The sequence below is a fragment of the Eucalyptus grandis genome, chromosome 7 (genome assembly GCF_016545825.1).
Source record: "Eucalyptus grandis isolate ANBG69807.140 chromosome 7, ASM1654582v1, whole genome shotgun sequence".
NCBI lineage: Eukaryota > Viridiplantae > Streptophyta > Magnoliopsida > Myrtales > Myrtaceae > Eucalyptus > Eucalyptus grandis.
Window position 1 is genome coordinate 50,327,544 of NC_052618.1, and position 140,595 is coordinate 50,468,138.

The following is a 140,595-nucleotide window of genomic DNA, read 5'->3' on the forward strand; positions in this document are numbered from 1 at the left end:
ACTACAAGCTACCACTTAGACCTTTGGCATTGTTCACTGTCCCCTTCTCGATCACCAATCAAATTTGGCCATGGTAGCCATGAGCATCAAGGTCAGTTCGAAAGAATATAAGGTTTTTGTTGTTACAATAAAAACAATTGGTATTGCATGGAACTTTTGAGTGGTTTTTTTTTTTTTTTATAATAAAAATGTATTAGAAATCCTAAAAGTTCATAAAATGCAATCGAGCTTCACAAAACTTTTAAAAATATAAAAAATATTAAAAATATTGAAAAAATTACTATTGAATTCTAAAATTCATCATGAAAATGCAATTGAGTCTTATAATTTTTCAAAAGTATAATCAAGTACTAAAATTTTAAAAAATACAATCAAATTTTAAATTTTTTTTATGAACGTATAATCGAAATTTAAAACTTTCAAAAAAAGCATTTAAGGAAATAACCTGATTAAACCAATTTAATAAGTTTTGGAACTTATTTGCATCATTTGAAAGTTTTAATACAAGTTTAAGATTTCTATTTTTTTAAAAAATTATATGGAGTATCACTGTATTAGTGCGCTTTTGCCCGTGAATGTCATCGCCGGTTGGCGTGCACAAAAAAAAAAAAAAAAAGAAACTTGCGGTCAGAACATCACATCGCGAGCCAGAACTTTAAGTACGATCCAGAGTTAAAAAAGCCGAACCGAAATCTCCTCCCCCGTCCCTTTTTCGTCCCTTCTTCTCGCGATATACGAGATGCGTTTCAGAAAAGCGACAGGACGCGAAGGCAAAGGGCGCGAGCGAAAGCGCACGAGATGAATTGAAGGCAGCGACTGGACGTGTGTGGCGAATATCCACCCGATTTGAATGTATGGTTTCGGATCCGCAACCACTCCCGACCCCCTCCCCACTTATCACCACCGTTCCCCGATAAGCGTATCACATTATCGATAACCGAAATGGCGTATCTGATAAGTGCAGTGGCTTATCACTGAAAATCTGGATCAGTAGAAAAGGAAAGACCACCACCCCCCCCCTTCCGCCTCTGTACAAACACGCATCGAAGATAGCGAAACCGAGCTCTCTCTCTCTTTCTTTCTCTCTCAAAACCCTAGAGATTCCTCGGAGTTCGAGCGGTGCTCGATCAGCGGGAGGCTCTGAATCCGCTCCTCGACTGTCGAATTCCTCCGGTGAAGCTTCGGTCTCGGCAGCCGGGCTCGCCGGGGACCCTGCCGATTCGGATTTCGTCGTTTTTCCGTTCTTTGGTCCGTGGTGGGAAGCATGTCGTCGCTGAGCAGGGAATTGGTGTTCCTCATACTTCAATTCCTCGAGGAAGAGAAGTTCAAGGAGTCCGTGCATAAGTACGCTCTGTATTTGTCGGTGTTTTCTTTTATTTTTATTTTTTTCCGGTCCGGGGGCTCTTCGTGTTTCGTTTTTGTGAGATGGGTTGGGCTGCTGCGAGTGCGTGGATTATTTGTGTGTGTGTATATTTGGAAATAGGGAGATGGGAGGCAGGAAAGCGGCAATCTTGTGGGCGGACCGAGTGGGGATGAAGGGTCGACGTTTCTCTGTTTTCTGTAGCTTGCTGAATTGTTTTGTCCGACTTCTTTCTATGTATTTTTTTTTCCGGGAATATGGTGAGAGGCTATAAAGGTGATGCTGCGTTCAGGACGGTTTTCATGCATGACCGGATACGGAGATTTCGTGTATTGAAATGGGCGAAGTAATGAGATTGTACGCATTTAGAAGGCGTATAAACGCGAGGCGATGCATTCTTGAAACGCATCAATTAGAGCTTACGAGTGCAGCTTAGACAAAGGAGAAGGAAAAAAGAAAGAAAAAAACAGAGGATGGCCGGGGGAGTTGTTTTTCTTTTTTCTCTGAATACGAAACTGAGGTGCTGAAGTTTGATTTCGGTTCTTGCTGGCTTCTTTAATTGGGAAGAAGAGAGGTGGAGTTATTTATTTCGAGTTTTCTGGGTTGTGATTTTTTCCTGAAGTGTTTAGCTTCCATAGAAATTTTCAGAATTTTCAGCGGAAGCAGGGATGATATTTGCATCCGGTGCTTCATGCCTCTTCCGGTTTTCTTGGATTGTGACATGAAAGCTAATTCAATTATGGTGCGCGAGGGGATGGAGTTAGAATTGCTCTGTCATGTGCTAATTTCTCTTTCCTTTCATTTTACCCAAATCTTGATTTCTTCGCAGGAGGTTTCTAAAGAATTTTGCAAATGGGTTCGGGAAATTTCCTATGCATGACGTGATATAGAAATTTTACTATATTGAAAATGAGCAATAATTATGATTTCACGCATTGCAAAAAAGAAAAGAAGAAAAAAGAAAAAAATTAGTATTATTGGGTCTACCGTCAGGGTAAAGTTATTCTTACAGATTCATCTTTAGATTAGTGTTATGTGTGTTTGGATTTAGCTTAGTTTTTAAGAGTTCCTTGGGGCTTAGGGTACTTGTTAACGTTTTCACATTCAAAAAGACACGAAGATGAAGAAGGTTGTCTTTGAAAGTCTAATACTTTGGCTACAGTGAGAGTATTTGCTTCTATGTACTTCAAATAATTGTCCAAGTGAAAGCTGAAGTGAAAATTTGGATAGCTTTTAACTGCTGTGGCTGTTGAGGTAAGAGATTATTGTCGGCTATTCTATTTGGAAGACTTTGTCAACTAATTTTTGCTAGAGAGTGGGTTTGTGTAAGCTTAGAATAATCGAGAACGACACTTATTCCTGCATTTTCTCCCGTAGCAATTACCAAATTGGTTCGAGAGCCTTGGAAAGTAATTTATTAAGGTATTACCTGGTAGGTTGGAGAAAGAATCAGGGTTTTACTTTAACATGAAGTACTTTGAGGAGAGAGTTCAGGCTGGAGAATGGGAAGAAGTGGAGAAGTACTTGACTGGATTTACCAAAGTTGATGATAATCGTTACTCCATGAAGATTTTTTTTGAGATCAGGAAGCAGAAGTACCTTGAAGCACTTGATGGGTAAATTAAGTCTACTGTCTTAGCATCATTTTTTCGTCATCTGCAGAAATTCACGATTTCTGTCTTTTTCCTTATGACGAATGCGATGCTTCAGGCAAGACAAAGCAAAAGCAGTTGAAATATTGGTGAATGATTTGAAAGTATTCTCCACATTTAACGAGGACCTGTACAAGGAGATAACCCAGCTCCTAACTCTCACCAATTTTAGGTACCTTCCGCATATGACTTTGTTATTTTCCGTGAATGTTCATTATCAAAATGTTACCTTTTCTAAGTCTCATATGAATGAGAAGGGATCAGGTATGAAAACTCAATTTAAGGAGTTGAAATGTGATGATGCTAATGTTCACTGAGCCGTTGATCCAATTTAACTTCATAAAAGTAGTTTCTTTAAGCTTATGAGCCTCCAAGTGGGTCACAATTGCTTGTTATTTGAGTAGATATAAGTATGAGGCAGTTTCTAAGCTATTCAAGGTTGAGTCAATTTCTCAATAACTTTATTGTTGAATGGCAGGGAAAATGAGCAGCTCTCCAAGTATGGAGACACAAAAACTGCTAGGAACATAATGTTGATAGAGTTGAAGAAACTTATCGAGGCAAATCCTTTGTTTCGTGATAAGTTGATTTTTCCTTCTCTAAAGTCTTCAAGATTGCGGACTTTAATTAATCAAAGGTAAGGTTCAATTGGTGTCTGACAATAAATGAATCCACGACTGCCTTTTTTCTTCAGCTGTTCTGCCATTGGTCATCATCTTCAGATAGACCTTTAATACACTGTTGCTAACTAGCTCCATTTAAGTGAATTCTTATGTATTCTCTGTGTCAAGATTAGGTTGCCATATCTTTTGTTGCAAATGTTAGCTTCTCACTTGTCAAAGCTGTATGACATCTATTGACATTTTCTCATACAATTTTCTGTTTGCTTCTTGGTGCTTCTGTGTCTGCTCCATGCAGTTTGAACTGGCAACACCAACTATGCAAAAACCCAAGGCCAAACCCTGATATAAAAACATTATTTACGGATCACACATGCACACCTCCCAATGGTCCGCTGACACCTGCACCTGTAAATCTGCCTGTTAATGCAATCCCAAAATCTGCTGCTTATCCACCACTCGCGGCACATGGGGTAGGATATGGTTATCTTGTATAATCTCTCATGTTTATTGGCTTGAATGAAATCACATCAGAGTTCATTAAAAATTTTATTCAAATTTTTGTGTAGCCCTTTCCACCCACTGCAGCAGCAGCTGCAGGTGCAAATGCTTTAGCAGGTTGGATGGCCAATGCCTCTGCTTCTACATCAGTTCAAGCAGCTGTGGTTACTGCATCTTCAATACCCATCTCGCCTAACCAAGGTCTTGCCCTTGAACAAGAGTTGCTCTATATGGACCATTCCGAAATATTTTTCTGAGTTTGTTTTGCCTGGTTGTTGCAATCTGATCGGAAACCTCTCTACTGGGCAGTTCCAATCTTGAAAAGACCAATAACACCTCCAACAGGTCCTGGGATGGTTGAGTATCAGAATCCAGATCACGAGCAACTAATGAAGAGGCTTAGACCTGCTCAGTCTGTTGAGGAGGTAATTAAGGATATTCTTTCCTGGATGAAATTTAGGAACATCGAGCAGCCTTTCTAGGTTTTTCCCCTTATAGAAACTTCTGCTCTCTGATATTGAATGAAAGTTCATTTTCTTATGTTTGGATGGTTCTTTCTGCTCAATGTTCAGGTTACATACCCAATACCTCGGCAACAAGCTTCTTGGTCTTTGGAGGATTTGCCTAGAACGGTTGCTTTGACCATGCATCAAGGATCTACTGTCACTAGCATGGATTTTCATCCCTCCCATCCTACAGTGCTTCTTGGTATGATTAGAAACACCTTCCCTTACAAAGAACATTGACATACACTATGCATCTCTGTGATTCTCTGACTTGGTTCTGCCCTACAGTTGGGTGTACTAATGGTGAAATTACACTGTGGGAACTTGGATCACGGGATAAATTGGTTTCAAAGCCATTCAAAGTTTGGGATATGGCCTCCTGTGCACAGGTACTTCGGGTTTCGCTTGAAGTGTTGCTGATGAATTCCTGGGATACATGCTCTTTTCACCATTGCTTTGACAATCTTTTTTAGCGTCTATTACTACTGGTTGACTGTACATATTGACTATCTGCCTATGGATTTCCAAAAGTACTCAAGTAAATATCTGTAAGTATGGGCTTTAAAACCTTATGATGAGATGTCTTGCAGGCTGCTGCAGCGATTGCGAAGGATAGTGTTGTATCTGTCACCCGTGTTACATGGAGTCCAGATGGAACTTTCATTGGTACTGCACTGGCAGATGTAAGATATTTGAATCAGCTTGTGTATCTGCCTCATATTCTTTCTTACCTCAGGTGCTGCGTTCACCAAGCATTTGGTACACCTATACGGCTGTCATGGATCCAATGATTTACGTCCGCAAACAGAGGTAGTTTGATACTTGGTGCTTTTCGGGGAAACTAGTGTGAATGCAGCTTGATGTGAATATATTCTTTGTCACAGATTGATGCCCATACTAATGTTGTCAATGACCTGGCCTTTGCTTATCCTAACAAAACTCTATGCCTTGTGACCTGTGGAGATGACAAGTTGATAAAGGTGGTGATGGAAATTTCTTGAACTTTGTTTGATCAAGTTGCACTTTTAATTTCACTCACTCCAAATTATGAACAGGTGTGGGACTTGCATGGAAGGAAATTATTTAACTTTGAAGGCCATGAAGCGCCTGTGTATTCTATCTGTCCTCATCACAAGGAAAATATTCAGGTAAGCTGGAGAAAAGGCAGAAAAGTTATGGGGGGAGGCAAAACATATAAAGCACTAGAGTTTAGGTTAAGGATAGTCTGATTTTGGTCATATAGTTATGTTAAAGTCTTTATGCTGCCTAGAATTGGAGACTGTTTCACACTACATCTTTTCCATGATAATGTTGCAAGCTTGATGAAAGAACTCTGTGATGAACATACTTCTTTCCTTGATGTCATATCCTGCTGAATGGAGATATTGTCGTGCAGATGGCAAATTATACACTACAGTTTGGCTGACTAAATTATGTCCTACTCTGGAAAATTGTGAAAGATGGTTGGTGTTGAATAGTGCATGATAGTCGCTGCTATAAACTGTGTGCATGATTTTTATGTTGGACTCTTCATATCCAGAAAAAGAATTGCTTATGTCATTGATTTTCCCAATTTTTGGATTTTCAGTTCATATTTTCAACTGCAATGGATGGAAAAATAAAGGCCTGGCTCTATGACAATATGGGTTCTAGAGTTGATTATGATGCTCCTGGACATTGGTGTACGACGATGCTTTACAGTGCTGATGGGAAGTAGGTAAGAAAGTAAATCACTATACAATTGAACTTCTGATATATATATATTCTTTTCTTTTTCTTTTTGGTTCTTTGGTAATTTAAAACTAATGTGGTAGCTGTCTTGTCAATATTTTTGGATTTTTTTCATTTGTTTCCTTTGTAGTTTCTTATTTTTCCAATTAGTATTTTACCTAATATTTCCACTGTTTTAGATTGTTCTCGTGTGGAACAAGTAAAGAGGGAGAATCATTTCTTGTGGAGTGGAATGAAAGTGAGGGAGCAATAAAGCGGACATACTCTGGGTTCAGGAAAAAGTCTGCTGGTGTTGTGCAATTCGATACCACACAAAATCATTTTTTGGCTGCTGGCGAAGACGGCCAAATAAAATTTTGGGACATGGATAATAATAATGTCGTAGCCAGCACTGATGCAGAAGGTGGACTTCCGGTGGGTAACTTCAATGTCAAATCTTTTATTGAAAACCGTATATGTGCTTTTGGTCTTACGTGTTTTGTTTTACTTCATCAGAATCTTCCCCGCTTGAGATTCAATAAAGAAGGCAATTTACTTGCTGTTACTACGGCTGACAATGGATTCAAGATACTTGCAAATACAGTTGGTCTCAGATACTTAAAAGTGAATGAAACTCCTGCATTTGATGCTTTGAGAACTCCAATCGAGTCTGCATCAATTAAGGTTATGTTGTACATGCATTCTAGGTTTGTTGGTTATTCCTATGGAGCATATATTCAGGGGACTTATGCTAGCCTTTCTATCATTTTGGACCATGCAGGTTTCTAGCTCTCCTGCTGTTGCAAATGCTAGTCCAGTCAATTGCAAGATTGAAAGAAGCTCTCCAGTCAGACCTTCTCAGCTACTGGTATATAACCTGATCTGTTTATTCTACAAGTCATGATAAATTGTTTTTAGCTTACCTATATCTTCCTAGGCTAGAGTATCAATTATCTTTTTGTCCTTTTTTTGTCCCCCTGCGTCACTAGAATGGGGTTGATTCCATGGGACGGAACCCGGAGAAACCAAGAGCAGTTGAGGATGCAGTTGATAAAACCAGACCCTGGCAGTTGGCCGAAATTACGGATCCTGGTCACTGTCGGTTGGTTACCATGCCCGACAGCAGTGATACTTCCAGCAAGGTGCAATGAGTTTTAGTTTTTGATTATTTCTTCTTTGATGATATTTATGCATATCACATTCTTGCTGATTATATATTCAGGTTGTTAGACTTCTCTACACGAACTCAGGGGTTGGCATTTTGGCCCTTGCAGCAAATGGTGTTCAGAAGCTGTGGAAGTGGGCTCGAAATGATCAAAATCCGAGTGGAAAGGTAATGAGCTTTTGTGGTGCATGTATTTTTCGCGTTTTAGCTCCAACATAAGGAGCATTCATGAGTTGGCAGAAGTGATTGCTGAACTTGGCAAGTGTTTTTTAAGGCCACTGCCAGTGTTGTTCCTCAGCATTGGCAACCAAGCAGTGGCCTTCTTATGGCTAATGATGTATCAGGTGTCAACCTGGATGAAGCTGTACCGTGCATAGCACTCTCAAAGAATGATTCATATGTTATGTCTGCTTGTGGTGGCAGGGTCTCATTGTTTAACATGATGACTTTCAAGGTATGTTGCCAATGAAGTCATTCAAATTTTCCATTGTAATCCTGTATTGCTGGCCACTAATTGCTTTTGCTTTTTTCAGGTAATGACAACATTCATGCCACCACCTCCTGTTTCAACCTTCCTTGCATTCCATCCTCAGGATAATAACATCATTGCAATTGGAATGGAGGATTCAACTATCCATATCTACAATGTCAGAGTTGATGAGGTAAATTAGAATTACCTTTTTTGAGGGTTTATAGTGTAGTGCCCTTCAACTGCAACTGATATAAGATTTTCTCTTGCAGGTGAAATCGAAATTGAAGGGCCACCAGAAGCGCGTAACTGGTTTAGCCTTCTCCACCAATCTCAACATTTTGGTCTCTTCGGGTGCTGATGCTCAAGTAAGTAAAAATGCATCATTTCTGTTTTCTTTTCTCACCTGCTATTCTTAAGATTATAGTCCAGTGATAAATGATAATGGCTGCTTAAATCTGAAAGAGCTGTGTAATTAGGATTACTGAAGTAGATTTATTGGGGAATAAGATGACAAAGGCATAACTGATATATTAGGTCATTGGTGAAAATACAGGACTTCACATCAGTTCGGAAGATTCTTTTATGTGAGAAGGAGGCAGAGAAAAAAATTGGAAAATGATGGAAGTCCCAGTAGAGAGTGATCAGGTTGCCAAAGTTGCTTGGCAGAATAGAAAGCTTTATCATATCTGATTATTTCTTTCTCAGAAAAGCAGCTCCAATTTGTTGTGATAAAGTTTTCTGATGGTTGGTTATCAACTTATTATGAAGTTTTTGCCCCCAACAGTTGCATGGTGTAGTTACTTGTATTTGTGTGTAGATCTGAACTGGTTCTCCTTTTATTCAAAGGCCTTTGTTGAGGCTTCCAAACTTTCCCCTTATTTGGGTTTACCCCAGATTTTCTTCAATGTTTTTTCACTTTCAGTTTTTCTTTGAGGAAACCCTACTTGAGAATTATCTGTCAAAGGCAACATGCAACTTCCTTTGTTCCTTTTGCATATCTCTAGCATGTGTATAATTGTCATTTCCTTTCCCAGCTTTTTGTATGGAGCATTGATTCCTGGGAGAAAAGGAAGTCTGTCCCAATCCAAATACCAGCTGGAAAAGCACCTAATGGTGACACTCGAGTACAGTTCCATGCAGATCAAATCCGTTTACTTGTAGTTCATGAGACGCAGTTGGCAATATACGATGGATCCAAAATGGAACGCATGAGACAGGTAGGTAAATCTCTTAGTGTTGGTAATTGACTTTCTGAGGCTCACTCTGTTGATATAGACAACGTTTGCTGTTTCGCTGTTTCAGTGGGTCCCTCAAGATGCCCTTTCCGCCTCGATATCTTGTGCGACATTTTCCTGCAACAGCTTGTTGGTGTATGCGACGTTCTGTGACGGTAACATTGGGGTGTTTGATGCTGATAACCTCAGATTAAGATGCCGCATAGCTCCATCCACTTACTTGTCCCATGGGGCTTTGAATGGGTACATCCACGCTACCCTTATCTATCTGATTGTGTTCCGAGTACTGAAAAATAATCATCTGCGATTGTACTTCACCGCTCGTGTGCCTGGCCTCAACACTAAGTCACTGTGATCTGTATTATTGCAGAAGTCAACCGGTGTATCCCTTCGTGGTTGCGACACATCCAGTGGAGCCCAACCAGTTAGCCGTTGGTTTGACGGATGGGTCTGTCAAAGTGATGGAGCCTGCAGAATCGGATGGAAAATGGGGAGCTACTCCACCCTTAGACAATGGAATGCTGAGTGGTAGAACGCCGTCGTCGTCTACGACAAGCAACCACACTGCAGAACCAGTACAGAGATAGATGACCTTGTAATGTACACTTTCCAATCTTTTTTTTTTTTTATAATTTTTTTCTTCTGAGTTATTACTATTTATCATATGTAGATTGTAAGGTTGTCGGTTAATGTGTCCCTTATCAAAAGGTAAGCAGGGCATTTATGCTTTATAAAAGCTAGGACATTCTGGTAAACACTGGTTAATCAACGTACACATGTTTCTGTTCAGTTTTAGCATCATGGTTTATAAAATCTATATTCTTTTCTTTCCATTAGGACATGTTCCCTCAGGTCTGTTCCCTGTAAGATTATTTTAAAGCGAATCCAGAAAATGCAGACGTCGAAAACAGAACGCAGAGTACAACATTACGAATACTCTTTTTATTTATTTGCAAGAATGACATTATAAATACTCGTTTGAAGAGACATATGGCGGTAATTACTCGGGTTGGAGTAGATGTTAAGCGCAGTATTCTTAGAAGGCTACTTCATGGTAATTAGGAGAGTTTCTATATCCATGCTTGTTCTGGTGATGGGGCACAGAGCTAAGTGGCAACTATCAATTCAGTTTCTTAAGTATGTCTGTTCGTTGATGTAAAGGTAAGCATAAAAAAGGGTCAAGTCGAGCATGCTCGGGAAAGAATAATTCCGTTTTCAAAACGGTGATTACAGATAGAATGAGACGATCATTGCATTGGAAATTATGAAGTTTGACTCATTTAGTTGCTTAACAAGTGCTTTTGAGCCGCTAATTAGCGAACAGTAAAATTCCTGAAGAGGAGGATGAAGAGCCCCCCGCTTTCCGAATATCAGGGAGAGAATCTGACAAGGCTCTCTTCCAACATTGAAGAACATGAGGATTCACCATTGGTTTTGAAGATCCTGCCAAGTTACTGCGTTCCAAATTGAAGGTCATTCCAATCTAGTTATTGAGACCCTGTAAGTCTGATTTTTTTTTTTTATTTTGGACCAAGTTGTCAGATTCCCAATAGTTGTCGGCTTCATTCGACTTGATTCATGAAGACCAGATGAATTTCGAAATCACGCTCTTCAATTTGCAACCAAAGCCCTTGGATCCCCCTCTTCAAGAAGAAAAGCAATCAAGATCAGTAATCACGAACCCCGTGTTGTTTCACATCAATGAAGCCAGTGACGAATTCTCTCTCTTATTCTAGACTTTAAAATCGCATGTATACTGAAGCAAAATCTCGGTGGTTAAATTTTCTAGTGGTGCAAGAATCGTGCGATTCCAACGAGGAAAACAGGTCGATTCAAATTGTCAAGCGGGTGTCGTCGTATTAGCTCTATGTCTCACATCGGTGTCACGACACCTCACGTCGGGAGTTGCTTTGTATCCCATGCTAGGACGCAAATATGATTTAAGGATTTCGATAGGGAGATGCTAACCCTTTACCGGATAGAGCTCTCCCTTGTGGTGTCTCAATCATTCCCTCAATCATTCTCAATCGATGATGTATACCTTAGTTTGATGCATCCACTGTTGAGATTGATTGTTAGACACCAACTGTAATACCCTGCGGAAAAAGGTTCTTCACTTGCGATGGCAATAGTGATTGACTAAAAATCCACAGGATCTACATTGAGATATCGAACGCTTACTTATAACCCTATGCTGCCATCCCACATAGCAAGCAGCATGAACGGCAAGTCTATTCTAGTACTAGCATTTTTTATCTTAAGTTTGCATGTAAGATCTATGAAATTTCTTTCTTGAAATACACACATAAAAACATTAGGGAAAGCACAGCGGGAAACTGAAATAGCGCCAACTGGATATGATTAGCACCTTATCAGAAGGGACATCTTTATCATCACCTATAGTAATCCTACTGTATAGATATGTAAAAACATTATTGCGTGAGTAGGTAAATTGACTGATGCTAAAGGGTCAAGACTGAAGAGCTCACTTCTTGCATTAATCTATAGAATTAAAGCCCTAATAGGTCTCACCCCACTGGGACCCAAAAAAGAAGTTCTCTCAAAAATATATTTGCAAATTATTCAAGTCTTTCCTCAAAGACTTCATTGTCTTCTGATCCTCTTTGCCAAGCCCGAAATCTTTTCTCCTTAAACCAGTCCAAAGGGATCCGATCATTGTGGCAATCCAACAAGCAAAATAGGTAACCATTGTACATGTAAACATCCATGTCCAGCTTGAATTCCTTCTTACAAACACTTTCGATAAACTCTCCAAATAACCCCAATTTGTCAACCTCATCAATCTTCTCACCGCCAATAGCTCTTGCTTAAGCAACTAGATAAAAATATCCCCTCGATTACCGGTGGTCATGGCTGTGTGGAGCATCGCTCCTCGTTCTTAGACATAGAATTGGCTGTCAAAACATGGGATAGTAATTCCGCCATGGTGGGGCAGCTTGTTTCAAGTGGTTGCCAAAGTTTCGAGAGGGTTGGCTAGGGCCTTGAGATGGCCTTGTGGCATTTGATCGCTCGGCTGGTTTTGAGTCTTTTGATGCCGTGTTCGTGGCTCGAATGGTGGGCTGCGGTTCGCGACCATAGGAACATAGTTGTTATCAATGCACGGGGTTCGGGATTGAACGATGATCCAATGTCGCCGACAGTTGTTGAGCGTTCAAGGTGAAGGCTATAGCATCTCGACGAGCCCATCTTTAATGCTGGTAAAAGATGAACAGAGGAAGAAAGATTCCGAGGATGTTTTGGTTCGTATGAAAATAGGGATGTGTTCTAAGGACGAAGAGCAATAAGGACTGAGAATTTCGACGTCTGCTGCTTTCTTGATGGACCAAAGAGGAAACTTTGTTACAAAGGCTCGATCGCCAATTTAAGCTGCACGCGGCGTGCGAGAGTTTCCTAGAAAAATATGTAACTACCTCCATGAGAAACTCTGTTAGTCGGTTTATCTATAAGGAGAATTTGAGACAGAATAAATTTTAGCTAACTTCGAATTAGATCCTTCCAAAGCAATCTCAAGAACAATTAACCGAAATAACATGCCATGGTATACAGCTTTTTTATTTCCATAACCATCGCCTATTTTGATAATAGTATTTTTCTTGATTTAAAATTATGGCATTTAATTTAGGAAAGTGAAGTAGATGATAATGATCACCTTTTTTAAATATGGACGCACGGAAGGAGATACGGTATTTATGGTCTATATAATTAGTTTCTTTTGGTTTAGGAGAAAAGGAAAGAGATTTTGGGACTCCTAGGCCGTTTGAATTCATGTTTGTTTCAATTTATTTAAATGTTCCTCAAAGTGAGAGCAATGTTTAATTTATGTTAAAGGGTAAATGTTATTGCTTTTTAAAAATTGTTATCGAAATAAGAAAAATAAGATATGTCTGACTGGTACATTCTGAACATTCATAACATAAAATCATTTGCAAACAAACAATTAAACTTATAAAAAAGGGGAGGAAAATCACTAAGTATCAAGAGTCAAGATAGACGATCGATATTAATAGTTTTTCCAGTACACAAACAGGTCGTTGCAATCAAGAAGATGGAAACTTGTTGGTATTGGTATTAGTGGATGAATTTTCCTAAACCATCTACTAATTTGCCTAATAGATGTTGAGTTAAATTATGGTTGGAAGATCTAAAAGTGATTTATGTTTACGAGTCCTAAATATATCTATATGAATTTACATAAAAAAAATGAGGATGCTGCTTTCACATATAATGAAATTAATCTTAATAGGTTATCAATTTGATTGTGCATTATAGGAATCATTGGATTAATAGTTAATTTTAACATGATTTTGCAATAAAATTTTGGATGGAAGGTGGAGAAAGTAGTTGAATTTTTTATGAAAAATAAATGTGGGGACTAATTTTGTCACTAAAGCAAAGGACATGGGCTAAAGTCGATTGATCTTAAACATACGGAGACAGAAAAAAGTAATTTATTCAAGAGGTTTGCAAAAGTAGGCACCGCATGTCAATATAGCCAGTGTTGACCTTGCACTTTCTAGTGAATTTTGAACGGAAATTTGATTGACTTAAATTGTTGTTGTTGAGTTAGTATAACGACTAACTATTGTAACCAAACAAATAGTAAGAATCAAAAGCGAAAGATTTCTTTCAATACTACAGGGACAAGAAATGTAGTTTTCCTAAAGATTTACCAAATATAGTGCTAAAATCATCATTCATTTTTTTTTTAATTCTATAACAACTGGTATTATTTATTTTTCAGAATTTAAATAGTTAAATTTTCATAATTGCTAAATAAATGAGCATAATATTATAATTTACTTAAATAAATTTAATGAATCAATCCATATTCATAATTATTATTTTAACTAATATTGTAATATTCAATAACCATTCTTTCAAATATAAAACTAGTTGAATAATATCAATATAATACTCAATCATGATAATAAACATATTCTATTATTCAATTTTATCATTCTGTGATTAACATTAAATAATGAATCTTTTGGTCATTTATGAAATTCACAAAATTAACATAATTTTTATTAGTTTCTAATAATAAACAATCTGATAATATAAATATAATATTTAAACAAGATAAATGAAATTTACAATTCAAATTTAGAAATTAGTTTGAAATTAATTATAATCTTTATTAATTAATAATCGAATTGCTTAGTTTATGTTGGTGTATATTAAGAATGGAACTATGATTCCTTCTCACTGGAATGCCATTCCACTTCAGTAATACCCAGCCAAATAAAAGTTCAAAGGAATGTTGAAATGCCCATTCTTTTGAACCAAACAGCAAACAGATTATTTAGTCTATTTTGTAAAAAGAAACTCTAAGAACAGCCAGAGGAAAAAAGCAATCACAAATATATAAGTTGGAAGTACACACACATATACAAAAGGAAAGCACGAACGGAAAACTGAAGTAGTGCCCCTGGATATGATTAGCAACTTCATTAGAAGGGACATCTTTATTATCACCCACGGTAATCCATCTGTATAGATATGTAAAACCATTGACACACGAATCGGTAAATTGACTCGATGGTAAAGACTAAAGAGTTCACTTCTCACATTAATCTCTAAAAATAAAGCCCTAAATAAATCCATTCTACAGATGCTCCTGCAACCGATTCAAATCTTTCCTCAAAGACATCATCGTCTTCTGATCGTCCTTGCCAAGCCCGAAGTCTTTTCTCTTGAACCCATCCAGAGCGATCTGATCATCGCGGCAATCCGACGAGCAAAACGGGCGATCCTTATACATGTAAACATCCTTGTCCGGCTCAAATTTCTTGTTGCACAATGTACACTTCTCGATAAACTCTCCAAATAACTCCAATTCGTCATCCTCATCAATCTTCTTTGCTGTTGACAACTCTCGCTCGGGTGACCCAAAAAAGAATATCCCCTCAATCACCGGTGGCCGCGATCGTGTTGAGCGTTGCTCCTTGTCCTTAGACTTAGAATTGACAGCCGAAACACAGGATAGCGATTCCACCACGGCGGGCGTGGCTCGCTGCAAGCGGTTGCCAGAATTTTGAGAGAGTTGGCGAGGGTCTTGAGAGGGTCTTACGACGTTTGATCGCTCAGCTGGTTTTGAGTCTTTCAACCCCGTGTTCGTGGTCTGAGAGGGCTTCATGATGGCAGGTTGCGGTCGGAACTTCTCCCTCGCGACCGTCGTCGGTATATAGTCTTCATCAATGCACGGCCCGGGTTTGAAGGACGATCCAATGTCGCCAACACTGGTCGAACGTTCGAGGTGGAGGCGATAGCGTCTCGATGAGCGCATCTTCAAATGGCGGAATAGGCTACGAGGCTCTAGTTCGAAGGACGGACGGATGAACGGATTCTGAAAGTGTTTTGGTTCTTAGAAGAAGAGGGTTGTGTTTTAAGGCACGAGAGCAATACGGGCGAATGTGAGAATAACATATGAAGAATTTATGTGGAGGACGTGCTAAAGGAGTTATTATATAGAACTGCTAGGTCAAGATATAGGACTAGTAGGAGTAGGATTGAGATCTTCGAGGTATGCTTTCTTGATGGACCAAAGAGGAAACTTTTTTAGAAAGCCTTGATCGCCAATTAAAGCTACACGTGGCAAGGAAGAGTTTCCAAGAAAAATATATGACTACCTGAAATTCTCTGATAGATTAGCTGTTAGGATAATTTGAGACAAAATCAATTTTGGCTAATTTTTAATTAGATCCTCCCAAAGCAAACTCAAGAGCAATTAATCCAATCAACATGCCATGAAATTAAACTTGTGAGCTAATTATCCAAAAAGTCCTAAACTAATTATACGGTGATTAATTCAATCCTAAATATTTTAATTGTGCCAATTAATCATAAACCTTTCAAAAACCTACCAATTTAATCATAAATTTTTTAATTGTGCCAATTTAGTTATAAATATTCTAATGATTTATTAATTAAGTTTTGAACATTTTAACAATTTACTAATGTCAATTTAATCATTCCGGTCAATTTTAACCGAAAATCGCTAACGTAACGTCTAGTAAGCATTAGTCATCTTACTTGGCACGACCGATGCTATTGTGGATAATTTTTATAATTTTCTCATTTTTTTTTCTTGTTTTCTACTCTCTTTTTTCCCTTTGGCATGTTTGGCGACTGCCCACAAGCGAGGGCCACCCTCACCGGATCCAGTGAGAGCTCAATCCTTCCACCGTTGCTCGGCCAAAGGGAAAGAAAAGAAAAAAGATATTTTTTTTAAAATAGATACAAAAATTATCCACTTCAACGCCAGTCACATTACATAAGATAGTCGGCGTTCATAATATTTGGTTAAAATTGGCCAGAATGATTAAATTGTCAATTTTTTTTTTTTAAATTTAAGACTAGATTGACAAATCATCAAAATATTTAGGACTAAATTGATACAATTGAAAAGTTTAGTATTAAATTAATTGTTGTACAAGAAGTTAATGATCTTCTTTTTAAAGATGGATGCATGAATGGAGATACGGAATATATCGTCTATATAATCAATTTCTGATAGGTTTATGATAAAAGGTGAGGAATTTTGGGAATTTATTAAATGTTTCTCCGACTGAGAATAATGCCAGCACGTTGAATCATGAACGTTAACAACTTTCGTGAGCATTATTTCCGAAGAGAAGAATCAGACATGTCCGAATGGTCAGGTCGCATATTCGGAAATTCGTGACCCCTCTTCCCCCGTCGTACGTACTGGTCAATTTCCGTTTTGATGACTAAGAAAAAGAAATGAAGGAATCGCCACGGCTGGCCGCTTTCAAGCGATGTGCATGATACAAAAGACCATGTCAAGGCAGTCATACTTTAGTGTCACCGTCGAGATCCTCTTATGTAAAGTCATTCAGATTTAATTTATTTCATTAAAAATGAATTTTTTCTTCTTTTTCTTTTTTTATATTTTGCCAATTGAGTTTATCTATCAATTTTAATTGGAAATCACTAACGTGAACTTTGGCAAGTATCACCACGGACGACTAGACCTAGGAGATTAAAAAAATTGTAATTTTTAATTTTTTTTATTTTTCTACCTAGTTCAGCAAGAGCTAATCGACCCTCACGGGCCATTGTGCGAGGGCTTTGTGAGCAAAGGTTGACCGGCGACTCTCACTAGGCTTAAAAGGGAAAAAAAGATTAGAAGGAAAAAAAAATAAAAAATAATTAAAAATTATAAAAATTGTAGTCGTTAGTGATTTTCGGCTAAAATTAATCGAATTGACTCAATTGATAAAATGTAAAGAGGAGAACACAATTGGTAAAATTGAAAATTTATAACTAAATTGATAAAAGCATAAATATTTTAGACTTTTTGAATATTTTTTTCATAAGTCTCCGTAATTTATTTCATTTTCTATGTGAGATGAGATTTCTTTTTCAATTAGGCCTTTCTTGTAAGCATCAATAGAAACAGAAGATAAATTAGTCACGTATGTGAATCTTGTAAGTTGTACCCATTTCCGAGCAAAACTTGATTGCAGACCAAATCATTGAGTAAATTAATCATTCAAGCGCATTCAAGCGCAGTTGGGGCCCTTGGGGAGAATAAGTTTTGGACTATGTTTATTTTGAGTTTTCTTAAAAACAATTGATTATGACACTTATAAAAATGAATAAACATAACATATTTTAGTTATACTTGAAAATGTTTAGACATAAATTGTTATCGATAATGAGAATATTTTTTAATAATTAATTATTTCAAATGATAAAATATTTTCTAAATCTTTCATTTTTTATAAAGTAAACAGTCTTAAATAGTTCAAATTCTTGGCAACCCCAAGAATTTGATGGGATAATTGTCCAAAAAGTCTTGGTCGATTTGCTGATGTAATTCCTCTAGCTATTGAAGTGGCGATTGTGCCACACTAGCATTCATGATAGCGATTTCCAATCATAATTGGCCAAAAAGACTACACCTGTAAATTGTCAAAAGATTTATAACTAAATTAACAAAATTAAAAATTTAGAACTAAATCAACTAGTTTACAATAAGCTTAGGGCTGTTTGGACAATTTTTTCCTCCGAATTTATTGACCATTTTGCAATTTCAATTCCAACCACAGCTCCAAACGTGGTGACCCAAGTTGGACCTTTAGTTGGTCAACAATTGATGGGATCCAAAGCTGCAATCCAAAGGCAACCGGAGGAAGTCGGGGTTTGGTGGTTACACGTAACATTCGACTCAGAAAATTCAAAAGCAACCTTGATTAGGTGGGTCACATTAAGCTGATTTGATCATCAAACTTTGACAATCTTGATTGCAAGCAATATAATGGTACCACCCCATTCGGTGGCTGCGTTGGTATGCACTCATACCCTCTTTACGGTAGGGCGAGAGTTTGAACCCCCAAGTTCACATACTGCACATTCATTAGTGGTCTTAAGTGCGGTGTGCGGTGTTGTTCCTGGGTATAAAAAAGAAAGCCATGGTCGAAAAATCACGCATTATGATCTCTAGCTCAGCTTCATAGTGCAATTCAAATCCCATCGCCGTGGCCTGTATGACTCCATTCCCAGAGAGGTAAATTTTAACCCAGATCATCACATCTAGCATCAGGTTCATAGTTACAACTCACAAGGAGAAATCAATGCATTATGAAGCTTGAACTCCGAGCAATAAAGATTAAGTGGTAAATCTAAGAGTGAAATAGAGATGCATTGGTCTATAAGCCCGAGCTGGATGCATCATTCCTTCATTTCGACAAGGGGCAGCTTTACGACTGAATTGCCAATGAACTGACTAGAACCTCCAGCTTTTCAAGTAGTATGGAGGATATAAGAAGTTGAAGGCAGCACACAAAGGATCAAATGAGCAAAGAAAGAGATTATTTTCTCCGCGTTTTACTTAATAGATGGCCTGAAACAGAACCTCGCGGCCGAGCCTGCTCCGGCCTACAACATAAGTCAAAGAGGCTACTAATTCCTAAGTTACTTATTCCACACTTCTTGTGTGTGTGGCAGTAGTATTAGTACACAGGCATATTCACTACAAACAACAAACATACCCTAGATGACTGGGCTTCCGTGATATCTCAACTTCTGCCATCACTGCAACCATGACCTATAGATGCTCATAAACCATCATCAAGGACGGTGGACAACAGGACACCACGAACAAAATCACATCTTTTCAACCTCTCTTTTTGCTCCTTGACAGATAAAGGAGACGACTGAACTTTCCTGCCACACAAACGAAAAAGAATGAACCCAGAGGATAAACGTTAAAAATAAGCACACAACTACTATCTGCAAAACATCGATTTCTTCAAGATGCGGATTTTGTCCTTTTTTGTGAATCGAGTAGCTCAGGAAATAAAAGGCTGCAGCATTGTTGGTTCAATCACTTAACGTGGCTGAAGCATATATGCTTTTTATGCCAAAAAATATATATTCAACATTATTTACTCTTTACATCAACCAGACTTCTCTCCATCAGTTCCACTGAGAATTTCTACATCCAAAAACCAACTTTGCACATTTAACTCGATTCTGAGTGCAGACAAGAAAAAAGAAGAAAAGTATTTGCAGAATGGGTTGGGGGCAGTTATTTGTAAGCTGGATACACAAACATCCATCCATGTGTAACAACATTAAACTATGGATAGAAGATCAAGAATATTCAAAGACCCAAAAAGAGCTCTGGCCAGGGAGCATCTTGGATTTTAATGAGGCAACTGAATGAGTAATAATTCTTAAAGCCATAACACTGCACTGCCAATCTCAATCTTTTTTTTTTTTATAATTAGTCATTAACTGGAAAAACTATTTAAAATTATAAAGTAAAAATTTTCCAAACTAACTGTACTTTTTCAATCATTGTAAAAGAATCATTCCAAGAACTCACACAAGCCTCCCTTCTTTTCTTGCCATTCAAATAAAAAATACAAACATTTGATTGCATAACTGCAAAATCTTCCAAAAACGCGAAAAAATAGAGGCATGGTGAAGGTGAAAAACAAAGCACGAAGTACCTTTCTGACACAGGCTCATCTGAACACTTCTTGGACAAGCTAGTTTCGTTCATATCGCGAGACTTAGTGCTGCCAAAATCATCATTCATAGGCAAAATGAAAGATGAAAGCAGTGGATCTGGTGCGGCGTTGGAGGGGGGAACCACACAAGAAGAGCCACCAAAGAGGGACTGTAGAGTTCCTTCTCGAAGCTCTCTCCTCAATAAAAAGAGTGTAGAATGATTCCCACCTTTACGTGATTTCCGCTTGCGTTGCACGTAATCACCGTTAAGGATATCAAAAATCAAAGGAAACTTTACATGCTCATAATAATTACAGTAAGAATCCCACATATGCCGTAACAATAACATAAACCAGAATGAATGCAGAATTTTCTAGCATCGCACCGAACTGCCATTCTAAGAGTCAATTAAAAGCTTAAATTACCATCACCAAGTAAATTGCAAGCCTAAACTTCGGGAGACTTTAATTGTGTAAAAATGTAAGTAGACATACTGCAGAGAACTCAACTTGCAATCAAGGGGAAAATCGAAGAGCGGATATGAGGTTAGGCCGCAGAAGTATGTACAAAACATATACGATTGAAAGGATATCTTAAATATATTTCCATGCTGCGAGGTAATGTGCAAAACCATATCAACCCCCACTCTCATTGTACAAACCGGACATACCTGCATAAAATACCAGATCAAGACATCAGAAGGTAGCGAAATGAGCATTGTTCACTTAAGAAAAGCCCTAAACAACATCCCATCCCACCCAATAGTAAAGAAAAAAGTAATGCAATTAAGACAGATGAGAAGCAAAGTGAAGGAATGGACACCAATCCTATGCCTATAGACAAACCATGGGAGAACAAGCAACACTACAGTTACAATATGTGAAGAGGCAGCTGTGACCATCCTACCCCATGGCTCATGAAAATCATCAGCGTCTTTCAAGTGTGAAATGGCCATGTATTCAGGTCTTCATTTTCTAGCAAACTTCTTCTAGACCAGCTTCCTACAAACATAACTATGCTATAGCCCAACAGGATACACATTTATCTCTCCGAGCATCTCATAAGGCCACAAGCAGACATAAGAGATGGGTAAGCATTGCAAATAGGCAACAAAATGAGGTAAAGAATCTCACATCGTCTGTCTATAATGTTTGTCCAGGCCTTATATAGATGTAGATTTTTTTTTTTTTACCTATTGGTTTAAGCTATCGGATTGGATTTTTTAATATGATATCAGAGCTAAGTTCCGCATCCTTCACACATAGGGATGTGTAGCCCCCTGTTTCATAATTCACACAGTTTCTTCACTATAGTTCAATTCCGTTTGCAAGTGAGAGAGGATGCTTAAGCTTTTTCCAGCATCACTTTAATAGTGGGTTTGACCAAGTCTCATATCCATATTAGTCTCACCCTCTGCTTAATGGCTGACGTTTTTGGGTAACATTCCAACAAATTGGAAGAGTCGGAGCCAGCCGTCTGAACCGAATCAAAGAATTACAATCTGACAGTCATTTCTAGACCTAAGAAGAGTCAGCAAATCATGATAGCCATGCAGCATGAAGATGAAATTCAATTTCTATTATGAGAAACAACAAGGAGTTTATTAAAGGATAACATTGAAAAGTAAAAGATCCAGATCTTCACCATAGAAAGTGTAATTAAGCCATGGAGAGTGCAATTGAATTTCAGGTATCATACTTCATATCATGTGTAAAATCCATAGAGAGTGCAATTATGAAAGAAAGGTACTTGATGAATTAATATTGAAAATACTACACCAATTGTTCTCTAATAAAAAAGAAGCAAAAGAATGAGAGAGGGGACCTAAGTTCATAAAAGAACGCAAGAAGAAAATTAAGAACCTAGGCAGATGAACATGTTTTCTTCCCCTCTAAAGTCTTCCTTCTGATTTCACAAAAAACAACCATGGTTCTTTTCTAGGCAATTGATACAATTTTGGCAACTCAACTTGCATAGAAGGGACTGTGATGTTGTATCAAATTGCTTTCATTCATCAGGAATTGAACCTCCTAACTTTCTATCATCTTCAAGTAAACAGGAGCAGCACAACATAACATCAAGTCAAAATCAAAATAACCACAATCATAACAGCCCATAGAACTGAAAATAACACCAATCAAGTTTAATAAGAATTTGAACCCAAAACCTAATGGAGAACCTTCAGAAAAGAATGTAATATCCATCCCCTTCAAGTTTACAACTCATCAAAAAGTGAAACAAGTAAAAGTACCCCATTCTTTGCCTCCATTGGGTGCTCATCATCCATGTGGCAGCACAAGCCAACAATGTCGAAGTACTCAGAACAAAACGGACATGAAAATTCTTCTCTTATATCGTCCTCATCAATTTCTTCAAATCCCATAAACATATCTGCATTCACACATACCATTATCAGGATCATACAACAGCAAAACTGTCAGCCTCGTAAAGCATTCCGACTGTCACAATCTAACCGCCCAATAAGTTCCCAAAAGAAGGCTAAATTAACAGTTAGATTATAATCCAAAACAGAGGGTATAAAACTCAAATCTTATCGAGTACACCCAGGAGAAGGAGAAACTCACGTTTCAGTAAGCTAAATTCATTCATTTTCAGCTGTCAAAAGGGGAAGATAATTTTAAAATTGCAAACACAAAAGCAAAAAAATAAAATAAAAGTAATGCTATGCTAATTAATAATTTAAGATAGAGGTATCTCAGCAATCGCCCACTACCAACATCAACAACGTGCTACCATTAAGGCTCATCTCCCACATAACTGGACTCAATTTTGTATTAACTCCTCCAAAAGCACCAGATGCTCCATATCTTTTCTTATAAGCTATACTCTCATTTTACGTCTTTTTAGGTACTTCTTTTGCCCCTTTTAACCAGAGTCTCCATCCTTTTGATCCACTTGAAGCTTCAAGAGCCTGCACCCAACGTGAAGGAACCATCCTAAACAAGTTTCTCTCATCTTATCCTCACGTGCACCACACATACTATCGTCCAGATATACTCATTTCCAATCCAGTCTTTTGTCATGTGCCCACATAGGAGAAGGGCAATCAAACTACATCAGACACCACTTATTACACTAAAAGTAAACACGCACATCCCCCTGTGTTACCGCATCAATACTAGCAGAAAACTTCAACAGGGCCGCAAATATAATTCCGCATACATGCGTTTCCCTCATAACTGGAAATAATTCTTAATTTCAGATATAAAATGAACCAAGAGCACCAAAAATTTCCAGACCAAGTATACCCACAAGCTGAACGAAATTGAAGACTATTCCCATCATTTTCTACACCGATTGACAAACCAACAAGATCATTTCTTTTCCCAACGGATGCCGAAAATGTCCAACGCCCGGGCCAAAATTCCTGCACCGATCGTCGTTCTTCGCCAAAAACAACAAAAATTCGACATTTTCCACACCATCGGGAACGATAATTCGCTACCTACCGACCCAAATCGACGAAAAAAACAACAGGGCGAGGACGGGAAGACCGGACTGACCAGATCTCGACTGGAGGGCCGATTGGTACCGCTTGGAAGCCGAGGAGAGACGCGCGCTCCATGAATCACCATCCATACCTCCACAAACTCCACACAAAAAATCCTCCGAAAAAAGAAGAAAAAATCGCCCAAAAAGAAAAAATGATGATGAAATTTGCTCCGGCGAGAGCTCGAAATGGTCAACTGCAGCGGCGATCGACCGGCGGGAGGCGGCGAATCGGCGGCGGCGCGGTTCGATTTCCGCGGATGCGAAGCGAAGAAGAAGAAGCTGTGAGCGGCCTTTGAAAAGATCGAGAGATTTTGGGGTCGGATTTTGGCCTTTCAGAACAGAGAAGAGAGAAGAGAGAGAAGGGAGGTGTGTGTGTCGGGTTGGTTTTTCTTTTTCTTTTTTTAATTTTTTTAAAATTTGTTTTTGTGCGGGTGGAATTCACCGAGAAAGAAAATGTCATTTTGTGGAGCAGTTGCGCTTTTTATTATTATTATTATTATTATTATTATTATTATTAGTCTCTTTAATTCCTGGAATTTTCTATTCTTTTTATTTTTATTTTTTGGGGTTAGGCCTTTTATCCGGAAATCTTCTTGATGTCTGAATTTCTTGTTTTGCCGACACGGGAATTTCAATGTTGGTGGTGTCAAATCGTGGGCATTTTTCCAAGTTTTCACGTGACCGACCACCAATACAAAATATTATCAAGATATCTGCGTATATATTTAAGAAAGTACGAAATTTACAATAATCGATAACTTGGTATTGATTGGATGGAAACCTGTGGAGTCATTTTCCATGGGAGAAGTCTCTGTTTTTTTTTTTTTCAAAACCGTCTATTGCAGCGCAGTAAATATTGGGCCGTCTGCCTTGAATCCTTAAGGTAGAAGTTGTTTCCAACCAACGGCCCGTGCCAACCCACTAAGGTGATGGGTTATCATGCTAGATCAGCTGCTCGTCATTTTCCTGTACTCAGCCTAGTATGCTAAGAGAAAGGCGTCGCGGGAATCTGAGCCGAGAGAGATCGACACAGGGTGGTCTGGTCTCCCGCGGTTAACATTGCCCACATTTTACATTCGTGGGCTGTTTTCGACAAAACGGAGTAGTTTAATGAATCTTTGTTATATCTACGCATTCTATTTTCTCATTGAGTATAGTATTTTTTTTAAGCTCCATACTACTCTACCCTCTTAATGCTTTACGTCTTAGCGATCTTGAGGGTCTAACAAGACCTTAGATATAGCCTTTTAACATCATACTAGGAACAAGATGTCTCTAATTTTCTTATGTCATATTTCGTAAGCAGTATGTTATAGGATGTGATAAGTTGAATAGATTCTCTTATGTATTTTCCACGAGTATTTGATTAGAACCTTTCATTTGTACTTGTCAAGTCAAAATACAAAATTCTGTGGTACTAAGATTCAAATGATTTTAATTATAAGGGTACAAATTTTTTTTTTTTTGGTAGGTTATGGCACATATTGCTTATGGTTACAAGTTGAGTCATTCATGTAGAGATGACTATCTAGATTATTTTAAGATGTAGTAAAAAATGAATTGCATTAAATCGATAAATCTTTCTTTAACCCCAAAAAAAAAGTGTAAGCTCGATTCTTTAACTTTGGAAAAATGATACAAACAGTCCATGGATTAATGAACAAATAAAAAATTCATAGATTAAATTTTATATATAAAATTTTAGGGACCGTTTGTATTGTAATCCTTTTAATATTCCACTCGTACCTCCCCCACCCCACCCAACCCAACCAAACGTGGCCAAGCCGTGTAAGAGGACTTCGCCGGCACGTGACTTTCTCGGTCCTCTCGCACGTGACCTCCCCAGTTTTCCCCCAAAAAAAGAAAAACGAAAAATCCGTCTCTCTCTCTCTCTCTCTCCCCCGATCGATCGATTTCCGATTCTCCAATTTCGCCATGAGAGGATCTCCGCGAGCTCCCTCGCTCCCGGATCTCTGACTCCTCCGCCGCGCGCCGCCGCCTCCTCCACCGCCGCCGCCGCCGCCGCCGCCTCCGCCGCCGCCGCCGCCGCAGCCGCCCGCGTTCGAGCTCCGATTCGGATCGGGTTTGGGCTTTTCCGCGGTTCTTTCTTTTTTGTCTGTTCCGAGATGGCGATGCGGAATCGGACTCAGATATTCCGCAAGCACAGGGACGCGCTGAAGAGCGTCCGCGCCCCGGCGGCGGGCTCGTCGCCGGAGTTGTCGAGCTCCGGCGCCGGCCCGGTGATCGAGATGGTGAGCACGTCGCTCCTGAATCAGCACCGGTCGTACGCTCCCCTCAGCACGGAAGATCCCGGCAGCTCTAGGTATCGAGATTTTCCGTGCGATTTCCACTTTTGTGCGTGATTTGGTTGTTTATCGGTGGAAGAGTGAGGATTGTTTGCTTCAGGACTTTCGATTTTGCTCTTTATCGACTTGTTTGGATGGATCGAGCGCGTGTTTGTTTCGGTTGAAGTCGTTGATCTGGTGGAGAAGTGGAGAATGTGTCCTATCTTTGGAGCTATAGGTACATCGATGGTTTCTTGAGTACCAAGTATCGGAAGATACGCCTGATAGGTGGATACTTGGGGGAGCAAAGCAAATTTTCCTGATTTATTGGAACTCGAGGACTTGAATTTAGTGCAGCGGGTGGTTCATGGGTAGCTTAAGAGTGGATAGATTTTTGAGTTTATAAAGAACCATATGAAGATGGTGAAGACATTTGGTTGAGGTGAATTGAGGGTGGACATGGATTTTGGTTGTGAGGTCCTCTGTAGTCTCGCATTGAGTGTGTGATTTTAACTTTAGTAGGACCACTTCGCCATGAATAAGACTCAGAATTTGACCACTTCCCAATGAGGACTCAATTTGACCTCCCTGCTTTATAGTTGAGTCCTTCGTGAGTCATTTCTTGTTGCATTCTCTTAATTTAGTGGCTTGGCCTTTGGTCTAACACCTGAAGCTCTCAAGCAAGGGGAGATCAAAATAAGCAAGATCAACAGCCGTTTGATCATGGGTACTAAGATGGTCAAGCTTATAAAATTTCTTACTTGATAACTTGAGAAGAAACGTTTAGTGTTCTCCATAGAGATATGCAAAATTGTTTGCTCAGTCAGCATTGAGTGCATGGATAGTCTTGTTGTCCGGATCTCTTCATTCTATCTTGATGTCTTGTGTACTGAATAAATTAGGATTTTTATAAGTTTTGTCATTTGGAAGTGGAATGCCTGATGTCTGTTTTTGGATCCTGAATGAAGAGTGAACAGATCTTTAGGAATTTGAACGCCTGTCATCTTGTATGACATGCATCCTATGAAAATTTAGTCCAGTAGTCAAATATTGTTTCCTGCTGCAGTAGGGGTGCACTCACTGTGGGTCTGCCTCCAGCTTGGGTTGATACTTCTGAAGAAATAGCAACAAATGTGCAGCGCGCACAGGTGAAAATGAATGAGTTAGCCAAGGCTCATGCCAAAGCTCTTATGCCTTCATTCGGTGATGGTAGAGATGATCAGAGATTGATTGAGTCTCTTACCCAAGAAATTACTGATCTGATTAAAAGATCTGAGAAGAAGTTATTGAGATTATCTGCAAATGAACGTTCTGAGGATTCAAATGTTAGAAAAAATGTGCAGGTATGATGCAATGGAATGCCCTTCTACAGATCACTAGACTATGCACTTGTTTGGTTTTGTTTTTGCAACATCTTTAATTTCATTTATATCTCGATTCCTGTGAGCATCAGTTGATATATACTTCGGTGCGAGCCATTGGTGATAATTTTTTTTTTTTTGGATTTTCTATAAACATCAATAGTTTTTTTTATATCTATTGAGCTCTCAATTAATAGGGAGAAGATGTCTTCTACATCTAACCTTAGACTCGGCACTAAGTGGATCATAGCTGCTGAGATTATTGAGTCAAATCTCTCAGGATCTCATAATAACTGGATCAATCTGTTCAAAGAAAATTATTCAGTATCTCAAGTCTATATTTATCAGGACAAAATACTTGTACCCCCTTGAAAATTGAGTTGTTCACAGCAAATTGTAATTGGATTAGTTTAGATCCTTGCCTCTGCCTGAACTATATGCTGTTAATCAGTATGGTCATCGCTGAGTGAGTGATTCCTTGCCCTTACTCTGTTTCACTAGCAGCTATTTCAGCAGGCATTCATCCGAAACTTCAACCATTATGGGAATTTTCCAAAAAGCCATCTCTCTCTCTCTCTCACACACACACACACACACACACAAAAACAAAAATCCCCTGGCTTCAAATGATTCGAGTGATACTACTTGTTTGGTGCCGGCCTTGCTTCATTTGATGGGTGTTGAGTCTTGCTTCATTTGATAGGTGTTGAGTCTTGCATGCCTTCCGAGCTATTAGCTACATATTGAGTGTAAAAGATACTGGTTGTAACACTCATTTTTGCATGTTATCATTGCAGCGGTCACTTGCCACTGACCTACAGAGTCTATCGATGGAGCTTCGCAAGAAACAGTCAACTTATCTAAAGCGTCTCAGACAGCAAAAAGAGGTTGGACTGGCATTTTCTATAATTAGTGAATGGAAGAACTTTCTTTGTGGCTTTGATTTCTTGATAAGATATTTGTGATTTAGAAGTTTTGAGTATGGTATCATCAATTTATTTATTTCCTTAAGAGTTTTCTCACTTTTAATGCAGGGTCAAGATGGCGTTGACTTGGAGATGAACTTAAACAATGGTGGATCTAGAATAGATGATGATGAGTTTGATGACTTGGTAGGATGTTCTTATCCTCTTGACTATCTCCCTTTTTCTGTTTCCAGCTCAATGCTTAGTGTAGATGTACAGGAGAAATATGTGCCAAGGAAGTCGTAAGTATGTGTAAAATGATGATCTAAATCTAAAGTTTGCATGGCTTGGTTGCAGTTGTGAAAGTTCCTAATGGAGTACCTGTGTGTAGTTGCACTTGTGAAAGTTCCTAATGGAGTATCCATGTGTTTTGGCGTCTGCCTCATGAGATGGTGTTAAACAATCCCTGTGTGTTTTCACAAGCTCATTCCTGTTTTGGTTTAACGCATGTATGTAGGGATTTAATGAGCATCAAATGGCAAGGTTGAAAAAGAGCGAAGCATTTACAGCAGAAAGAGAAAGAGAGATCCAACAGGTAAGTTAAAATATTGTGTCTTTTATGTTTTCAAATTCCGATTTAACTTCTCTGTTTTAGTCTGTGGTGTCAAACTGCTTACTCAGGTGTAAACTGTAGGTAGTGGAATCAGTTCATGAGCTCGCACAGATAATGAAAGACCTTTCAGTTCTTGTGATAGATCAGGTACGTTAGGCTTCATGAATATATGCTATCTGTGGACCGTCTTCAGTATAAATTTATGATCAAATCAAAATCTGTCCAAGCAGGGCACCATTGTCGACAGAATAGATTACAACATTCAGAATGTCGCAACTACTGTAGACGAGGGACTGAAACAGCTGCAAAAGGTTCTCATCCTTCTATCAATCCATTCTCTTCTCTCTCCCCTCCCCCTTTTCTCTCTCATCACATTATGCGTGACACATTGCAGGCCGAGAGAACGCAACAGAAAGGTGGAATGGTCATGTGTGCAACAGTGCTTGTGATTATGTGCTTCGTTATGTTGGTCCTTTTAATTCTCAAGTACACACTTTTTTGAACTGCAAAGGCATTTTCTACAAATCTCATCTTTCATCTGTACACACACATCCCTATGCGTGCCCGCGGACTCCTACCATACTTGCCTGGCAGAGGAAGCAAAGTGGGAGAATCAAATAGTCCATGACACAAAGCTTTTGAGTTCTAACCTCCTCAATTCTTGTATGTAATTTCTCCTTAATCTCTACTTTGATGGGAGTGGTGGGAAGGGCACTGGGATATCGAGTTACATTGTTGGCCATCGCATATGGTCATGTATACGAGTTTCATCTCTCTCGGTTTTCCTTTTCTTTTCTTTTTTCAGTGGTTGGGCGTCATTAAATTTTTTGGACTCCCTTTTGAGTTTTGGTTTCAGCGGCATGTTCAGGCTCCATTATCGTCCTTGAGGGAGACCAGAGATGTATTGATTCTTTGATGCAAATAAGATACGCATATATCCCTTTTTTTGGCCAAATGCAACATGCTTTTTTTTACTCTCTCTCTCTCTCTCTCTCTCTCTCACACATATGTATCAAGGCATTTCGACAATTTAAGTTGCGGTACACGAGATTCAAGAGAAAGTGAGGGTGTAAATAGGTGTGACGTCGTTGTCTTCGTTAGATACATGCCTAATCCTTCTATTTACAAACTGTTAAGACGTCAATGGTAAGCTGAGGTCATTACACGCCTCCCAAAATTCATGTCACCTATCGCCCCTCTCCCTCATCTACTCCTAAAAACCCACCTGAAGAGAAGGGCATAACCAGAGAACATCCTTAAGGATGGCTATCCCCACCATCTTCAAGGAGACCACCCCACCAAAAACAAAAGAAAAAAAAAATACTTAAAAGCCCCTGAGAAAGGTTAACATGAAAAGAACAAACAAAAAGCTTCCTATCTCCAGTCTCCACCTATTTTCTTGATTTCCCATTCGTCTATAAGCGTCTGCTTTTCAGGCCGAGACTGACCCACAAGAGAGGGCCATCAGAGAAACGGCGGCTAGCTCTTCCTCGCCCAACTTCCTCTTCCTCTGGCACCTCTGCTTCTTCACAAACGACGTCTGCAGCAGCAAATCTTTTCCCAGTATCACCAGTCTCATCTTCAACGAGTGGCTCAAGTCCTTCCCGGCACCACCATTCGCAGGCTCGGCATTGCTAGTTCCGGCGGTGTCAACATGGGAATGCTGGTGGTGGTGTCTCTCTCTCTTCCTCTCTGTCGCTCTGCTCAATATCCTCCTCTTCCTGTATCTTATCCCGCATGCATTGCACAGCGACTGAACATTTGCGCGAGAAAGAGATCAGAAAGCAGGAAAACGGCACTTTAGGAACACAACGGGCAAGACCAAGCCATGCACAAGAAATTCTCTCTAACCGATGAATCGTGAGCCCACGAGAATGTTCCAGGAGAAAAAAGATGCTGAAATGCATGCAGAAAAGCAACCCACAATTTTTCTCTCGGAATCCACAGAACCCAAAATCTTTAAAAGGGTTGACAGAGGAAAAAAAGAAGGGTAGGAAAAGATTTTAGGCGCAAGAGCATATCACTGGAAAAAAAAAAATTGAAGACTCGAACAAGAAGAAGAGAAAACCAGAAGGAAAAGAAATGCCAGGAAAAACCAAGGTAGGGGAGAGACTGACTTTGGGACCAGAAGGGCCGCCTCTCCACAGAGGAGTCTTGGTGGTCTTGCAATCAGCACAGAACTTGTTGTTGGTCTCGCTCGTTTCTTCGGCCACCGATTCCTGTTAAAACCCCGAGGAAAGAGACAAGCAACAAAATCATTAGTAAAAGAAAAAAGAAGAAACGGAAGAGAATCAGCTCGCGACAGTCGATGAACTACGTGACCATGATGAAACCTTTTGTCCAGGAGTCAAGTTTTCCATGGAGGGACCTTCCTTTCTTGACGAAAATTTCAAGAACCGAAAGCTACGAAAGAGGTGAAGGAAGGGAGGCTTTCAGAGAAGAGAAGAGACAGAGAGACAGAGAGAGAGAGAGCAGAAGAGAAAGAATGAATGTGGGTGATTGATGACGGGACGGGACGGGAAGGGCAGGGAGAGCAGAGAGCACAAAGCACGAAGCGCAAAAATGGTGACGACTCCACGAGTGGGGATTGCAACAGAATTAAATTCCCACTGTAGAGAGAGAGAGAGAGAGAGAGAGAGAGGGACGGGGGCGGTCTCAGTGGGAAAAACCCTAAATCTCCACCTGGTTTGCGAAATGACGCAAGTGGCCCTGGCCGGCTGAGGGAAGAGAGAGGGAGGGAGGGAGGGAGATCCATGAGGCAATGACACGACGACAACCGCCAAATTCTGGGGAAGAGGGGGGGCAGTCCACGTGGCGACAGGCCATGGAAAATTGCACAGAAGCTGCAGGGGGAGGAAGGGATTTCTGAAGAAGTGTCGTTCCTCCATCACCATCATCATCCAATTCGAAGGAGAACCAGGCTAAAGTGGGGTTTTTCGCCGCCTTCTGTGCATGCTGCCTCGGATTTTGTGTATATATTTTTCGTGTTGAAATCGATCCCCGATGGAGCGTTCGGCAGAGCAGTATGTGCCTTCGTTCTATTCGAGATTTGTTAAATACATGCCCATGCCCCATTTTACTCGCGTAGCAAGTGATGGTTGAGTAGGAAAAGTGAGAATAAATTCTATCGAGAGAGAATGTTGAAAACGTATTTGACCTTTTAATTAAACACCCTTCACATATTTTTGCCAAATTCATTGCTCACATTATTTCGAGCAAAATCCTATGTTGAAAACACTATTTTTTCACTCTTACAAACTCATTTTAGCCTTTTACTTATCGTTTGTGAGGCTTAAATTTTAGTTGGATTTTCGAGCGATTGAGATGGTATGAGAATTTAGAATTTGGGAATGGGCGTTTTAATGGCTTTTTACAAACGATGTATGGGATAATCCACGTGTGAAGATCCAAAATGGTCTCCAAAAATATAACTTGGATGCATGTTTATTACTTCTTAAACATAGAAACATATAAGCGGCCATCAGCTAGAAGATGAGGCCGTCTCTATTATCTTCCCCAATCTGTTAAATTGCAATTTTGTGCGGACGTCCGAACCAAAAGAAACATGAATGAAATGCACTAGCGTTTTGGTTTTACGGATCTCAAGCCTTGAAGAGACCCTTGGGGTACGAAGAGCGAAGTCAATTGCATTCCAAAAGGTAGAAAAAGCAAGCTTGTGGAGCAGAAGAACCTTACCAAAAGGTCACACTTTCCTGTCCAGCCCCAACATTACTAAAGGGCTGGAATTGAAAGATAGTGAAGAAGACTATAGAGATATGGAATTCTTGTGTATTTCGTATGTATTCTGATGTACAATTCTTCTGTAATTATAGTACAGTAGATGAAATAATAAAAGGCAAACAAATATTTATGAAATTGAATCCAATCTCAATCTAAAGATCCTAACCAAATTATGAACAATTAAGATCAATTGAGATTCCGAGCATATCTCCCAATATCAGATTAGAGCATATCTTCCAACACTCCCCCTCAAGCTGGTGGCTGATAGATATCTAAGACGCCTAGCTTGCTCAATAGATATGCATGATATCTTTGACATAAGGGCTTACTGAAGATATCAGCTGGTTGCTTCGCCGTTCCAATTCCTCTAATCTCAATTATCCATTCTTGAATTTTTTTTCTCGAGTGAAATGACAGTCCACTTCTATATGCTTTGTTCTTTCATGTATTATGGGATTTGCTCAAGTTTGAGTGCTGCATCGTTGTCACAGAACAACCTGGTCGAACTCTTCAATTTTATTCCAAGATCCCCAAGTAGTCCTTGTATCCATTCTATCTCACAGGTAATTTTTGCCATAGCCCGATATTTTGCTTCAGCTAAAGACAATGATACGGTTGCCTACTTCTTGGTTTTCCATGAAAGAAGAGAATCTCCAAGTTTAATGCAAAAACTTGTAATAGATCGTCGACTCATGGGACAAGTTGCATAATTTGCATCACAATATGCCGACATTTCCATATTGCATTCCTTGGATAAAAGAATCCCTAATCCGGGGCACTTCTTCATGTATTTCACGACTTTTAAGGCAACATTCAAGTGAAATAACTTGGGACTGTGCATGAATTGGTTGAGAGTTTGCACTGCATATGATATATCAGGTCTAGTCAGAGTTAAATATATGAGCTTCCCAACAAGCTTCTAATAACCTGAAGGATCATTGAGAACGGGATCATGATTCTCAGATGTCCTAGCATCATAATCCTCGGTAGTCAAATTTATTTTCTGCTCAATTGGAAGAACCGATGGTTTGCATCCTGACCGACCTGCCTCTGATATAATTTCTAGCACAAACTTCCGTTGACTAAGAGAAATCCCAGGATCAGATCGAGCAATCTCAATTCCAAGAAAGTATTTGGGTGCTCCCAAGTCTTTAATGTGAAAAGTAAGATGCAGATACTTCTTGAATCTCTCTATTGCAGTTTTATTATTTCCCATGATGAGAATATCGTCAACATATATCATCAGATAAATAGATGATGTACCTTGAGTCCATGTGAAAAAAGCGTAATCATATCTGGACTGTTTGAAACCTGCAAAAGTAAGGGCATTGGCAAATTTGGCATACCATTGCCTGGAGGCTTGCTTGAAACCATAAAGAGATTTACGGAGACGACATACTTTGTTCTCCCCCTGTCTCCGTAATCCTTGAGGAATATCCATGTAGATTTCCTCATCTAAGTTTCCATGCAAAAAAGCGTTATGTACGTCCATATGGTGTAAAGGCCAATCATTAATAGTTGCATAAGATAAGAAGGATCTTACGGTTACATCTTTGGCAACGGGGGAAAAAGTTTCATGGTAGTTGAAACCTTCTCGTTGAGTAAATCCTTTGGCCACCAACCAAGCTTTGTAACGCTCAATAGACCCATTAGCATGGTATTTAATCTTGTATACCCATTTGCATCCAATGGGTTTCTTATTTGGTGGTAGATGGACCAAATCCTAGGTCTTATTTGCAATTAGTGCCTACAATTCAGCTCCCATAGCTTCCTGCCATCTTGGATCTTTGGTTGCTTCTTCATAAGTGGATGGCTCGATGTCCTCTGATATTCGACTCACACATCATCTATGTTTCGGGGAAAGTCTATGGAACGAAACATAAGATGATATTGGGTAGTTAATACCTGGTGAGTTGAGCGATGCACAAACATAGTCTGCTGGCCAAGCTGGCGGTCGTGTAGAACGACCAGATCGTCGAGGAGGATTCACTTGAGCTGGAGTTGAAGATATTTCCGTATTGCCAATTTCATCAGAAGATTCTTCCGCCATTGAGGAATTTTCTGGAGCGTCATTTCCAACAATTGCTGGTTTGGAAGTCTCAGGAGTGATTGGGGTTATCATGAGTGGTTCTAGAGTTCCTGTCACAAAATATTCAGTATTTGAAAAATCCTCCATAGATAGTGGCTTACTAGAAATGTTTGACGTCTCCGTTGAAGAATCCTTTTCTTGGAAGGGAAAAATATCTTCGTGAAAGATAACATCTCTGTTGATGAAGAATTCCAGTGTTGATTGATCTAGGACTTGATACCCCTTTTGTAAATTCGGATAGCCCATGAAGATGTACCGTCGAGCATGAGGCCCCATTTTGTCTCGGGGGCCCAAAACAATAGTGAAGCACTGCCATCTGAATATCCTTAAATGGCCAAATTCTGGTTTCTTCTTGAAAAGTAACTCAAACGGAGTTTTTCCATTGAGTATCCGAGTTGGTATACGGTTGATGAGTATGCTACAGTAATAATGCATTCGCCCCAATAATTTTTTCTAGAATATACGCCTGAAATTTTAATACACGTGCAACTTCCAATAGGTGACGATGCTTGCGCTCCACTACTCCATTCTGTTGTGGTGTATAGACGCGAGAACTTTCATGGAGAATCCCATGAGATGACAGAAGAGAACTGCAGTCATTGTTGAAGAACTCCTTCCCATTGTCTGTCATAACCCGTTTGATAGATCTTCCAAATTGGTTCTTGGATAGAGCAGTAAATGTTTTCAAATGTGAGAAAACTTGTCCTTTTGACTGCATCAGAAACACCCAGGTGGCACGAGAATAATCGTCCACAATTGTCAAGAAATAATGCCATCCATCATGATGTTGGGTATGATAAGGACCCCAAACATCCATGTGAATTAAAGAAAAAATGTGCGTTGCATGATTTTTACTAAAGGCAAAAAGAATGCGTGATTGCTTTGCAAGTGGACATATTTAACACTTAGAATAAGGAAATGAAGCACTATGACCCAATCGTGAATGTAAAAGATAGTCTTTATCATTGGTAGTTGTGTTACACAATGATATTTTATTTGAAGGAAATAAGGGTAGATCAAAATTACTTGGAGAATTTTTCCATAGAAATAATCCTTTGAAAAGATTACCTAAGCCCATCACTCTGCCAGTCGAAAGGGACTGAAAGAAGTAGGTGTTAGAATCAAACAATACACGACATGAATTTTCTTTGCAAACTTTGAACACAGAAATAAGATTGAATCGAAATTCTAGAAGGTAAAGGACATTTTTGAGTATGATCTCTCGACTGAGTTTGACTGATCCAGTGATTTTGACATGAGTAACGTTCCACCATTTGATAATTGGACAGTTATAGGGAATTCTAGGTTCTCATGTATATCCGAAAATAATGCTCTTTCATAGACAATGTGGTCACTTGCCCCAGAATCAATTATCCAGGATTTCCTGGAAATATTATTAATTAGGTAGCAAGAAATACTTGAAAAATTTCCTCCCTTGCTTGAGATGTCCAATTTCTGTATTGCCTGCATCATTTGTTGGTATTGATCATTTGTAATGGGCCGGTCAACATTAGAACCACCAACTTGGTAGGCCGCAGAAATCTTTTTTCCTTTTTCTCCAGGTTCATCGTGTAATTTCCAGCAATTTTCCACTGTATGATGTGGCCTTCTGCAAAAATCACAAAATAATTTACCCATTTTTTTATTAAAATTCTTTGTAGATGCCGAAAAAATTCCTCCATCGTCAGATGCAGAGGAAAAAACACCACTGTCGAATGTCTTGCCAGTCGCTCCATCTCCACCGTTGGATTCGATCGAATAGATGGGTCCCTTTGGACCATCCGATCTGCGGGCTGAATTTGAGCCGTCCAGTGCTCCCCTTTTAAGGAGATAGGGATCTTCAAATCCGGGCGATCGAAACCCTAGCTCTCCTCCTCCTTCGTGCCCCCTTTTCGAGCGCTAGGTTTAGGGTTTTCGATCCCCAATTTCTTCACTCGCCGCGATTGGCTAGGGCAAAAACTTCTCCTCCCTTCGCTGATTCTAAAGAAGCCTCTGGCTTTCTTCTTGGACGGCCAATTAGTAGATCCGGCCAAGAGGGGACACTAGTTCCATGGCCAAAATCTGCGAGCGAAATGATAGGTAAGAATCATTCAAGATTAAAAGGAATCGGGTCTCCTCTGGACCCACGAGTTTCTCCTATGCTGCTTCAAGATCGTTCCACAGGGACGACAGTTTGTTGCAATAGGCCGTGATGATCATGTTCCCATGTTTTAACTCATTGAGCTCTTGCAAAAGGGAAAAAATTCGTGTCCGATCTAATTTGCCATACATTTGTTTGATGTTTTCCCACATGGTTTTCGAGTCCTCTATTGGTGGAAGACCAACCACGACCTCTGGGGAGATGTAATTGCCGATCCACGTCCTCACTAGTTGATTGCATTTCCTCCATAATCGGGCTAGTCGCTCATCGGCAGGAATCAGAACCACCCCGTTGAGGAATCCATCATTGTCCTTTGTCACAAGGGCGCGCCGGAAGTCTCGGGACCACTTGGCGTAGTTCTCTGGGCCGGTTAGCTGAAGGTTGATTAGTTTCAACTCGGGGCCGTCGGATGTTGAGACGTGCAGGGGATCACCAGGCTCCGGTCACCTAGTGACAGCAGCGACGGGGAATGGCATGAATTCGGTCGCAAGGTTCGGGTAAGAATTTGTCCCTTGGTCCGATTCGTTTGTTTGAATTGATACCCCGCATTTGAAAGCCCCGGGTAGGGATTCGTTCCCATACCCGGTTCTCCAAATCCGCTTACTTGCTCTAATCCTAGGGTTGAGCTTGCCCCGTTTACGGCTGGTGAGCTTGCCTCGATTTGGACGTAGGCTCCCTGGTGTCCTACATAAACGGGCGATGATGTATTCGGGTTTGTCCTGACATATAATGGGTAAGGTACCCATTGGAATGGTTGGCCCGCAAAGGGTTGCCCCATAACAAACTGAGCCTGTGTAGGTCTCCATTGAACAGGGTGTGCCTGGATTGTTGTTGTGTTGTTGCAGGTAAATTTTGAATCTGCACCGGTGGTGAGGCTTCTGCGGTGGTTTGGTCGTCAACCATTGGGGTAAGAAACCAGTAGCTCTTGTCTTCTTCTTCGAGAGTGATTCCTATACCAAGATGGCAAATCTGTTATGTGATTCAGATCTCCTTTGGTGGCAATCAGAAGCGGAAGCGAAGGATGGTCAGAAGCCGAGGCTCTGATACCATGAAAGAAAGTGAAGAAGAGATCTAGAATTCTTGTGTATTTCGTATGTATTTAGATGTACAATTCTTCTATAATTATAGTACGAGATGAAAGAATAAAAGGCAAACAAATATTTATGAAATTGAATCCAATCTCAATCTAAAGATCTTAACCAAATTATGTACAATTAAGATCAATTGAGATTTCGAGCATATCTCCCAGTATCGGATTAGAGCATATCTTCCAACAGGAATAGATAAGGGAATCAGGACCACCGCCCGCGGTGGCCGCGATGGTTAAGGCTTGGTACCCCGTCCGCAGGGGAAGGGTTCGAGACTCGCGTCCGCGTTGCTTCAATGCAAAACGCGCGATTCACCCGTGCCGTGCCTAGGGCAGGTGTGGTGGTGACCTGGGCCCACCCTGGGGTTTACTCTCCGCCGCGGTCGACGCACGGAGGTTCTCTAGTCACCAAAAATAAAAAATAGATAAGGGAATCGGGCTTTAGCTTGGGCCGGACTGAGAGACTGAGTGAAATTTTCGAATCCTTGGCCATTGAGCTCGAGAGTCGAGAGACTACTTAAAATCGTAAGCCTGAAGCCCAAGCACTTGAGAACGAAGAAGCATGGGACGCAGTCAATCACCATAGGATCGAGGAAATTCATACGATCGAGACCAAAGTTGAGGTATTGAATTTGACGTTTATTTTAGGCAGTCATGCAGGGTTCCGTGACGAGGCATTAATTCGTGGTTCACCTTGTTGCATCGCAATCACATATTCGAAAAAAGATGCGAAGAGACCAAGTTGAGTAGCAAAGATTAGAAGATGTCGATTTCGTATTTTACATTGTTTGACAGGAATCATGCAAGAAGATGATCATATAAAGAGGGTACAAAAAATGAAATCTTCGAAGGCTTGAGAACCATTCGTTTGATAAAAACACTATGCATCAACATAATGACATTGAGAACCCGCAGAAGAAATTGCAAGGCAACCTCAAGCTGCTAATTAAAGACCCGACTGAATCAATCTTATAAAAGAAAAAGAATCGAGGAACTCATTGCTCCGACAGAACGCAACGGGTATCGACATGCAGCACAGGACCAGATAGGTGGAGGACCCTAAGCATGTGTGACATTGAAACCTTTCCTGCGATGGCCACATAAACAGGCACTCCAGTGGCGCTTTATGTATGATAGAGCTCGTCAGGGATGACTTGCTGCCCCCCAATAACCTCATGAGTTACTATATCCGAAATGAACCATTCAATAAGGAGCGCAATATCCAACTTCTCTCACCTGCTTCCAGAGACTCGGAACCTGAGGCTAGTTCAAGCACCTACTTGATCTTGCCCCTAAGACTCGACTCAACCATGACCCAGACTCGACGCGTAACCGACCAGGACCCAACTTTAATCCTGCCATAAAGCCCAAGAATCTGAGGTCAAGGGAAAGGCAGCTACGGCACCAACAAAATTCCGATGGATATCGAAAGAGAGGTGGATGAAGGAATCACCTTTATGCCGAAAGAGGACCTACCTCTAACCAAACTTAAATCCACCGGATGGCATGGGAGGCAGATTATTCCCTCCAAATTGCATATCTGGTTGAGGGGCATCACCTGGTGGCATCGCATCGTCATCTTCTTCCAACCAGTATGCTTCGAGAATCTTTACTGCCTTCTCATAAATCTCATTGTTGTCATGAGACTGTAAGCTCTCGATTTTCTCCAAGCCCTCCACATCTTCAACCATCTGAGCATAGACATTTACATCACCAGTGTTGCCAAGATTTTTCTCAGCTTCTCCTACCTTCAAGATATTCTCCAAACCCTCTAGACAAACTGTCACAATCCTTGGATCAGGGCAGATGAGAAGATCACATAAAGGCTTGACACATCCTTGATTTACTAGGAACCTAACAGCACAGAAGATGAAGCCGCAAGTTGAGAAACATTATTGGTGTACCCTGTATCAACATTATAAAAGATTACGTACTTGATTTGTTCATGAGAACCGCCAGATGTGGCATTTGAGATTGCCCATGCAGCCTCCTTCTTTATATCGAATTCAGCATTTTGAAGTAGTTGTACCATTGGACCAATAATATCAGCCTCAACGACAGCCTATAATATCCATACACATGTTACTCAACAGCATATCAAAGATCAAATATCCTATAATGTATATCAAGATTTAAAGAACAAATTAGAGAGTGTGGGTTACTACAGCTAAAAAATTGAACAAAGCGAGATGACCCATATAGGAAAGTATCTGTGTGGATCTGACCTGTATCTGTTCCTTATTACCAGCTGTAATATTCGAGATTGTCCAGCAAGCTTCTTTCTTGATGCTCTTCTTATAATTACCAGTCAACAGGTTCAGAAGGCAGGGGAGTGCTTGATGCTCAATGACACACTAAGCGAACCAGAAATTAAAGGAGATTTAAGCAGTTGCTGATATTTGTGAGTAACCAAACTAGACATTACTTATGATTCCATTACCTGGGTTTGCAGATCATCTCCAGTGACGATATTTCCAACCGTGCGGAGGGCAGGAATCAACACAGATGGAGATGGGTGACTTGTACAATGAAAATCAAAAGTTCAGTATTTCAAACATCAAAAAATAATGAAGAATGACCGTGGATCAGAATAGTTCCATGCAATATACTGCATGAGAAAGTTAAGACGGCTTACAGCAGTAGTTCCACAAGACGAGGACATACACCGGCTTCAATCACGGCTTGAATTTTATCATTTGTGCCATCAGAAAGGTATGATAGAGCCCAACAAGCATCCGTCAAAACCTCTTCATCAGTTGAATGGATAAGATGTGCAAGGGCTGGAAGTGCAGGCTTAACCTATCGGAATATAGAGAGAAGATCACCAACAGCTTCAGAAGACAACACAATATGGAGGACTTTTTCTGTTAAAAGCTGAACCAAACTACAAAGTGAAAATTTGTTTCCCTAAAAGCAACTTCACGTGAGGATTAAGGTATAGCATCATATCCGAAGAAAAGCTTCCTCAGGTTCACAATTACTGTAGATACATTTTGAAGTTCAATAGGGTAACTAGACTCTAAGATCCTTCTGCAACTACATAAAAGATAACCATTTCAGAAAATAACTTTTCCTCATGACCTCTTATGCAATTATCAGAGAGTTAACATACAAAATCTACAAAAATATGTAAAAAGTACCATTGTCCATGAAAGAACAATCTCTAATGGCCCAACAATAAACAATTAGCAATAATCCCTAGACTTTAAAGGGATGTACTGAAACCAACCTGCTCAAAAAGTGGCTGGGGCTTCCCTCTACAGAAGTTCGAAAGCGTCCAGGTGGCATTCCTCAGCATAGAAAGCTTTGCATGCTCATTCAATTGTGCCAGCAATGGATGCAAGGCACCATTTAAAAGTACCAGGTCGCGGCATTTGGGAGAATCACCGGCAACATTTCCTAGAGCCCAAACAGCCTAGGCATGGAAATGAAAAGGAAGGGATTATCAATGGCAATCACATGCAACTTCATCATACTCTCTCTCCCATAGCCAATTAGCAATATCATAAGATGCAAAGTGACTGACAAAGATACGGTATGGGTAAAGAGAAAACGAGAACGCCATATCTAAAATCTTCTGCCATGTACGCACCTGCTCACGCACATCATCACTAGGAGAACGAAGAAGTTTCACGAATATAGGAACAGCTCCATGATCAATTACCACCTTAGTATTCTCAGATGTACCAGAAGCAATGTTGGTCAGTGCCCAAGCTGCTTCGAACTAAGGGTATTCCCAATCACACCAAAAGTAGCTTTATGGTCACAACTTGTACAAACGCAGTGTCAGTATATAGAAATAAAGAATATTACACATAGTACCTGAAGTTGAGGGAAGTCCTCCTTCATGAGAAACTCGACAAAGCGAGGAACAACACCTGATTGAATCACCTCCTCAATAGGCGGGCTGCGTTCTGGCCATTGACATATTGTTCTTAACGTATTGTAAGAAATATAAAAATGAGATTACCTACAGTTTCAAAAGCTTTGGACGCAGGTTTTGCAGCAAAGTAAAAGGCTCAGATGAAAGAAGAGAAAATGTCACCTATTGAAAGTAGCTTTCTAAACTGCGTGGTTGCGTCAACTTGCAAAGATTTATCATTGCTCAATACAGCAGCCACCATGCTAGGTAGATTTTCCAACTGAAGAGAAACAGAAAAGAACCAAGCATGATTAAACTGGTCTCAAGTAAAGTAAAAAACAATCATATGTGATAAAAAGAAATATCGTCAAATCATCTCATGTTATCGTGCTTGGAAAAAATTAGCACACCGTCTTCAATATGCGTCATCAACAAATCAATACGGAAAACACAAGACCAGATGCCAATGAAATGAACAAACACACAACGACACAATGAAAGAGCTGTTGGATATCCCGTTAACAAGGCCCTCTCCAACCTGCACATTTGTATTGCACTCTGGTCGTAGATTGCATCAAGTTGAGAGAACACTTCTCGAACCCGTAAGGCATAGAGCTTCGGCTATCAGTTGTATAAGTACTTTTTCCACCCATCTTATTACAAATATATGGATTGCAGGGCTGAAAACTCAGAAGCGACATAATTTACTTACCCATTAACTCGGCATGGAACCTAAGCTCACGGAGAAGCTAAGTACCAAACAAAGCTAAATTCATATAGGTGATCTGTGATCTACAAAGATTTACCGACCAATTCAAACCCTAGACTAAAAGAAACCGCCGAATTCAGCTCCATAGGAGCTCCAAGAGGGATAGATAAGCTCTACTTCCAAGTGTAGCTCAGACACTGACATGTTCCGAGACAGAGCACCTCAATTTTAGCCAGAACCGTCACTAATCACAGATCGATCGACATCGCCACCTACTCAGCTAATACTCCAACAATCATCAGGGGGCCAAAAATGCCACCGCATCGGAGTCGGCAAAAAGCACGTAAAGCGAACCAAACGAGCACGCCATCAATCGAACACGCGACGCGAGTGCGCACCTTCTTCTCGACGGCGGAGGAGTGGAGCGAGGGCGAGGCCTGCGGCGCCTGGAGCCCCTCGCGTCGCTTCTTCAGCAGGCTCTCCTCCCGGCGGCTCTTCCGGATCTCCACCATGTTGTCCTCCCGCCGCCGCCGCCCCTCGTCGGCGTCGACCGCCACCTTGTAGCGGTTCCGGCGGACCTCCGTCCTCGCGTTGGGCCGCAGCGACATGGCTCGAAGGGGAAAAACCCCCGGCGGGCGGGAGGGAGGGACGGACGGAGGGACGGGCGGAGGATCGTCGGCGGCGAGGCGCCCCGAGGGATCGGAAACCCTATCGGCGACCGGAAAATCGAGCGGGACGGCGACGGAATCTTCTACCGATTGCAAGGCCAAAAGCGAAGCGACAGCAACGTAGAGGAAAGAAGGAAGGAAGGAAGGAGGGAAGAGGGTTTGAGCGAGAGTGATTATTGATTTCGCAAGAAAAGAATAGAGAGAGAAAGAGAGGAGGTGTCGTGCCGTGTCGCTCCAAACTGTTGAAGGAAAATGGGCACGAATGTTGGGTATATTGCGAAATTGCCCCCCTCCGGGGTTTGAATTTTGAGGTGAGGGAAAGGTTGTTATTGTCAATTTCTTTTTCAGCGATTTTTAATTGGCTGACGGGGTTTTTAATTCGGGGTCATGAGTAGACTTATCAAAAGATGAGGGTCGGGTCGGGTCGGGTTTGAATAAGTTGGAAAGAAATCATTTTATGCGGTACGACTTTAGTGATCCGTACACAGCTTGATTTCTTAATTGGCGCCCAACTTAATTTAGATTTCAATTATTAGCTAATTTTCTTAATCGTTAAGGTTCAGTTTTTTTAAGTGAGAATATGTGTACTATTAAAGTTGGATGGTTGAGATGTGTTGTATCTTTGTGTTCATTGTTTAACTTTATCCTTTTTCTCTTTGGTCTTCTTCCCCAAGACACCGAGGCTGAGGAAATTAGAGAAAGAATGTAAGTGCCGATGCCAAAAAGCTTTAGAACTGATCTCCTTAATGCCCCCGACCATTGTTGTCAAGAGCTCTCACTATTCTGCCTTCCCACTCGACTTATCTGGTGCCTCTCAATCCATCTCTCTATGCTAAGGTCGCAACTCATCGCTACACGAAAATCATGACCGGCAAATCTATGCCAAGGTCCCTCACCTCATGCGACCTCGAATCTATGGTCACCTTAGGCCAATGGCTTGCATAGCTCCGGTGGTGTTTTTGTCACCTTCTTTTTGTTCGATTTCAGAGTCACAGAGAAAGGACACAATCGTGGAGGTTGTGACCTCTGTCGTTTCCCTTTGGCGGTGATCGTCGATTGGCTGATGTGGCCTAGGTCTGTGGTCACGCAATGCTGACCACCCCATGGCTGCGATGCTTGGACTGTGAATTACTATTTGTGTAGCAACCTAAGCGAATATGCGTGGCTCGATCCTACTCATCCAATTTGGAGTGCCAATAGGCAAACTGCCCACAAATGGGCCAAAATGGTCTTTTTCTATAAACCCATTAAGGCCCATTTTGATTAAACTTTAATTTTCTAGACCCATTTGTCATCTAACGTTTAAATGTTTAAACGATCCATATACAATCCCATCTTGACACCTCTAGCCCATGGTGAGCGCAGCTAATCTCTCTCTTCGAGATATGAAATTTCGATGACGAAATATTGGGGGTAATTCTCCTATGTTCGTGTTAGTTGTCTGAAAATTCATAGATGATAGAAATGATGGATCAATAATGTAATTAGCACGTATAAATTACAGGTTACTCAAATATGTCTATTTCAAATTTAATCCTTTTAATGAGGTAATTGTTTTGACGAGGGCATTATTTTCAAATTAAGTATTGCATATTTAGATAAATTTTTAGATATTATCTGCAAAGCAAAACCTAGATGCCTCAAAGAAACGTTTTATGAGCGCATTTAGACATAAAACTGTTGGGGTAAGTAGAATGTAAACATATAATTTTTATCGAATTTATTGCTTAACTTAGAGGTTCAAAGCATGTCGTCATTCAACAATTACATCCTATTTGTTTAAGCAATAGTTACCCGTTGATTAACGCAATGGGGAACAAGTACTTTTTTGTCACGATATGGTAAAGAATTATTAAAATTGGGGAGGACAAAAATGGAATTCCCTCATATTTAAGGATATATCTTATCGCGATTTTGTCATAATGAGTAAATTTTACGATTTTGTCCTAATGGGTAAATTTTATGTATGACAACTTATTTGGTATGATCAAATGATATGGTATATAAGTTATGTCCAGAACGCTTCAAGGTATTATGAGTAGAGTCATTAAACGGATGGGTTGGGTTGAATTCGTCTTGGGTTGAAAATGATCCAATCTAAATCAACACATTTATACATAAAATCCTACCCACATTACTAAAACACGTAAATGTTTAAAAACAAAACCTTTATGTTATTCCTATAATGTTTGAGTGATATATATGTTTTAGTAGTTTTATAAGTTTTAAATAAGATTTTGACTTGTTTGTGATGCAAATTTTTCAAGTTTCACAATATAATATCTGACAAGTCAATAAATAATGGCACGTAAAATCGTATATTAATTTTTATGATTTTCTAAAGCTTAATAGATCATAAATCTTGCTTATCGCACGCCAAAGAGCTTTACGATGTTTTCATCATTTTCGAAGGATGCCTAGGCGACATGAACGAAAGCTCCAACGTGATTTTACGTTGAGGTTGTTCTCACTTTTTTTAACAACCTTTGGTCTTGTAGCTTCTAAATGGAAACGAGAGATGTCGACAACTTCATTCTTCTGGTACCAAACTACCAAGGAAGCATTTTCATAGTATAAACTCACGTACTTTGGACCTAAGCATGTCCTTAAATGACAATTAGAGGAGGCCCCATTTACAGGGGTTTAACTGGGATTATGGGATAAAGTCCCTATTGAGCTTCCCGCCGATCCCTTAAAATTGACCTTCAAAGATACTAAACCTCGCCAAAGACTTTATTTGCCTTGACAATAGAGGAGGTGGATATAGTAAGCTCTGAAATTGACCTTCACCCGAAAATAGCGCCAAGTTTGTTGTGGCGAGTGAAGTAGCTATGACTCAACGTGGCATTGTGTAATCAATGTAGAATTTGGACGAGGAAAATTACCAAAAAAGTTATAAAATTATTATATTTGTATCAATTTAATTATAAACTTTTCAATTATACTCATTTAATTTTAATTTTTCTTTTTACATTTTGCAAATTACTTATTATCAATTTTAATTGTAAATCATTAACATGGACAACTACTATCAAACGTGGTAAGACTGAGATGATGTAAACAATTTTATAAAAAAAATCATTTTCCTTTCCTTTTTTTTTCTAAACCCCAATAAGCTCCGACCTACCCTTGCCAGTCATTGGGCGAGGTCCACAAGGCCCTCGGTAGCTGCGACCCTTGCCTAGTGACTAGCAAGGGTTGTTGGCTTCGCATGTGATTGGTGAGGGTTAGCTAGTAACCCTCCCCAAACCTCTTAGAAAGAAAAAGAAAAAGGAAAAATATAAAAAAATATTTATTAAAAAATTATTCACATTAAGATTGACCGTTTCATGTGACACCGACGACGGCGTCCATGTTAGTAATTTTTGTAAAAATCAGCTAGATGAACTTAATTGACGAAATATGAAAAAGTTAAAAAAATAATAAGTATAAATGTAATCAATTCAGGAAATTTTTGGTAATTTTCTCCAATTCGGTTGGTAATACCCACTGTAGTTCTCATGCTACTCCCTCGTACCCTTATTCATAATAATTTGAAAAGAAGAAGGAAAGAGATAAATGGAGGAGCTCGTTCGGACTTCCGAAAGCTCGAGGCTTGGGCTAGATCTAGAAATTCATGTGCCCAACTCCCACCTCAACTCATTCGAATCAAAACTAAATTCCAAATTTCTCAGAGGCCCAAGCACCATAAGATGAAAACTTCATGACCGGGGCCGGACCAAATCGTGATGGACCAACTTCATATTCTTAGAACGATGGTAGGCCCTCTCAAGCACCTCGGATCGAGAAGCCATCGGCCGCTCTCCTTCGAAGCACGACGTTGCCGTCCATCGACGCACCGGGCGACCGGTTTTGGCCAGAGCGGAACTTCACAGTTCGAAATTCAGCAAGTGGGATTCTCTCGCTCGGACCGCTCTTATAGTCTTATGCAAGCATTTTCAGCTTTGCTTGCAATCTCACAAAGTCTACTCTCTCTCTCTCTCTCTCTCTCTCCGACATGTGAAAATTGACCGTAAAATGAGTGCCGCGTTGGGAAGAATTTTGACACAGGTGCAAGTTCGGAATTCCAACATGTGATTCCAACATGCATCCAACATGCACATGATTAATTTAAAAATTTTCTATAAGTGAAGGGTCAAAATGGAAATATATAAAGAAAATAAAAATAATAAAAATCATAAATAGGGAAAGAAGAAAAAACTAATACTCTCTTCTCTTTTAACTCTCACATGACGTGATACATAATTCACTCACAAGTTTGTTTTTTCTCTTTTCTTCCGACATACTCTAATATTCACAAGTTTGTTTTTTCTCTTTTTTTTCCGATATACTCTAATATGCAAGTCCAGAATATGAATTGCTATTTATTTTTTCCTCTATTGGAATGGAGTTGAATTTATTAACAAATGGTGGATTAATGTTTTTTATTTATTCATTTTAGGTTTTTATTATTATTTATTTATTTGTGAAATTAATCATAAATGATAATTTATCATGTATATATAAAAATATACATTTAATATACAATGCATACCAACGTATCGGAATTTTCTATTTTTTTACAAACGATATGTCGGCAAATCATGTTATATCGCTTGTCTCGTATCGATATCGATGCTACTTAGACTAAAAGGTCTAGAGTTCAATCGACAAAAGGAATAGAGTTGGTCATAGGTCATCAGGTGATTAATCTATCGGTACAATAATAATCCTACATGGCTAGGCATATTTTTAGTCTATGTTGGGTACATATGATAAGTATTATGTTTCTGAGCGGATCTATTTTTCTATCTCTAGAAATATTTAGAACAATAATTCGTTTGGTGATGGAATTTCATTTTTTTTTTAAACAAGTCTAATAGTATTGAAATAGGTTTGGAATAAAAACAAAAAGTACAAATGTTCTACTAAAAATAAAAAAAATCAAAACTCTTTTCATCATTTGTCCTTGTTACTAACTAGCCGTCCAAATTTTATGGTATTATTAATCGTGTATTATTGCTTGGCCTTTCTACATTATCGAATTGTTCACAAGTCACGCGGTAGCTTCCCCGTCGCTGTCGAGTGCTCGTGGAGAGACTGATTGAAAATTCGAAAGGGTCGCTGCTCGCTGGAAAAGAAATGTTAAAAAATAAGGCTTGTAAAACGTACGACTCCGCAACGACGGAAAAAAACAAAAAAGGGACATCAACTTTACCCAAAAAGTCAGGCAGATTGCGATTATAATACAGAAAAAGAAAAAGAGGGAGAGGGAAAAGAAAAGAAGAGAAAAAGTAGGGAAGTGGGGGAGAAAAAGGGAACTAGAAGCCTCTCTCAAGTGAAGTGACCATCTCGTGGAGGTGGACCACTCTTTATCGTCCGATTTTTTCTTACCTCACCAAGGCAAGAAAAGCCAGCCATGTTCGCCAAAATTGGGGTGGGGGAGGGAGGGAGAGGATAATTATAAAAAAAAAAAAAAATTGTCTGGCAAAAATAGATTTGATCAAATGGTATTTTAGAGAAACGTATTTTGGAGAAATTAATTTCATTTTTTTTGCCATGTTCAACTATATTTTGTGATTTTTTTCATAAAATCCAACAGACTACTTAAATGTGTTTCACTCAAAGGACTCTAATTAGTATTTTTTTTTTTTTGGTTAGTCATACTCTAACACTTATTCTCTACTTTTGTCCTACCTCATCAGAAACAGTCGAAATCTATTCCTAAAATGAAATCTTCCTCACCCCACGCCCCGAGAAAGTTTGATTTGAACCTCCACTTCCTCCTTCCAAGGATGGAAAACACACTGCAAGCAAACCCCTAACCTGTTCGAATCGCAGTATTTTAATGGGATAAAATATTAGAAGCATAAAAATTTCCTACAATGCTCACTTTAACATCTCTTTGAAAAAAACGATCACTTAAGTATTAATTTTAATTTGACTCACTTGAAATCTAATGTGGCAATTTTTTTAATTAATTTACTTGATCCACATGACTTGCCGACGTGCCCAATTGATAGTGATATAATGTCTTTTACATGTTTGCTCTAAAGATAAAAACTAACTCGACGGCCATGACTTGAGCTTGTTTGCCATTTTTTTTCCCAAATTAACAATTTGGGCCTGAATCAAGGGCGAGGAAGCAAATCAAGCACTGAATCATGTTCTTCACGGTGTAACCTAGGACTAGAGGATAATTATTGGTATCCTCGATTGTGAGCCCCAATTTGTGAAGAAAGTCAATTCGTTTCTTCTTGAGCTCGCTTGCCAGTTTTTCCCCAGTTGACAATTTGGAAATACATCAAGGCAATAGAAGCAAATCAAGCACTGAAATCACGTTCTTCACGGTGCAACCTAGGACTAAAGGATTATCACTGATGTCCTCAATCGTGAGCCCCAATTTGTAAAGAAAATCAATTTGCACCTTCACGACCTTGATCGTGATTGGCGGCTCTAGTCGGTCAAGCTCGTCAGGTACAATCCAAATCCCTTGAAGGAACTTATAAATCCTAGCACGATTCTCCATCCTCTCTCTCTTCAATTCCGCCGAGCTAGGATAGATATACAGGTACAACGAGGAGTCCCCATCCGTTCAAGAGTCGTAGTATCTTCGCAAACAGATGTTTGACTGCCACGAGAGCTTTGAACGAAAGAGAGTGAAAAAAGAACAAGAGATTTTCCCTAGTGCAACGCCGTTTTGATATTAATGGTCACATCATTCACGTGGACTTCTTTTATTTTTATGAAAAAGCCACGGAGATTTAACATTTAATTCAAAAAGTTGCATAATATTTTTTCGCAAGAATTTATCGTTGAAAGTAATGATCCCTATTTTTCCTTCCCTATTTTTCCTCAATTTACCACTAACGTTAGCGTTGAAGTAAATATCATACTAAACTTCTGATACTTTTACTATGCTAATTTTAATCTTTCCACTATATGTTCCACAAAATATCTCGACACGCCAATTACGTTCCAAAAAGGGAAAATAGAAAATAATTAAAAAAGAGGAGGCAGCAGCCCATTGCGCAGGGCCCACTCAAGCGATCTTTTCTGTGTCGATACGTATCGCCCATTGCGCGGCCAGAAAAAAAGCATAATAGTAGAAATATCTAAAGCCGTAGACCAACACAAAAGATTGCGACCATCATCATCACCATCGAGTGTCAAATCAAAATGGCCAAACGATTCTTACGGCCACCAGCCGACCACGGGCCCCTTTGGTCAACTCGTCGATCCATCGAGAGAGCGACGCGTGGTGCCACCCAGTGCCCGCACCTTTCCGTCGACCAAGCATCGCAACAAAATATCTTCCCCCTCTCATCCACCACCCTTCAAAAAAGAGAGGGAGAGAGAGAGAGCGAATCACCACATGAAAAAAAGACAAGATTTCACCAAGACAAAAGCCCGAACATAAATTTCATTACCATTTCCTTAACAATCAAACCGAAATATCCCGACTGTCCGGTCCCCACAAGAGCCCGCCCTAAACCACCCGAACAACCCCACCACCACCACCGCCACTACCAAAAATCAGGTCTTTTTAATCAGGGATTAAGGCGTTAAATCAATGTTTCAATGCTAACAGTTAGAGGCGGGTGTTTTGGAGAGGATTTAGAGCTACATTGATCAGTTGGTGCATTGCGTGCCCTGGGGGAGGAGGGGGGAGCTAACCTAATGGCGAGAGGAACCGCTGCGCCTCGCCGAGCCTGCCTTCGAAGCGCTCACGCGTGGCTTCTTCGAGGCCACCGTCGGATCGGGCATGTAGTCGAACCCGGCGCTGCCGTCCCCACTGCCACCCACCATATCCTGGAACATCCTCTGCAGGTCCTCAAAGCTATTGCCTCCCTGCAACCAGAAAAATATCCAACCCGACGCGTAACTCGTGACAGCGATTCGTATGACTTTTTTGGACCGTCAGCTTTGAGATCATTGGGAATGCCAAGAGAAACGTGCGGTGCATTGAATCATTACGTAGCACAAATCACGCCCGAATTGACAATTACCGCACTCGGATAGGAAAGAGAGGGCACAAGCGGAGCGGGAGCGGAGCGATCGGACCTACCTCGTCCTTGATGTTGTTCATCATGGAGATCATCTCTTGCATAAAGTCGCAGAAGTCCTGGTTCATGTCGGAAAGGAATTCAGGCCCCAGGACGGGATCATGATGACATCCCAAGAAAAAGAAAAACCCATCATTATTCACCGGAAAATCAAAGAAAAAGAAAAGAATTTTTCACTTGATAAACAATGGATCTCTTCCATTGTCCTTCCCGAGCACTATCTACCTAGAAAGCATTGAACTTTAGTACCCATGTGTAACACGACGTCATCCTGCACAACTAGCAACGTATCTAACAAAGGCAATGTTTTTCATGTCGTTGGAGGCAAAACTCCCCATAAAGAAAGAGAACACAGCAAAAAAAAAAGGCCCTAAAATGACTGGAAAAAATTGGTGAGCTAAGACCGACCTCGTCCTCCTCCTCGAGCGGATCGTAGAGCCCTGCATCGTACATCGACCTCTTGCTCTGGTCCGACAGCACTGGCAACACCCGCAAACAGCACCCACAAAAAAAAAAGAATTCTTTTCACCGTATGTATATGTAATGTAATCGCGTATCTTGTAGTGCAGAGTTGACTATGCAAGCAGAAATGGGGCGGGGGGATTTACCAGAGTAAGCCTCCTGAATCTGCTGGAACCGCCGCTTCGCCTCGCCGGCGACCTGCGGGTTCCCCGCCCATTTGTCCGGGTGCCATTTCTTCACAAAACAGGATAAAAGCAGAAATTAAGCGCGGATTCGACTGAACCGAGTAGTTCGAGCAATTCATGCATCTCAATCAAAAACGGAATTTCATCAAACAGCTAAGATCGCCTCGGCAACATCTGACAGTCTCAGCTAAGCTAAACTCGAACTAACAATTCTCCAAACGAAGAAACTCATCTAATCAGCCACGTCTCTCTAGACAAAAATTCGAGCAGAAATGCGACCGAACAGGGCAGTCCCTGCACTAAACGAAAAACGCCATCCAAACGAGCAATATCCGACAGAATCTCAGCTTAACCAGCGCCGCATCCGATTCCAGAACAAGCAACTCCGCGAAATCCTCCAATTGGTCGACAGCTCGACCGCCAGAGGACCCCAAAAAAGATTTTTTTTTGAAAAAACAGAGACAGGGGTCCGAAGATCAAGACGAGACGGAACCGGAGGGAGAAGTTACCATGGCGAGCTTGCGGTAAGCCGACTTAATGTCGGAGGAGGAGGCGTCCCTGCGAATCCCGAGGACGGCGTAGTAGCAAGATCCGGCGCCGGATGCTCCCCCCCTGTCCATCGCTCCCCCAGCAACGCCCCCACCCTCGGCAGCGACCCAAGAAAACGCTTCGGGAACAAAGCACGAACGCCGAGTCGAATCGTCTCGCTCGCCCGCTCGCTCGCCGCCCTTTTCTTCTTCTTCTTCTTCTTCCTCTCCGCCCTCGTCTCGGATGGCGTCACGACATCGCCCGCCTCGGCCGCCGACGGAGAGAGAAGGGGAGGGGACTGGCCAGCTTTATGCCCGCATCGAAGCGCTGAAAGGGTAGAGAGAGAAAGAGGGGATGGTGGGAGGAGAGAGAAAATATCTTGCTGCGGCGTCTCTCCGAGGTGGAGATGGAGATAGAGATTGGAGGGGCAAGGGGGGAGAGAGAGAGAGGAGAAAGTTCGAGAAAATTCGGAGTTTCCGGGGTTAGAAACATAGGGACGTGTCTGAGATGGCGGAAGATATTTTCGGGCAAAGCTTGTGGAAATCGGCCCTCGTGTTGGGGGCAATTTACGGGGGTTGCCATTGGCGCACGTGTCGGGCCGGGGGCCCCCACGGCCGCCCAGCCGGGCGCCTGGCACGCACGTTGCGGCTTTCGGTCCGGGTTGCGTGTCGATTTTAGTTATTGCAGTTTTGACTTAAAAAACAAAGAAAGGATGACGGACCATATAATATAATTCCTGAAGCTTTAATTTTAGCCCAATATCCTTTATTTAATATGATTTATAAAATTTTAGTATATAATCAAATTAATCTTTAGAACGTATGAAGATATTTATTATTGTTCTTAAACTTGAATTAATGAAATAATAATATTGAACATTTCATATAGGCCAAAAACTAAATTAAATATGTATCAATTTTTTATAAATTGCATTGAACAAATTAAAAATTTAAAAATGACATTACAAATTTGATCAAAGTTTAAGATTGGAATGGCGTGGGATTATTGATTTTAGGATAGGAAATACATGAATCAAACTGAGCCTTAGTGGTGGGGCAAGTCTTTCAAGTAATTTAATTTTTAAGGTGTGTTACATTGAGAAAGTCAAATTTTCCCTCCATATTATTCAATAGATATACGAGTAATATTTTTTCTTTTGTAAATATATCACACCACCTATAATGAATGGTAAAATCAATTCATGTGAAATTATAAAATACTTACTCTATCGTTCTTTTATTGTTAATTTCATTATTTTTCATATTATACTAAATATCTATATCATAAAAAGGTCAATTATTTAAATGCTTTTTCTCTTAATTTTTTAAAATTAATTTCTCATTTCTTATAGGTCAATTTTACTACTCATTGCTAATAGATTTTTCTTTAAGTGTTCGTTTTTCTTCAAAAATTATTAATTTTTCATTTGGAAAAAAATGCTCCCTTCATTGAAATTTAATGCATTTAATGTATAAAAGTCACTTTAAGTATAATATATTAGATTGGATACATCTAGTAACTTCATTGAAATTTAAATATTTGAGTCGTTCTGAATAAATAAACATTGTGTTGTCCTCAAGTAATTTGATCGTATATACATTATATATCATACAAACAAACATTTTCGATCATCAATGTGTATTCCTTATAAAAAAAATCTGATTTTTAACATGTCCAAGTTAGTTGGATGGATAAATTGTAATTGCTACCAAATACGAAGCAATCTTACCGAACAAATTGTAGGAGACTATCCTACTGGCGCAAATCAACGTGGATGAACTGCTTCTACTACAAGCAGTCCCTTCAATATGCCCCAAAAGGTCACTCAAACCCCAAGTTCTAGTTATAAATAGGGCTGTTTAATGGACGGGTTGGAATGAAAATAATCTGATCTAAATTAATTCATTTATATGCGTTACAAATTAGTGACGATACTTGATCCGACTCATACCCAAAATTTGCCAAATCTCACAGATTGTCCAAGTCGATTAGAAAAGGTCATCAATAACGAAGAACAAGCCCACAGGCCACACTTTCCACTGAACAGGACTTTAACACTACACCGGCAGCAAATAACAGGTGAAGCAGCATGGAAGATCAAGCCACAACCAAGAAAGAGCATGCAATAAAAGAAAAAAGTGTCGTCTCGATTCAGAAGCAGACCTGCACAAAACACATTGATCGGGCCCTCGTGAACTCCACTTGGCTATTCTTTCTCGGATGGACAGCTGCTTATCAAGCAGTTCAAGCCAAGAAAGAAAAGCAAATTTAGGTGCACTTGGGTGAAACCAGATGAGCCTGTGCCATTTAACTTTCTTCTTCCTCTTTCGAGTTGAAGTCCTATCATCAGCTTGAGTAAATGAGCCAGACGTGGAACCAGTAAACAAGAGCCTGTCAGGTGAATTTACCCGGACAAATATGGTTGCAAACTGCAGTTTGAATCTCGACCCGAATGTTCAGACCTTTTCAGTGGCCATAGCCATTCATTGCCCTCGATAACCGCAACAAATTTAGCATGTGATTTCGAGGTGAAATCGTTTACCACTCTTCCAGGATGCATATCCTCCAGAATGTCATTGAGACACTTGATATGAGGCTTTAAAACAGACCTCGCTTTAATTAACTTGTTCCAGGCGTAGCTACTCTCGCCAGTTGGATTCACTTCCCAAATAGATTGGCCTTTTAAGCAAGAAACAGTCGAGCAAGGCCACTCAAATGGGTCCAGCCTGCAGCAATATCTCCATAAACGTTTGCAATATACAAGCAAGATTCCAAGGCTTAAGCATTTTCAGATTTTTCCCTTCCAAAGGAAGAAATACTCTCGCTTCTAATTGTTTTTGACAATATTGTTTGGCAACAAAAAATTCACCCCAAAATTTGCCAAGCTGTAGATTACTTCATTAACGAGTTGTGGTCTTTCCAGCTCAAGAGAGATGCCTGACTGTCCAAGAACTCATTCGAAGAGTATACAAAGGCTTACACTCTCCATTATCTTAACCTTGCTAAAATCAGAGGAAGGCCAAGGTATCCAACTGGCAATTGGCCTTTTTGAAAGCCAGCTAGATACATCTGAGACTTTTGGGGATTAAGACTAAGACTTGACATGTGCTCAAGTCTCTGAAACAATGCCAGAATTTCATTTAAAGAATTCATATCCCCTTTGAAAAAGATCATCAAAATCGTTGGCAAAATTCAAGTGAGTAAGTTTCACCTTAGAGCACTGAGAATGGTATTTTGATCTGCCTTTTGACTTGCTGCATTATCGAACTGTTCTTGGAAAAACTCCATCACCAGAACAAAAAGATACCATGAAGGATCACCCTGCCTCAGTCCTTTCTCACCTATGAAGAAGCCCTCAAGACCGCCTTCCAATGTCAGAAAATACGGTGAAACCTCTGTAGCCCAACCCAAACAACAGTTTTCGCTCAGACCTCCCAACTTTGAAGTTCAGGCTGCCATTTTCTCAGCACAAGAGGATAGTGTGCAATCTTCCGGAAGAGGGGAAGTTCATAAGGAACATTCCATTCTCAATCTCCTCTTGTCCCCACAACATATTCACCGCCAAGGACATAAATCCAATGCTCAATTTCTTGCCAAGAACTTGCCCCATGAGAAGAATTTCACTTTTCAGCGCTGTTATCTACGGCAGATCTAGGAACTAAAACATGCTTAACACCATCAACGATTTTAGGTATAGTCTCACGTCATGTGTAGCGTCCTAGATTGCTGATACGCCTTTTCCTTTACATGTTCGTATTCAGATCTTTCTGATCGAGATTACTATTTTGGTTCTCTGCCTATTTCTTCCGTTAGAACTCACTCTCACAATCAAATAATTGCTTTTCATTGATCAAACAGGAACCTTTGTGCGTCTTGCACGATCTTCAATGACAAAGATGAATTGTTTCCATTTCGACTGTTCGCAGATGAAAGCTAAACTGCTCAATTTCGAAAGAGAAAATTCATTTCTTTTCTTACCCAAAAACATTCTCTGGAAAGTAAAGTCTTGAAGCGGTCTTGGATCTGATTCTACAGGAACTTGGTGGAATGTTACGTGGAAAACAAGAACCTACAATGGCGATAGAAGAACATTTACTAAATACTGTCAAAATTTTGGGCTTTGTGACTCCAATAGTTACAACATAATATTGCAAGTCAATAATAGCAAAGCCTATGGAAGAAACTTTAGATCTCGCAAAAGTAAAATACTCACAATATTTTATAAAGCAAAGAAATGTGTGCTTAGTATATCAGAACATTAAACTGATAAATCAAGGGATGATGGGTTGGTTAGGACAAACAGAATGCCGAACAATTCTTGAAGAAGGAAACAAAAGGCTTACAATTCTTGAAGAAAAAACCCCTGTATTGAGATACTTCCTAAGACTGGTTAAGACTGGCAGCCCCATGTTGATGGTGCACAACTTAATTCAAAAAATGAAATGGTACTCAAGATAACACAATAGAGATAACTGCAGTGATGAGGCATTATTCTAAGTTGATGCATCTAGGGCAGCTTAACCTTAGATGCTCTGGAGAAATTTGGTGCCTCCCCGAACAAGACATTCTCATCCACCCAAGACAATCACTGCGATCAAGTATCATGAATTTCCTCCTTTCTGTTTGTTGATACTTCATACGTGATGATTGGCTTGGGTGGATGAGAGCTTTGTGCTCCTAGAGCACCCAAAATTCTCTTGGGGGATGGGCTCTCCATGTATACAGCTTAATAATGTGCCCAATTGAACATTGCTGTTCTCTTTGCAGCCACGACACGCCGAACTGATCCCCACTTCACCACGGCACGGATCTTGCACCACGCTGCTCTGGGCTTCGAGATTCTAGAATTCCAAACTCTGAAACCTGTGCCAGATGGACAGATCCCAAAATCTGCCCTGCTGCTCGATCCGATGATGAAAGTGTGCTCCAGTGGCCCCATCAAATTGCCAGGGATTGGAGATGGCACTATGAAAAGCTCCTCAGGAGACGAATGGTTTGGCGCAAACGGTCCTTGTGAGTAACCAGGACGATAACTGCTTTCACCAGCACTAAAATAGGACGAAAAGTCCTGCCTTCCTAAGCTTTTGGCTGCTGTCTGATTGATAATAGCCGCGATAATATGATTCTGTGGCTCCAGGCAATCTAATTGTGGGTTCTCTGTGACATTGTAGCAGGGCGATTGTGAAGTCAATGAGTAAGTAAACTCAAGAGTCATCTCTGGTCTATCTAAATGCAGATGCGTTCGTTTTCAGCTACCATAGATGCAAAATGATGGACGTTGACAAAGAAATAGGAACGGTGAGCTATGAAAGATTAAGAAGGCCAAGAAGAAAAAAGATTGTAGTGATATAACATCACAATACCTTGGTTTGGCACTGTGTGATCTAGATGATGAAGAAGCGGGCTCAGTACAATTGATGACTCCATAGGCAAGTTGGTCAGGGCACTCAGAGGAGTGATGCTGGGTAAGGCATCAAGCAGCACCCATCGATTCTTGTTACAGTAAGCTTGCCTTCTTAAGTTCTGCACCAAAATCTGTCGACCAAACGGCAGATTCAATCAAATTCGAAATCAAATGGAATACTTACGAATTTTAAGCGAAGTGGTTGTGGTATGAATGGACAAGAACGATATATACAGGCCCTTCTGTAGCTCCAGATAGTTTGACACTCTGCTGCTTGATATGAAAGTTTCAGGTTATGATTTATGTACCTTCTGAGAGTGGGTCAATTGGTCTAGTGACTGGTAAGTTTGGCCGTCAAGTGTTGCTTGAGCCACTTTCATCACTGAGTTAAACAGTATACCGGCCTGGTTTGAAGCTTGATAGTAAGCGTATGTCTTGTTATTGTCGACCACACAGGTCCTGGCATGTTTGACAATCATCTCCCATATTCCGTTAGCAACCCGATCACCAAGTATCTGAAATAACATTGCACGGGTACAGAAAAGGGAATTAGTGGAATTGATGGTCAACAATGCTTAGAATAACGTGTACAGAAAAGGGGAAATTAGCACGGGTAGAAGAGAAATGGTCGCTACATTTCTTAGAGAGGATTCGTCAGCTTCGTACAGCTGGAGGAAATCTTGAACAGTGTTGATTCCCCTTGAAGTCATGCGCTTATGTAGAGCACCGTCTTTGGCTACTTTCTCTAAACGCCACACTTCATCGCTCAGTGATGGAGGGTGGTGCTTCCTGTTCACTACACATAACAGAGAAAACTTGTCAATCTTTAAGTCTTTTTTAGTTCCACCAAAAGAATCAGGAATTAGCAGCTAAAAATCAAATGTCATCATAAAATGATAGGCAACGAAACTAATGATTGCAAACTTACAAACTCCTCGATGATCTTTAACAACGAAAGCTTCACTTCTCGCTTCCCTTATTCTTATTTCTGCAGAAACCTTTTGAACAGCTCGAGCTCCTAATCTGAATTTCCGACATCTCATCCAGCTCGAGTTGTCGGTGATGATTAAATTACGGAGACAACCAATTCCTCCTTGCAACATCACAGTAAGCTCCCCGGTTACCAATGGCCTTTTCCCTTCCCTTTTGTGGGTGATTTTTCCATTGAATTCCTTCTCGGTCCAATCCTCTTCCTCATCTGACCCGAAATCTCCATCGAGGATGACGATTTCGATCTTTATTGAAGATAGGGGGCCACTTGTAACCCTCTCATTGGTCCTACCATCAAATAGTTCGATCCTGAGAGGAGTACTGTCCTCGGCTTCTATCTGACAGTTAGTGAAGATGGTTGCTGGTAATTTGGTAACAAATTGCAGTCGAAGACTGCTTTCTTCAGAAGTCCCAACAGGATTAGATTGTGCTCTACGATATAGATTAGAAATACATAAATTCTCTAGTACATAAAGGATGTTAAATTGTTGATATGATATTGGAAAACGACTTATCTTGAACTTGAAACTAGATTACTGTGTCTAGTACAGAAAAACTAATACAAAACAAGATCAATATGGCTTCCTCTGATTCACAGTCAATCTTGGAGGTTGATGCAGGAATACATGGAATACTGACCTTAACGACGGATCATGAAAGCACGGGATTGCACGTTCCACTTCCTCCCTAACCTGCTTGATGGAGAGTGCAACTCAGATTCAAAGTGAAATTTTCTAATAATACCAATAGTTTCGTCCTGTTTAGCGTCATGATCACAAACAGGTGGATTCGTTAGACTATCTGCAGAGCAGATCTTATTTTCCTGGGATACCATATTTTCAAATTCAAGGAACTACTTGATAGCATACCTATCACAATAAATGAGGAAGAATCCATTTGACCGTTGACAAAAAGATTCATTCCTTCATGGCAAAAAAGAGGCAAAGGGGCAAAAAAATGCTTCTTTATATTTATTTGGAATTTAGTTATGAGAAGGGGATTCGCAGATCTTTATTCCAATGGAAATGAACCCAACTAACAATTTATTCTAAAAACAGATATCTGAAACATTCTTAATCTAGAATAGAAGAGCAGATCAGGACTTCATGAAGAAAAAAGAGATGGACAAAAGCCTCTACATCTTTGGGTTGAAAAGTATTTGTCTGAGCCAGATACTTTGCCGATTATGACAAGTGACACAGATTAAATTGCCCACTTTGCTGACCAAAACATCCCAATCACCCCAAGAAAACAGCCTTCTCAATAGTAAATCCAGAGTACATCCATGAACTGTTGACCAAACATCACTATGCCAGATATAATGAATCATCATATCATATATAAAAAACCGAACAGTCACATACTAAGCATAACAGTAATTTGAAATCATTGATTAATTTGTGAAGAAACAGACTGAGTTCTTCTCAAGCAACACAGCTAGTGAACGATACGCATAGCATACCACTTTCCGAAAGAGGGGCTCGAAATATGATGCAAATTGATCCGGTGACAGCTCTCCGATCACATTTCTCAAATAGCTGCAAAGTAATCAAGATTAGTATAATTCACAGTCACAGACACTAAAACTGGAATACAATGGTCCCTAGTAAAGTGACTCTACTTAATGTTAGGCCTTCTTGCTGATCCTCCAGAACCACCCTCCTTATCCTCCTCCTGTAGTTGCCTCTTCGACATCACCAGAGAATAAAAGGAAACTTAAGATTCATGTCAAAAATTTGTAAAACTTGCAGTGTGCATAGATACAGCAGTCACTACTCCCAACCACCAGAAATATATAGGACTCAAGATTGGCCCACCACAGAAACGGTAGGTACAGAGAAACTTCTAGTTTGAAGCCGTTAACAACGACATGACATTCAGTAAAATCTAAAAAAAGAACCCAACACAGGTCAAATTTTCAACCGCACTTCTGCGTGTGCCGATACCAACAGATCGCATTTTGGACGCTTCCCAGCGCCAGGAACTTGGCCTTTGGACTCCTCGACGGAATTAAGGACGGACGCCCAAGAACTGCACGAAAATTAGCCCGTAAAAACCAAGATTGACCGACGAACGACAGCTACATCAATGGCACAATCTAGGAAATTCCCAGATAAAAAAGAGTCATTTTTAAATGTCCTTTCGATGTGGGGTTCAAGAGAGAGAGTGAAAATTTACAGGCACGCGGTGGCATCGACGCGTACCGGGGAACGATGGGATCGAGAAACCTTTCGGAAGTTACAGGCAAAGTTCCCGAGCAACCGCGTCCCGCGGAGTGGCGTTGTACTGAGGAGGAACGGGCGTTCAAGGTCCGAACTTTGACTGTTCCCCGTCTTCGTCAGTCGAACTTTCTGTTCACGAAGTCATCGGGTCAAACGTTAGACTATCTGGTTGTCTAGGGTGATAAGTAGTGTGGGGGCACTACGTACATTTTCCTTGCTTGTCGGAGCAGGGTTTCCACGGGGCAGGGTTTGTCGCTGTCCGTGGCCGATAACATGGTCATGCATGAATCGGGATTTGACCATCCATGTTCTGATTATGGCCTACATTGAAAAATAGTGATAGCATAATTATTAGTTACCCGGAAGGAAAGAAGAAGAGATGAAATGTTCATGTGCGCTAAAGCCGGGTGTTTTAAGGACTAGTATTGAGATAGAGATAGGATAAAAAACGTCATAGATTTTAATGTGGAATATCTAATTTTATCAAGCGTTTAGTACTTTTAGATATGATTGAAAAGTTCAAAAAATCAATTAAATCGAACAATTGATATCGTAGTTAAAATGCATTGGATCCCATTTAAAGTATCTTCTGAATTCCGGTGTGGCTTAATACATGGGGTCCTATTTGTTTGGTGAAATCATAGTTGAAAGGCATGGGGGCAACCAAGAAAATAGGGAAGAGAACACGAGGAAGGACCGTGACTATTCTTGCTCTCCACGCGATTTCAAATTGAATATGAAAAAATGTCTTCGTCAATGGTCAGCTATAGAAGAAACCCATTTCCACATTGACAATATTGGGATGAAACACGGAAAATTACCAAAAGAAAGTCATAAATCTATTACGAATGTCAATTTAGTGTTAAAATTTTCAATTTTATTAATTTATTTTTAAAATTTTTTAATTATTTGCTAATTTAATCATTCCATCTAATTTTGGTTGGAAATCATTGACGTGAGTATTGATTGTTTTATATGGTACAATCAGCCGCTAACATGAATAATTTTACGTTTTTTTTTTTTTTTGATTTCTTTACTTTTAATTTCTTATTTTTGAAATTAAGTTTTTTTTTTTTAAATTACAAAAATTATCTACATCAGCATTGACTATGCCACCTAGGACAGTTGACTTCCACATCAATAATTGTTGGCCAATTATTTAGAAGGATTAAATTGGTAAGTCGTTGAAAAGTCTATGATTAAATTGTTTAAATTGAAAAATTTAGGTCTGAAGTGACATTCATAAAATTGATTCTCAACTTTGTTTTTTGGTAATTATCCCTAATATGTACAATGGTGAAGATATGTATGTAATGAATGAAGATTTTCTAATTTTGGTGGGTACGCATACTAGCGGTTGGCCCTTGTGATGTCTGTGATGTGCAGTCGGATACACGCGCGCACACGTTTCCGAACAGAATGTACTTTCGCTGGTTGGTCATGGGACAAGCCGAGTAACATCACAAGTTCTGCGCTATTTCTCTGTTCGAATGATTAGCCAACATGATTTTCAGGGAAAATTCGAGGGTGGGGGACAACATTCTGGGAAAATCTTCCACGGCTTGTCATCAACACGTTACCCCAGTCTGCACAGAAAACTTGAGCGCCTTTGAATTTCATGTTCTTTTCGGACCGCGGGTTCATTTTGACCGGAAGAGAAGGACCTGATCTGCTTCGATTTGGAGATGAGAGAATGTGGAATCTCAACTGAATTGCGACACAGTTTCTGTGATACTGCCTCTGAAGTAGGTTAGCCTAGAATTCATCTTGACCTTTGTTTTCTTGAAGAAATGGTGCCATTAGTTCATATGAAAGTGTGTGTTCATAGATAGAACCCAACTGGCTCATCAGTCAATTTGAACGTACAAGAAAAACATAGAAATCTAACTGACCTGGGACTACATTCACTTTCACAAACCCCTTAATTTCCACATGGACGTCGCCTTCTGTATATGAAGGAACTGTTCAAACATAGAAATCTATGCATGTCCTCTATGTCTTTGCACTATAAAATGTCCAAGAATGGACTGGAGTGAAGGGAGGAAACAACTCGAGTGAAAGGAGAGGGAAGGAATAACCCGAATAAACACTATCATTAACAAGACTGAAAGGTTTTTCCACGAATTTGTTGCTGTTGTTTCACATAACATAATATGAATGGTAAGCTCATCCGTGTATTTGTCTTTTCTTGACATGACTAAGATGTTAATATTGCAACATTGCGAAATGTCATATTTTATGTGGTAAGTTACATTGAAAAGTCTAGTTTCTTTAGCGTTGCAAGAGACTTTTTGCTTGTGACATCCTGAAGTTTTAGAATTCGTTTTCGATTAAATAAATCGGGCCTTCCGTCGACACGCCGATAGTGCTATTATCTGAGCCGATCACTCACGAGATAATTGGACAATCTAGGAAAGCAATTAAGGAATCTAAATGGAATGGACTTGAGAATTTGACCAGGAATTGACTGCTCGACTATGTTGATCTGCAATGGTTATTATGGCACTGTCGAAATCGATTAGAGACCGGATATATATATATTTGGTCAGTCCTACTCTATTCCTACTCTACACTTACTCTCAGACTTTTGCCCTGCCTCGTGCAGGGCGTGAGAGTCAAAACCCACTCCTGAAACTTACGCATCCCCACCCCATCCCCCCTGAGAAGGTGGAGATTTGAACCCCTCACCTCCCTCTTCCGTGTTGAAAGGGTGGCCACTAGGGTGAATCCCAGTGGTTGACCGGAGATAGGTTGACTTGACTGAGATGTGTAATTAGAGTGTGGGTGATTTCATCTAATTGCAAAATACTCGTCGATTGGCATTAGAATGATTTTTCTATCGTTTTGGTACCTGGTGCCCATAATTGATACCTCGAGATTTTCATGATAATCGAGAGTCGCCAATACAAGATAAATCGATTACGGGTTAATTGTACAAAAAATTCCTAAAAGTTACATAGTAGACTAGATCACGCTAAAAACGCGCCGGATTGAAATTAACTGCGAATTTGAACCCGATTTCAAAAATTGAAAGTTCTGTAGTGTCACGAGCTATTTTAGGAACGTTGGCTCATCCTCTGAAGATTTTTCAGAGATTCCGAGATTTTTATGAAAATCGATACGGACGTTGCAGAAAATTAACGGAAATTGGATAAACGCTAAATCGATGGAAATTTGACTTTCTGCCGCCTTTGAGTGTCGAGGACTGCAGAAATTATATAGGATTTTTCTTTATCAAAATTGACCTCAATTTGGGAATTGAGTGAAGAAATTGAACCCAAAATGTGAAATTCGGATCTATAAGGAGATAGCAATTTTTGGCTTTAAATTTGGTTTAATGGTGGAATTTACTTGTCAAAAAGTAAGTGGGGACATTAGGATATTAATGTGGGCTTTAGGCGGACCATCAATTAATGGAATAGATATCTCTCCTTGACTTTCTTTCCCCTTAGCTTCTCACACACGCTGGCCATCTACCCTGTTCCTCCTTCGATCGAACCCTCCTCTCCGTTGGTTTCAACTTTGCTTTCATTTTTCTCTCTTTCTTTTGATCAACCAACCCACGTCTCTGCCCCTCTTCCACTCACACTCTCTCTCGGCCACAGAAGCCACAAACTGAAGCCTTTCCCCACTGGATTCTCGAGTTGCCGTTGGCTGCCAAGTTTGGTCAACCAGTGGAGTCTCTCCACTGGTTTATTGACCCAGCAAAATCCACCGAAGCAGCTCGCCCTCTTCTCCACTTCGACTTATCCCCTCTGCCGCGTGTCTCCTGGTTGTCCGTCCAACGACCGTAAGCAGCTTCATCTTTGCCGCTTCGTTCTTCTTCAACATCGCTGCTTGAAGACTCCAACGAAGTAGCTGTCCACGAAGACTGAAACACCCCCAATCGACAGCTGCAACCCACACATCCCCAGCATCTCCTTCGTTCACTGCTCCTTCGTCCAGCATCGATCAACCGAAGCGGCACCTCCAGCGAATTTGGCCCAGCACGTTCATACGTCTTCAGCCCACATGATTTCAGCTCAGTTCGGTTCAACAAGGCCCGTTAACTCCAGTCCATTTGAGGCCCGTGTCAGCAGCCCAAGAGGTCAGCGAAGCCCTCAGTTTAGCCCATGCAGAATTCTAGCCAAACTTAGCCCAATTTACAATTGTATCAGCAGGCCCAGCCCAACTTGGGTTTAGCCCAAAATCAAGAATAAACCTTAGCTTGGGCTGAGATTTATTGGGCCCATTTTAGGCCCGGCCCGAGAGTTTGTTGACGCTGCCGAAAATTAAGATTTCGACCGCCATCGTGCCGCCGTTGCAGTGAACCGGTTTCCGCAATTAACCGGTAAGTTTTTACTCTAAACTCTACTTAGTAAGCTAATGACGTTTAATGGGTATTTAGATTTATTTTATTAGGAATTAGGTGGTTAGTTAGATTAAGTTAGAAATGTAATTATTTAATTGAGCATCTTAGGTGGTTAGCATGGTTTAGCTAAGGCCTAAATAAATTATACTATTTATCTAAAAGAGTTCAAGAATTTTTTCGAGTCCTTATTGGTTATTAATTTAATGATTCTGGCCTAGGTTAGTATTTTTAGAATTTAAATTGATTTATTTAATGAATTTCAGTAATTATTTAATTATTAATTATTTTTCCAAAAATTAGGTCGGGATAGCAAGAATCGGAATTTCGTGCCGATTGCAATGGTGTGGTTAATTTCTACAATCAAGTGTTAAATTGTGAAAATTGAGTGCCGATTGGAAATTTGGTCAATTATTCTAAAATTTATGAATTTCGATGTTTATCAAGAAAATCCCGGATGTTGGGTTTTAAACACCGAAAATGGTTTTATATACTATATGAACCAATGGGATTTTGAAAAGAATGTTATGAATTTTCCAATTTTAATCTAACTGTATACCCACACACGACTATTTTTACTGAGTGTTTTTAATACGGAGAAAATAGGCCGAGATCACTATTTTAATTGAGGCATTTGAACGCAATGCATGGTGATTGAGTGGTCGTGTGCTGACTAAGAGAAACTGTCCCCGAACCGTATTGGATGGACGTTACCTTATACGGGATACCCACTTAGTGGGATTTGGGTCGCAGTAGATTATGGATCTATACTTCTTTGAGAAAGTCGTCTCTGAGAGAGACGTAACCATGCTCAATGGGGCGAGAGGATGCCTGGCTACGCTAGTAGACCGTCGAACTTCTAGTAGGCCGTACCCTCGAGTGGGTGAAATTATCAATTGGAACGCATGTTGAGTGAGATAGATGCGCCGGATTATTGGACAAAATTATGTGACATGGTATAGAACGTGTCATAACGATTTGGCTCTATAATCTAGACCCCTGTGATTTATTGAGTTGAGTGATGCGATCCAATTGTTGTGTGTATCAATTCTATACCTAATGTATATGAATTATGCTAACTTGCAGGGAGGAACTGAAGCGAGGTAAATCTTCTATGTTGTATGCGTGATTGTGTGATTAGGACGCTCCTTAGCGTATTTCTCTCATAATTGGGGTTTAGAGCTTAGACTCGCTGAGATTATATCTCACCCCGTTGTGGAACAACATTTTCAGGGTCGTCGAGTGGAGGACCTGGAGCTGAGAGAAGGTCATCGGAAGCATAGGTCAGTTAGGATTGCTTCTCTTTGGAAGGCCAGTCTTTTGTAGTCTTTTGGCCATAGACTTTTGTACATGCCTCAGGCCCTGTTTGGCCAAGATTACAAGGGCTTTCATCCCGAAAGCCCATTGGGAAAAATTTCAGCCGTTTGGTTCAAAGATTTGGAGGTATACTTGGGGAATGCTAGCATTTGGAATGCTGTGGAATGTTGGTGGGGGGTTTAATGAATTTTTTTTCTTCCAATATTGCCCTCACTGATAATTTAGTTTTCCTGTTTTACCCTAAAAAACAATTGTTCATTGTCTTCCTTGTCTTCCTTGTTTGTTCAGATCGAAGCTCAGCTGGCGGAGCTCAACCGGTTGGAGCTGGTCACCCACGCACTGTTGTCACCACACACCGCCATTGCCACGCACCACTGTCGTGTGGGTCGTGGCCTTAGGTGGCGTCGCCCGGTCGCGCGACCCACGTGACGGGTTGAGCGGTGCTTAGTCGGTCGATCCGGCCGCCACGCACGCCGTCGTGTGGGTCGCGGCCTCAGGCGGTGTTGCGCGACCCATGTGACGGGCTAAGCAATGCTCAGCCGGCCAAATCCGGTTGCCACGCACCGTTGTCGCGTGGGTCGCGGCCTCAGGCGGCGTCTCGTGACCCACGTGACGGACTAAGCGGTGCTTAGCCGGCTAGATCTAGTTGCCACGCATCGTCAGTGCGTGGGTCGCGTGGCCCCAGGCGATTTCGCTTTGAGGCTGCGTAACCCATGCGACAGCGGTGCGAGGGTCGCGCTGCCCTAGGTGGCGTTGCCCTAAGGGCGTGCGACCCACAGGACGGCGGTGCATGGGTCGCGCAACCCAGGCGACGCCGCCTGAGGCCGCGACCCACGCGACGGCGGTGCGTGGGTTGTGTGACCTTTCGCCTCCTCACCACCACTGCTACCAGCCGCCTCCCCCACCACAGCCACCAGCCACCTCCCCCACCATCTCCAATTGCCTCCCACTCGTTCCCCTTCTCTGCGTCAACATCTCCTCCTCCCTTTTCCTTTTCTTTTTTTTTCTTTTTCTTTTCACCTCAAAGTTACTTTGCAAAATGTTGCACCAAAATAAGAGTTCTCAAACACTTCAGCATTCATCAAATGCCCATTCTTCTAAAGATACTTGGGGAAATGCAAAACCATTTCCCCAAAGTTGAACCAAACTGGCCTCGGTGTATATATAAAAGCATGTTTGTTGTGAATCTATTGTCCTGATTTTCTATCACGAGATAATTATTATCATGGGATTTATAATCTGCTTTCACATGTGCAATAAAATAAAAAAGGGTCGGCGACTAGTCTTGGAAAGTCGCAAAATTTTATCGACTAAAGAGGGATGGGCATGCGCTCGGGGTTTGGGGCGTGACATTACTTGTCTATATAAGACTTGCAACCAAATAAAATTTTAAGAAATGTTAAAGTAGGTGTATGATTGTTTTTTCTTCTTGAAGATTAGAACATGACCCCACCATAAAAATGGAACAAGACTTATTGGAGATCTCAAATCTCTTTCCTTCATGATTATGTATCCTCCAATATTTATGCGATATATGCTGTAGTTGCGGACAACTGCGTAAGTCAATAATTCTAATTATATCTCTTATACAATATTAAAATCTAAATCTTTTCTATTCTATAACTACCTTCCTAAAGAAAAATCAACTATCGAGATATCTTTATTTTTTGGCATGCACAATTTCGCTAGAATAGTTCTACCAATAATTCCTTTCCATATTAATTATTTTATACTTCATAACAAAATACTTGGCAAAAGAACGCTTCAAGTGCCAAAAATTGGCATAAAGGGACACTTAAGTGCCAAAAGTTATGAAAGGTATACTCAAATGCCACATTCGAAGAAAAACGGATCACTTAAGTGCCACTCGGCCAAAGTCCAGTCAAAGGCTGACGTGGCATTTTTCCGACGAATTTTTGGCGAAGTGAACCCAAAACGACGCTTAGTATGTTTTTTTGCACGACGTGGCCAAATAATGCAAAAAACGACGTCGCTTTGGGTTGACGTGGTAAAAAAATAATATAAAAATTAAATAAATTAAATTTAAAATTAAATTTAGTTAAAATAATAAAAAATAATAATTTTAAAATTAAATTTAGTTTAAATATTAAAAATTAATTTTAAAATTAAAAAATTTAAAAAATTAATAAAAAGAAGGGTGGGGGCGGTGGTTGAGGGCGGCCTCGGCCACCACTCGCCTCCCGCCTTCCGGCGACGGAGGGGGAGGGTCGGCGAGGGTTGGCGGCCCTCGCTCGATCGAGCCAAGGGTTGCCGCTCGTTAGGGGTCGCTCGACTAGTGGCAGCCCTTGGCCCGCCTAACAAGTGGGGCCGCCGACCCTCGTCGGGTCGGCCAGGGGTCATCGGCTGACCCTCCCTCCTTTGTCGCCGGCCCTTCCTGAAGAACGGCGAGGAGGCGGTGGTGGTGGCCGAGGGCCGCCTCGCCCATCGCCCTTTTTTTTTTTTTATTAATTTTTTTAATTTTTTTTAATTTTAAAATTATTATTTTTAATATTTTAACTAAATTTAATTTTTAATTTATTAATTTTAAATATTTTAACTAAATCTAATTTTAAATTAAATTTATTTAATTTTTATATTATTTTTGTGTCACATCAACCCAAAATGGCGCCGTTTTTGCATTATTTGGCCACGTCAGTGTGCGAAACGGCGTCGTTTTGAGCTCGATTCGTTGGAAAAATGCAACGTCAGCATTTTGGCCGGATTAGCACTCAAGTGACCAATTTTGCTTTGATTTTGGTACTTAAGTGTACCTTTCGTAATTTTTGACACTTGAGTGTCCCTTCGTGCCAACTTTTGGCACTCAGGGTTCGCATCCCCAAAATACTTCACTAAAGCCATTACCACCTTTTCGCACACATGCAACACCTGTCCATGTTTTACTAGTATATACATAATATGACTTATAAGACCACCTGGCATTCGAATGTTATTTTAGCCCTCGTCGATGAGCATAAAATCAATTCTAGCTAGCGTGATTTATTGAGTGCAACGAGCTACCAAGTAAGCCTCAGTACAAGTAGATAGTATGTGTTGCGAGTATATGAGAAGGAGACAAGTCATGATAACAAGATCATCAGAAAAAGAGAAGCAAAACCATCGTCAGAGGGAGTTGCGTTAAATGACAACTCCCCCAGACGATGATGACGGAGAGACTAGCAACTCACGAGATAGAGTTGCTCTTAGGGATAACCAGAGCAGATCTAGGACCGCAACAAGCAGAGGACGATGATGCTACCTCTTGAAAAGCAACAGTTGTGGCTTCTCTTGAGGATGAAGATCGGTGGGACCAACCGTCAGGAGAAGCAAATACAACGGGTACACTAATCAGTAAGATTAATGAAGTATCAATTGTTGCTTTGTCTGGTTCAATAATACCGCTTATCCTAGTGAAATATACGGACCTACTGGGCTAGAAGCTTCTCAAGCTCAGGCATTTACTTTTCTAATTAGAGATAATGTTGAACCAAAAGATCCCGATTCAAGATAAATTCATGAGGAAGTGGGATCTCAATATTTTTTTTTTTAATATTTGAAATTGAAATAGCAATTTCCTTCCTAGCCCCTTCTCATCAATGGACTCCTGACGTATACGAAAGAGTGCGGTTAGGTCCGGGTGGGGAAGTTATAGACACCTTTCCATATTTTGTATTTGGAGTACTTTACTTAATTGCGAAAAACAAAGACTTGGAACAACGGAGAAGGGTGGTGGTCTAAGAGTGCGTTTGTTTCATGGAAAATAAGTGAATTGGAAAACACTTTTTCGAAAAATGATTATTTATATTGATTAAAAAATTAGTCAATAGAAATTTTTTTATTATCGTTAATAATCTATGCCTAATTATTTTCGTGGGTGATATTAAAATTTTCCATTCATTGATTTTTATAAATGATAGAAGCGATTATTTTTTGAAAAAAGCTTTCTAAATAATTCATTTTCTGTGAAACGAACGGACTCTGCTAGAGTAAAAAAGTTGATGGCAGATATAGTGGCTATGACATTATGTAGATGTTCTAGGCACTTCAAAAGAGTGGGAGAGAGAAAATACTAAAAAACATCTTTACTCAATAACTTTATTTTTTGGTCGGTTACTCAGTAACTTGATAAAAGAGTACATCGATTGTTCTATTTATACATTATGAAATCACTTGCAAAATTTTAATGTCTTATTTATGACCACCCATACAATAACTTGATAAAAGAGCACATTGAACACTTCAACAGAAATTGCCAGGGATCTGAGATGGCACTTTGTAGAGGTCCTCAGGAGATGAATGAAATTCCAGGGCAAACGGTCCTTGAGAGTAACCAGGATGATGACTGCTTTTGCCAGCACTACAACGGGACGAAACATCCTGCCTCGCCGAGCTCTTTGCCACGGTCGGATCCAAGATTTTTGCAATGATATGACTCTCTAGCCCCAGACAATCTAATTTTCTCTTCTCTGTGACATTGTAGCAGTGCGATGTTGAAGCCCTGGAGTAATTACATTCGGGAGTCACTTCAGGTCTATCCAAATAACGATGCGGTTCGGTTTCAGCTACCATAGAGATGCAAAATGATGGATGTGCCATTAGAGAAATAGAAACACTTTCCTATGAAAGTTTAAGAAGGCCAAAAAGAAAAAAGATAGAAGTGAAATAACATCACAATACCTTGGTTTAGCACTGTGTAATCTGGATGATGAAGAAGCGGGTTCAGGCCAATTAACGGCTTTATAGGTAAGTTGGTGAGGGCTCTCGAAGGAGCGATGCTGGGTAGGGAATCAAGCGGCACCCATTGATTCTTGCTATGGTAAGCTTGCCTTCTTAAGTTCTGCACCAGAATCTGTCGATGGATCAGCAGGTTTGATTGAATCCAAAATCAAACAACTAATTACGAATTTTCAGAAAAGTGTTTGTGTTATACATTCTGCCAGGTAAACGAACTAGTCCAATGAATACAGGCCCTTCTATAGTTCCAGATAGATTGACACTCAGGTATTCGACAGTAAAGTTTCAGGTTCTGATTTATGTACCTTCTGAGAGTGGGTCAGTTTGTCTACAGACTGGTAAGTTTGGCCGTCAAGTGTTGCTTGAGTAACTTTCATTACCGAATTGAACAGTATGCTGGCCTTGTTCAAATCTTGGTAGTAAGCGTACATCTTGTTATCTGAGATGGCGTGTCTGACAATCTTCTCCCATGTCCGATTGGTGATCCTAGTGCCAAGTATCTGAGATGACATCTTGGTAGTTAATAATGCTTAGAATGACATGTAAAGAACAAGATTAGCATGGCTCAAAGAAAAATGGAGGTTACGTTTCTCAGAGAGGATGCATCGACTTCGTGCAACTGGAGGAAATCTTGAACAGTGTTGATTCTTCTTGAACTCATGCACTTATGTAGAGGGCCGTGTTTAGCTATTTTCTGCAAACGCCATACTTCATCACTCAGAGATGGAGGGTGGTGCTTCTTGTTCACTGCGCTTAGAAAAAACTTGTCAATCTTTAAGTCTTTTTAAGGTCCACAGATAGAATCAGGAATTAATGGTCAAAAATCAAAATGCTATTGTCTAATGAATGGCATCGAAACCAGGGCATTGCAAACTTACACTCTGCTCGATGATCTTTAACAACAAAAGTTTCACTTCTTGCTTCCCTTATTTTTATTTCTGCAGAAACCTTTTTAACAACTCGAGCTCCTAACCTAAATTTCCGACTTCTCATCCAGCTCGAGCTGTCGGTTATGATTAAATTACGGAGGGAACCAATTCCTCCTTGCAAGGTCACATTCAGCACCCCAGTTATCAATGGCCTTTTCCCTTCCCTTTCATGAACGATATTGCAATTGAATTCCTTCTCAGTCCAATCCTCTCCCTTGCCCGACCCGAAATCGCCATCAAGGATGACAATTTCGAGCTTTATGGAAGATAGAGGGCCACTTGCCCTCTCATTGGTCCTGCAATCTACTACTTCGATCCTCAGAGGAGTACCATCCTCAGCTTCTATCTGACTGTCAGTGAAGATGGTTGTCGGCAATTTGGTAACGAACTGCAGTCGCAAACTGCTTTCTTCAGAAGTTCCAACAGGATTAGACGGTGCTCTGTGATATAGACTAGAAATACATAAGTTCTCCTGTGCATTGGGACTGTTGAAGTGTCGATATGATGTCGGAAAAGAACTTATCTTGTACTTGAAACCAGAGTAGTGTGTCTAGTATGAAAATGCTAATACGAAACAAGATCAATAGGGCCTCGTTTGATTGGGAGCCAACCTTGGAGGTTGATGCAGAACTACAAGGAACACTGACCTTAACGGTGGATCATGAAAGCTGGAGATCACACGTTCCACTTCCTCACTAACCTGTTTGATGCAGAATGTAAATCAGATTCAAAGCGACATTAATACGATAGTTTCGACCTGTTTAGCATCACGCTCAAAAAAGGCGATTTCATTGGACTACGTGCAGGACAAATCTTACGTTCCTAGCGTGCGATGCTTACAAATACAAAGGACTTCTGCATAGCATACCAATCTAAATAAATAACTAGAAATAGGAAGTATTCATTTGATCGTTCGATAAAAAGATTCATAAAAAAAGAGGTGAGGATCAATAAATATTTCCTTTTTATTTGGATTTTAGTGATGAGAACAGGATTCACAGATCTTTACACCAAAATGAACCCAACAAACAAATCACTTCAGAAACAAATAATATAAAAAAATGGAGCATAGCAGGACGTCATGAAGTATCTTTCATAAGAAACAAGACACGGACAGGATCCTCTACATCTTTGTGATGAAAAAGTTCCTTCGCCTGAACCATATAATTTGGTGATTACAATGGAAGTGACCTAGATTAAAATGTTCACTTTGCCGACCAAACATCTAAATCACCACATAGAAAACAATCTTCTCTTTAAAAATCCGAACTACATCCACGACATGCCAACTGAAAATCACTAAGCCAGGTGATATGAATTGTAAAATCCTATTAGAAAAACCGATGAGTCACACACTAAGCATAACAGTTGTATGAAATTATTAATCAAATTGTGAAGAACCGGACTTGAGTCCTTCTCAAGCAACACAGCTAGAGACTGAGAGGCATAGCATACCACTTTCCGAAAGAGAGGCTCGATAAAAGATGCAAATTCACCCGGCAACAGTCCACCGTTCATATTTCTCCAATGACTGCAAAGTAATCAAGAATCTGAATCAGGTCTGTTATCATAATGCCCACTCAGAGACACTACTATTGGAATACAATGGTCCTATTAAAGTAATTCTACTTAATGTTAATCCTTCTGTTTGATCCTCGAGCCGAAGATCCGGAACCACCCTCCTGAAGTTGCCTTTTCGCCATCTCCTGAGAATAAACACCACTTCAAATTTAAGTCTAGAGTTTCCAAACTTGCAGTATTTATAAATACAGCAACCGGCACTACTAAACCAGCAAAAAACACATGGGGAGTGAAGATTGGCTCACCACAGAAATGGATGGTTCAAAAGAGCTTCAACTTTGAAACCACTAACAATCAACATGGCATTGACACGAGTAATGGATAGTTCTATTTATCTTCGAAAAAGATTCACAACCAAACAAAAATAGTTCAGGTTTTCTAACTTAATTTTCGCACGCTTGGTAACAGCATTTTGACAATTCCAAACGCCATCGACTCGCTTTTGGACCCAAGAAAAGATTGGGCGGAAATTACCCAGTAAAGACCAAGATTGACTAACTGGGTCAATACCGTGTCAAGTGATTGACAAGTACATTAATCGCATAATCTAGAAGACAAGCGAATTTTCCATTCTTAGCGTTTTCTCCCTGTGGGATTTGAGAGAGAGCGAACAGTGACACACGGGGGAACCGATGTGAACCTGTGGAGACGACAGATGATATTATAATATTCGGGTTTCTAGATTTCGTCAAATGAAGTGGCTAATAAAATTCGACCCAAAAAAAGTGGCTAACAATAAAAAAAGATCACTTTATTTAAAGCAAAGAGACATGGTCGGGAGAAAAAGGGGAAGAAGAAAAGGGAGCGTGATTGCAAACATAGAGGAAAAGAAGAAGAGGAGAAAAGAAAAGAAACAAAAGGGAAAGGAATATAAGCCATAAAAACCTCGAATTTACTTTGTTTCGCAACCCTGATAAGGATTCAAATTCTTCGTTCATCTAGTTGGAGTAATTACAAATTCGAAGTTATGTGAAATTTGAAATGCAATATCCAATTTTAGAGTTGTTGAGTTTTGAAATTTCAGGATTCTTATTTATTAGGGCGTTGTGGAGCCATATGATTTGACATAAATTAATTTGAAGTAAAGGTTTAGCAGTAGTGAAATTTTTAAAATTTTGTGGATAGCTTTAAATATTTGCTTTGAACGAACAATTTATTGACTTGTGGGAATCATTTTAGTTAGATCAGCCTCTTATCCCTAGAGTAACTTTTATCTGTTGAGCGACGGCCCTTCCACTCGGCACCGTCGGATCACAATTCCATCGAATTGAGTATGATTGTATGTGTGATAGCATCAACTATACCAGGAATATCAATGAACCCGATTATTGCAATTGCTCAGGATACCGGCCGATTTGCAATTTAGGTGGCGTTTTAGTCATTGTGATGTTGTTTCTTGCTTATTTAATGGGATTGTGGTTCGTCAGTTCAAGTGAGTTTTGTTATTTGGTCTTAGGCATTCTAGGTAAGTGGTACTTATCTCTTCTTCGAGTTTGTAAACTAATATTTAAAAAGTGATATGGATATGAGTTATGAAATGACATTTTTGTTGTATAAATGTCTGTATTTGCGAATGGTTTGAGAGTGGTTTTAAGAAAGGCTTTGTGAAAGGATATATACTACTTTGCAAATTTTGTGGGGTAAAAATAGTAGGAGTGTCATAATTTTTGTATGGTACTCACTTGAGCATCAAAACTTTTTTTTTTCCTAACTTGAATGCTACAAATTTGAAAAAAAATGATCACATAGTGCTTGTCATGCCCCGAACCTCAAGCATGCGCATATCCCTTGGTGGTTGATCGAAATGCGATGTTCTTAGGACGGGTCGCCAACTCATTCATTTTATACACAAGTGGAAGCGAAATAAACAATCCCTGGACAATAAACAAACATGTGATATAAAAGCAGGACAACCAAATTTAAACACACACACTTTATAAACATGTCAAGTTTATATACACAAGTGCCTAAACCAAAAAAGAAGTTCATGAGCTATCTAAACTCCAGGCTCTACAGTCATGGGCTCCGGGTCCACCACGACACCATCAAGAGTGTCGAGATCCAAAGTATGCCCTACTTCCCACTCCTCAGTCCCAAAAGGAGGTCCGTCAAAACCCTGTAAGGAACTCTCTCGACCCCATTGAGGAAAGTTAATGAACCACACTGTGAATCGATGAGGTACCAATGGAGGTCAGCCCTCCTCGACCCATACCATGGACTCAACCAACTCACGAGTCAAACTAGTCTTAGGAATAGGGAAATAGGTGAACTGAAAGTCCATCACCTACAGGATCCCATATCCCATATCGTACCCGTACCTCCATCTAGGGACCTGAAAATTATAAACCATGATGAGGTGAGACGATGTCTCAATGAGTCTACACCCTAAACCTTGATTATGACGATAATACACCTAGAGGCAACCTAAACACTCATCATACAAGGGATTTACCTTGTCTCAACACCTTCCTGCATGTCAGTACGGTTCATATATAATATGCATATAGTAAATGCAATCAGCAATTGGGACCACTTCAACTCATATCTCAATCAATTATAGGGGTCGCGATTATAAGACCAAATCATTATGACATGTCCCATTCCGCACTACACAATTTTGTCTCATAATCAGGCGGGTTAATTCACTCATTCAAGCGTCCCAATTAATTAATGACCCAACGGCCACGGCCAACTCAACAGTTGTCGGTCATTCAGCATAACCGGGTGTCGTCTCGCTTCGTTGAGCACGGCAACGTCTACCTCTAGACGGCATTCCCAAAGGAGCATCGGCCTAGCCTTCACTGCGACAGCCATCCGTTGACAAGGGGCATTCCCAAAGGAGCATTGTCTGGCGTAAATACTCATGACGGGTTCTCATAACATCATACGCACATCCAATCTTGGCCAAGAATATCGTGCTTTGCACTAAAATGCCTCCATTTTAAATAATATACTTGGCCTATTTTCTTCATATTAAAAACAGTAGGTAAAATAAGTGTGCGTGGTCACACGATCAGATTGAACCATAAAACGTGATATCATCTCTTTTAAAAATCCAACGATTTTATATAGTACTTAAAAACCTTTTTGGCATTAAAACCCGACACCCGGTATTTTTCTAATTAAATACCAGAATTTCATATCTTTGAAATAATAATTCAAAAATCATCAATTAGAATCCAATTGCACAATTTAACACTCAATTTAACAAAGCAACACTACTACGACGATTAGCACGAAATTCTGACAACAGCTATTCCGGTATAATTTACACTAAATAATAAATAATTAAATAAATTGTATTTAATTAAATAAAATTGCAAAATAATTAAATTAACCCACTAATTAATCTACTTACACTAATCTAACCAGATAATTGGACTTAATTAACTTCATATAACCTACTAAGCTAACTAAATGCACTAACTAACTATCTAACCACCTAATTGCTTAATTAAATAATCATAACCAATCTAATTAAACTAACTAACTCTCACTAATCCTAATCAACCTTACTAACCCATTAATTAGCCACTAATCCACCCTTAAGAGTAATTAGCATCATAATTAGAGATTAGGAGGTAAACTCATCGGATTAGCGAATAAACCGGTTCATGGCGACGGTGACCTAACGTTGGGTTGGCGAGGCTCTTCCTCACCGAATCGCGGCCGGGCGGCGCCGGCGAGGCTCGCCCGCCGCCTGGGCCGCGAGGCCGCCCTCGCGGCCACTATCGCACCGGGTGGTGAGGGCGAGGTGGCCGCGAGGTTTGGCGAGGTTGACCTCATCGGCCGTTGCCTCCGGCCGGTTGCCGAGGTTCGGCGATCGGCGGAGGAGGGAAGGGAAAAAGAAAAGACAAAGACAAAGAAAAAGAAAAAGAAAAAGAAAAAGAAAAAATTCAAAAATATTAAAAGATTATTAAAATTTGTTAACGTCAAGATCGATCAGGCCACATCAACCAACCGGCGTCCAATCAGCAAAATTCAGCCAAAATTGGTTGGAAATGATTGAATCGGCACTAAGTAAAAATGTTTAGGATTAAATTGACACAAAAAAAGGTTTAGGACTAAATTAACACAAATACAGAAGGTCTAGGAATTTTTTAGCACTTTTCCCCAATAAAAAAAGACCACTTTATTTAAAGCAAAGAGACATGGTTGGGAGACAAAAGAGGAAGAAGAAAAAGGAAGTCGTCCAACCCCTCTTTCGATGCCCTACATGCGCAGGCATCGGTGAAGGCTAATGGTTTGCTAAGTCTATTAGACTTAACCCAAACTCTCCCAAGCTCACCAATTCACGACTTATGATCCGAATTTTTAACATGTAAGTTAATTTTAAATAGCAGTCGCCACTAATCAATTTGAGGTGGGTTGATTAAAAACCCAAGTGAAATATTGAGAGAAATATTTCACTCCTGCATAACCAGAGAAACTAGGATTGTAGACTTGATTATACTAGTTAATCACTAATGCCTTTCTAGTACCTAATATTGTTTAAACCTTAAGATCTTTTGGATTTTCAATGATTTTTCCACGCATTTTGTGGAGAAAAACATATTTTTAGTCTTTTTCTATTTTTTTACATAAAAACAATTTTGGATTTTTTGATCTTTTTTTTTTTTGAAAATATAAATCATTTTTGGCTTTTTCTGATTTTTGGGAAAACATAGAATATTTTTGGTTTTTTTTACAAATAAATTATTAGTATTATTTTTTATTAAAATATTTTTTAAATTATAATAATATAATATTATAAAAAAACGATATGGGTTGGATCCCAGGTTAGGACCAACCCGGTTCACTAAAGCTAGCGGCTTGAATGGGCCTGGAGCGTGGGCCCGGCCCGGAATCCTTTTTTATTTTTATTTTTAGTAATCTAAGCCCACAAAGAAAAACAAATAGACCCAACTATTCCTAGGCTCCGCAAGCTTAGCCTATGCGCAATCGAACCCGACCGACCCGAACTAATGAAAACCCAGCTTGAATAGCGATCCAAGCCCGATCCGTTTTGACCAAACCCTACTCGATTGGAGATTTTTGCTTGACCTGGTTCTAACCTGACTCGCACCTCTCTTCCTCCTTGTTTCTTCGCGGTGCCGATGAGGGGTGGCCGGGACGTCACCAGGTGGTGGCTCGATGTTGATGACGGTGGCAACGCGGTGGGTGGCGACAGCAAGCTGTTCAATGGGGATGGCGTCGGGGATGCAGCGCGGCAGCAGCGTGAGCTGCTCGGCCGCCGGCCTGGACCGAGATGTGAGAGGCGGCAGCTAAGGTCTCGAGGGGTGACGCCGGTGGAGGCGGGTAACGATAGTGACGACAATGGACATACGGTGGTGGGATAGAATGAACCTAGCATGGTTCGGGATTAAGAAGAACGGCCTTGGCTGGAGCTCGCACGAGCTTGACAGCCATGAGCTCCGGCATAGCACGTTTGAAGTAGGGCAGAAACAAAGCCCTCTTATCGGGGCTTGGCGCAGAGGGAAAGGGAGCACTGGGGGGGGCATCGACGTGACTTAGACGCAGTGGCTGGCAAAGTGGCTCGCCTCATCCTTGCCTTATCGCATCTCTCTCTTTAGATCTTAACCTCCTCCGCACAAGAATCTCACTCACTCCTAGATCTCTCGCGCTCAGCCTCTCTCCTCCAGCTTCTCTCTCAGATCTCGGGCTGCTCGCTCTTGGGCCTCCCCTGAAGTCTCTTGGGGGAAGTTCAGATCCGAAGAGAGAGCTTGTTGCCTTTGATCTCTCTCCACATGTGTCTTGGTGTCCTCGGCCTCCCCCTCATTTTATAGGCGAGAGGTCGGTCGACGGAGGAGCCTCGACCGTCGGTCTTTAGTGCGTCGATTGGCCTCTCCTTGTTGGCCGGACTGGTGTTAGCTCCCATCTTTTTCATGGAGGTCTACTTGGCATTGATGGCGTGTCCCCACCGTTTGCACCGCTCCACGTGTGTCGCCGTCTTCTCCTCCATTCGGCATCACACGCGTTGTCTCCTCTGTGCGAGTTGCAGAGACAAAGGAGGAAGAAGACAAGGAGGAGGGAGTTGGGTTTGGGAAAGAAAAGGTTGGGCCATGGCCCTTGCAGGGGAGTTGGGTGCGAAGGCCCAGCCCTAGCGGCCCCCATTTTTTTTATATATATATTTAATTATAAAATAAAGGAACTAAAATTGGAAATGGATGCAAAAATAAAAATAAAATCTAATTGATGCAAAAATCATTTTTGTTAGGGCCGAATTGGTTCCTAATTTTCTTATGCAATTTAATTTAAAATACCTAACCAAAATTTAGGTATTAACAGTAGCCCCTCTTTGAAGGTGAGCTCGCAGATGTTGCATTCAAAGACGAATTGATACCTAAATTTTGTCAACGCATATGCAGTAGATTATATCTTATTTGAGACCATGTGTCCTATACAAAAAAAGCAATATAACATTATACATCTAAGACAAATAAGAAGATACCCGTAGTTACTTACCAGGAATGAGTGAGATGAGGTGCGAACCACAAGTTTGGCAAGTATCTTGCTATCATCTTACCTGATAACGTGAGGAAGTTGCTCTTCTAAGATCCGAATCTTTCTTCGGTTGCCTTGATGGAAAATTATTTTTTCAGGACTTGAACCATTTTTTGGTTGCTTGTTAGAGCAATAAGTTGTTTATCTAGGACTCGAACCTTTCTTCGGTCGCTTTGACGAGAAATTACTTTTTCAGACCCGAACCATTCTTCGGTCACCTTTTAGAGTAATAAGTTGTTTGTCTAGGACCCGAACCTTTCTTCGGTCGCCTGTTAGAGCAATAAGTTGTTTACCTGACCTTTCTCGGGGATGTGCCGACATTTCTCGAGTCATATGTTTGTTGGGTGCTTGACCTTTCTCAAAGACACCAATTTGTTGGTTGCCCAACCTTTCTTGGGGATGTGCCGACCTTTCTCGGGACATTTGCTTATTGGGTGTCTAATCTTTATCAAGGACACCAGTTGATTATCCGACCTTTCTCGAGGATGCATCGACCTCTCTCGGGACATTTGTTTGTTGGGTTCCCGATCTTTGTCAAGGACACCGATTGATTACTCGACCTTTCTCGGGATATCTACTTGTTGGGTGCCTGATCTTTATCAAGGACATTGGTTGATTACCCAACCTTTCTCGGGGGATGTGTCGACCTTTCTTAGGACATCTGTTTGTTGGGTGCTTGAACTTTGTCAAGGACACCGTTTGATTACCCGATTTTTCTCGGGGGATGCACTGACCTCTCTTGGGACATCTATTTGTTAGATGCCTAATCTTTATCAAGGACACCGGTTGATTACTCGACCTTTCTCGGGGGATGTGCCGACCTCTCTCGGGACATAGATCTTGGAGGATACCAGGACATTTGCAGGCATTGAAAGAGTACCTAGTCATTCGTAGGCATCGAAGAAGTACTTGGATGATCACAAGTATGAACTCTGGAGAATGCTTGGACATTTGCAGGCATTGAAAGAGTACTTAGATGTTCGTAAGTACTAACCTTGATGAATACCTAGATATTTGCAGGTATCGAACGAGTACTTGGATGTTCACAAGTACGAAGTTGGAGGATACCTGGACATTTGCAGGCATCAGAGGAGTACTTGGATGATCACAAGTACAAATCTTGAGGATACCTAGACATTCGTAGGCATCGAAGGAGTACTTGGATGATCACAAGTACGAACCCTGGAAGATGCCTGGACATTCACAGGCATCGAAGGAGTACTTGGATGATCACAAGCCTTGAATACTCAGCAAGGTCTCTCACCTTTTGGTAAAGAGAATTTGGGCAATATCTAGGATGAACCTGTGATATCCGTGAAGGTCTTTCACCTCTATGGAGAAGAAAGTTGTGATATTGAGGAGACATCATCGCGAAAGTCTCCCATCTCCTTAAACATTTGTGAAGGTTTCTCACCTTTTGGTAAATGGAATATTGAGAACGTACCTCTGATATTCGTGAAGGTTTCTCACCTCTCGTTAATTAGTGAAGGTCTCTCACCTCTTGGTAATTGGTGAAGGTGTCCCACCTCTGGTAACATAAATTTGAATGTAGCACAAGGCTTACCTGAATGGTTGCGGGCACTCAAAATGGTTGGAACACTTGGGTAGCCGTAGGTATACAAAGTAGTGGAATACTTGGATAATCACAAATATTTAATGATATGATTTGGGACCACTCAGGTAGGTCCAAGTGTCATGAAGATAAGAGAGCATACCTGGGTAAACGTAGGCACACAAAGTAGTGGAATACTTAAACAACCACTAGTATTCAATGATACAATTTGAGGACAACTTGGGCAGGTTGAGTGTCATGGAAAGGGAGTACCTAGACAGTGATAGGTACTTAAAGACAATGTGATACTTGAGCATTCACCAGTATCCATACTCTAAGGGTAACTCGACTGTCGATAAGAGAGAGTACCTAAATAATGTCAGGTACTCCCAGACAATGGGATATTTGGACAATCGCAAGTATCTATACTCTGAGGGCAACTCATATAGGTCAAGTGTCAATAAGTTAGAGTACCCAAACAGTGGCAGGTATTCGGAGATAATGGGATACTAGAATAATCGCAAGCATCTAAACCCTGTTGCTCGATCTAATGATGAAAGTATGCTCTAGTGGCCCCATCAAATCGCTAGTGATTGGAGATGACACTTTGAAAAGCTCCTCAGGAGACGAATGGTTTGGCGCAAACGGTCCTTGTGAGTAACCGGGATGATGACTGCTTTCACCAGCACTAAAATAGGACGAAAAGTCCTACCTTCCTAAGCTTTTGGCTGTTGTTTGATTGATAATAGTCGTGACAATATGATTCTGTGGCTTCGGACAATCTAATTGTGGTTCTCTGTGACATTGTAGCAGTGCGATTGTGAAGTCAATGAATAAGTAAACTCAAGAGTCATCTCTGGTCTGTCTAAATGCATATGCGTTCATTTTCAGCTACCATAGATGCAAAATGATGAATGTTGACAATGAAATAGGAACGGTGAGCTATGAAAGATTAAGAAGGCCAAGAAGAAAAAGATTGTAGTGATATAACATCACAATACCTTGGTTTGGCACTATGTGATCTAGATGATGAAGAAGCGGGCTCAGTCCAATTAATGACTCCGTATGCAAGTTGGTCAGGGCACTCAGAGGAGTGATGCTGGGGAAGGCATCAAGCATCACCCATTTATTCTTATTATAGTAAGCTTGCCTTCTTAAGTTTTGCACCTGTTGAATGGAATACTTACAAATTTTAAGCGAAGTGGTTGTGGTATGTATGGACTCGAACGATATATACAGGCCCTTCTATAGCTCCAGATGGTTTGACATTCTGCTGCTTGATATGAAAGTTTGGTTATGATTTATGTACCTTCTGAGAGCGGGTCAATTTGTCTAGTGACTGGTAAGTTTGGCCGTCAAGTGTTGCTTGAGCCACTTACATTACTGAGTTGAACAGTATACTAGCCTGGTTTGAAGTTTGATAGTAAGCGTAGGTCTTGTTATCGTCGACTACACAGGTCCTTGCATGTTTGACAATGATTTCCCATATTCCGTTAGCAACCCAATCACCAAGTATCTGAAATAACATTGCGTCACACAAGAAGTAGTGGATTTGATGGTCAACAATGCTTAGAATAACGTTTACATAAAAGGGGAAATTAGCACAGCTAGAAGAGAAATGGTCGCTACATTTCTTAGAGAGGATGCATCAGCTTCGTACAGCTGGACGAAATCTTGAACAGTGTTGATTCCTCTTGAAATCATGTGCTTATGTAGAGCACCGTCTTTGGCTACTTTCTCTAAACGCCACACTTCGTCGCTCAGTGATGAAGGGTGGTGCTTCTTGTTCACTACACATAACAGAGAAAACTTGTCAATCTTTAAGTCTTTTTTAGTTCCACCAAAAGGATCAGGAATTAGCAGTTAAAAATCAAATGTCATCATGAAATGATAGGCAATGAAACTAAGAATTGCAAACTTACAAACTCCTCGATGATCTTTAACAACGAAAGCTTCACTTCTCGCTTCCCTTATTCTTATTTCTGCAGAAACCTTTTGAACAGCTCAAGCTCCTAATCTGAATTTCCGACATCTCATCCAGCTCTGAGTTGTCGGTGATGATTAAATTACGGAGACAACCAATTCCTCCTTGCAACATCACAGTAAGCTCCCCGGTTACCAACGGCCTCTTCCCTTCCCTTTCGTGGGTGATTTTGCCATTGAATTCCTTCTTGGTCCAATCCTCTTCCTCATTTGACCCGAAATCTCCATGGAGGATGACGATTTCCAATATTGAAGATAGGGGGCCACTTGTAACCCTCTCATTGGTCCTACCATCAAATAGTTCGATCCTGAGAGGAGTACTGTCCTCGGCTTCTATCTGACAGTTAGTGAAGATGGTTGCATTTGGTAACAAATTGCAGTCGAAGACTGCTTTCTTCAGAAGTCCCAACAGGATTAGATGGTGCTCTACGATATAGATTTGAAATACATAAATTCTCTAGTACATAAAGGATGTTAAATTGTTGATATGATATTGGAAAACGACTTATCTTGAAACTAGATTACTGTGTCTAGTACAGAAAAACTAATACAAAACAAGATCAATATGGCTTCCTCTGATTCACAGTCAATCTTGGAGGTTGATGCAGGAATACATGGAATACTGACCTTAACGACGGATCATGAAAGCACGGGATTGCACGTTCCACTTCCTCCCTAACCTGCTTGATGGAGAGTGCAACTCAGATTCAAAGTGAAATTTTCTAATAATACCAATAGTTTCGTCCTGTTTAGCGTCATGATCACAAACAGGTGGATTCGTTAGACTATCTGCAGAGCAGATCTTATTTTCCTGGGATACCATATTTTCAAATTCAAGGAACTACTTGATAGCATACCTATCACAATAAATGAGGAAGAATCCATTTGACCGTTGACAAAAAAGATTCATTCCCTTCATGGCAAAAAAGAGGCAAAGGGGCAAAAAAAATGCTTCTTTATATTTATTTGGAATTTAGTTATGAGAAGGGGATTCGCAGATCTTTATTCCAATGGAAATGAACCCAACTAACAATTTATTCTAAAAACAGATATCTGAAACATTCTTAATCTAGAATAGAAGAGCAGATCAGGACTTCATGAAGAAAAAAGAGATGGACAAAAGCCTCTACATCTTTGGGTTGAAAAGTATTTGCCTGAGCCAGATACTGTTAAATTGTTGATATGATATTGGAAAACAACTTATCTTGAACTTGAAACTAGATTACTGTGTCTAGTACGGAAAAACTAATACAAAACAAGATCAATATGGCTTCATCTGATTCACAGTCAACCTTGGAGGCTGATGCAGGAATACATGGAATACTGCCCTTAACGACGGATCATGAAAGCACGAGATTGCACGTTCCACTTCCTCCCTAACCTGCTTGATGGAGAGTGCAACTTAGATTCAAAGTGAAATTTTCTAATAATACCAATAGTTTCGTCCTGTTTAGCGTCACGATCACAAATAGGTGGATTCGTTAGACTATCTGCAGAGCAGATCTTAGTTTCCTGGGGATTCGCAGATCTTTAGTCCAATGGAAATGAACCCAACTAACAATTTATTCTAAAACCAAATATCTGAAACATTCTTAATCTAGAACAGAAGAGCAGATCCGGACTTCGTGAAGAAAAAAGAGATGGACAAAAAGCCTCCACATCTTTGGGTTGAAAGGTATTTGCCTGAGCCATATATTTTGCTGATTATGACAAGTGACAGAGATTAAATTGGCCACTTTGCTGACCAAAACATCCCAATCACCCCAAGAAAACAGCCTTCTCAATAGTAAATCCAAAGTACATCCATGAACCGTTGACCAAACATCACTATGCCAGATATAATGAATCGTCCTATCCCATATAAAAAACCGAACAGTCACGTGCGTTTGGTTCAACATTCTCAATGGGCTTTCAGCCTCCTAATCCCCTTAGGGAAATGCTGGACCGTTTGGCAACCATTTTGAAGTAGATTTAAAATGAAAATCAACATTGAGAAGGCTAATAGCCCAATGCTAGTCGAGACTAGATTTGAGCTTTCAGCATTTGCTGAAACTTATTATTATTTTTTTTCCAAAACTATCATTATTTATTCTTCAAATTTTTGATTTTGCTCTCATTATTTTTTTTTAAATGTCAAATAATGCTAAAAAGATCAAATTTATATAAATGCTAAAAAATTAAATATATATTTTAAATATTTGTATATTTGATTTTTTTTAGCATTATTGTCAAAATTTATATTCAAAAATTGCATAAATTATTCTTTTCAATTTCAAACAAATAAAAATTAAAAAATTATGATGAAGGGTCTGGTCTTTTTAATATATATATATATATATATATATATGTATGTATTTGATTTTTAGCATTATTTTCAAATTTATATTTTAAAAGTTACATACATTATTATTTTTTAATTTTAAACAAATAAAAAAAAAATTTCGACGAAGGATTTTGTCTTTAAAAAAATTATATATTTATTTAATTTTTTAGTATTATTATCAAAATTTATATTTAAAAAGTTGCATACATTTTTTTTTTAATTTTAAACAAATGATATTAAGAAAAACTAATATTAATCAATCAAAGGGCTTTTTAAATGTGTTTTCTACCAAACGGCGTTTATCTCAAAGTTACTTCTCAAAGCATAGTTTACCAAACAGTATTTGCATTTACCTAAAGTCTTTTAGGCTAAACTGCTTTACATTTTTCCAATGAGCTTTCAAAATGCTGAACCAAACGCACCAGTAAGCATAATAGTAATTTGAAATCATCAATTAATTTGTGAAGAAACAGACTTGAGTTCTTCTCAAGCAACACAACTAGTGAACGATACGCATAGCATACCACTTTCCGAAAGAGGGGCTCGAGAAATGATGCAAATTGATCCGGTGACAGCCCTCCGATCACATTTCTCAAATAGCTGCAAAGTAATCAAGATTAGTATAATTCACAGTCACAGACACTAAAACTGGAATACAATGGTCCCTAGTAAAGTAACTCTACTTAATGTTAGGTCTTCTTGCTGATCCTCCAGAACCACCCTCCTTATCCTCCTCCTGTAGTTGCCTCTTCGACATCACCAGAGAATAAAAAGAAACTTAAAATTCATGTCAAAAATATGTAAAACTTGCAGTGTGAATAGATACAGCAGTCACTACTCCCAACCAGCAGAAATATATAGGACTCAAGATTGGCCCACCACAGAAACGGAACGTACAGAGAAACTTCTAGTTTGAAAACGTCAAGAACGACATGATATTCAGTAAAATCTAAAAAAGTAGATTCTTTTTGGGTTCCAAAAAGCAAAAAGAACCAAATACAGGTCAAATTTTCAACCGCACTTCTGCGTGTGCCGATACCAACAGATCGCATTTTGGACGCTTCCCAGCGCCAAGAACTTGGCCTTTGGACTCCTCGACTGAATTAAGGACGGACACCCAAGAACTGCACGAAAATTAGCCCGTAAAAACCAAGATTGACCGACGAACGACAGCTACATCAATGGCACAATCTAGGAAATTCCCAGATAAAAAAGAGTCCTTTTTAAATCTCCTTTCGATGTGGGGTTCAAGAGAGAGAGTGAGAATTTACAGACACACGGTGGCATCGACGCGGACCGGGCGCACCGGGGAACGATGGGATCGAGAAATCTTTCGGAAGTTACAGGCAAAGTTCCCGAGCAACCGCGTCCCGCGGAGTGGCGTTGTACCGAGGAGGAACGGACGCTCAAGGTCCGAACTTTGACTTTTCTCCGTTTTCGTCAGTCGAACTTTCTGTTCACGAAGTCATCGGGTCCAACGTTAGACTATCAGGTTGTCTAGGGTGATAGTGAATGTGGGGGCACTACGTACATTTTCCCTGCTTGTCGGAGCAGGGTTTCCACGGAGCAGGGTTTGTCGCTGTCCGTGGCTGATAACATGGTCATGCATGAATCGGGATTTGACCATACATGTTCTGATTATGGCCTACAATGAAAAATAGTGATAGCATAATTATTAGTTACCCGGAAGGAAAGAAGAAGAGATGAAACGTTCATGTGCGCTAAAGCCGGGTGGTGTTTTAAGGATTAGTATTCAGATAGATAGAGACAGGATAAAAAACGTCCTAACATGGAATATCTAATTTTATCAAGTGTTTAGTACTTTTAGATATGATTGAAAAGTTAGAAAAATCAATTAAATCGAACAATTGAAATCGTAGTTAAAATGCATTGAATCCCAAAGTATCTTCCGAATTCCGATGTGGCTTAGTACATGGGGTCCTATTTGTTTGGTGAAATCACAGTTGAAAGGCATGGGGGCAACAAAGAAAATAGGGAAAGAGAACACGAGGAAGGACCGTGACTATTCTTGCTCTTACGCGATTTCAACTTGAATATGAAAAATGTCTTTGTCAATGGTCAGCTATAGAAGAAACCCATTTCCACATTGACAATATTGGGATGAAACACGGAAAATTACCAAAAGAAAGTCATAAGTCTATTACGGATGTCAATTCAGTTTTAAACTTTTTAATTTTATTAATTTATTTTAATTTTTTTAACTATTTGCTAATTTAGTTATTCCATCCAATTTTGGTTGGAAATCATTGATGTGAGTATTGATCATCTTACATGGTACAATCAGCGCTGGCATGAATAATTTTTACGTTTTTTGATTTCTTTACTTTTCTTTTCTTACTTTTTAAATTAAGATTTTTTTTGAATTACAAAAATTATCTACATTAGCACCGACCATGCCACCTAGGACAGTTGACTTTCACATCAATAATTGTCCGCCAATTATTTAGAGGGATTAATTCGGTAAATTGTTAAAAAGTCTAGGATTAATTGTTTAAATCGAAAAATTTAGGTCTGAATTAACATCCATAAAATTGATTCTTGACTTTATTTTTTGGTAAGTATCCCTAATATGTACAATGGCGAAGATATGTATGTGATGAATGAAGATTTTCTAATTTTGGTGGGTACACATACCAGCGTTTGGCCCTTGTGATGTCTATGATGTGCAGTCGGATACACGCGTGCGCACGTTTCCGAACAGAATATACTTTCGCTGGTTGGTCATGGGACAAGCCGAGTAACATCACAAGTTCTGCGCTATTTCTCTGTTCGAATGATTAGCCAACATGATTTTCAGGGAAAATCCGAGGGTGGGGGAGAACATTCTGGGAAAATCTTCTACGGCTTGTCATCAACACTTTACCCCAGTCTGCACAGAAAACTTCAGCGACTTTGAATTTCATGTTCTTTTCGGACCGCGCGTTAATTTTGACCGGAAGAGAGGGACCTGATCTGCTGCTTCGATTTGGAGATGAGAGAATGTGGAATCTCAACTGAATTGCGACACAGTTTCTGTGATACTGCCTCTGAAGTAGGTTGGCCTAGAATTCATCTTGACCTTTGTTTTCTTGAAGAAATGGTGCCATTAGTTCGTATGAAAGTGTGGGTTCATAGATAGAACCCTACTGGCTCATCAGTCAATTTGAACGTACAAGAAAAACATAGAAATCTAACTGACTTGGGACTACATTCACTTTCACAAACCCCTTAATTTCCACATGGACGTTGCCTTCTGTATATGAAGGGACTGTTCAAACATAGAAATCTATACATGTCCTCTGTGTCTTTGCACTATAAAATGTCTAAGAATGGACTGGTGTGAAGGGAGGAAACAACTCGAGTGAAAGGAGAGGGAAAAAATAACCCGAATAAACACTATCATTAACAAGACTGAAAGGTTTTTCCACGAATTTTTTGTTGTTGTTTCACATAACATAATATAAATGGGAAGCTCATCCATTTATTTGTCTTCTCGTGACATGACTAAGATGTTAATATTGCAACATTGCGAAATGTCATATTTTATGTGGTAAATTACATTGAAAAGTCCAGTTTCTTTAGCGTTGCAAGAGACCTTTTGCTTGTCTAGATAATACTCGCAACCGGATAAAAAAGTTCAACAAATGTTAAAGTAGGCGTGTGATTGATTTTCTTTCTTGAAGATTAGAAGATGACCCCACCGTAAGAATGGAACATGACCTATTGGAGATCTCAAATCTCTTTCCTTCATGCTTAAATATCCTCCAATACTTATGCAATATATGCTGTACTTGCGGACAACTGCATAAGTCAATAATTCTAATTATATCTCTTATACAATATTAAAATCTAAATTTTTCTATTCTATAACTACCTTCCTAAAGAAAAATCAAGTGTCGAGATATCTTTATCCTTTGGCATGCACAATTTCGCTATAATAGTTCTACCAATAATTCCTTTCCATATTAATTATTTTTATACTTCATAACAAAATACTTCTCTAAAGCCATTACCACCTTTTCGCACACATGCAACGCCTGTCCATGTTTAGTAGTATATACGTAGTATGACTTATAAGACCACATGGCATTCGAATGTTATTTTGGACCTCGTCGGTGAGCATAAAATCAAGTGTAGCTAGCGAAATTTATTGAGTGCAACGAGTTACCAAGTAAGCCTCAGTACAAATAGATAGTCCGTGTTACGAGGGGAAAAGTGTTAAAAAGTCATAAACTTTTTGTATTTGTGCCAATTTAGTTATAAACCTTTTTACTTAGTGCCGATTTTGTTCTTTCCGGCCAATTTTGGCCAGATTTTTGATTTGACGCCGTGGTGACATGGAGAACTTTTAATAATATTTTAATATTTTTGATTTTTAATATTTTTACTTTTATTTTTATTTTTTATTTTTTCCTTCCCCCCTCCAACTGGTCGTTGAGAGGCGACAACCGGCGAGGTCGACCTCATTGGACCTCGGCGACCGGCCGGAGGCAACGGTCGACGAGGTCAACCTCGCCGGACCTCGCCGGTGGCCGCGAGGGTGGCCTCATGCTAGGCGGCGAGGCTCGCCAGCTTGGTGCTAGGTCACCCTCGTTGCCTTGGCGGTGATTCGGCGAGGTTGAGCCTTGCCGGCCATGGGTGAGGCTCGACCCTTGCCAAATTCGCCCTCGCGGGCACCGGGCGGCGAGCCTCGCGCGCCGGGCACGAGGCCACCCTTGTGGCCACTAGTGAGGTGATCGGCGAGGTCCGGTGACCGACTGGAGGAGGGGAAGGAAAAAAGAAAAGAGAAAAAGAAAAAGAAAAAGAAAAAGAAAAAGAAAAAGAAAATTCAAAAATATTAAAATATTATTGAAAGTTGTCAACGTTAGCACCAATCATGCCACATCGCTAGCCGACGTCCAATCAGCAAAATCTGGCTAAAATTGGTCGGAAATGATTGAATCGGTACTAAGTAAAAATGTTTAGGACTAAATTGGCACAAAAAAATGTTTAGGATTAAATTAGCACAAATACAATATGTTTATGACTTTTTTTTAACACTTTTTCTGTGTTGTGACTTGTGAGTATATGAGAAGGAGACAAGTCATGATAACAAGCTCGTCAGAAAAAAGAGAAGCACAACCATAGGGATAACCAGAGCAGATCTAAGACCGCAACAAGCAGAGGACGATGATGCTACCTCTTGAAAAGCAAGAGTTGTGGCTGCTCTTGAGGATGAAGATCGGTGGGCGAAAAACAAAGACTTGGAACAACGAAGGAAGGTGGTGGGTCTAAGGGTTGCATTCGTTTCGCGGAAAATAAGTGATTTGAAAACATTTTTTTCAAAAATGATTTTTATATTGTTTAAAAAATTAGTCAATGGAATTTTTTTCGATAATAATTTATTCATAATTATTTTCGTTGGCGATATTAAAATTTTCCATTCATTAATTTTTATAAACGATATAAGCGATTATTTTTAGAAAAAGTTTTCTAAATCACTTATTTTTGTGAAACAAATGTACTCTGCTAGAGTAGAAAAGTTGATGGCAGAGATAGAGTTTTTTTTTTTTTTTTATAAAGATTGATGGCAAGAAGAAAGATAAAGCTAGGGTTTTGATTTGGGTGGCGCTCTCATGGTGGCTATGATATATGTAGATGTTCTAAGAACTTCAAAAGAGTGGGAGAGAGAAAATACTAAAAAACATCTTTACTCAATAACTTTATTTGTTGGTCGGTTACTCAGGAACTTGATAAAAGAGTACATTGATTGTTCTATCTGTAGACTATGAAATCACTTGCATAATCCTAACGTCTTATTTATGACCACCTACACAATAACTTGATAAAAGAGTACATTGAACACTTCAACAGAAATTGCCAGGGATCAGAGATGGCACTTGGTAGAGGTCCTCAGGAGATGAATGAAATTCCAGGGCAAACGGTCCTTGAGAGTAACCAGGATGATGACTGCTTTTGCCAGCACTACAACCGGACGAAACATCCTGCCTCGCCGAGCTCTTTGCCGCGGTCGGATCCAAGATTTTTGCAATGATATGACTCTCTAGCCCCAGACAATCTAATTTTCTCTTCCCTGTGACATTGTAGCAGTGCGGTGTTGAAGCCTGGGAGTAATTACATTCGGGAGTCACTTCGGGTCTATCTGAATAACAACGTGGTTCGGTTTCAGCTACCATAGAGATGCAAAATGATGGATGTGCCACTAGAGAAATAGAAACACTTTCCTACGAAAGTTTAAGAAGGCCAAAAAGAAAAAAGATAGAAGTGAAATAACATCACAATACCTTGGTTTAGCACTGTGTAATCTGGATGATGAAGAGGCGGGTTCGGGCCAATTAACGGCTCTATAGGCAAGTTGGCCAGGGCTCTCGAAGGAGTGATGCTGGGGAGGGAATCAAGCGGCACCCATTGATTCTTGCTATGGTAAGCTTGCCTTCTTAAGTTCTGCACCAGAATCTGTCGACGGAGCAGCAGGTTTGATTGAATCCAAAATCAAACAACTAATTACGAATTTTCAGGAAAGTGTTTGTGTTATATATTCTGCCAGGTAAACGAACTAGTCCAATGAATACAAGCCCTTCTGTAGTTCCAGATAGATTGACACTCAGGTATTCGACAGTAAAGTTTCAGGTTCTGATTTATGTACCTTCTGAGAGTGGGTCAGTTTGTCTACCGACTGGTAAGTTTGGCCATCAAGTGTTGCTTGAGTAACTTTCATTACCGAATTGAACAGTATGCTGGACTTGTTCAAATCTTGGTAGTAAGCGTACATCTTGTTATCATCAACCACACAGGTGCTGGCGTGTCTGACAATAGTCTCCCATGTCCGATTGGTGATCCTAGTGCCAAGTATCTGAGATGACATCTTGGTAGTTAATAATGCTTAGAATGACATGTAAAGAACAAGATTAGCATGGCTCAAAGAAAAATGGAGGTTACGTTTCTCAGAGAGGATGCATCAACTTCGTGCAACTGGAGGAAATCTTGAACAGTGTTGATACTTCTTGAACTCATGCACTTATGTAGAGGGCCGTGTTTGGCTATTTTCTGCAAACGCCATACTTCATCACTCAGAGATGGAGGGTGGTGCTTCTTGTTCACTGCGCTTAACAGAGAAAACTTGTCAATCTTTAAGTCTTTTTAAGGTACACAGATAGAATCAGGAATTAATGGTCAAAAAACAAAATGCTATTGTCAAATGAAAGGCATCGAAACCAGGGCATTGCAAACTTACACTCTGCTCGACGATCTTTAACAACAAAAGGTTCACTTCTTGCTTCCCTTATTCTCATTTCTGTAGAAACCTTTTGAGCAGCTTGAGCTCCTAACCTGAATTTCCGACTTTTCATCCAGCTTGAGTTGTCGGTGATGATTAAATTACGCAGGGAACCAATTCCTCCTTGCAAGGTCACATTCAGCACCCCGGTAATCAATGGCCTTTTCCCTTCCCTTTCATGAACGATATTGCTATTGAATTCCTGCTCAGTCCAATCCTCTCCCTCGTCCGATCCGAAATCGCCGTCAAGGATGACAATTTGGAGCTTTATGGAAGATAGAGGGCCACTTGTAACCCTCTCATTGGTCCTGCCATCTACTACTTCGATCCTCAGAGGAGTACCATCCTCAGCTTCTATCTGACTGTCAGCGAAGATGGTTGTCGGCAATTTGGTAACGAACTGCAGTCGCAAACTGCTTTCTTCAGAAGTTCCAACAGGATTAGACGGTGCTCTGCGATATAGACTAGAAATACATAAGTTCTCCTGTGCATTGGGACTGTTGAAGTGTCGATATGATGTCGGAAAAGAACTTATCTTGTACTTGAAACCAGAGTAGTGTGTCTAGTATGAAAATGCTAATACGAAACAAGATCAATATGGCCTCGTTTGATTGGGAGCCAACCTTGGAGGTTGATGCAGAACTACAAGGAACACTGACCTTAACGGTGGATCATGAAAGCTGGAGATCACACGTTCCACTTCCTCACTAACCTGTTTGATGCAGAATGTAAATCAGATTCAAAGCGACATTAATACGATAGTTTCGACCTGTTTTAGCATCACGCTAAAAAAGGCGATTTCATTGGACTACGTGCAGGACAAATCTTACGTTCCTAGTGTGCGATGCTTACAAATACAAGGAACTTCTGCATAGCATACCAATCTAAATAAATAACTAGAAATAGGAAGTATTCATTCGATCGTTCGATAAAAAGATTCATAAAAAAAGAGGTGAGAATCAATAAATATTTCCTTTTTATTTGGATTTTAGTAATGAGAACTGGATTCACAGATCTTTACACCAAAATGAACCCAATAAACAAATCACTTCAGAAACAAATAATATAAAAAAATGGAGCATAGCAGGACGTCATGAAGTATCTTTCATAAGAAACAAGACACGGACAGGACTCTCTACATCTTTGTGATGAAAAAGTTCCTTCGCCTGGACCATATAATTTGGTGATTACAATGGAAGTGACCTAGATTAAAATGTTCACTTTGCCGACCAAATATCTAAATCACCACATAGAAAACAATCTTCTCATTAAAAATCCGAACTACATCCACGACATGCCAACTGAAAATCACTAAGCCAGGTGATATGAATTGTAAAATCCTATTAGAAAAACCGATGAGTCACATACTAAGCATAACAGTTGTATGAAATTATTAATCAAATTGTGAAGAACCGGACTTGAGTCCTTCTCAAGCAACACAGCTAGAGACTGAGAGGCATAGCATACCACTTTCCGAAAGAGAGGCTCGATAAAAGATGCAAATTCACCCGGCAACAGTCCACCGTTCATATTTCTCCAATGACTGCAAAGTAATCAAGAATCTGAATCAGGTCTGTTATCGTAATACATACAGACACTTCTATTGGAATACAATGGTCCTATTAAAGTAATTCTACTTAATGTTAATCCTTCTGTTTGATCCTCGAGCCGAAGATCCGGAACCACCCTCCTGAAGTTGCCTTTTCGCCATCTCCTGAGAATAAACACCACTTAAAATTTAAGTCCAGAGTTTCCAAACTTGCAGTATTTATAAATACAGCAACCGGCACTACTAAACCAGCAGAAAACACATGGGGAGTCAAGATTGGCTCACCACAGAAATGGATGGTTCAAAATAGCTTCAACTTTGAAACCACTAACAATAAACATGGCATTGATACGAGTAATAAATAGTTCTATTTATCTTCGAAAAAGATTCACAACCAAACAAAAATAGTTCAGGTTTTCTAACTTCATTTTCGCACGTTTGGTAATAGCATTTTGACAATTCCAAGCGCCATCGACTCGCTTTTGGACCCAAGAAAAGATTGGGCGGAAAGTACCCAATAAAGACCAAGATTGACTAATTGGGTCAAGCGAATTTTTTTTTTTTTTTGGTCACGAACTGTGTTAAGTGATTGACAAGTACATTAATCGCATAATCTAGAAGACAAGCGAATTTTCCATTCTTAGCGTTTTCTCCCTGTGGGATTTGAGAGAGAGCGAACACTGACACACGGGGGAACCGATGTGACCCTGTGGAGACGACAGATTCGGGTTTGTAGATTTCGTCAAATGAAGTGGCTAATAAAATTCGACCCAAAAAAAGTGGCTAACAATAAAAGAAGACCACTTTATTTAAAGCAAAGAGACATGGTCGGGAGACAAAAGAGGAAGAAGACAAAGGGACTCGTCCGACCTCCCTTTTGGTGCCCTATATGCACGGGGCCAGCGAAGGCTAATGGCTTGCTAAGTCTATTAGACTTAATCCAGACTTTCCCAAGCTCATTAATTCACGACTTATGGTTCGAATTTTTAATATGTAAGTTAATTTTAAATAGGAGTCGCCACTAATCAATTAGGGGTGGGTTAATTAAAAACCCAAGTGAAATATTGGGATAAATATATATATATAAATATATATATTGGTAAAGGTAATAATATAAAGAGGAAAGGTCAAAAGTACAAAAAATCACGGTACCAAAAACTTACACTCAAGATGAATAAACATAATGAGTGGAAGTATGCCATGATGTAAAACACAAGGCAGCGCCTAAAAGAAGGCAAACAACAAACTATAAAGGCACGGCATGAACAACCGGCAAAGAAACAAACACTTCAGCGAAGGAGGGGAGACATCGGCTCCAGAGCTACTAGAGCACTAGAGCACTAGCATTTCCTTGAAGGGTCAATTAAAACTAGGGTCGATTACGGGTCTCCTGATAAGATAATGGGATCGAAGCCCCAACTCCTTTGCAACCTTTAACGTTTCTGAAGGTGCTAGCTCTATCCCTAACCACCTTAAGAAGATGGTTCTTCATAGTCGGGACAGTAAGGGGTTGTTCTTTGAATAGGATGTTACTCCTATTTTTCCAAATAATATGACAAGGAGCCCCAAGGGAAAAGCGAACAATGCATTTAGAGAAGTCTTTACCCATCAAAAAAGAGGTGGCCCACTGGAGATTCTCTCCCCAAGACCTGTTTTGCCAAGGCAGATTGCATCTCGCCGCCCAAAAGAAAGCAATACTGGCCGTGACAGAGCAATAAAAAAGCAAATGATTTATGGAATCAGGCAACCCATTGCAGAACGCGTAGGATCCCCTCTCTATTTTACCATGAGCCAATAATAGAGATTGTGTGGGCAACGCATTGGGATAAATATTTCATTCCTGCACAACCAGAGAAACTAGGATTGGGGATTTGGTTACATTAGTTAATCACTAATGTCCTTCGGGTACCTAATCTTGTTTAAACCTTAAGACTTTTTGAATTTTTAAGGATTTTTCCACGCATTTTGTGGATAAAAAAAACATATTTTTGGTCTTTTTCTATTTTTTTAACATAAAAAGCATTTTTTGGATTTTTGATCTTTGTTTTTGAAAATATAAATCATTTTTGGCTTTTTCTGCTTTTTTTGGGAAAACATAGAATATTTTTTTTTCCAAAAAATAATTTTATTATTTATCATTTATTATTTATTAAAATTTTATTTTTTTAATTATAATAATATAATATTATAAAAATGACCCGGGTTGGATCCATGGGTTGGGACCAACCCAGTTCGCTAAAGCTAGCGGCCCAAATGGGCCCTAAGCATGGGCCCGGCCCGGAATCCTTTTTTTTTGGTAATCCAAGCCCACAAAGAAAAACAAACAGACCCAACTATTCCTAGGCCCGTGCAAGCTTAGCCTGTGCACAATCGGACCCGACCGGCCCGAACTAATGAAAACCCAGCTCAAATAGCGATCCAAGCCCGATCCGGTTCTGACCAAACCCTACTCGACTGGAGATTTTCACCTGACCCGATTTTGACCCGACTCGCGCCTCTCTTCCTCCCTGCTTCTTCATGGCACCGATGAGGGGTGGTTGGGATGCCACCGGGTGGTGGCTCGGTGTTGATGACAGAGGCGACGCAGCAGGTGGCGGTAGCAGTTTGTTCAACGGGGATGGCGTCAGGGATGCAGTGTTGTAGCATCAAGCAGGAATGTGCTTGGCTAGTCAGGACTGAGATGCGGGAGGCGAGGGGTAGGGTCTCGGGGGGCGACGTCAACGGAGACGGGTAATGGCAAGGACGATAATGGATAGATGGTGATGGGACAGAATGAACCTAGCGTGGTTCGGGATTAAGAAGAATGGCCTGGGTTGGAGCTCACACGAGCCCGATGGCTGCGAGCTCCAGTACAGCACATTCGAAGTAGGGCAGAAATAGAGCCCTCTTATTTGGGGCTTGGCGCGGAGGGAAAGGGAGCATTGGGGGGGGTGGTGGCTCGCCTCATCCTTGCCCTATTGCAGCTCTCTCTTCGGATCTGAACCTCCTCCGTGCATGAATCTCACTCACTCCTAGATCTCTCTCGCTTAACCTCTCTCCTCTAGCTTCTCTCTCAGATCTTGGCCTGCTCGCTCTCAAGCCTCCCCTAAAGTCTCTCGGGGGAAGTTCTCAGAGCTTGCTGCCTTTGATCTCTCTCCATGTGTGTCTTGGTGTCCTCGGCTTCCCCTCATTTTATAAGCGAGAGGCCGGTTGACGGAGGAGCCTCGATTGTTGGTCTTTGGTGCGCCGACCGGCCTCTCCCTGTTGGGTGGACTGGTGTTAGCTCCCATCTTTTTCATAGAGGTCTGCTCGGCATTAATGGCGTGTCCCCACCATCTGTGCCGCTCCACGTGCGTCGCCGTCTCCTCCTCCATTCAGCATCACGTGCGCTGCCTCCTCTGTGCGAGTTGCAGAGACAAAGGAGGAAGAAGACAAGGAGGAGGGGGCCGGGCTTGGGAAAGAAAAGGCCGGGCCGTGGCCAATAGGCTGCCCCCTTTATATATTTAATTATAAAATAAAGGAACTAAAATAGGAAATGGATGCAAAAATAAAAATAAAACCTAATTGATGCGAAAATCATTTTTGTTAGGACCAAATTGGTTACTAATTTTCTTATGCAATTTAATTTGAAATACCTAGCCAAAATTTAGGCATCAACAATCGCTTCTTTTTGAAGGTGAGCTCATAGATGTTGCATTCAAAGACGAACTGATACCTAAATTTTGTCCATACATATGCAATAGATTATATCTTATTTGGGACCATGAGTCCTATGCCAAAAAAAAAAAAAAAAAACAATATAACATTATACATACTAAGATAGATAGGAAGATGCCTATAATTACTTACCGGGAATGAGTGAGATGGGACACGAACCTCAAGTTTGGCAAGTATCTGGCTATCATCTTACCTGATAATGTGAGGAAGTTGCTCTTCCAAGATCCGAATCTTTCTTCGGTTACCTTGGTGGAAAATTACTTTTTTAGGACTTGAACCATTCTTCGGTCGCTTGTTAGAGCAATAAGTTGTTTGTCTAGAACTCGAACCTTTCTTCGGTCGCCTTGATGGGAAATTGCTTTTCTAGGACCCGAATCATTTTTCAGTAGCTTGTTAGAGTAATATGTTGTTTGTCTAGGACCTGAACCTTTCTTCAGTCGCTTGTTAGAATAGTAAGTTGTTTACTCGACCTTTCTCGGGGATGTGCCGACATTTCTTGAGACATTTGTTTGTTGGATGCCTGACCTTTCTCAAGGACACCAATTTGTTGGTTGTCCGACCTTTCTTGGGGATGTGCCGACCTTTCTCGGAATATCTGCTTGTTGGGTGCCTGATCTTTATCAAGGACACCAGTTGATTACCCAACATTTCTCGGGGATGTGTTGACCTCTCTTGGGACATATGTTTGTTGGGTGCCTGATCTTTGTCAAGCACACTGATTGATTACTCGACCTTTCTTGGGGATGTGCCGACTTTTCTCGGGACATCTACTTTTAGGTGCCCGATCTTTGTCAAGGACATCGGTTGATTACCCAACCTTCCTCGGGAGATGTGCCGACCTTTCTCGAGACATCTGTTTGTTGTGACATCTGTTTGTTGGGTGCTTGATCTTTGTCAAAAACACCGTTTGATTACCCGACCTTTCTTAGGACATTTGTTTGGTGGGTGCCTAACCTTTGTCAAGGACATTGGTTGATTACTCGACCTTTCTCGGGGGATGCGCCATGTGACATCCTAAATTTCAGGTTCTGGTTTCGATTGAATAAGTTGGGCTTTTCATCGACGGGACCATAATGCTTTTCTGTGAGTTGATTACTTATGGGATAACTAGTCTATCAGGTGAAGTTGTTAGGGATTTTGACTCAATAGACTTGAGAATTCGACTAGAAATTGACTGCTCGACCGTGCTAATCTGTAAGGGTCATTATGGCACGATCAAAATCAATTAGAGATCGGAGATAAGTCGATTCGACAGAGGTATGTGATTAAGTGTGGGTGATTCCACCTAATTGTAAAATTCTTGTCGAACGGCACTAGACCGATTTTTCTGTCTTTTTTATACCCTATGTCCGTATTTAAAATCTTGAGATTTTCACGACAACTGAGAGTCGCTAATGTGTCGAAAATGTACTTTGTGGCTTGAAAATAATCAATCACATGTCAAATGCACCAAAAATTCCTAAAAATTACCTTGTAGAGTAGACTCATTCTCAGAAGATTTTTTTTGTAAACCGAGATTTTTGGTGAAAATTCAAAATTAGCCGTTTTGGATCAGGAACTTCGAGGGACCCTTTTTGGTCGCATCTTTGGTTTTCAAGTGGGGTCTATGGGTAAGGAAAAATCTGGACACATTGGATAAAATTATGGACTTCAATCGAGATTGATTGGATGAGAAATTGAATGAGATTGAAGGGGAATTGAATGAATTGGAGGCCAAATTGTACAAATTCGTAGGCCATGGTGGGGTGAACCATTTGCCCAGCCATCTAAGGCTTGTTAGGGAAGTTTTGTGAGGGAAAAGAGGCAGAGGATAAGGCTAAGTGGTGGGGGCAAGTGTGATGAGCGAATGAGACTAAGGTTGAAGACTTTGAAGGTAAATGGTGGACCCTCTATAGCAAACCCCTTCTTCTTCCTCTGTGAAGCCTTACTTTCTCCATTATTAAGGTGTAGAGAGAGCTTGATAAACCAGAGAACATAGAGCAGTAGTTCCCCTTGGCCATCGCACACCAGCCCAAGCCACCAGACCCTTTTTTCTCCCCTATTTTCCTTAATTCCAGTTTCTGCTCTAGCTGACCTTTTGCCAAAGATTTGAGTTAAAAGTGGTCTTCCCGGACGAATTAACCTTTATGCCACCCGCCGTTGTGCTCAGCACATCCAAACCGTTCAAAGGAGTCCGACCTCGCGCCGAATAAAGCCGCCGGCCGTCCTGTAAGCCGGTGAGAAGAAATCGGTCGTCGGATCGTTTGGAAGCCACCTACCTGCACTGTTTCACCTGTTTTGTGACTTTCAGCCATTTTCTCCCCATTTCAATCCTACCTCCACCCATACCAACCACCAGCAAGTCCCTTTTGACCCCTAGGAGCCACCGGTTGCTGACCACCCGCTCGTCGAAGCTTCGATTAGCCCATTCCTTCGCTGTTTCAGCCATCAGTTCGGCCTCTGAAGTCCAAGAAGAAGCTAAAGTTCCAGCAAGCCGTGAGGTCTTTGTGGTTCGTTTCCAAGCCCTTCCTGGCCTCGTTTAATGTCGCCACAAGCTTGATTGTTGCCCGCCTCGCCGTCGCCGTCGCCGTCGCCATGGACTCACCGGAACGCAAAACCGGTGAGTTTACTCACTAAACCTTAATGGTTGTTTAGATTAGGATAAGCATGTTTAGGTGGTTAGATTAACTTAGTTAAATGTTAACTAGATTATGTGGATGGATTAGTTTAGTGGTCAATTAATTAAGGCTAATTATGTGATTAAATTAGTGTAATCTTGATTAGGCCCTTAATTAATTATTTTGAATTAATTAATTATTCGAATTTATAAATATTATTTTATTAAATTATATTAATATAATATATTATTTATTTAATTTCGAAATATATTTAATCATTTATTATTTTTCGGAAATTAGATCGAGATAGCCGGTGACTGAAATTTTGTGCTGATTGCAATGGTGCATTCAAATAATGCATTTGATGGTTCGATTGTGCAAATTGAGTGATGATTGTGAAAATATGGAATTTATTCAGAAAATCTCAGATGTCGGGTTTTGACACCGAAAATGAATTTTAAATACTATATCAAATAGTTGGGTTTCTGTTAAAAAAAAAAATAGTGGGGTTTGAAAAGGAGATGTATCACTTTTAAAGATTCGAATTGATCGTATACCCACATGCGACTATTTTTTTAGATGTTTTTAATATGAAGAAAACATGCCAGGATTACTACTTTAATTGAGGCATTTGAGTGCAAAGCACGGTGTCCTAAGCCGAGATTGAGTGGTCGTGTGTTGGTTAAAGAGAACCTATCCTAGCGTTTACGCCGGACGTTACTAAATCCCACTTTCGGGTTACCCATGCATTAGGGTAATGGGTTGCAATAGATTTTGGACCTATGCTTCTTCGGGATAGCCGTCTTTTTGTGACGTAGCCGTGCTCAATGGGGAAGAGACGATGGCTAGCTACACTAGTAGACAGCTGAACATGGGAGTTGGTTGTGCCTTGAGTGGCTTAATTAACAATTGGAACGCATGGTTGTTTGAGTTTGATGCGCCTGATTATGAGACAAAACTGTGTGGCATGGTATAGGACGTGTTATAACAGTTTGACCTTATAATCGGGACCCCTATGATTTGTTAAGTTGTTGAGGCGTTTCAATTATTATGTGCATTAATTATATGCATTTGTGATATGAACTGTGTTGACGTGCAAGAAGGAACTCAGGCGAGGTAAGTCCTTTGTTCTCATTGTATGGTTGTGTGACTAGATTGCCCTAAGGTGTATTTCCTTCCTAATAAGGGTTTAGGGGGTGGACTTGCTGAGATATTGTCTCACTGGTTATTGTATAACCATTTTTAGGTTCTTAGAAAGTGGTTGTGGAGGACTGAAGTCCCGGAGTCTGTGGAGGTGGAGTCTGAAGGATTGGTGTTTGTGTCTGACTAGTATGTTGTAGGACAATTCCTTTTTGAGAGCTAACTTTCTTGTAGACTTTTGACCAGACTCTTTTCGTACCTAAACTCGTTGTTTATAATAGTTGGCTTTTGTGAAATGTGCCATACTTTCCTATCCCATGTTGTTTGTTGTTAGGGGTATTTGTTTCGCTTCCGCATGTGCATTTAAAATGAATGGGTCGATGACGCGTTCTAGGAATGTCGCATTTGTATTGATCACAAAGGGATGTGCGCGCGCTCAAGGTTCGGGGCGTGACACGTCGACTTCTCTCGAGACATATATCTTGGAGGACACTTGGACATTTGCAGGCATCGAAAGAGTACCTAGACATTTGCAGGCATTGAAGAAGTACTTGGATGATCACAAGTACGAACTCTAGAGAATACCTGGACATTAGGCATTGAACGGGTACTTAGATGTTCGCAAGTACTAACCTCGATGGTTACCTAGATATTTGCAGGCATCAAAGGAGTACTTTGATGTTCGCAAGTACGAACTTGGAGGATACCTGGACATTCGCAGGCATCAAAGGAGTACTTGGATGATCACAAGTACAAACCTGGAGGATACTTGGACATTCGTAGGCATTGAAGGAGTACTTGGATGATCACAAGTCTTGAATACTCAGCAAGGTCTCTCACCTTTTGGTAAAGAGAATTTGGGCAATATCTAGGATGAACCTGGGATATCCGTGACGGTCTTTCACCTCTAAGGTGAAGAAATTTGTGATATCGAGGAGACACCTTCGTGAAGGTCTCCCATCTCCTTAAACATTTGTGAAGGTCTCCTACTTTTTGGTAAATGGAATATTGAGAACGTACCTCTGATATTCGTGAAGATCTCTCACCTCCTGGTATATGGAATATTGAGGACGCATCTCGGATATTCATGAAAGTATCTCACCTCTTGGTAATTAGTGAAGGTCTCTCACCTCTTGGTAACTGATGAAGGTCTCCCACCTCTTGGTAACATAAATTTGAATGTAGCACATGGCTTACTTGGATGGCCGCAGGCACTCAAAATGGCTGGAACACTTGGGTAGCTGTAGGTATACAAAGTAGTGGAATACTTGGATAATCACAAATATTTAATGATACGATCTGGGACCACTTAGGCAGGTCCAAGTGTCATGATGATAAGAGAGCATACCTAGGTAACCGCAGGCATACAAAGTAGTGGAATACTTGAACAACTACTAGTATTCAATGATACAATTTGAGGACAACTTGGGCAGGTTGAGTGTCACGGAAAAGGAGTACCTGGATGGTGGTAGGTACTTAAAGATAATTGGATACTTGAGCATTCACTAGTATCCATACTCTGAGGGCAACTCGAATAGGTCGAGTGTCGATAAGAGAGCGTACCTAAATAGTGTCAGGTACTCCTAGATAATGGGATACTTGGACAATCGCAAGTATCTATACTATGAGGGCAACTCGACTTGGTCAAGTGTCAATAAATTAGAGTATCCAAACAGTGGCGGGTACTAAGAGATAATGAGATACTGGAATAGTCGCAAGCATTTAAACCCTGCTGCTTGATCCGATGATGAAAGTATGCTCCGGTGGCCCCATCAAATTGCTAGGGATTGGAGATGGCACTTTGAAAAGCCCCTCAGGAGATGAATGGTTTGGCACAAACGATCCTTTTGAGTAACTAGGATGATGACTGCTTTCACCAGCACTAAAATAGGACGAAAAGTCCTGCCTTCCTAAGCTTTTGGCTGCTGTCTGATTGATAATAGTCGCGATGATATGATTCTGTGGCTCCGGACAATCTAATTGTGGGTTCTCTGTGACATTGTAGCAGTGCGATTGTGAAGTCAATGAGTAAGTAAACTCGAGAGTCATCTCTGATCTATATAAATGCAGATGCGTTCATTTTCAGCTACCATAGATGCAAAATGATGGATGTTTACAAAGAAATAGGAACGGTGAGCTATGAAAGATTAAGAAGGCCAAGAATAAAAAGATTGTAGTGATATAACATCACAATACCTTGGTTTGGCACTTTGTGTGATCTGGATGATGAAGAAGTGGGCTCGGTCAATTAATGACTCCGTAGGCAAGTTGGTCGGGGCACTGAGGAGGGTGATCTTTGGGTAAGGCATCAAGTAGCACCTATTGATTCTTGTTATAGTAAGCTTGCCTTCTTAAGTTCTGCACCAAAATCTGTCGATCGAACATCAGATTCAATCAAATGGAATACTTACGAATTTTAAGCGAAGTGGTTGTGGTATGTATGGACAAGAACGATATATACAGGCCCTTTTGTAGCTCCAGATGGTTTGACACTCTGCTGCTTGATATGAAAGTTTCTGGTTATGATTTATGTACCTTCAGAGAGCGGGTCAATTGGTCTAGCGACTGGTAAGTTTGGCCGTCAAGTGTTGCTTGAGCCACTTTCATTACTGAGTTGAACAGTATACTGGACTGGTTTGAAGTTTGATAGTAAGCGTAGGTCTTGTTATCGTCAACCACACAGGTCCTGGCATGTTTGACAATGATTTCCCATATTCCGTTAGCAACCCGATCGCCAAGTATCTGAAATAACATTGCATCACACAAGAAGTAGTGGATTTGATGGTCAACAATGCTTAGAATAACGTGTGCATAAAAGGGGAAATTAGCACGGCTAGAAGAGAAATGGTCGCTACATTTCTTAGAGAGGATGCATCAGCTTCGTACAGCTGGAGGAAATCTTGAACAGTGTTGATTCCTCTTGAAATCATGCGCTTATGTAGAGCACCGTCTTTGGCTACTTTCTCTAAACGCCACATTTCGTCGCTTAGTGATGGAGGGTGGTGCTTCTTGTTCACTACCCATAACAGAGAAAACTTGTCAATCTTTAAGTCTTTTTTAGTTCCACCAAAAGGATCAGGAATTAGCAGTTAAAAATAAAATGTCATCATAAAATGATAGGCAACAAAACTAATAATTGCAAACTTACAAACTCCTCGATGATCTTGAACAACGAAAGCTTCACTTGCATCGAAAGCTTCACTTCTTGCTTCCCTTATTCTTATTTCTGTAGAAACCTTTTGAACAGCTCGAGCTCCTAACCTGAATTTCTGACATCTCATCCAGCTCGAGTTGTCGGTGATGATTAATTACGAAGACAACCAATTCCTCCTTGCAACATCATCGTAAGCTCCCCAGTTACCAATGGCCTCTTCCCTTCCCTTTCGCGGGTGATTTTGCCATTGAATTCCTTCTTGGTCCAATCCTCTTCCTCATCTGACCCGAAATCTCCATCGAGGATGATGATTTCGATCTTTATTGAAGCTAGGGGGCCACTTGTAACCCTCTCAATGGTCCTACCATCAAATAGTTCGATCTTGAGAGGAGTACTGTCCTCGGCTTCTATCGACAGTTTGTGAAGATGGTTGCTGGTAATTTGGTAACAAATTGCAGACGAAGACTGCTTTCTTCAGAAGTCCCAACAGGATTAGATGGTGCTCTACGATATAGATTAGAAATACATTAATTCTCTTGTACATAAAGGATGTTAAATTGTTGATATGATATTGGAAAACAACTTATCTTGAACTTGAAACTAGATTACTATGTCTAGTACGGAAAACTAATACAAAACATGATCAATATGACTTCATCGATTCACAGTCAACCTTGGAGGCGATGCGGGAATACATGGAATACCGACCTTAATGACGGATCATGAAAGCACGGGATTGCACGTTCCACTTCCTCCCTAACCTGTTTGATGGAGAGTGCAACTCAGATTCAAAGTGAAATTTTCTAATAATACCAATAGTTTCGTCTGTTTAGCGTCACGATCACAAACAGGTGAATTCGTTAGACTATCGCAGAGCAGGTCTTTTTTCCGGGATACCATATTTTCAAATTCAAGGAACTTCTTGATAGCATACCTATCACAATAAATGAGGAAGACTTCATTTGACTGTTGACAAAAAAGATTCATTCCCTTCATGGCAAAAAAGAGGTAAGAGGCAAAAAAAAAAAAAAATGCTTTTTTATATTTATTTGGAATTTAGTTATGAGAAGGGGATTCGCAGATCTTTAGTCCAATGGAAATGAACCCAACTAACAATTTATTCTGAAAACAAATATCTGAAACATTCTTAATCTAGAATAGAAGAGCAGATAAGCACATCAGGACGTCATGAAGAAAAAAGAGACGGACAAAAAGCCTCTACATCTTTTTGTTTGGGTTGAAAAGTATTTGCCTGAGCCATATATTTTGCTGATTATGACAAGTGATAGAGATTAATTGCCCACTTCGCTGACCAAAACATCCCAATCACCCCAAGAAAACAGCCTTCTCAATAGTAAATCCAGTACATCCATGAACTGTTGACCGAACATCACTATGCCGATGTAATGAATCGTCATATCCTATATAAAAACCGAACAATCACATACTAAGCATAACAGTAATTTGAAATCATCAATTAATTTGTGAAGAAACAGACTTGAGTTCTTCTCAAGCAACACTGCTAGTGAACGATACGCATAGCATACCACTTTCTGAAAGAGGGGCTCGAGAAATGATGCAAATTGATCCCACGACAGCCCTCCGATCACATTTCTCAAATAGTTGCAAAGTAATCAAGATTAGTATAATTCATAGTCAGACACTAAAACTGGAATACAATGATCCCTAGTAAAGCAAGGGTGCGTTTGATAACATTTATGTTCAAAAATTGTTCTCGGAAACAGAAATAAAAAGTTATTTTTGTTTTGGGAAACAATTTTTGAATAGAAGAATGTGTTTAGTAAACTTATATAATTTCTGTTCTGGAATAGAATAAGAACAGAAACACGTTTAGTGAACTTGTATAATTTTTTTTAAATTTTTAATATTTTAATTTTCTTTTTACTTTTTAATTTTTAATATTTTAATTTTCTTTTTTCTTTTTCCTTTTTCCTTTTTAATTTTTATTTTTCTCTTTGGTCGGTTGCCAGCCCACCGCCGTGGTTGGTGAACGGCTGGGCGACGTCTGGCGAGCTCGCCGGGCCTTGCCCGGCTTAGTAGGGCGCTGGAGGTCAGCTTGGCCCCGGCGAGGCTCTACCTCGCCCGGGTGGCACGAGGTCGGCCTCGCCCTGGCCTGGTGAGGCCCGGCTGTGACATCCCAAATTTATGATTCTATTTTCAATAAAATGAGACGGACTTTTCATCGACGCGCTTATAGTTCAATTCTCCGAGCTGATCACTCACGAGATAACTAGTATATCAGGTGAAGCCATTAAGGAATTTAAATGCAATAGGCTTGAGAATCTGACCATGAATTGGTTGCTCGACCGTATTAATCTGCAAAGATCATTACGACACTGTCAGAATCGAACATAGATTAGTAATAGGTTGATTCGATTGAGATATGTAATTAGAGTGTGGGTGATTCCACTTGATTTCAATATCCTCGTCAACTGGCACTAAATTGATTATTCTGTCGTTTTGGGTACCCCGTGTCCGTATTTGAAACCTCGAGATTTTCACAACAATCGAGAGTCGCTAACGTGTCGAAGATTTATGTCGTGGCTTGAAATTAATCAACCACGGGTCAATTGCACTGAAAATTTCCTAAAAGCTACTCGGTAGATTAGGACGCGCTTAAATCGCGCAAGATTGAAATTAACCGTGATTTTAAACCTGAATTCACAAATTGAAAGTTCTGTCATGTTACAATTCATTTTAGAAATTTTGACTAATTTTCGGAAGATTTTTTTACAAATTGAGATTTTTGGCGGAAAAGCAAAGTAAGGCTGTTTTTGTTCAGGGTTGTCAAAGGGCCTTTTTAATCGAATCTTCGGGATGCAAGTTGGATCATTTGACGGGGAAATGTTATGAGAAGGCCGAGGACACATGGGTTGATTTAATTGAACTTCAATTGGATGGAATTAATTGGCAATTGAGTGAATTAAGTGTACAAATATTCAAAATTCGAAATCCCCTTGGCACACCACATTTTGGTCCTATTAAATAGCTTGTAGGGAAGTTAGAGGAGAGAGAGAGAGAGAGGCTGAGGGGTGGGCCGGCCATGGTGGGGGCAAGGAGAGAGAGAGATTGACAAGTGTTAAAGAAAGAAGAGCTCTTGGGGACCCCTTGCTTCAGTCGAAGCTTCTCCTTCCTTGAATCCCTCGTACAACAGCTCTCTCCATGGTTGAGGAAGGGAAAAAGCTTGAGAAACCAGTGGAGAACAACCAGCAACCGTCCGAAGCCCCGCAAGCCCACTAGAGTAGCTAGCTTGCTCATCGCGTCCAGTCCCATGCAGCCGTGAGTCTAGCCATTGCTCCGCCTTCGTCCCGCGTCCTCTGGCCGTCTACCTCGCCGTTTGATAGCCACAGCACTGCCTGGAAGCCGCCCAAAGCTTCCTTTTGCCCGTTCGGCCATCGAATCGCCACCCCATCGCCCTCGTTTGTCCGTGGAAGCCACTCGAAGCAAGCTGCAGCTGTTGTGACATCCCGATTTTCCAATTCTGGTTTCAATTAAATAAGTCGGGCATTTCATCTTTGCGTCTATAGCTTTCTTCTCTGAGTTGGCCACTCACGAGATATCTAGTCTATCAGGTGAAGCCGTTAAGGAATCTAAATGCAATAGACTTGAGCATTCGATCAGGAAACGACTGCTCGATCGTGCTAATCTGTAAGGATCATTACGGCACAGACCGATTAGAGACCAGAGATAGGTCGATTCAACAGAACCATGTAATTCAGTGTGGGTGATTCCACCTAATTGCACAATTCTTGTTGATCGGCACTAAACCGATTTCTCTATCGTTTTGGTACCTTGTGTCCGTATTTGAAACCTCGAGATTTCTACGACAATCGAGAGTCGCCAATGTGTCGAAGATGCACTTTGTAGCTTGAAAATAATCAACCACAGGTCAATTGCACAGAAAATTCCTAAAAGCTACCTGGTAGGTTAGGACGCGCTAAAGTCGCGCCAGATCGAATTTAGCCGTGAAATTGAACCCGATTACAGAAATTAGAAGTTTTGTCAAGTCACAATTCATTTTAGGAATGTCGACTCATCTCCAGAAGATTTTTCTACAAACTGAGATTTTTGGCAAAAAAGTAAAGTAATGCCCTTTTGTTCGAGATTGTCGAGGGCTGTTTTTAATTGAATCTTCGGGATGCAAGTTGGATCATTTGACGAGGAAATGTCATGAGAAGGCCGAGGACACATGGGTTGATTTAATTGAGCTTCAATTGGATGGAATTGAGTGAGAATTGATTGAATTTGATGCACAAATGTCTAAAATTCGTATGCCATGGGGCTAGGGACATTTTGCACCTATTGCCAAACTTGTAGAGGAAGATTGGAGGAGAGAGAGTGGCTGAGGTCATGTGGTGTCATGGTGGGGACAAAGCCAATGAGAAGATGGCAAGTGTTGAGCTCTAGAGAGCCCAAGGAGACCCCCACTCTTCAGCAGCTTCTTCTCCCTTAATCCAAGGCTTTCTCCATTATTGTTGAAGGAGAGAAGCTTAGCAAAAACCAGAGGAAACCGAGCTCACCAGCCCCTCCATCGTCGCACGCCCGGAAGGCCATCGTCGGCCGTTTTCCTCCCTTGTTTTCCCCTCGTTTCAGTTTCTGCTCTAGCTGACCTTTCGCCAAAGATTCGAGTTAAAAGTCGACTTCCTGGATGAATTAGCAAACTATTCACCCACCTCCGTGACGAGGACATCCAGCCCGTTCCGGAGCATCCCGCCGCTCTCCGGAACGATTCTCCGGTCGTCCCGAAATCCGAGAGAAGCTGCCGCTCGCGGACCGTCCAGTTCCGCCCCGCTCCGCCTGTTCCACGTTTTCTTGCTGTTTTGCCCCTTTCCGACCCTTCCTTTGCCCATCCCAACCTCCTACAAGATCCCCAAGACCCCAGGGAGCCATTGGTTGCCAACCACCCGCTTGCCGGAGGAGCTCCGATCGCCCATTTTCGCCGTTGAAGTTCTTTGGTTTCTTCTTCTGCAGTTCGCCCTAGATCAAAAGCGAAGACAACAAGGTTTTGGAGACTTCGTGGCCCGTTTTCAAGCCCTTCCCAGCCTTGGTTGGTGTCGCTGCCTTGAGGTTTATCGCCCGCCTTGGCGTCGCCTTCGCTGTGGACTCGCCGGAACGTTAATCCGGTGAGTTTATCATCTAATTCTTGCTTAGTGAGTTAATGATGCTTAAGGGGTGTTTAGATTAGTCTAATTTGGTTTATGTGATTAAATTAGATTATTTTAATGTAAATTAGATTAGTTGTATGATTAGTTTAATGGATGTTTAATTAGGGCTAATTGTATGATTAAACTAGTGTAATCTTGTTTAAGCCCTAATTAATTATTTTAATTAATTTATTATTTCGAATTTTTAAAAATTATTTTATTAAATTAAATTATTATAATATAATATTTAATTATTTAATTTTCGGAATTAAATTTAATTTATTTAATAATTTCGAAAATTTTGCCGGGATGGCCGGTCGTTAGAATTTCGCGCTGATCGCAACAGTGCGGTCGGTTTGTGTTAATTGTAAGCTTAAATTGAGAAATTGAGTGATTGATGATTATAGTTAGTTATTCCAAAAGTGTGGAATTGAGTGATATTGATGAAGTTGTGGTATTTAACTTGAAAATACCCGGTGTTGGCTTTTAGCACCGTAATTGGTTTGTATGACTAGTTTGAATCGTTGGTTGTTATTGGATTAAATATCCAGTTCTATGGTTTATTATTGAATGATCAGCTTTGGCGAGCATTTGTTTATATATATGTATCAGCTTGGGTGAGCAATTATGATATATATGGCAGCTTCTGGTGAGTTAAGATCGTTTTATCAGCTTGTGCGAGCACGATCTATCTATATAGCTCGTGCGAGTCATCTATCAGTTATAGCTTTGGTGAGCTATCTATCTATACAGCTTGAGCGAGCTACCGTCTATATATTACAGCTTTGGAGAGCATGTGTCGTATTAACGATTGGTTTGATAGACGGTATTGAATGATAGATAGTAATGGTTGATAGATAGTACAGATTGAAATGAAAAGACAGAGAGTATGATGGAATTGAATCATTGCGAATGATTGGATTGATTTAATTGATAGACCGATGGGTGTGTTGGTAGTTTCAGCTTGTGCGAGCATTGTTTGAATATGAATTGTACTGATGTGCAGGAAAGGACTAAGGCGAGGTAAGTCATCTATCCTATTTGTGTGGCTAGAGCGCCCTGAGGCGTATTTTCTTCCTAATTGAGTTTTAGAGGGTAAGACTCGCTGAGACGTAGTCTCATCCCGGTTGTGGGATAATATTTCAGGTCCCTAGATGATGGTCGTGGAGGACCGGAAATCCTGGAGTTCGGAAGGTGGAGGTTGAAGAATTGGTGAACGTGTCTAACAAGTTGGTCATAGGACAGTTCCTTAGTCTATTTTGTAGACAATCCAGTGTTGTATATAAAACTATGTGTTTATAGAAAACTTGTTTGGTTGTGATTGATTGCCTGCTTTTCTATCCAAAGGTAAATGTTGTCAGGGGATTTGTTTCGCTTCCGCATCTGCAAGAAAAAAAAAAATGAATGGGTCGGCGACATGTCCTGGGAAGTTGCATTTGTATCGACTAGAGTGGGATGTTTGCGTGCTCGGAGGATCGGGGTGTGACAGCCGTCGCGCCCTCCAGTTTGTCCAGCAGCCACTCCACCTGTGTTCGCTCATCCAGGCCGTTGTTCAGCCATGCCTGGCCACCGTCGGAGCCAGCAGGGTCGCCAGAACCACCGCCTGCACCGCCTAAAGCCGCTGCTGTCCCTCCTCTACCGTTTCCAGCAAGCCGGGCCACCGAATAGCTATTCTTTAGCAAGATCGAGTAGCCGAAGATAGCAAGAAGTTCCAGACTTCAAGGCCTGTTTTCGAGTGTCTTCCTAGCCTCCAATGGTGTCGCCGCCGGTGTTTATCGTTGCGCCTTGGCGTCGTGGTCGCCATGAACTCACCGATGCGCAAAACCAGTGAGTTTATCCTTTAAACCTCGCTTACCAAGTTAATCATGCTTAAATGGTGTTTAGATTAGTCTAATTAGGTTTAGGTGGTTAGATTAGATTATTTTAATGTAAATTAGATTAGTTGTATGATTAGTTTAATGGGACGTTTAATTAGGGCTAATTGTATGTTTAAATTAGTGTAATCTAGTTTAGCCATAATTAATTATTTTTAATTAATTAATTATTTCGAATTTTTAAATATTATTTTATTATTTTATATTATTATAATATAATATTTAATTATTTAATTTTCGGAATTAAATTTAATTATTTAATAATTTCGAAAATTTTCTTTGGGATGGCAGGTCGTTAGAATTTCGCAGACCGATTGTAGCAATGCGGTCGGTTTGTGCTAATTATATGTTAAATTGAGAAATTGAGTGGAAAGGATGATTATGGTTAATTATTCCAAAGTGAGGAATTGAATAAAATTGGAGAAGTTTTGGTATTTAACTTGAAAATACCGGTGTTAGCTTCTAGCACCGTGATTGTTTTGTATGGCCAGTTTGAATCGATTGGATTGATTGATTTATTTAATTGAAGTATGGATTAGTTTATTATTGAATGATTAGCTTTTGAGAGCTATTATATATGCTGACTTTTGAGAGTTATTATATCGATTCTGACTTTGGTGAGCTATTATATCGATTCTGACTTTGGTGAGCTATCTATCTATACAGCCTGAGCGAGCTACTGTCTATATATTACAGCTTTGGAGAGCGTATGTCGTATTAACGACTGGTTTGACAGACGGTATTAAATGATAGATAGTATGGAGTGGAATGGAAAGATTGATGGTATGATTGAATTGAATCGTTGGATCAATTGTTTGATTTTAGGAATGTTCGAATTGCGTGCGGGAATGGCCGAGGCCGAGGTAAGTCCTCAATCCCCTTTGTGTGACTAGAGCGCCCTGGGGCTTATTTTATTCCTAATTGAGTTTTAGAGAGTAGGACTCACTGTGACATTGTCTCACCCCGTTGTGGGATAATAATTTCAGGTCCCTAAATGGTGGATCCTTTGGAGCTTTTTGGTAGACCAGTGAGGGTCACTGAGAGGATTTTTGACTATGCCGATCCTGGAAGTCATTGGGCATATGAGCTTGCAGTGACTATTTGTTGGAGAAATCCTCTTGAAGTGTTTTGAAGTTGATAAAACGTTTCCATCAGTTTAGTCTGAAGGTTTGCAGACTCTGCTATTTAAAGTCTGAAGACCTCTGGACAGCCAGACTCAAGACTCAAAGTCTATCCTCATTGATAGTTCTAATCCGTTGAAGAAAGGCTATCCAGAACTGGATGTTTCATTAAGGATGTGGCCTTATCGACTGGAGAAGATCTATTGGCTGGATATGACATGACGGAATCCTTTATTTGATCATAATTGATTCGAAGATTAAGGATCCGATGATTGGCGAGAAATATACTTGGAAGGTTCTACTTATGGAAACCGAGATCGATTGTATGGGCGAACAAGATTGATGGGCTATCAACATGTTCCTTTAATAGCTCGAATGATCTTCCTAATTGATTTCGTCCAACGGGTAGATTGGAGGAATTCCTTTGGTAAGTGCCAACGGGTATGATGGCATGAAGGAGTATATAAGGAAGACGTTTGGTTGTTCGAGTGTGTGCACGATAGAAGAATTCCAAAGTACGAAGCTCTTTGTTCTTAGTCAATTCATTTGTTGAGCAAAATCTTGTAAACAAAGAGAGTCTATATTCGTGAGAAACCTTGAGGAAGTGTGGTAGAACATCTACCTTTGTGGAATCAAGGAAAAGCTGTGCTTGTAACTTCTCTTTTGTTCATAGTGAAATCCAGCCCGGTGGTGTCGGTGCGGAAAGAGTGGACGTAGGCTTGGAATAAGCTGAACCACTATAAACCTTGTGTTCAATTTTCTCTTCCCTAACCTTTACTTTACTTTGATCGTAATTTCCTTTCTATCGTTTGCCTAGAATCGCTTCTGTATCTCGAGAAATTGTTTGTGCACCTATTCACCCCCCTCTAGGTGCTTATACTAGCTATCTCAATTGGTATCAGAGCCTGTGTACTCACTTTGTTTGAAGTGTTTTACTTCAGAGTTAAAGATCCATGGCTAGTATGTTGGCTCTAGGGCTGGTAGAAGGGCAAAGCAATACTAGACCACCTTACTTTGATGGAAAAGATTACAACATATGGAAAAACAAGATGAAAGCGTTCCTAAGATCAAAGGATCCTCGGAATGGGGCGTTGTAGAAAAAGGAATCATTCCTAAATTTGCATCTGTCTCGAGAAAGAGGAAAAGATCATTGAGTCTAGCAAAATGACTCGGGAAGAGATAATCAAGAGACAAGCTCTTGATGCAAAAGCAATTTATTCCTTATATTGTGCTTTATCTCCTCTTTTGAATATAACATAATATTTTCTTGTGTTACAACTAAAAGAAATGCAGGATAAATTACATATTACCTATGAAGGAACCGATCGAGTGAAAGAGACTAGAATCAACATTCTCCTCGGTCAATATGAAGCCTTCAAAATGAAACCAGGAGAATCTATAAGCGATATGTTTAGTCGTTTTACGAAATCGTGAATGGTCTTAAAAATCAAGGTCAACCAATTTCGATCCCATGAAAGTAAACAAGCTACTGCGTGGACTCTCCAAGGATTGTAATCACATAAAGACCTCAATCGAGAGACCCAAAGAATCATGCCACTATTTGTTGATGAGTTGGTTGGGACTCTTGAGTCTTATGAAGTTGAACGAATAAATGAAGACGAAGACCCTAAAGGTAAGAAATCCATTGCATTAAAATCTAATGATGATTCGATGTTACGAGATTCGAAGACGATATGGATGATGAGGAGCTTGCTCTCATGATAAGAAGATTCAAAAAGCTGAACAGAAAAGGAAGAAGATTCAATCCAAAGAAACAAAGTTTTCAAAAGCAACGAGACTAAGTACGTTGAGGATGATGAATCAAACAAAGATGTAGTCTGCTTTGAATGTAAGAAAAAGGGACACATTAGACCCAACTGTCCTCTTCGAGAAAGAAGAAAGGAAAATCTGAAAAGTATCGAAAGGCTCTTAAAGCGAAGCACAGGTGATACGGAGTGTGAAGAAAGTGATGATGATTATGCCAATATATGTCTAATGGCACAATCGGATTCGAGATTCAAACTCAGGCATTTATCAGATTCAGAAAGTGAATTTGAGGTCACTATCAAGAAAAATGTAAAATGGTATACGGATAGTGGATGCTCAAGACACATGACGGGAGACTCAAATTGCTTCATGAAGCTTGTTCGAATAAATGGTGGAAAAGTCTCTTTTGGAGGAAACAACAAAGGAAAAATTGTGGGATTTGGAACTGTAAAGATTGGAAACCTCACAATCAGCAATGTTTCCTTAGTGGAAGGGCTCAATTACAATTTGCTCAAGTATTAGTCAGCTATGTGATCTTTGGTTTCAAAATCAACTTTCAAGAGGAAATATGTTCAGGAATTAGTAAAGATTCTACTCAGTCATTCATAGGTCGAAGACATGGAAATATCTACCTCTTGGATGTGAAACCAGATGAATCACAATGTCTAATCTCAATCCAAGATGAAGCAAACTTATGGCACAGAAAGCTTGGGCACGTCAATATGAAGCAAATAGCCAAAATCTCAGCAAAGAAGCTTGTTCGTGGTCTACCCAATTTATCATACCAAAAGTCTGATCTATGTACACCATGTATATTGGGAAAACAGGTAAGAAATTCCTTTAAACTAATAAATCAAGTTTCCATTAACCGTGAACTGCAGCTTCTGCATATGGATCTTTTTGGACCAACCAGAACACAAAGCATTGGAGGTAAGAAATACTGCCTAGTAATTGTGGATGACTACTCACGATTTACTTGGGTATATTTCTTGGCAAGAATTCGCACAAGATCCAAAAGGCGCGAAGAGTCTAGTGCTATGGCTCTTATTTGAAATAGAACCCAAAAGCATAGAAGAAGCTTTATCGATGAAAGATGGATTGAAGCTATGCAAGAAGAGCTCGGGCAATTCGGTATTAATGATGTCGGGAATTGACTCATAAACCAAAAGGTAAGTCATTATTGGAGCTAAATGGGTTTTCGGGAACAAGATGAACGAGAAAGAAAAATTCATAAGGAGCAAGGCAAGACTCGTGGCCAAGGGATACACAAGAAGAAGGGATAGACTATGACGAGACTTACGCACCAGTAGCAAGGTTAGAAGCAATTCGATTATTACTTGCTTTTGCTTGTTATAAGAATTTCAGGTTATTCCAAATGAACGTCAAAAGTGCTTTCCTGAATGGATTCATTCATGAGGAAGTCTATGTGGAACAACCACACAGGTTTGAAGACCCAAGGAAACCCGGACTCAGTATTCGAGACTCAAAAAGGCTTTATATGGCTTAAACAAGCACCTCGAGCTTGGTACGACAGACTGAGTAAGTTTTTAATTGAAAATGGTTTTGTTAAAGGTAAAGTAGACACTACTCTTTTTATTAAAAGAGAAAGCAAGAGTTTTCTACTTGTTCAAATATATGTCGATGATATTATTTTGGATCCTCTAATGAAAGTACTGTGTAAGAAATTCTCTAAGACTATGCATGATGAATTTGAAATGAGCATGATGGGTGAGTTAACCTTCTTGCTTGGACTTCAAGTGAAACAAGCTGAAGGAAGGAACTTTTATTCATCAAGAAAAATATGCTAATGATATTGTGAAGAAGTTTGGACTGGACAATTGCAAAAAGGCCGATATACCAATGTCAAGTTTCTTGAAGATAGATAAAGATGAAGGAGGAAAGAAAGTCGACCAAAAGTTATACAGGAGTATCATCGGTTCACTTCTTTATCTTACTGCTTCTAGACCTGACATTTTGTTTAGTGTTTGCGTTTGTGCCAGATTTCAAGCAGACCCTAAAGAATCACATTTAAATGCTGTAAAACATATTATCAAATATATTGCATCAACTTCAAGCTTTGGTCTCTGGTATCCTAAAAGGGGAGACTTTACTCTTCTTGGATACTCGGACGCGAGACTTAGCCGGATGCGAGTTGATAGAAAGAGCACCTCGAGTACTGTCAATTACTTGGAGACAGGACAGTGTCTTGGTTTTCAAGGAAGCAAAGTACAATAGCTCTCTCTACAGCAGAAGCATAATATGTAGCTCTTAGAAGTTGTTTTTCTCAAATTCTGTGGATAAAACAACAGCTAAGAGACTTTGGAATTGAAGATTCATGCACGGAGATTAAATGTGACAACACCAGCGCAATCAATCTTACCAAAAATCCAATTCTTCACTCAAGAGCAAAGCATATAGAGATTCGACATCACTTCATTAGAGATCATGTTCAAAATGGAGAAATTACGATTCGGTTTGTTGACTCAAAGAACCAAGCTGGCGGATATATTTACAAAGCCTTTGGAGAAAAATCAATTTGAAATTATACATTTCCCAGACTCAAAATTTTGAGGTTTGAAAAAGTTAAAGTCTAGAGACTCTCAGACTCGAGACAAAAAAGACTTTGACTGCAAAACTTTGTTGTAAGTTATTCTCTCTCTAATCTCATCTTGAAAAGGTATGTTCATCAACCGTGTTTGATTTTTGTTATCTCAACCGTTATCTTTAATTGAAGAGATTATTGCAACGTTTCCTTTAGAAAAATGAGTTATTTTGAAATGACCATTTTTCGGAAAAAGCGATTATTTTTAAAGGCATCTTTTCACTTTCCATTACGACGTTTGGTATCCCCTCCTTTCGATTGTCTTATATACAGTTGGTTTCTCTCGCTTAACTCCAAAACCCTAAAAAGCACCAATCTTCCATTCTGTTTTCTCTCTTATTTAATCTTCAAAAAAGTTGTCATCTTTCTTGGGAAAGTCAAGCAAGGAATCTTTCAAAGACTAAGAAAGATGTCGTCTTCAAGAAAGTTTTCGAGGATCGCAAGCAGGGGACCACGGCGAATGAGTGAGAGGCCTATGCACTTCGATCTCACCGAAGAAGAAGTGTCTCCAAATCAGCAGCAGAGTCCACAACATTCTCAACAGCGTCATTCTCCTCCATCTAGTCCTCAAGGTGCTGATCATCAACAAGAGGAAGAAATCATTGAAGATGTAGATCCTGTAAGAGTTCAAAGGCCCTCTTTTATTTATAAGCTGTATCGTGCTTTAAAAGGGACTGGTACTCCATTGAACTATGTCGATGATTTTCTTAAGGACAAAGGATATGGAAATGAATATATCTTTTTGTGAAAAATGGAAAGTTTGGGAATTGCTCGTAAATGGGTGGCAGAAGAAACCCTTGCGAATATCCCAAGTGATCCTCATGATTGGGGATTTAATCGGGTAGATGGAAATGATGATGACAAATTATACAGCCAATTTCAACCGAGAATGGGAGTTGCGGCGGAAAATCGAGGAAAAATGGGAGAGTTGTTTAGATCGAAGGAACATAAGGATCTATACTCAAAATTGCTGAAGCGTGGGGTGATAAACCCTAGGAGTGTGGATTTTGATTTTCTGGATGCTGTGAATGTGAACTTGAGGGAAAAGTTCGGTTATCTTCAACTTGAAAAGTTATGCTCTGACACCACAGAGGCCTATCCTCAACTAACAGCATATTTCTATTAATATCTTAGTTTCTTGGATGCGAATAGATTCTCTTTCAGTGTCAAAGATCAAGACTTTGTAGTGGATATGGATATGCTAGCAGATGTGTTAGGAGTTGAGAGAGGAAGATATCAACGGATCAAAGTTTCTATTGCTCGTGCTACATTGGAACTTGTTAAGGACAGGAGAACAGAGGAAAATATTTCCTACTTAAGGATGAGTGCGTTCAACATCTTGCTGCACAAGATTGTAATCAATTGCCTCGGGACCGAAATCAACTTCCAAGACCGATGTTTCAAGTTCGAGGCAAAGCTAATGTATGCCATCATCAACGGCAAAAGGTTTTCACTTCCTCACCTTTGTTATGTTCCACATGTATAGAGCGGTGATGAAGGACGAGAGGTCAACTTCCTTATCCGGGTCTTGTGGAAGTTATTCGGACATTTGAACATTCAGCCTCCGCAAATTTTTTGTGCTCGATCGTGCGATCATATGGTGGTAGGACTGAAAATGGTGACTAAAATGCATCGAAGGAACTAAGCAAGGCGTTGGAGAAATTCAAGGAGAAGACTCCAGTCAAAACTCATCAAATCTCTTCGCAGCAAAAAGAAAAGGGGAAAGAGCCCATGGATGCTCCATCCAAGAGAAGAAGAGCTCTCATAATTGAGGATGAAGATGATGAGGAAAACATCACTATTTCTGCATTGAAGAATCTGAGTCGTTCTGTTCCAGAGAAAGACTCAGAACAGCGAACCAAAGAAAGAGAAGAGAAAGAAGCCGAGGAAAAAGAAACGGAGGAAAGAGAAGAAGAAGAAGAAAGAAATGCTAAGAAAAGAGAGTTGAAAAAAGAAGAAGAGGAGAAAAGAGATCAAGAAGAACATGAGGAGAACTCTTCTCCACGAAGGCATGAAAACGAGGGGAGACCAAGAGAAAAGAGGAATGTCCTCAAATCCCCGCAATCGGTGAGGAGTCGATCGCTCTCCGGCGAGATCCAGATGACATCTATGCCTCTCGGTTTCTGAGGAAGGTCATGATGTTTCATCGCCAAATCTGCGTGATTATGCTGATCTGCCATCGTCTGCATTTACTCCATTAGATCGTGTCGACGCTAGTACGCAAACCGATAATTCAGCAGATTTTCGCAGAGTTATGGATATTCTCTTGGAGATGCGAGGTCAGATATATGCATTGGGATGCGAAGTTCAGAACTTGCAGAATGCAGGTCAAGCTTCTTCGGGTTCATTGAATGATTAGATCCAAGCCCTTTCGCTTCAGATTCAGGCTAATGCTAAGGGTGAGGATGTTGCACAACTAAAGGAAGACTTGAAAAGGCTGGAAGGCATCGTTCAGTCGATGGGAGATTTCCAGCTTGTTCGTGTTCCCAAGCATTCTTGACTCTACTCCATTTTCATCTCAACCTTTTTTATGTTGACAAAAAGGGGGATAGATGTGAGATTTGAAAACTTTGAACTTAAATTTGTCGAACTTTTGGCTTGTTTGGTTGGTGGTTTGTTTTGACTTGACTTGTGTGTTTGGATGTGGACTGAATTTGGGATTTAGATTTGACTGCTTATTATTAACTACTATTGATATCTTATGGATGGCTTTATTGCATACTAGACTAATCTATTTTCTGTGGTTGCAGATTCTAGTGTTATTCATTTAGCCATTTATCTCTATAAGATATGCATATGTGTTTGAGAAATATTTTGCAGGTCAAAGTTTTCCAAATCTGCGGGAAAGTTTTGTCACCATCAAAAAGGGGGAGATTGTTGGAGAAATCCTCTTGAAGTGTTTTGAAGTTGATAAAACGTTTCCATCGAGTCTAGTACGAAGGTTTGCAGACTACGCTATTTAAAGTCCGAAGACCTCCGGACAGCCAGACTCAAGACTCAAAGTCTATCCTCATTGACAGTTCTAATCCGTTGAAGAAAGGCTATCCAGAACTGGATGTTTCATTAAGGATGTGGCCTTATCGACTATAGAAGATCTATTGGCTGGATATGACATGACAGAATCCTTTATTTGATCATAATTGATTCGAAGATTAAGGATCCGATGATTGGCGAAGTTTACTTGGAAGGTTCTACTTATGGAAACCGAGATCCTGATTGTATGGGCGAACATGATTGATGGGCTATCGACATGTTCCTTTAATAGCTCGAATGATCTTCCTAATTGATTCCGTCCAACGGATAGATTGGAGGAATTCCTTTGATAAGTGCCAACGGGTATGATGGCATGAATGAGTATATAAGGAAGACGTTTCAGTTGTTCGAGCGTGTGCATGATAGAAGAATTCCAAAGTCTGAAGCTCCTTGTTCTTAGTCAATTCATTTGTTGAGCAAAATCTTGTAAACAAAAGAGAGTCTATATTCGTGAGAAACCTTGAGGAAGTGTGGTAGAACATCTACACTGTGGAATCAAGGAAAAGCTGTGCTGTAACTTCTCTTTTGTTCATAGTGAAATCCAGCCGATGGGTTGTTAGTGCGGAAGAGTGGACGTAGGCTTGGAATAAGCCGAACCACTATAAACCTTGTGTTCAATTTTCTCTTCCCTAACCTTTACTTTACTTTGATTGTATTTTCCTTTCTATCGTTTGCTTAGAATCGCTTCCGTATCTCGAGAAATTGTTTGTGCACCTATTCACCCCCCTCTAGGTGCTTATACTAGCTATCTCACTATTGTCTGGGTTGACGAGAACCTTCCTCATAGGGTCTCTCATTGATTCAAAGCGTGGTACCGCTACATACTTGATGGATTCCTGGATGGCCCTCTCAGGTGTTTTGATATTTCCCCTGGTATTATAGATGCCGCTCTAAGTGAGAGTGCTGTTGATCCTTCAGATGGGTTGGTGGAAGACCCAACGCCCCCGGTGCTTGTGGAGCCTGAAGAGCCGGTGAATGGATTTGACTAGTTGGTCTTAGGACAGCTTAGTTTTTGAGGACTGATTTTCTGTAGATCTTTTGTTAATAGCCTAGTCTTGTAAATGAATTGGTTTGATATGTATAAAAAGTATGTGGTTGGTTTTGAAAAATCTGATCCTGCTTTTCTATCCCAATTGAGTTTTATCTAGGGATTATTTATCCGCTTCCGCATGTGCAATTAAATGAATGGGTCGGCGACGTGTCATGGGAAGTTGCATTTCTATCGACCGTAGTGGGATGTGCGTGTGCTCGAGATTCGGGACGTGACACTGGCCTTGCGTCGGTTGGGAAGGCTGAGCCTCACTGTGGCTCGGCCTCTCCGGGGGCCGGCGACGCTCCGGCGAGGTCTTCGGCTCTTGTTTGGCCGGTCGCTGGTGCCGGCCATGGCCAAGGCCAGTGACCGGCACAAGGAAGAAGAAGAAGAATAAAAGAAGAAGAAAAGAAAGAGAAAAAAGAAGAAAAAATGAGAAGAAAAAAAAAGTGTTTCTCGGAAGTGTTCCCGAGAATAAGAAACAAGTTTTTTTTTTTAATTTTTTGTTTTTGTTCCAAATTTGTTCCCGGGAACAAAAGTGTAAACAAACGCGTTTCTATTTTTTTTTTTGTTCCCCATAACAAAAGAACAAAAATTTGTCTTCCGGGGAACAAAAACAATTTTAAACAAACACACCCTAACTCTACTTAATGTTAGGCCTTCTTGCTGATCCTCCAGAACCACCCTCCTTATCCTCCTCCTGTAGTTGCCTCTTCGACATCACCAGAGAATAAAAGGAAACTTAAGATTCATGTAAAAAATTTGTAAAACTTGCAGTGTGCATAGATACAGCAGTCGCTACTCCCAACCAGCAGAAATATATAGGACTCAAGATTGGCCCACCACAGAAACGGAACGTACAAAGAAACATCTGGTTTGAAACCCATAAGAACGACATGACATTCAGTAAGGAAAGAAGACGAGATGAAATGTTCATGTGCGCTAAAGCCGGGTGTTTTAAGGACTAGTATTGAGATAGAGAGAGGATAAAAAAACGTCCTAGATCTTAACATGGAATATCTAATTTTATCAAGTGTACTTTAGGATATGATGAAAAGTTTAAAAAATCAATTAAATCGAACAATTGAAATCGTAATTAAAATGCATTGGATCCCATTTAAAGTATCTTCCAAAATCTTCCGAATTCTGATGTGGTTTAGTTCACGGGGTCGTTTTTGTTTGGTGAAATCACAGTTGAAAGGCATGGGGGCAACGAAGAAAATAGGGAAAGAGAACACGAGGAAGGACCGTGACTATTCTTGCTCTCACGCGATTTCAACTTGAATATAAAAAATGTCTTCGTCAATGGTCAGCTATAGAAGAAACCCATTCAGTCTTAAACTTTTTAATTTTATTAATTTATTTTTAAATTTTTTAACTATTTGCTAATTTAGTCATTCCATCCAATTTTGGTTGGAAATCATTGATGTGAGCATTGATTGTCTTACATGGTACAATTAGTGCTAACATGAATATTTTTACGTTTTTGATTTCTTCACTTTTCTTTTCTTATTTTTTTAAATTACAAAAATTATATATATTAGCACCGATTATGCCACCTAGGATAGTTGACTTCCACATCAATAATTGTCGGCCAATTATTTAGAAGGATTAAATTTGGAAATCGTTAAAAGTCTAGGATTAAATTGCTTAAATCGAAAAATTTAGGTCTGAATTGACATCCATAAAATTGATTATCGACTTTGTTTTTTGGTAATTATCCCTAATATGTACAATGGTGAAGATATGTATGTAATGAATGAAGATTTTCTAAGTTTGGTGGGTAAGCGTTTGGCCCTTGTGATGTCTACGATGTGCAGTCGGATACACGCGTGCACACGTTTCCGAACAGAATATACTTTCGCTGGTTGGTCATGGGACAAGCCGAGTAACATCACAAGTTCTGCGCTATTTCTTTGTTCGAATGATTAGCCAACATGATTTTCAGGGAAAATTCGAGGGTGGGGAGAACATTCTGGGAAAATCTTCTACGGCTTGTCATCAACACGTTACCGCAGTCTGCACAGCGCCTTTGAATTTCATGTTCTTTTCGGACCGCGGGTTCATTTTGACCGGAAGAGAAGGACCTGATCTGCTTCGATTTGGAGATGAGAGAATGTGGAATCTCAACTGAATTGCGACACAGTTTCTGTGATACTGCCTCTGAAGTAGGTTGGCCTAGAATTCATCTTGACCTTTGTTTTCTTGAAGAAATGGTGCCATTAGTTCGTATGAAAGTGTGGGTTCATAGATAGAACCCTACTGGCTCATCAGTCAATTTGAACGTACAAGAAAAACATAGAAATCTAACTGACTTGGGACTACATTCACTTTCACAAACCCCTTAATTTCCACATGGACGTTGCCTTCTGTATATGAAGGGACTGTTCAAACATAGAAATCTATACATGTCCTCTGTGTCTTTGCACTATAAAATGTCTAAGAATGGACTGGTGTGAAGGGAGGAAACAACTCGAGTGAAAGGAGAGGGAAAAAATAACCCGAATAAACACTATCATTAACAAGACTGAAAGGTTTTTCCACGAATTTTTGTTGTTGTTTCACATAACATAATATAAATGGGAAGCTCATCCATTTATTTGTCTTCTCGTGACATGACTAAGATGTTAATATTGCAACATTGCGAAATGTCATATTTTATGTGGTAAATTACATTGAAAAGTCCAGTTTCTTTAGCGTTGCAAGATACCTTTTGCTTGTCTAGATAATACTCGCAACCGGATAAAAAAGTTCAACAAATGTTAAAGTAGGCGTGTGATTGATTTTCTTTCTTGAAGATTAGAAGATGACCCCACCGTAAGAATGGAACATGACCTATTGGAGATCTCAAATCTCTTTCCTTCATGCTTAAATATCCTCCAATACTTATGCAATATATGCTGTACTTGCGGACAACTGCATAAGTCAATAATTCTAATTATATCTCTTATACAATATTAAAATCTAAATTTTTTCTATTCTATAACTACCTTCCTAAAGAAAAATCAAGTGTCGAGATATCTTTATCCTTTGGCATGCACAATTTCGCTATAATAGTTCTACCAATAATTCCTTTCCATATTAATTATTTTTATACTTCATAACAAAATACTTCTCTAAAGCCATTACCACCTTTTCGCACACATGCAACGCCTGTCCATGTTTAGTAGTATATACGTAGTATGACTTATAAGACCACATGGCATTCGAATGTTATTTTGGACATCGTCGGTGAGCATAAAATCAAGTGTAGCTAGCGTGATTTATTGAGTGCAACGAGTTACCAAGTAAGCCTCAGTACAAATAGATAGTCCGTGTTACGAGGGGAAAAGTGTTAAAAAGTCCTAAACTTTTTGTATTTGTGCCAATTTAGTTATAAACCTTTTTACTTAGTGCCGATTTTGTTCTTTCTGGCCAATTTTGGCCGGATTTTGCTGACTGGACGCCGGCCGGCTGACATGGAGAACTTTTAATAATATTTTAATATTTTTGATTTTTAATATTTTTACTTTTATTTTTATTTTTTATTTTTTCCTTCCCCCCTCCAACTGGTCGTCGAGAGGCGACAACCGGCGAGGTCGACCTCATTGGACCTCGGCGACCAGCTAGAGGCAACGGCCGACGAGGTCAACCTCGCCGGACCTCGCCAGTGGCCGCGAGGGTGGCCTCACGCCGGGCGGCGAGGCTCGCCAGCTTGGTGCTAGGTCACCCTCGTTGCCTTGGCGGTGATTCGGCGAGGTTGAGCCTTGCCGGCCATGGGTGAGGCTCGACCCTTGCCAAATTCGCCCCTCGCGGGCACTGGCGAGGGCGAGCCTCGCCGCCAGGCACGAGGCCACCCTTGTGGCCACTAGCGAGGTGATCGGCGAGGTCCGGTGACCGGCGGAGGAGGGGAAGGAAAAAAAAAAGAGAAAAAGAAAAAGAAAAAGAAAAAGAAAAGAAAATTCAAAAATATTAAAATATTATTAAAAGTTGTCAACGTTAGCACCAATCATGCCACATCGCTAGCCGACGTCCAGTCAGCAAAATCTGGCTAAAATTGGTCGGAAATGATTGAATCGGTACTAAGTAAAAATGTTTAGGACTAAATTGGCACAAAAAAATGTTTAGGATTAAATTAGCACAAATACAATATGTTTATGACTTTTTTTAACACTTTTTCTGTGTTGTGACTTGTGAGTATATGAGAAGGAGACAAGTCATGATAACAAGCTCGTCAGAAAAAGAGAAGCACAACCATAGGGATAACCAGAGCAGATCTAAGACCGCAACAAGCAGAGGACGATGATGCTACCTCTTGAAAAGAAAGAGTTGTGGCTGCTCTTGAGGATGAAGATCGGTGGGCGAAAAACAAAGACTTGGAACAACGAAGGAAGGTGGTGGTCTAAGGGTTGCATTCGTTTCGCGGAAAATAAGTGATTTGAAAAACATTTTTTTTCAAAAAAATGATTTTTTATATTGTTTAAAAAATTAGTCAATGGATTTTTTTTTTTTTTCGATAATAATCTATTCATAATTATTTTCGTTGGCGATATTAAAATTTTCCATTCATTAATTTTTATAAACGATATAAGCGATTATTTTTTAGAAAAGTTTTCTAAATCACTTATTTTTTGTGAAACAAATGTACTCTGCTAGAGTAGAAAAGTTGATGGCAGAGATAGAGTTTTTTTTTTTTTATAAAGATTGATGGCAAGAAGAAAGATAAAGCTAGGGTTTTGATTTGGGTGGCGCTCTCATGGTGGCTATGATATATGTAGATGTTCTAAGAACTTCAAAAGAGTGGGAGAGAGAAAATACTAAAAAACATCTTTACTCAATAACTTTATTTGTTGGTCGGTTACTCAGGAACTTGATAAAAGAGTACATTGATTGTTCTATCTGTAGACTATGAAATCACTTGCATAATCCTAACGTCTTATTTATGACCACCTACACAATAACTTGATAAAAGAGTACATTGAACACTTCAACAGAAATTGCCAGGGATCAGAGATGGCACTTGGTAGAGGTCCTCAGGAGATGAATGAAATTCCAGGGCAAACGGTCCTTGAGAGTAACCAGGATGATGACTGCTTTTGCCAGCACTACAACCGGACGAAACATCCTGCCTCGCCGAGCTCTTTGCCACGGTCGGATCCAAGATTTTTGCAATGATATGACTCTCTAGCCCCAGACAATCTAATTTTCTCTTCCCTGTGACATTGTAGCAGTGCGGTGTTGAAGCCTGGGAGTAATTACATTCGGGAGTCACTTCGGGTCTATCTGAATAACAACGTGGTTCGGTTTCAGCTACCATAGAGATGCAAAATGATGGATGTGCCACTAGAGAAATAGAAACACTTTCCTACGAAAGTTTAAGAAGGCCAAAAGAAAAAGATAGAAGTGAAATAACATCACAATACCTTGGTTTAGCACTGTGTAATCTGGATGATGAAGAGGCGGGTTCGGGCCAATTAACGGCTCTATAGGCAAGTTGGCCAGGGCTCTCGAAGGAGTGATGCTGGGGAGGGAATCAAGCGGCACCCATTGATTCTTGCTATGGTAAGCTTGCCTTCTTAAGTTCTGCACCAGAATCTGTCGACGGAGCAGCAGGTTTGATTGAATCCAAAATCAAACAACTAATTACGAATTTTCAGGAAAGTGTTTGTGTTATATATTCTGCCAGGTAAACGAACTAGTCCAATGAATACAAGCCCTTCTGTAGTTCCAGATAGATTGACACTCAGGTATTCGACAGTAAAGTTTCAGGTTCTGATTTATGTACCTTCTGAGAGTGGGTCAGTTTGTCTACCGACTGGTAAGTTTGGCCATCAAGTGTTGCTTGAGTAACTTTCATTACCGAATTGAACAGTATGCTGGACTTGTTCAAATCTTGGTAGTAAGCGTACATCTTGTTATCATCAACCACACAGGTGCTGGCGTGTCTGACAATAGTCTCCCATGTCCGATTGGTGATCCTAGTGCCAAGTATCTGAGATGACATCTTGGTAGTTAATAATGCTTAGAATGACATGTAAAGAACAAGATTAGCATGGCTCAAAGAAAAATGGAGGTTACGTTTCTCAGAGAGGATGCATCAACTTCGTGCAACTGGAGGAAATCTTGAACAGTGTTGATACTTCTTGAACTCATGCACTTATGTAGAGGGCCGTGTTTGGCTATTTTCTGCAAACGCCATACTTCATCACTCAGAGATGGAGGGTGGTGCTTCTTGTTCACTGCGCTTAACAGAGAAAACTTGTCAATCTTTAAGTCTTTTTAAGGTACACAGATAGAATCAGGAATTAATGGTCAAAAAACAAAATGCTATTGTCAAATGAAAGGCATCGAAACCAGGGCATTGCAAACTTACACTCTGCTCGACGATCTTTAACAACAAAAGGTTCACTTCTTGCTTCCCTTATTCTCATTTCTGTAGAAACCTTTTGAGCAGCTTGAGCTCCTAACCTGAATTTCCGACTTTTCATCCAGCTTGAGTTGTCGGTGATGATTAAATTACGCAGGGAACCAATTCCTCCTTGCAAGGTCACATTCAGCACCCCGGTAATCAATGGCCTTTTCCCTTCCCTTTCATGAACGATATTGCTATTGAATTCCTGCTCAGTCCAATCCTCTCCCTCGTCCGATCCGAAATCGCCGTCAAGGATGACAATTTGGAGCTTTATGGAAGATAGAGGGCCACTTGTAACCCTCTCATTGGTCCTGCCATCTACTACTTCGATCCTCAGAGGAGTACCATCCTCAGCTTCTATCTGACTGTCAGCGAAGATGGTTGTCGGCAATTTGGTAACGAACTGCAGTCGCAAACTGCTTTCTTCAGAAGTTCCAACAGGATTAGACGGTGCTCTGCGATATAGACTAGAAATACATAAGTTCTCCTGTGCATTGGGACTGTTGAAGTGTCGATATGATGTCGGAAAAGAACTTATCTTGTACTTGAAACCAGAGTAGTGTGTCTAGTATGAAAATGCTAATACGAAACAAGATCAATATGGCCTCGTTTGATTGGGAGCCAACCTTGGAGGTTGATGCAGAACTACAAGGAACACTGACCTTAACGGTGGATCATGAAAGCTGGAGATCACACGTTCCACTTCCTCACTAACCTGTTTGATGCAGAATGTAAATCAGATTCAAAGCGACATTAATACGATAGTTTCGACCTGTTTTAGCATCACGCTAAAAAAAGGCGATTTCATTGGACTACGTGCAGGACAAATCTTACGTTCCTAGTGTGCGATGCTTACAAATACAAGGAACTTCTGCATAGCATACCAATCTAAATAAATAACTAGAAATAGGAAGTATTCATTCGATCGTTCGATAAAAAGATTCATAAAAAAAGAGGTGAGAATCAATAAATATTTCCTTTTTATTTGGATTTTAGTAATGAGAACTGGATTCACAGATCTTTACACCAAAATGAACCCAATAAACAAATCACTTCAGAAACAAATAATATAAAAAAATGGAGCATAGCAGGACGTCATGAAGTATCTTTCATAAGAAACAAGACACGGACAGGACTCTCTACATCTTTGTGATGAAAAAGTTCCTTCGCCTGGACCATATAATTTGGTGATTACAATGGAAGTGACCTAGATTAAAATGTTCACTTTGCCGACCAAATATCTAAATCACCGCATAGAAAACAATCTTCTCATTAAAAATCCGAACTACATCCACGACATGCCAACTGAAAATCACTAAGCCAGGTGATATGAATTGTAAAATCCTATTAGAAAAACCGATGAGTCACATACTAAGCATAACAGTTGTATGAAATTATTAATCAAATTGTGAAGAACCGGACTTGAGTCCTTCTCAAGCAACACAGCTAGAGACTGAGAGGCATAGCATACCACTTTCCGAAAGAGAGGCTCGATAAAAGATGCAAATTCACCCGGCAACAGTCCACCGTTCATATTTCTCCAATGACTGCAAAGTAATCAAGAATCTGAATCAGGTCTGTTATCATAATACATACAGACACTTCTATTGGAATACAATGGTCCTATTAAAGTAATTCTACTTAATGTTAATCCTTCTGTTTGATCCTCGAGCCGAAGATCCGGAACCACCCTCCTGAAGTTGCCTTTTCGCCATCTCCTGAGAATAAACACCACTTAAAATTTAAGTCCAGAGTTTCCAAACTTGCAGTATTTATAAATACAGCAACCGGCACTACTAAACCAGCAGAAAACACATGGGGAGTCAAGATTGGCTCACCACAGAAATGGATGGTTCAAAAGAGCTTCAACTTTGAAACCACTAACAATAAACATGGCATTGATACGAGTAATAAATAGTTCTATTTATCTTCGAAAAAGATTCACAACCAAACAAAAATAGTTCAGGTTTTCTAACTTCATTTTCGCACGTTTGGTAATAGCATTTTGACAATTCCAAGCGCCATCGACTCGCTTTTGGACCCAAGAAAAGATTGGGCGGAAATTACCCAATACAGACCAAGATTGACTAACTGGGTCAAGCGATTTTTTTTATTTTTTATTTTGGTCACGAACTGTGTTAAGTGATTGACAAGTCCATTAATCGCATAATCTAGAAGACAAGCGAATTTTCCATTCTTAGCGTTTTCCCCCTGTGGGATTTGAGAGAGAGCGAACACTGACACACGGGGGAACCGATGTGAACCTGTGGAGACGACAGATTCGGTTTGTAGATTTCGTCAAATGAAGTGGCTAATAAAATTCGACCCAAAAAAGTGGCTAACAATAAAAGAAGATCACTTTATTTAAAGCAAAGAGACATGGTCGGGAGACAAAAGAGGAACAAGAGAAAGGGACTCGTCCGACCTCCCTTTTGGTGCCCTATATGCACGGGGGCCAGTGAAGGCTAATGGCTTGCTAAGTCTATTAGACTTAACCCAGACTCTCCCAAGCTTATCAATTCACGATTTATGGTTCGAATTTTTAACATGTAAGTTAATTTTAAATAGGAGTCGCTACTAATCAATTAGGGGTGAGTTGATTAAAAACCCAAGTGAAATATTGAGATATATATATTGGTAAATGTAATAATATAAAGAGGAAAGATCAAAAGTACAAAAAATCATGGCACCAAAAACTTACACTCAAGATGAATAAACATAATGAGTGGAAGTATGCCATGATGTAAAACACAAGGCAACGCCTAAAAGAAGGCAAATAGCAAACTATAAAGGCACAGCATGAACAACCGACAAAGAAACAAACACTTCAGCGAAGGAGGGGAGACATCGGCTCCAGAGTCACTAGAGCACTAGAGCACTAGCATTTCCTTGAAGGGTCAATTGAAACTAGGGTCGATTACGGGTCTCTTGATAAGATAATGGGATCGAAGCCCCAACTCCTTTGCAACCTTTAACAATTCAGAAGGTGCTAGCTCTATCCCTAACCACCTTAAGAAGATGGTTCTTCATAGCCGGGACGGTAAGGGGTTGTTCTCTGAATAAGATGTTATTCTTATTTTTCCAAATAATATTACAAGGAGCCCCAAGGGAAAAGCGAACAATGCATTTAGAGAAGTCCTTACCCATCAAAAAAGAGGTGGCCCACTGGAGATTCTCTCCCCAAGACCTGTTCTGCCAGCGCATATTGTATCTCGCCGCCCAAAAGAAAGCAATACCAGCCGTGATAGAGCAATAAAAAGACAAATGATTTATGGAATCAGGCAACCCATTGCAGAACGCGCAGGATCCCCTCTCTATTCTACCATGAGCCAATAACAGAGATTGTGTGGGAAATGCATTGGGATAAATATTTCATTCCTGCACAACCAAAGAAACTAGGATCGGGGACTTGGTTACATTAGTTAATCACTAATATCCTTCCGGTACCTAATCTTGTTTAAACCTTAAGACCTTTTGAATTTTGAAGGATTTTTCCACGCATTTTGTGGATAAAAACATATTTTTGGTCTTTTTCTATTTTTTTAACATAAAAAGCATTTTTCGATTTTTGATCTTTGTTTTTGAAAATATAAATCATTTTGGTTTTTTCTGCTTTTTTTGGGAAAACATAGACTAATTTTTTTTCCGAAAAATAATTTTATTATTATTTATTTTTATTAAAATTTTATTTTTAATTATAATAATATAATATTATAAAAACGACCCGGGTCGGATCCCTGGGTTGGGACCAACCCAGTTTGCTAAAGCTAGCAGCCCAAATGGGCCCTGAGCGTGGGCCCGGCTCGGAATCCTTTTTTTTTGGTAATCCAAGCCCACAAAGAAAAACAAACAAACCCAACTGTTCCTAGGCCCGTGCAAACTTAGCCTGTGCACAATCGGACCTGACTGGCCCGGACTAATGAAAACCCAGCTCGAATAGCGATCCAAGCCCGATTCGGTTCTGACCAAACCCTACTTGACTGGAGATTTTCACTTGACCCGGTTTTGACCCAACTTGCGCCTCTCTTCCTCCTTGCTTCTTCGTGGCACCGATGAGGGGTGGTTGGGATGCCATTGGGTGGTGGCTCGGTGTTGATGACGGTGGCGACGCGGCAGGTGGCGGCAGCAGCTGTTCAATGGGGATGGCGTCAGGGATGCAGTGTTGCAGCAGCAAGCAGGAAGGTGCTCGGCTAGTCAGGACTGAGATGCGAGAGGTGGTGGCTAGGGTCTCAGGGGGCGACGTCGACGAAGACGGGTAATGGCAAGGACGATAATGGACAAATTGTGATGGGATAGAATGAACCTAGCGTGGTTCGGGATTAAGAAGAATGGCCTGGGCTGGAGCTCGCACGAGCCCGACGACTGCGAGCTCCAGCACGGCACATTCATAACAAGGCAGAAATAGAGCCCTTTATTGGGGCTTGGCATGGAGGGAAAGGGAGCACCTGCCGGGGGGGGGGGGTGGTGGCTCTGCCTCATCCTTGCCCTATTGCAGCTCTCTCTTTAGATCCAAACCTCCTCTGTGCACGAATCTCACTCACTCCTAGATCTCTCTCGCTCAGCCTCTCTCCTCCGGCTTCTCTCTTAGATCTCGGCCTGCTCGCTCTCAAGCCTCCCTTAAAGTTTCTCGGGGGAAGTTCTCAGAGCTTGCTGCCTTTGATCTCTCTCCACGTGTGTCTTGGTGTCCTTGGCTTCCCCCTCATTTTATAAGTGAGAGGCCGGTGACGGAGGAGCCTTGACTGTCGGTCTTTGGTGCGCCGACCGGCCTCTCCTTGTCGGCTGGACTGGTGTTAGCTCCCATCTTTTTTGTAGAGGTCTACTCGGAATTAATGGCGTGTCCCCACCATTTGCGCTGCTCCACGTGCATTGCTGTCTTCTCCTCCATTTAGCATCACGCGCGTTGCCTCCTCTGGGCGAGTTGCAGAGACAAAGGAGGAAGAAGACAAGGAGGAGGGGGTCGGGCTTGGGAAAGAAAAGGCCGGGCCGTGGCCAATAGGCTACCTCCCCTTTATATATATTTAATTATAAAATAAAGGAACTAAAATAGGAAATGGATGCAAAAATAAAAATAAAACCTAATTGATGCGAAAATCATTTTTATTAGGACCAAATTGGTTTCTAATTTTTTTTTTGGTAAAAGGTAAGAATATATATTAAACTTTGGACAAATGAACAAGAATTCGGCACCATAACTCACACTTTAGCTGTGGGGGCAGGGAGAGTGTGAGGGTGCCGAATCAAAAAGAAATAGAGAGAAGGAAACAAAGCAGCAACTACTCGGCTGAACTACAAATAAAAAATAGTCCAATGACCCTCAGGCACCCCTCCAAAGATTGAAGAGATGGAGGAGAGCTAGGAAGAGGACGCCGAGCTGAAGATGGACGGATTGAACCCCCAACATCTCTAGAGTCGCTTGTTTCTTGGAGTAGGCGGGACATTAGAGAACAAAAGAGCCTTATCCTTCACAACCTTGATCAAGTGATTCTTCATGGCCGGAATTGCCAAAGAGTCACCTCGAAAGATGATGGAATTCCTTTTTTTTTTTTTTCCATATGATATGGCATAAAGCCCCAAAAGAGAAACGGGCGATACTGTGAAAAAAATCTTTGCCGGATAGGAATTTGAGAGCCCAAGAGAGGTTGTCCTTTCAAACTCAGTTCTTCCAAGGTAAATTACATCTAGAAGCCCAAAAGAACGCAAGAGGCAGATGTTGTGCACTCAAAGAACAAACAAAGAACTCAATCCTCCCATGAGAGAGAAGGAGAGTCTGAGTTGGCAGCCTATTTTTTGCGAGCAACCACAAATGAAATTGAAATCTGGGTGCAAGGTCATTGTCCCAAATAAGAGGAGCCCAAGACACTCGATTCTTTTTAACCCTGATGTATTTTTAGGCAGAGGCAATAGAGAACGAACCTGATGGATCTTCTTGCCAGGTGAAGCGGTCAGAATCAATAGAAAGAATGGGTATAGTAATTCCCATATTTGCGAGGAGGTCTCTCAAATAAGCACCCACGAGAGAATAAAGGTCCGCCACTACAGAATAGCTTGGAAGGCGACATCTCTCCACAAGGTTCGGCGGGATAAGTAAGAGAAGCGGGCCACATTCCAGCCAATTGTTGTGCCATAAGGAAACAGAGGAACCATGGCCAATCTTCCAAAAGAAAGAGAGCCTAAAGTGTCTTCGAAGTTGAAGGATTTTTTTTCCACGCCCATGAACACGTAGTGGGTGTGGAGGAGTTCCAAAAGTTGTCATTCTTTAAAAAATAAGAATGGATCCAACGACACCAGAGAGATTCTCTATCGGTGAAGAGAAACCAGATGTACTTAAGCAAGGAAGCAGTATTGCAGTCTCTCAATTTCCGAATGCCCAAGCCACCTTCATTTTTTGGGAGGCAAATGTCATCCCAAGATACTTTGGCACCGCCTCGGCCAAGCGAGGTGCCCTTCCACATAAACTGTCTTAGCAATTGTTCAATTCTATCAAGAACAGAGATAGGCAGAGAAAAAACACTAGCACAAAAGGCTTGGATAGAATGCAGTACCGACCTTATAAGTTGAAGCTTGCCAGCAAAGGATAAAAAGCGGTGAGCCCACGATTGAATTCTTGCGGTAATAAGATCAATCAACGAAGCACAATCAGCTTTCCCAAGTCTTGAAGTAATGATGGGCACCCCTAAGTACCGGATTGGGAGTCGACCTTCCTGAAAGCCAAATGCAAGCCGAATATTCTCTCTGATGGAAACAGGGCCTCCTGAGAGAAACACCTCGCTCTTGTTTTTGTTCGGAAGCAATCCACTCCAAGATGAGAATATATCAAGACTTCTCTCGAGGATCGTGGCGGAAACCCAATCAGCTTGACAAAAGAGAAAGACGTCGTCGGCAAAGAAAAGATGGGTCAGCTTTACCTTCTTGCATCTCTAAAAGTATTTGAAGCCTTTCATCGAAGTATGGGAATTTAAAATCCTTGAGAACACATCCATAACAAGGGTAAAGAGGTACGGCAACAAAGGGTCCCCTTGGCGAAGGCCTCGACCTCCAGAGAAGAAGCCATGAAGTTCTCCATTAATAGAAACTGAAAACTTGGGTGTTCTCACACACACCATTATTAAATGGACGATCCATTCCGGGAATCTGAAAGCTTGCAGAGTGAGTTCCAAAAAATCCTAGTCTACAGTATCATACGCCTTTTGAAAGTCCACCTTAACAGCACATTTCAGAAGGTAAGGATCTAAGTGAAAACCAGAGAACAATTCCTGAACAAGAAGAATGTTATCTCTAATTTTTCTTCCTTTAACAAATGCATTTTGAGATGATCCAACCAAAACATTCAAAACAGCAGCCACACGATTAGCTAGAATTTTTGTAATAACCTTGTAGATGGTATTACAACATGCGATAGGTCTAAAATCTGTGACTGCAGTAGCATTTTGAACTTTGGGAATCAACGTAAGGATAGTACTGTTTACCTCTTTTAGGAGGAAGCCCGAAGCAAAGAAATCCTGAACAGCTTCAATAACCAATGGCCCAACAAGATCCCAGTTGGTCTTGTAAAATTCAATCGAAAAGCCATCAGGACCCGAGGCTTTTCCTCTTGCTAAGGAGAAGAGAGTATCCTTGATCTCCGAATCTGTGACCGAGCAAGAGATGGAGCTGCATTGAATATCCGAGAGAGGCCGATGGATGAGCTCCTTCATCTCATGAAGAGATGGTTTTGAGAGGCACGCCTGAGGTGAGAGCAACTTTGAGAAGTAGGACACAAACACTTGAGGCACAAGGGCTGGATCATCTATGAGGACACCAGATGAATCCATAACCGAGAGGATGTGGTTTCTGGTTTGTCTGTACTTAACCGAATTGTGGAAGAATCTAGTGTTCCGATCACCCTCTTTCAGCCAAGTCACACGAGACTTTTGGCGTTAAAAAGACTCCTCATGGGCCCTTGATTGGACAAAGGCACGTTGCTGGTTTTTTTCCAGGTCAGCAAGAGATGAATTAGAAGGATCATCATGAAGCCCAACCTGAGTATGCGAAGGGCTTCTCTAGCTTCAGCCGTCTTCATCGAAATGTCGGAGAAAGACTCTTTGTTGAGTAATATGAGGTGAGCTTTAACCAATTTCAGCTTGGACACGAGGCGGAACATCGACACTTCGAAGACTGGCGTATTCCAAGCTTGATTGATGCATGACGAGTAATTCGGGTGTCCGGACCAAAAATGAAAATATTTAAACGGCTTCCTTCTCGACACTGGATCAAGCACTCTAACAATCATAGGAGAGTGATCAAATATACCCGGATTGAGAAAGGAGGCTTGAGAGAAGGAGAACCGATGGTTCCACAGATTGTTAATAAGGACCCGATCAATCTTGCGCATTTTCCTTGCAGCACCAGAGGAAGTAGACCAGGTAAAACGGAGGCCAATGTATCGAAGGTCCACCAACTCGGTTTGAGCTAAACATAAACGAAACTTGTCAAAAGATGGAATCCAAGCGTTCGAACCCTCCACCCTATCTGATGGGTCCTTAATGGCGTTAAAGTCGCCAGCTACAATCCAAGGCGAGTCCTGGAAGACTTCATTGTAATGGATTAGATCATCCCAAAAGGGCCTACGACTGACAAATGTGTGATCAGCATAGATCGCAGAAATACAACAACTCGTGTTAGAAGAAGTAGAAGAAAGAAAACCATGAACAACTTGCTTATTCAAAGAAATAGGAGCAAACTCAACTGCACTTGGGTCCCAGCCAACCCAAATTCTGCCACAAGGAGCGTATTCATAGTTCGCCATCCATTTCCAGCCTCTTAAAAAGGTCAAAGATATGGTATCAAACAAATCTTCGGGCACCTTAGTCTAAAAAATACCGATCAAGCAAAGCTTGTTGGAGAGAACAAACTTCCTTACCTTAGCACGCCTAACAGGATTGAGGATACCTCTAACATTCCAGAATCCAAAAAACATATGTACACAAGGAAGGGAGGCAGTTACCTCTTCATAGAGGCTTTGCGCGTGAGAGGTGGCTTTAGCATGAACCGGCGGGAGGTTCGGGAAGTAGACGATCCGGCTGGTCTTGAATAGAGTCTGGCTTTGCACAAGACATCGTCCCCCGAGGTGAGGAACTGATGGATAGTAGATCGTCATCCTCCAAGATAGCATGAATACTAGAACTAGCAATCTCATTCGAGCCAATAGAATGTCCCGAGCGGGAGGTGCGGTCCAAGGTCTTGGTAGTATTATCATGTACCTTAATAGGTGCTTTCAAAAGTCCCTTAGAAATCCGAACAGGAGGGAGCACAGGTGGTTTAATCGGTTTAGTGGAAACGGTCTTTAGATTCAACTGTTGTCCACCTCTGGTAGCGCTTGGCACATTGACAGATGCCGCCTTCTTAGAAAAAGGAAGCTTTTTATTTTTATTTTACCTACCACTTCATGTCATTCCTCACCTGCGGGAGGAATAAGAGGAGGGGAAGAAGCGAGGGCAGGTGTGCGACTTCACGCACTGTGACTAAATCAGAGGAACCAGCATCGTTTCTTGTAGGTATAGGCAGAGCAACCGAAGACGACACTTGGGAAAAAGCAGCGGCTTCCGCATGAGGAGCAGCAAGTTCCCCACCGGCTTCCAAAGCATCGAAAGGCTGCTGGACTCTTTCCGAATCTTGTTGCTGATGCGGGGCATGAGCAACCACCAAAACAGGGGAAGCAAGCCTGTCCTGGGGGAGCTGAATAGGAGCAAGAACAACTGATACAGGAGCCTTGGCTGCACGTCTCCTCAAATTAGATGTTTGGCGAGGGGCTAGGGTATTGCAGTTATGGCCAAAGATGCCGCACTTGGAACAAACTTGTGGACACCACTCATATTCCACAGCAACAATACGGGAATTTCCATTATGAACAAGCAGTATAGAATCACAAGAGGCAAGAGGGCTGGTCTACAGTAATTTCAACACACACACGAGCAAAAGCTAACATATCCATTTGCTCAGTATGATGATCCACATACAAAGGCTTGCCAACCGCACTCGCAACTTTGCCAATAGCCCGGGCCGACCAAAAGGAGAAAGGAAGGTTTCTCAACTTGACCCACACGGGGACAATTAAATGGGTGTCTTTCTCGAGTTCAGGATCAGGCTTCCATTGTTGCAGAATAAATGGAACCTTCGCAACTGTGATTGGGCCACCTTCAAGGAGCTTCCTCCTAAAATCCATATCAGTAATATGCAGCATGAAGAAACATTTTCCGTTTGCCATGACTTCGGTGAGGTACGGGCTCCACGCCCTTTTAAGAGCTTCCTCAGTAACTTTAAACGGAATTCTCCTACCCAGATAATAGCCAATCAAACAATCATGGAGTTTGGGGTCAGTAGCTTGAAGGTCAAGGTCTGACAGCTCAACCATCGGTTTATCATCCAAAAATGCAGGAGGGGTGAATTCTAAATCGTAGCCTTTCCTTAACACTTGAGCAACATACGCCCAAGAATGGCTAGATGGATTTGCCTCGCCCGTAGGCTGAGGCCGGTTCGGTCTGGATCTACCTCTGCTTTTCGTGCGAACACCAGCATGGTTACGAACAGGGGTGGGAATATCCGTCTATCTCAGATCAGGGGAAAAAGAGGGGCTTCGCCCCTTATCCTTGCACGAGGGCCCATCAAGAGAAGGTCGACCTAAAACTTGAGGGACATGGGTGAGAGAACTTGGCCCTTCATCAACATGAGAGGCCTGGCCAAAAGCCGAGGCCATCACAGCAGCAATTCGAAATCCAGAACCCAGACGGGAAAAAAGAGTGGACATACCAGGGCCAAGCTTCGGGGTTTTGAAGGGAGGTAGAAGACGCCCTAATTTGATTTTTCCTTTTTTTCTTCCAAAATAGAGTTTGGCAATCGGATCGGAGCTTTGGCGCGGGAAGTCGGGTGCTGGTGTAGACGCAGGTAAAGCGAGCAGCGGTAGCGTGGGCGTGAAGCTAGTTGTCGGGCACCAAGGAGAGGTGAGCAGTGACGGTGTGGGTTTTGGCAACGTCGGGTCGTGAGTCCGGCGAAGTGGCACAGGCGCGGTGCAGGAGCAAGAGGCGCAACGCGAGCGCGGGGGGAGCAACAGCGGGCATCGGAGGTGCCATGATGGAGCTGCAGATGTGGGCGAGGTCGACGGAGTGGCAGTGACGGGTCGCAGGTGCAGAGGCATGGCGATGGGCGACGACTCAGGCAGCAGGAGTCACCGGTGGGAGAGGCTCCGGTGGCAGGCGGAAGGCCGGCGCGTGGTCGTCGGGGCGCCGAAAATATGGACGTCAGGAAGCCGAGTCTCGAGCGCGGCCAAGCTTCTCTCCTCCACAGTGATGGTTTGTACTTCTCTTAGTCCATAAGGCTCCAAAATTGGTTTCTAATATTCGTATGCAATTTAATTTGAAACACCTAGCCAAAATTTAGACATTAACAACTGCTTCCTTTTGAAGGTGAGCTCATAAATGTTGCATTCAAAGACGAACTGATACCTAAATTTTGTCCATACATATGCAGTAGATTATATCTTATTTGGGACCATGTGTCCTATGCAAAAAATAAAATAAAATACAATATAACATTATACATACTAAGATAGATAGGAAGATGCCTATAGTTACTTATCGGGAATGAGTGAGATGGGACGCGAACCTCAAGTTTGGTAAGTATCTGGCTATCATCTTACTTGATAACGTGAGGAAGTTGCTCTTCCAAGATCCGAATCTTTTTTTGGTTACCTTGGTGGAAAATTGCTTTTTTAGGACTCGAACCATTCTTCGGTCATTTGTTAGAGCAATAAGTTGTTTGTCTGGGACTCGAACATTTCTTCGGTCGCCTTGATGGGAAATTACTTTTCTAGGACTCGAACCATTCTTCAGTAGCTTGTTAGAGTAATAGGTTGTTTGTCTAGGA

General features: G+C 40.6%; 11 protein-coding genes and 2 long non-coding RNA genes across 17 annotated transcripts; 3 read left to right on the forward strand and 10 right to left on the reverse strand.

Annotated features, from left to right (window-relative positions):
* The first annotated feature begins 1,025 nt into the window (after positions 1-1,025).
* On the forward strand, positions 1,026-10,054 carry LOC104432439 (topless-related protein 3). The gene is made up of 25 exons (XM_039316932.1): positions 1,026-1,344; positions 2,797-2,976; positions 3,071-3,184; positions 3,491-3,649; positions 3,931-4,105; positions 4,202-4,334; positions 4,443-4,558; positions 4,706-4,841; positions 4,928-5,028; positions 5,230-5,305; positions 5,376-5,449; positions 5,524-5,619; positions 5,695-5,787; positions 6,228-6,352; positions 6,550-6,784; positions 6,866-7,033; positions 7,131-7,217; positions 7,339-7,491; positions 7,572-7,682; positions 7,789-7,968; positions 8,048-8,176; positions 8,256-8,351; positions 9,021-9,203; positions 9,289-9,464; positions 9,592-10,054. Exons 1-25 carry the CDS (start codon positions 1,265-1,267, stop codon positions 9,806-9,808), a joined length of 3,393 nt encoding a protein of 1,130 aa, XP_039172866.1. The 5' UTR covers positions 1,026-1,264; the 3' UTR covers positions 9,809-10,054.
* Positions 10,055-19,055: 9,001 nt separating this feature from the next.
* LOC104432440 (protein DEHYDRATION-INDUCED 19 homolog 3) lies at positions 19,056-24,100 on the reverse strand. Its single transcript, XM_010044903.3, has 5 exons — positions 23,750-24,100; positions 22,477-22,616; positions 20,818-20,895; positions 20,225-20,481; positions 19,056-19,433 (listed from the first exon to the last, which is right to left on the reverse strand). Exons 1-5 carry the CDS (start codon positions 23,823-23,825, stop codon positions 19,325-19,327), a joined length of 660 nt encoding a protein of 219 aa, XP_010043205.1. The 5' UTR covers positions 23,826-24,100; the 3' UTR covers positions 19,056-19,324.
* A 1,524-nt stretch (positions 24,101-25,624) lies between these two features.
* LOC104432441 (syntaxin-41) lies at positions 25,625-29,873 on the forward strand. 2 transcript variants are annotated; one of them, XM_010044904.3, is made up of 8 exons: positions 25,625-26,061; positions 27,090-27,366; positions 28,182-28,271; positions 28,419-28,496; positions 28,807-28,884; positions 28,984-29,049; positions 29,133-29,213; positions 29,297-29,873. In XM_010044904.3, exons 1-8 carry the CDS (start codon positions 25,865-25,867, stop codon positions 29,402-29,404), a joined length of 975 nt encoding a protein of 324 aa, XP_010043206.2. In that variant the 5' UTR covers positions 25,625-25,864; the 3' UTR covers positions 29,405-29,873. The 2 variants fall into 2 exon arrangements, with proteins under 2 accessions (XP_010043206.2, XP_010043207.2); XM_010044905.3 differs by having other exon boundaries at positions 27,093-27,366.
* A 91-nt stretch (positions 29,874-29,964) lies between these two features.
* Positions 29,965-31,542, reverse strand: LOC104432443 (GATA transcription factor 16). Of its 2 annotated transcripts, none has more exons than XM_018868615.2 (3): positions 31,225-31,542; positions 31,020-31,121; positions 29,965-30,655 (listed from the first exon to the last, which is right to left on the reverse strand). In XM_018868615.2, the coding sequence occupies exons 1-3, from the start codon at positions 31,225-31,227 to the stop codon at positions 30,335-30,337; spliced, it is 426 nt and encodes a 141-aa protein (XP_018724160.2). In that variant the 5' UTR covers positions 31,228-31,542; the 3' UTR covers positions 29,965-30,334. The 2 variants fall into 2 exon arrangements, with proteins under 2 accessions (XP_018724160.2, XP_010043208.2); XM_010044906.3 differs by having other exon boundaries at positions 31,236-31,541.
* Positions 31,543-38,704: 7,162 nt separating this feature from the next.
* Positions 38,705-43,380, reverse strand: LOC104432444 (importin subunit alpha-1a). 3 transcript variants are annotated; one of them, XM_010044909.3, is made up of 11 exons: positions 42,929-43,380; positions 42,005-42,101; positions 41,782-41,873; positions 41,552-41,683; positions 41,189-41,374; positions 40,595-40,758; positions 40,400-40,478; positions 40,185-40,313; positions 39,894-40,021; positions 39,436-39,813; positions 38,705-39,314 (listed from the first exon to the last, which is right to left on the reverse strand). In XM_010044909.3, exons 1-10 carry the CDS (start codon positions 43,136-43,138, stop codon positions 39,438-39,440), a joined length of 1,593 nt encoding a protein of 530 aa, XP_010043211.2. In that variant the 5' UTR covers positions 43,139-43,380; the 3' UTR covers positions 38,705-39,314; positions 39,436-39,437. The 3 variants fall into 3 exon arrangements, with proteins under 3 accessions (XP_010043211.2, XP_010043210.2, XP_010043209.2); XM_010044908.3 differs by having other exon boundaries at positions 39,413-39,813; XM_010044907.3 differs by having other exon boundaries at positions 38,705-39,813.
* A 7,197-nt stretch (positions 43,381-50,577) lies between these two features.
* On the reverse strand, positions 50,578-52,893 carry LOC104430926 (dnaJ homolog subfamily B member 6). The gene is made up of 5 exons (XM_010043639.3): positions 52,400-52,893; positions 51,852-51,939; positions 51,652-51,722; positions 51,246-51,302; positions 50,578-51,028 (listed from the first exon to the last, which is right to left on the reverse strand). The coding sequence occupies exons 1-5, from the start codon at positions 52,508-52,510 to the stop codon at positions 50,855-50,857; spliced, it is 501 nt and encodes a 166-aa protein (XP_010041941.2). The 5' UTR covers positions 52,511-52,893; the 3' UTR covers positions 50,578-50,854.
* Positions 52,894-56,704: 3,811 nt separating this feature from the next.
* Positions 56,705-60,814, reverse strand: LOC104435216 (calmodulin-binding protein 60 D-like). The gene is made up of 8 exons (XM_018868616.2): positions 60,434-60,814; positions 60,275-60,350; positions 59,452-59,504; positions 58,751-59,244; positions 58,458-58,618; positions 58,131-58,337; positions 57,782-57,953; positions 56,705-57,575 (listed from the first exon to the last, which is right to left on the reverse strand). Exons 1-8 carry the CDS (start codon positions 60,505-60,507, stop codon positions 57,145-57,147), a joined length of 1,668 nt encoding a protein of 555 aa, XP_018724161.2. The 5' UTR covers positions 60,508-60,814; the 3' UTR covers positions 56,705-57,144.
* Positions 60,815-64,507: 3,693 nt separating this feature from the next.
* LOC120295482 lies at positions 64,508-67,102 on the forward strand. The gene is made up of 3 exons (XR_005552890.1): positions 64,508-65,364; positions 66,616-66,665; positions 66,988-67,102. It is a non-coding gene; the product is annotated as an uncharacterized LOC120295482 (long non-coding RNA).
* A 3,833-nt stretch (positions 67,103-70,935) lies between these two features.
* On the reverse strand, positions 70,936-74,062 carry LOC104434900 (calmodulin-binding protein 60 D-like). The gene is made up of 8 exons (XM_039317901.1): positions 73,989-74,062; positions 73,761-73,890; positions 73,007-73,059; positions 72,309-72,799; positions 72,140-72,210; positions 71,736-71,930; positions 71,374-71,545; positions 70,936-71,258 (listed from the first exon to the last, which is right to left on the reverse strand). The coding sequence occupies exons 1-8, from the start codon at positions 74,060-74,062 to the stop codon at positions 70,936-70,938; spliced, it is 1,509 nt and encodes a 502-aa protein (XP_039173835.1).
* Positions 74,063-84,340: 10,278 nt separating this feature from the next.
* On the reverse strand, positions 84,341-86,902 carry LOC108957518. The gene is made up of 3 exons (XR_001984333.2): positions 86,827-86,902; positions 84,607-84,659; positions 84,341-84,405 (listed from the first exon to the last, which is right to left on the reverse strand). It is a non-coding gene; the product is annotated as an uncharacterized LOC108957518 (long non-coding RNA).
* Positions 86,903-92,148: 5,246 nt separating this feature from the next.
* LOC104434901 (calmodulin-binding protein 60 B-like) lies at positions 92,149-101,251 on the reverse strand. The gene is made up of 8 exons (XM_039317902.1): positions 101,082-101,251; positions 94,992-95,121; positions 94,238-94,290; positions 93,537-94,030; positions 93,242-93,438; positions 92,949-93,155; positions 92,587-92,758; positions 92,149-92,444 (listed from the first exon to the last, which is right to left on the reverse strand). The coding sequence occupies exons 1-8, from the start codon at positions 101,249-101,251 to the stop codon at positions 92,149-92,151; spliced, it is 1,719 nt and encodes a 572-aa protein (XP_039173836.1).
* A 26,021-nt stretch (positions 101,252-127,272) lies between these two features.
* LOC104434903 (calmodulin-binding protein 60 B-like) lies at positions 127,273-130,412 on the reverse strand. The gene is made up of 8 exons (XM_039317903.1): positions 130,402-130,412; positions 130,115-130,244; positions 129,360-129,412; positions 128,659-129,152; positions 128,364-128,560; positions 128,071-128,277; positions 127,709-127,880; positions 127,273-127,568 (listed from the first exon to the last, which is right to left on the reverse strand). Exons 1-8 carry the CDS (start codon positions 130,410-130,412, stop codon positions 127,273-127,275), a joined length of 1,560 nt encoding a protein of 519 aa, XP_039173837.1.
* A 7,699-nt stretch (positions 130,413-138,111) lies between these two features.
* LOC120296205 lies at positions 138,112-139,087 on the reverse strand. The gene is made up of 2 exons (XM_039317905.1): positions 138,707-139,087; positions 138,112-138,621 (listed from the first exon to the last, which is right to left on the reverse strand). The coding sequence occupies exons 1-2, from the start codon at positions 139,085-139,087 to the stop codon at positions 138,112-138,114; spliced, it is 891 nt and encodes a 296-aa protein (XP_039173839.1).
* Positions 139,088-140,595: the final 1,508 nt, after the last annotated feature.

What these genes read in the sequence shown, in the direction of transcription:
- LOC104432439 (XM_039316932.1), top strand. Translation starts at nt 1,265, where the DNA reads ATGTCGTCGCTGAGCAGGGAATTGGTGTTCCTCATACTTCAATTCCTC. An exon ending in CACCACTCGCGGCACATGGG is followed by an intron (nt 4,106 to 4,201) that starts GTAGGATATGGT and finishes ATTTTTGTGTAG; the next exon opens with CCCTTTCCACCCACTGCAGC. An exon ending in TCAGACCTTCTCAGCTACTG is followed by an intron (nt 7,218 to 7,338) that starts GTATATAACCTG and finishes CTGCGTCACTAG; the next exon opens with AATGGGGTTGATTCCATGGG.
- LOC104432440 (XM_010044903.3), bottom strand. Translation starts at nt 23,825, where the DNA reads ATGGATGGTGATTCATGGAGCGCGCGTCTCTCCTCGGCTTCCAAGCGG. An exon ending in CAATGGAGGCAAAGAATGGG is followed by an intron (nt 20,896 to 22,476) that starts GTACTTTTACTT and finishes TATTTTATGCAG; the next exon opens with GTATGTCCGGTTTGTACAAT. An exon ending in GATGAGCCTGTGTCAGAAAG is followed by an intron (nt 19,434 to 20,224) that starts GTACTTCGTGCT and finishes TTTGTGTGGCAG; the next exon opens with GAAAGTTCAGTCGTCTCCTT.
- LOC104432441 (XM_010044904.3), top strand. Translation starts at nt 25,865, where the DNA reads ATGGCGATGCGGAATCGGACTCAGATATTCCGCAAGCACAGGGACGCG. An exon ending in GAAGATCCCGGCAGCTCTAG is followed by an intron (nt 26,062 to 27,089) that starts GTATCGAGATTT and finishes TTCCTGCTGCAG; the next exon opens with TAGGGGTGCACTCACTGTGG. An exon ending in ATGATGAGTTTGATGACTTG is followed by an intron (nt 28,497 to 28,806) that starts GTAGGATGTTCT and finishes GCATGTATGTAG; the next exon opens with GGATTTAATGAGCATCAAAT.
- LOC104432443 (XM_010044906.3), bottom strand. Translation starts at nt 31,262, where the DNA reads ATGGAAAACTTGACTCCTGGACAAAAG. An exon ending in ACTTGACTCCTGGACAAAAG is followed by an intron (nt 31,122 to 31,235) that starts GTTTCATCATGG and finishes GGGTTTTAACAG; the next exon opens with GAATCGGTGGCCGAAGAAAC. An exon ending in GCGGCCCTTCTGGTCCCAAA is followed by an intron (nt 30,656 to 31,019) that starts GTCAGTCTCTCC and finishes GCAAATGTTCAG; the next exon opens with TCGCTGTGCAATGCATGCGG.
- LOC104432444 (XM_010044909.3), bottom strand. Translation starts at nt 43,138, where the DNA reads ATGTCGCTGCGGCCCAACGCGAGGACGGAGGTCCGCCGGAACCGCTAC. An exon ending in TAGAAAGCTACTTTCAATAG is followed by an intron (nt 41,874 to 42,004) that starts GTGACATTTTCT and finishes GTCAATGGCCAG; the next exon opens with AACGCAGCCCGCCTATTGAG. An exon ending in GTGATGATGTGCGTGAGCAG is followed by an intron (nt 41,375 to 41,551) that starts GTGCGTACATGG and finishes TTCCATGCCTAG; the next exon opens with GCTGTTTGGGCTCTAGGAAA.
- LOC104430926 (XM_010043639.3), bottom strand. Translation starts at nt 52,510, where the DNA reads ATGGACAGGGGGGGAGCATCCGGCGCCGGATCTTGCTACTACGCCGTC. An exon ending in CTTACCGCAAGCTCGCCATG is followed by an intron (nt 51,940 to 52,399) that starts GTAACTTCTCCC and finishes TGTTTTGTGAAG; the next exon opens with AAATGGCACCCGGACAAATG. An exon ending in CGCTCGAGGAGGAGGACGAG is followed by an intron (nt 51,303 to 51,651) that starts GTCGGTCTTAGC and finishes GACATGAACCAG; the next exon opens with GACTTCTGCGACTTTATGCA.
- LOC104435216 (XM_018868616.2), bottom strand. Translation starts at nt 60,507, where the DNA reads ATGTCGAAGAGGCAACTACAGGAGGAGGATAAGGAGGGTGGTTCTGGA. An exon ending in GCAAGAAGGCCTAACATTAA is followed by an intron (nt 60,351 to 60,433) that starts GTAGAGTCACTT and finishes ATTACTTTGCAG; the next exon opens with CTATTTGAGAAATGTGATCG. An exon ending in TTTCATGATCCGTCGTTAAG is followed by an intron (nt 59,245 to 59,451) that starts GTCAGTATTCCA and finishes TCTATATCGTAG; the next exon opens with AGCACAATCTAATCCTGTTG.
- LOC104434900 (XM_039317901.1), bottom strand. Translation starts at nt 74,062, where the DNA reads ATGGCGAAAAGGCAACTTCAGGAGGGTGGTTCCGGATCTTCGGCTCGA. An exon ending in TTTCATGATCCACCGTTAAG is followed by an intron (nt 72,800 to 73,006) that starts GTCAGTGTTCCT and finishes TCTATATCACAG; the next exon opens with AGCACCGTCTAATCCTGTTG. An exon ending in TTACACAGTGCTAAACCAAG is followed by an intron (nt 71,259 to 71,373) that starts GTATTGTGATGT and finishes TCTCTATGGTAG; the next exon opens with CTGAAACCGAACCGCATCGT.
- LOC104434901 (XM_039317902.1), bottom strand. Translation starts at nt 101,251, where the DNA reads ATGGCTGAAACAGCGAAGGAATGGGCTAATCGAAGCTTCGACGAGCGG. An exon ending in TTTCATGATCCACCGTTAAG is followed by an intron (nt 94,031 to 94,237) that starts GTCAGTGTTCCT and finishes TCTATATCGCAG; the next exon opens with AGCACCGTCTAATCCTGTTG. An exon ending in TTACACAGTGCTAAACCAAG is followed by an intron (nt 92,445 to 92,586) that starts GTATTGTGATGT and finishes GTTGTTATTCAG; the next exon opens with ATAGACCCGAAGTGACTCCC.
- LOC104434903 (XM_039317903.1), bottom strand. An exon ending in TTGAGAAGGACTCAAGTCCG is followed by an intron (nt 129,413 to 130,114) that starts GTTCTTCACAAT and finishes TGCATCAAACAG; the next exon opens with GTTAGTGAGGAAGTGGAACG. An exon ending in TTACACAGTGCTAAACCAAG is followed by an intron (nt 127,569 to 127,708) that starts GTATTGTGATGT and finishes GTTGTTATTCAG; the next exon opens with ATAGACCCGAAGTGACTCCC.
- LOC120296205 (XM_039317905.1), bottom strand. Translation starts at nt 139,087, where the DNA reads ATGGTTGAGCTGTCAGACCTTGACCTTCAAGCTACTGACCCCAAACTC. An exon ending in TTGGCAAAGTTGCGAGTGCG is followed by an intron (nt 138,622 to 138,706) that starts GTTGGCAAGCCT and finishes AAATTACTGTAG; the next exon opens with ACCAGCCCTCTTGCCTCTTG.